The sequence below is a fragment of the Tubulanus polymorphus genome, chromosome 5 (genome assembly GCF_964204645.1).
Source record: "Tubulanus polymorphus chromosome 5, tnTubPoly1.2, whole genome shotgun sequence".
NCBI lineage: Eukaryota > Metazoa > Nemertea > Palaeonemertea > Tubulaniformes > Tubulanidae > Tubulanus > Tubulanus polymorphus.
The window spans coordinates 17,086,059-17,230,237 of NC_134029.1; the positions used below are offsets into that span (position 1 = coordinate 17,086,059).

The 144,179-nt window shown below is 32.5% G+C and overlaps 3 protein-coding genes across 4 annotated transcripts in view; 2 read left to right on the forward strand and 1 right to left on the reverse strand.

The window, feature by feature from the left end:
• Positions 1-13,267: 13,267 nt before the first annotated feature.
• On the reverse strand, positions 13,268-36,120 carry LOC141906385 (calnexin-like). Of its 2 annotated transcripts, none has more exons than XM_074795641.1 (16): positions 36,032-36,120; positions 32,044-32,210; positions 30,154-30,357; positions 29,746-29,822; positions 29,465-29,546; positions 28,808-28,876; positions 28,664-28,711; positions 27,900-27,975; positions 27,733-27,811; positions 22,311-22,535; positions 21,268-21,308; positions 20,862-21,052; positions 20,249-20,392; positions 19,651-19,782; positions 19,361-19,534; positions 13,268-17,694 (listed from the first exon to the last, which is right to left on the reverse strand). In XM_074795641.1, exons 2-16 carry the CDS (start codon positions 32,206-32,208, stop codon positions 17,653-17,655), a joined length of 1,749 nt encoding a protein of 582 aa, XP_074651742.1. In that variant the 5' UTR covers positions 32,209-32,210; positions 36,032-36,120; the 3' UTR covers positions 13,268-17,652. The 2 variants fall into 2 exon arrangements, with proteins under 2 accessions (XP_074651742.1, XP_074651741.1); XM_074795640.1 differs by lacking the exon at positions 19,651-19,782 and adding an exon at positions 19,829-19,960.
• Positions 36,121-36,750: 630 nt separating this feature from the next.
• LOC141904971 (E3 SUMO-protein ligase PIAS2-like) lies at positions 36,751-70,667 on the forward strand. Its single transcript, XM_074793632.1, has 17 exons — positions 36,751-37,155; positions 39,708-39,868; positions 43,411-43,467; positions 43,551-43,642; positions 44,419-44,544; positions 46,701-46,785; positions 46,877-46,927; positions 47,336-47,426; positions 49,023-49,157; positions 49,254-49,359; positions 50,915-50,988; positions 52,229-52,389; positions 53,208-53,362; positions 53,922-54,060; positions 59,381-59,754; positions 60,402-60,496; positions 66,902-70,667. The coding sequence occupies exons 1-17, from the start codon at positions 37,132-37,134 to the stop codon at positions 67,082-67,084; spliced, it is 2,109 nt and encodes a 702-aa protein (XP_074649733.1). The 5' UTR covers positions 36,751-37,131; the 3' UTR covers positions 67,085-70,667.
• Positions 70,668-131,225: 60,558 nt separating this feature from the next.
• The window catches only part of LOC141906273 (uncharacterized), a 15,444-nt gene continuing 2,490 nt past the window's right edge, over positions 131,226-144,179 (forward strand). The window contains exons 1-4 of the mRNA XM_074795517.1: positions 131,226-132,314; positions 132,375-132,495; positions 132,576-132,845; positions 133,686-133,928. Of these exons, the coding sequence (XP_074651618.1) occupies positions 131,226-132,314; positions 132,375-132,495; positions 132,576-132,845; positions 133,686-133,928 (1,723 nt within the window). The remainder of the gene's footprint in view (positions 132,315-132,374; positions 132,496-132,575; positions 132,846-133,685; positions 133,929-144,179) is intronic.

The following is a 144,179-nucleotide window of genomic DNA, read 5'->3' on the forward strand; positions in this document are numbered from 1 at the left end:
ATTGGGGATCTTGTTTCAACTTGGGCGCCTAGAATACATATCAAATAAATTCTAATAGATTGATTTATTCTTTGTATACCTGATTTTGTAAAACCTTCACCATTTTCTAAAATGAAATTAACCCAACCATTATTATTATCAATTTTATAATTATGATAAGCTCCAATTCTATGCATATAATCAATTCTTTTTATTTCATACTGTTCACCAACACCTTGCAATTTACCATGCGCTCTAAAATCGGAATTAATATTTATATTAAATTCATTACATATTTTATAAAACTTGGATATATTAATATTATTATCTAATTCTTTAAAATATTTAGACCCGGGTAAAGGACATTCTAATTCATTTAATATTATTCTGATTTGAAAATATGTGTGAAATCTAAATATTGTGTGAATTAATTTTAAATCAGAATACTTCAAATTTTTATCTAAGTTATTTAAATGATTATTCCAACTAATTCCACATCCTGTTGTTGCACAATAAACAGCAAAATTTAATTGATTCTGCCAATACTTCATATTAGATTTTACTTTATATTTATGATATTCATCTCGAGTAAAAGTAACTTCATATGTATTAAATATATTTTCCATTTTAGAAATAAAAAACTGTGATTCATTAACATAAATTTCTAAATTAGTTAATGAATTTAAAACTACATTTTTATATGTAATATTTTTCTTAAAATCTATTGCCGGAATATTATATTTAATTGATTTATTATATTGGAAAGCTTTTGGAAACCCCATTTATATAATTAAAAAATTAATAATTTATTAATTCTTTTAATAATTTATCTTGTTCTTCAACTGTTATATGACCATTTAAACTTATTATATAATCTAGTGTGTTCTTTAATTTATTAATTTCTTTTATATTAGTTTTAATTTTTTCTTTATTACTTTTTATATTTAATTTTGAACTTATACCAGTTAAAACACTTGAACTTAATCCTAATACACCAATTGATATAGCTAAAGGTGTTAATGGACTGAATATTGCTAGAAATGTTATTACAGAACTAATTGTAACCGAACCACTTATAATCAAATAATATATAATTTTACTTTTTAAATATTTTTTCTTTTTTATCTTTAAGTCATTTTCAAATTCTAATATTTGTTTTTCTAAATATGTTTTTAATTTAGTTTTATTTATATCATGAGGAATAATATCAATACTATCAACTTTATCTTCCATTTATTTAGAATAAAAATTACTAATTAGTAAACTTATAAGCAACAAATATAACAATAACTGTTCCACCTAAAATCCAAATTATTTCATATTTCTGTTGTTCTTTACTTGGGGTATAATAATCTGATAATTTAGGTTTGTATAGATGTAATTTTTCTTTATTTGTTACCGCGTTATATAAACTCATTGCATCATCAACTGATTGAAAATCTCTATGTGAAATCTTCTGATCATATAATTCTTTGTTAATATAATCCATATAGTTTTGTCTCTTTTCTCTATATTCTTCTGCATCTTTATTATATTTCTCTAACGCTAAATTATGTCTTTTTTGTTCTCCTAATGAACCATTTTTATCAATATGTTTAAATAAATAACCACCACCAGTAAATGCTAAAGCGTTAACAATTGCCAATCCTATAATAGTTATAATTGCAGAAGCCATTTATTTAGCAAAAAAAATTATGCATTTATATGGGAGGAATATATTTTTGTTTTTCCAAATAATCAATAGTTAAATTAGATAAAGTAACTGCTAATGTTAATTTTAGAATATCATTGATATCAAATCTATCAACATTAACACTTCCCATTTTGAATACTTTTTTTAATACCATTGAATAACCAACAGTTCCAACTGATAGTAATGCGCCATTATATAATCCAGTTATTATCCACTTATTATCACTCATTTATTTATCAAAAAAATTACTATCTTCAAAATATTTAGTTAACTTATTTATGATTAATTCAACATTTATTTTATTACTAGTTTTATGATTATCATATATTTCAATTATTATTTTTTTAATATCATCGATGATAAAATCTTCATCTAATTCATAAAATCTTAAAGATTCTCTAATTAAATTAGTAATCTTTTCTACATTTAAAGTTTCTTTATCAATTGTTGTTTCATACTCAAATGTTGTTTCATTAGAAAATGTAATATTTTTGATATGTGTTATTACATCATTAATGTTAAATTTCATTTCTTTCTCACGTTTAAAATCAAATCCAAAACATATACTCGGTCCAACAGTTATATTCATTTATATATCAAAAAAATTACTCTTTACATCTTATAACTAATTCATAAATTACAGGAAAGTTATTTAAATCAATTAAGTATCCATTATGATTTCTTATTTCTAATTTAAAATTATTAAATTTAGGAATGCATGGTTTAAAATCACATTCTGTTAAATTATAATTTATTTGAGTTCCAAATTGTTTAACATTTTTTAGCGGTAAAATATTTAGTATACTAGAACTACAAATTGTTTCTTTAGTTGCTTCGAAAGTTTTTGTAGGCTCGATTAAATTGCAATAAATATAAAAGTGTGTAAAAGGTATTATATTTGAGCTGCCTTCTGCGTTTCCAGTAACTGTAAGAGGTTTAATTCCTAACATTTTAGCCAGTGGTTTGTTTACCATAAATTTATGTTGTTCATTAGATATCTTTATTCTTATTTTATTAGTACTATCAATTTTATTAAATTTAATTTCAAATACAGAAGTGCCCCCGATTTTCAACCGAGCTCTTCTATTAATTTCCTGCGCTAATGATTCTAAATTATATAATCCTGGTTTTAAAAATATATGAAACCATTTATCTTTATTTCTCATATAAATCATAAACCCTCTATGTTCAAAAGTTTTATCTGATATATTATAAAAAGAATTACATAAACTTATATTTACTAATTTTAAATCTACACAATTCTTAAATTCTCTATCTAATTGAACTAGTAAATTATGAGATTTATAATTTGTAAGCCTTCTAGAATCTACAAATATTCTGTATTCTTTTAATTCTACCATTTATTTTACATATTTTCTTATTCGAAATCAATATCGTGGTGCCCTTTTTCATTCTTACCTTTGTATATGAAATAGAAATCTCCAGAACATAATTCTTCTAGATCTTCACTTGATAATCTATGAAATCTATCTGGTAAATAAGTTCTGAATTTATATTTATTTCCTTTTAATCCTTCATATTCTAAATGAATTACTAATTTATCTCCATATTTATTAGTAATTGTTTCAATGTTAGTAATTAAATATTTCTTATGAATTGTTAACTCAGTTAGTTTTTTAAATTTATAATCTACAGATTTGACGCTTGAAGTATCTTTAATTCTATCTAAGAATTCATTGTGTACTTGTTTACTCTCCATTTATTATACAATTTTTTATTGAAATTGATTAACACGTTAGAATCCTTTTCATAATCTCATTTTCTTTTGTTTCTTCTCTTTTGAATTTTATATATTCATCTAAATTGCAACCATAGGCGACTGTGTGGATTCCATCATCTAAAATATATCTTTTATCATCAAATGGGTTTAGACTTATCTTCTCTATCTCTTCAATATACATTTCATGATCTTTAGATCTTAAACATTTCATCTTATGTTTTCTAACTTCTTCATTAAATATACAATTGATGTAATCTTTAAAATGAATATTCTTTTCAACAACGCTTTTGGTAATTCCTTTTAACTTTTTAGCTTCATGAGTTTTGGTTTTATATGAATACATTTTAGATCTAATACCAATGAACTCTATCATTTCTTCACCACCTAATTCATCCTTAAACTTCCCAGGAACTTTTTTATTATCATTGTTAAACAATTCATGATCTTTAGGATAGTTACTAAAATCAAAATGATGTTTTAATGTTTTTAAATCATCTGTTATGTTATCAGTTTTTATCTTTAATATGTAACTGTCGGTATCAAAGTATAGTATTTCTATGTGTTTTTCTCCAAAATGGGGTTGTAATATGTTATAATAAAATTGATACATTAATAACTTTGAAATTTCTAGAACTGATGCACCAACATAAATAGGTTTATTGAACTTCATAGAAGTTCTTTTCATTTTAACTGCTGCTAAATTTTCATCAAATATTCTGTTACCTATAAACTTAGGATATGATTGTAAATGCCTAATTCTTTTACCATTACTGACTAACTCGATATCATTTCTATTTCTTATGTTTTCACAAGTCTTACCATAGAATGCATTATTCATTAGTTTGAAGAAATCTTTTTCAAAATCAGTTTTAGATTTAGTTCTCTGTGTAGTATTAAAATCTATATATTTTTCTAACCACTTAGATTGACTGAATGAAATATATCTATGTACTTTTTTTAGAATCATTCCTTGATTCAAATAAAACTTCAACATTCTATAATGTACAACGTAATTATATTTATCTTCTTGAGTTACCATTAACTTTTCAGTATGAATATGATTATCGGGTTTAATTCTTTTTTGATAATTTGATAATTCTTCATGTTTAACAGTTTTATGTTCGGGACAATATGCTAGATTTCTAGATTTGAATTTAATATTTTCGGGGTATTCCAGGTCTACAACAAAGAAGTAACCAGTATCTGAATCATCTGCAATATCTAGGATTCTTTTCTTCCAATCAAATTTATCAATTTGTAAAACTTCAGTTATTTCAAATACTCCATAAGGTTGTGGTTCCATCATTGCCCAACCATAAAGATTATTTGCATCTATGTATAATAATTTATATCCAGGATTATCATTTACATTGAAATATCTATCACCCAATACACCTGAAACTCCTCCTCTTATAGATTTTTCAAATAATAGTAATTGGTCTATATTTGTTAACAAATCCATTTTTATATCTGTAAATTTTAATCCACAATCCCATGTTAATCCTGGTGATGAATAACAATGACAAGGATCAATGTTAAAATATTTTAGGTTTACATCTCTAAACCTTTCGAATATATCGGTTAATAATAATACATCTGATTTTAAATATAAATCTACTAATTGACCATGATTTTCTATTTTGAAATGATTCCAAATATTCAATGTTCTATTATAAACTTCATCTTTAACATATTCATTTTTTAATTCATCATAAAATTGTTCTTTTAATAATTCAGTTATATTAAAATCATTATGATTTTTATAGAAAGAATATGGAATCGCTCCTTTATATCTCATTAATTTAAAATCATCATAATTTGGGTAATATTCTTTTAATATCTTTAATTCATAATCAACTAATGATTTTGATAGATTGTCTAATGAACTACTTAAAAATCTATATGAATCTATAAATCTTAGACAACCAAATTGGAATGATATATAATTCTCAGATGTTTTAGCTAACATTCTAAATTTATAAGTTGGTATTTTATCTTTTGATCTATTTGAATTTAATATTTCTATTTCATTATTGATTTCTTCTATTTTATGACATAACTGTTTGATAAATAAATGTGCATCATATCCTGATAGATTATGAAATATAACTGGTACAAAGTTAATTTTCTTAGCTTGTAAGTTACAATTCTCATGTGCAGCGCCTCTAAACTTTCCATTCAAATGATCATGGTCTCTTACTTTTTTATCTTTATAATTAAATATCTTTTCACAATAATAACATTTATCTGCAAACTCAAATTCTTCTTTATCTTCTTCTGTCATTATAATTTCTATATTTTTATTTAACTTTTCATTAAATCTTATTTCATATTCAATTAATAAGTCACAAAAATGATTGATAACATTTTCATTTCTATAATTATAATATTCACTTTTAATTAGTTCTGGATAATCAGATTTAATATATAACCCGAAAGCTGCAGCTGATTGATGAATCTTTTTAATAGTATTTGTTATTGGTGGTTCATCTGAATAATCACTTTCATTAGAATTTAATTTCTTTCTTTTATAATATATATCTTTTCTATCTTTATCTGTTAATTCTTTATTTAATGATTCAAAATCTCCATATATTACAAATGGTACTTTATTTTTGTAATCATATTTTTTGAATTCTAATATTTTATCTTTTTCATTTGGTAAAACTAATTTACAATAATCATGATTATCACATAGTTGTTTATGATTTAATAATGTACTTTCATTACTAAATTTATGTAAACATTTTCTACATAGATATATTTTATTATGGTGATCACTTTCTGTTCTAAAAAATAAATCTATTTGTTTAATCCACATATAATGATTCTCATAATATAATATATCTATAACATCGTTTGAATCATAATCTTTTGATAGATATAAAGGTTCTAATGTATAATGTTTAATATTATTTCCTTTTGTATTTGGTAATTTGATTAAATCAAATACATTTATTTTAAGATTATTATCTCTTTCTATTTTGGGGATGTTTTTAATTCTAACAGGATACTTATCTATCTTATAATTATTTTCAAATGGTTTATAATGAGTTAATCTAAAACTATGTGTAATATCTTCTGTTGGATGTAAACAACTTATTATAGCCCATAGAAAACATTTATTATCAAAATTTTGTATATTTATTACACCATTAGTTTTAAATGGTAGTTTAATATAACTCAATGCTTCAATATCTGGTTCTTTATAATATGATACATTATTTTCATCAATTGGTTTTGATTTAGTTAACTTATTATATTTTGTGTTATAAACATGTAAAGTTATAAATATTATCTCATCAAATATTAAACCAGATCCTTCAAAATATTTCTCTTCTATTTTAGTTTTTATTTCATTATAACATTTATTTAATTTATCATCTATATGTTGTTTAGATATAATATGTTGTGAATGAGAATTTATATTATATATTGGTTTATCTTCAGATTTTATAAACTTTACTTTAACTGATATACTAATTTTAGGATATTCAACATCTGTAATTATTTTTATTATTTCTTTCATATTTTCTAAATGTTTTTTATTTTCTTCTAATGTTTTACCTTTATGAAATTTAAACTCGATAGCTGCTGGACCAATATCACTTTTAAATGCTTCGGTTATCTCTATATCTTTTTTATTATCTAATGAATTAATATAATTTCTTACATCTTCCATGTATGGTCTTTTATTGTTTAATTTATTTTTTATTCTTTTAATTGTCTTCTGTTTCTTATCGTTATCATTATCAAAATAATCTTCACCTAAAATATCATTATTCTTATTTCTAATATGACTTATAGATTTTAAATGTTCTTTATAATATCTTTTATCACTGAATGATTGATTACATGTATCACATTTATATGTTTCTTTTTCATTCTTTAATTCTTCTAATTTAGTTTCTAATATATCATCTTCATATTCTAATTTCAATTTATTCTCTAAATGTGTTATAGTTTTATTGTGTCTTGCTTTTTGGGATTTATCTATACTTATCTTACATGTTGGGCAGTAGTATTTATTTGCTTCCATTTTAATACTATATTTTTTATTAAAATTGATTTTAGAAGTTCAATGATTTAAATGTTATTCATTTATGTGAATATTTTAAGAGTAATAGGGATAATAGGCTTTCGTATCAAAGGTTGAAGGGGCGAGTGAGTAAAAAAATGAAAATAATAATAATTTACAGTTGAATTAGGAGTGTGCGCGACTAATTCAACTGTAAATTATTATTTTCATTTTTTTTACGAGCTCGACCCTTCGACCTTTGGTATGAAAGCCTTTTATCCCTATTACTACCGGGAGCCGAATCGGGAACCGGGAACCGGGAGCCGGCTACTGGTTCAGCTCCCGATTCAAAATGCTTTTGAACCGGGAGCCGAATCGGGAACTGGGAACCGGGAGCCGGCTTCTGGTTCAGCTCCCGATTCAAAATGCTGTTGAACCGGGAGCCGAATCGGGAACCGGGAACCGGGAGCCGGCTACTGGTTCAGCTCCCGATTCAAAATGCTGTTGAACCGGGAGCCGAATCGGGAACCGGGAACCGGGAGCCGGCTACTGGTTCAGCTCCCGATTCAAATGCTGTTGAACCGGGAGCCGAATCGGGAACCGGGAACCGGGAGCCGGCTACTGGTTCAGCTCCCGATTCAAAATGTGAAGCTGGCTACTTATTCGCCAGGTGGCGCTGGTATACACTATGCCGTAGTCCAGACATTTTACGTAACTATGTCTACTCTGCTGATAAACAAACTCGACCTCGACCTTGACAAGAAATCGCCAGGTGTGGCGCGAGCCAATCCAGACGTGTAAACACGATTGCGTATGCGACCGCGAGACTCGCGGTCAGCTGTATGTAGCTATACGTCAGTAAGCTGCGTCTATTAATAACATAACTTGGTTTAAGAACGTGCGTATTGCTCGGTCGTTTTTCTCGTCACCAATCGACTTCTTCATATGTTATTCGCCTCTTTAATCATTTAATCAATAAACCATCGATTGTTCCCGAGCTATAGGGTATTGATTAGTCAGCACTGAAAGGGTTAAGAAGAGAGAAAGTTTCTAACGAAAGTTATCGAATCCCCAAGAAAACAATATCTGCAAGCCCATGAAATTGTAAGATATAAAATAAACAGACGCTTTCTGCCCGCCGTATAAATCACCCTTCATGCAGGGTAAATCCATTGTCGAAGATGAAAAAACAATCACTTCAATATTCTATTAAACTTAATATTTTCCTATCTATCAAATTCCATAGAAAACATAAAAGAACATTTTTCTCATCCCTAAACCGAAAATAGCTTGAAATGAGAGCGCACACAAAATTCTAATCCAATAGTTACCACGGCTGCATGGTAAAACAGTGAGACCACTAACATTGGCGCAGAGATAAGATGGTTGTTTAGACGTCTCAATTGCAAAATGTGAAGCTGGCTACTTATTCGATTCGACTCTATTGCGGACAGCAGGTAAACATAATTACGTAACTATGTCTGCTGAAATGAGTGCGACCTTGACCTCGGCCACCAGGCTAATCGAGACGTCTGAATTAACACCACGCGTGTGACGATTTCCTCCCGGTTCAAAATGCTTTTGAATCGGGAGCCGAACCAGTAGCCGGCTCCCGGTTCCCGGTTCCCGATTCGGCTCCCGGTTCAAAAGCATTTTGAATCGGGAGCTGAACCAGTAGCCGGCTCCCGGTTCCCGGTTCCTGATTCGGCTCCCGGTTCAAAAGCATTTTGAATCGGGAGCTGAACCAGTAGCCGGCTCCCGGTTCCCGGTTCCCGATTCGGCTCCCGGTTCAAAAGCATTTTGAATTGGGAGCTGAACCAGTAGCCGGCTCCCGGTTCCCGGTTCCCGATTCGGCTCCCGGTTCAAAAGCATTTTGAATCGGGAGCCGAATAATGAACCGGGAACCGGGAGCCAGCTTCACAGGGGTTGTGAATGTTCCTATTCGCGTTTACTGACTGCAGGAATTTATATGCGCCAAGAATATTCTTATTACCACCATCTAACGTTCTGATGGTAGTACGAACGCCATCAAATAAGAGCCTGTGACGCAGATATTTGGAGTGAGAATTACCAATAACCAGAACCTCAGAGTCTTCTGGTATATGGGAGATCTTATCAGACTGGTTAACGGGGATACTTCTATCAGCTTTGGTAGATACGATCATTCACATTGTCCGCAGCATGTTCAGTCACACGTTCGTTAACGTTTACAGTAGATGTATTTCTATTCACCAGAAGAAACGGCCTACGGTCGAGCAGGGCAGAGTTTGTGGTTTTTTGAGGAAGTAATTCGGTGTAAAGTTCATCTATATGTTTTTCAGCACGCTTTAGTTCGTCAAGCATAGATGCAAGGCGTTTCCGATGTGCATCTACATCAGCCTCTGCCACGTCAAGTAATTTGCGAGCAGTGTCCAGCTCACTACGCGCTATCGCTAGTTGCCCCTTAGTATCCTGTAATGACGTCTGGCAAGAGTGGTATTTCTCAATCACGCCATTGAAATTAGCACACTTATTGCAGCTCACTGGTTCCCCGATCGTATTATCTCCAGGTCATACAGTTAGAACCTTTTCGGTAAGAGACACTAAACTGTTCTGTAATTTTTCCATTTGTGTCGACTGAGTTTTATTAACGGAATTAAGATCATTGATCGTTTTCCTAGCCACCCGAAGCTCCTTCTCAGTAGTTTCAAGCCGTAGCGCATCGAACTGGGAAGTTAAATTAAGAATTTTGTCCACATATTTACTCTGCAGATCATGAATTGCATCCATACACGGAGTATGAGATACCCTATCTGTGTTGAAGCTCATCGTCATCGTACCAGCCTCGGTTCCGCTTACTTGATAATACGCACCGAAATCACGAGTGTTTGGTTTTCCGGTTATCGTAGCTTTCGAAAGCAATTTTGGTTTGACGGTATTGGACGCAGTCGATGCCAACGACGCTTTCTGACATGTGGTGGACATTGTGAGAAAATTTGACGGCACCTCCGTACAGAATTCACATTGATACTTTTTTGAGGTGCGGCGTAGGAGAAAAAGTTGATATGCCGGTAGCCTGGTGCAGCCACTTTTTACACGCGTGACAACTTATCATATTTTCAGAATCTGGGTTCTGACAGGACGGACACGAGCGAGATTCCTCATCAGAATCAGAATCAGATGGGCGAGAAGAAAGATCCAAATGCACATCATCAGTTAGATTCTCGGTTAAGCATGATGGCAATGGAATACCCTCCTTCCTGCAGAATTCACCAAGGTCCAGTCGACGCATACCGAGCGGGTTAAAGTAAAGTACGCATAGGTCAGACAGGGGAAGATCCTTACTAACCCAGTAATCACACGCCGCATCTAATTTAGTAATTGTGCGCAGCCCCTTTAAAACCAAGTATCGCCGATTCACACGTGTCCCAGGTTAGATGTATACCAGGTTCTCTTCCGATAGCGCACACGTAGTAAAATTGTTTTGAGTTACCCGCCATTTTCTTGTGTTGTTTCAATACGGCACCGGCGGCAGCGACAGTTAAAATCGTTTATTGAGTAATAAAGAACGCAGTCCGAACATTTCGATCGTAGTACAGTTACTAAAGACTTACGTCAGATTGTAGAATAGTATGTCTATGTCCAACCTAATCAGTCGTGAACTTTGATTTCCATAATTTTAAGAGAGCGATTACAGATGCACGTTTGTACAAGCCGCCATTTATATCGATTTTTTTCTCACCGACTCTTGTTTATTTCGTCAGGACAAGGCCGGTGCAGAATTTTTCGTTGATCCGCAATCCAAGGGGAGGTGCAATATTACTAAATTAAACTAATCGAAAAAGGTCTCGTTCTGTGTATTTTCCATTTATTTGACGATAACATTTCTCTTAATTACGCCCTTTAATTACCTGGTTTGGTATATGCCTTTTGAATTTATTCACCCAGTCCTGTGTAGTGTGGCTGTCCCCACAGTGATTCTAGTAGTCCAGGAGCTAGCCCTCATTTAATCAACAGTTTTAGTCAAGAAGGTTTGAGGTGTGGAATGTCAAGGTTGGTCCCTATCTACTTAGGAAAGTAACGTCTTAAGTTTCAAAGCCGTGCCTGCGGGGGGTAGGTGGGCCCCCAAAAATTGTTTTAATCAAAAGTTTTTGTCCAGCATTAATTTCAACATAAATCAGTACGGCATGGGCCAACTAAAATAAAATCATAACTTAAGACGAAGTTTTCTGTGCCTAGGGTCCCTTAAGACCCCCTTTTTTCGGGGGCCTAGGGCACTTTTAATCAACAGTTTTTGTCCAGGTCTGATTCTACCTCAGAATCATAGTATTTTATGTGCTGATTCAGAAAATGTAACTTGAGACGAGGTTTTCCGTGCCTAGCCCCACTTAAGACACCCTTAAAACTCCCTAATGCCCCCTTTTGTCAAAAAACTGGCTTTAATCAACAGTTTTTGTCCAGCATTAATTTCAACATAAATCAGTAGGGCATGGGCCAAGTGAAATAAAATCATAACTTAAGACGAAATTTTCTGTGGGGGATAAGGGGGTTTTAAGTGGGGCTAGGCACGGAAAATCTCGTCTTAAGTTACATTTTCTGAATCAGCACATAAAATACTATGATTCTGAGGTAGAATCAGACCTGGACAAAAACTGTTGATTAAAAGTGCCCTAGGCCACCGAAAAAGGGGGTCTTAAGGGATCCTAGGCACAGAAAATTTCGTCTTAAGTTATGATTTTATTTCACTTGGCCCATGCCCTACTGATTTATGTTGAAATTAATGCTGGACAAAAACTGTTGATTAAAGCCAGTTTTTTGACAAAAGGGGGCATTAGGGAGTTTTAAGGGTGTCTTAAGTGGGGCTAGGCACGGAAAACCTCGTCACAAGTTACATTTTCTGAATCAGCACATAAAATACTATGATTCTGAGGTAGAATCAGACCTGGACAAAAACTGTGGATTAAAAGTGCCCTAGGCCCCCGAAAAAAGGGGTCTTAAGGGACCCTAGGCACAGAAAACTTCGTCTTAAGTTATGATTTCATTTTAGTTGGCCCATGCCGTACTAATTTATGTTGAAATTAATGCTGGACAAAAACTGTTGATTAAAACAATTTTTTGGGAATTTTTGGGGCCCACCTACCCCCCGCAGGCACGGCTTTGAAACTTAAGACGTTCCTTTCCTAAGTAGATATGGGCCAACCTTGACATTCCACACCTCAAACCTTCTTGACTATAACTGTTCATTAAATGTGGGCTAGCTCCTGGACTATAGGTCGCTCAACGATCTTAGTGTACCCATTATTATTTTTGTGGTACATCAGACACTAAAGGTTCTTGGTGAAGCTTTTTAGTGCACCTCTTCCTGAATCATACCCTGGCCTAGATCCACCCCCGGAATATTTACATTATTGAGTGATGAAAAGAAACACATCTAAGATTCAATGTTTACCTCCAAGAATAAAACATTATTCATATTTTTCTGGAACCATCATTTCTTAGTACATTCCATGTGTAGGCCTATTTTATTGGCTCTCGAATCTTACTACGTATTATCCATCAATTTGATACAAAATCTCGTACCGTAAATCGAGGTGACTGGAGACTTATTTGTGATTTTTTCAAATGCAGCTCGAGGATCTACCTACAATCTACCAAAATGATGATTATTTGAACAATTTGTCCCTCTTCGGTTCTAGGCATGATGAAAAAATGTCTAATGATTTTCTAAATTTTTTTATTCAAAAACAACCGTTTCAAGAGAACAGTGACTTTTCTACCAACGTTTTTCCATCACTGATATCCTAGAATTCAAGGCATGTTCTCCTCATGAAAAAATAAAACATAAAAATAGTAAAAATATTGTAAAAATTTCCTGTTTTATTTGCGACATTTGAACTTTTGACAATAATTAGCAATTTTATGAAATTTCGATTAAGACTTCCATCCATTGTCAAGTATGTTGTCGATAAATTAAATGGCTGGAACAATGATTAGTGTTGACACATTATACAAGAAAGTACTATTGGTTTTATGATTTCCATAGATGTTTGTTCTTCAACCAGGGTTGGCGGTAGCATTTTCGCTTTGTCAGACCATCCTCAAACCGAAACTTAGGTGCAAAACCCTATTTTGGTAAATTAGGTCATGGACTCTAAAAATTTGATTCAACGCTAAACATAATCAGCAAAATTTTCTGCCAGCCCTGTAAATTTGGTGTTCATTTGATTGCAAATAAAATATGTACATTTAAACACAAAATATTCCCAGAAAGAAAAAACACCATCACACAAAATTTGTTCATTCAGTATATATTATAAAATTGTAGCTTCATTAGTCAGCTGATCTAACAATGGTTGTTTAAAAAATGTGAACCAAACAGAAGATAACAATTTTCAAATCCTAAGTGTAACAATTTTCAAAACACAACTCATACAATCATCATTCAATAATCATGTATCATTAATACAATGCTTAAATATCATTACGATATAGGCCTATTATGTATATCATGTCAAATATATCTGCGATGATAAGCTTGTGACAGACTTTTTAGGATTTTGTCGGCATTCGCCTGTGATTGACTTCGGGAGATCGAGGTCGACAAATTTATTCTATTTCGGTGCAAATAAAAAAACACCACCAATCAAATGATCATATGATTCAGCATGGTATCCTTTTGCCAAATCAATATGATGGAGGGGAAACACAAGAGCAAAAATTATTTTTTGTATCAAGAGCAAAAAAAGTAATCGACGACTAAAATTTGGCGATGAAATCAAGGATGGATCTAGGATTCTTTGAAGGGGTGGCCCTAAAAATTGGAATGGGCACTTAATTTGAAGGAATAGGGCAGATTTGGCAGTGCGAGGGCTGCAAAACATCGGTAGGGCTTCCGGTGGCTCTCCAATAAAATATTTAGGACCAAACACAGACTTTAACGGTCCTAATCGGGGCAATTTGGAATTCCTTTTCGTCTTTTAAAATCCTCTTAGCAAAACTTGTTTTCAGACTTTGAAGGAGGGATATTCAAATTTTGAAGTGGGCGTACCATACCAATCCACACCCCTAAATCTGCCCTTGGAAATCAAACATGCTTGATTCGTGCAAATCGATTAGCTATCTCGAAGATTTGTGTTGCGTCCCTCAACGCACTGGGTAAAATTCAATTTGTCGATGAAAGAAGGTGCCACAAGCTTAAGTCAGAGAAAATATTCGAATTTTCAAACTAGATTTCGATGACAACTGTTTGGGATAAAATAATACTTAAACATACAACGTCAAAACTGAAGTGAAAAATGAATAAAAAAGAACCAGAATCAATAAACACAGTATTCATACTTTAAAACTAAACTTATTATGATATAATGAAATCTATTGATAATAGAGGAATTTTAGTACAGCCTATTTTGTCTTTAGTGGACCTTGTTCCACAGTGTCGAGTAAAAACCTGACTTGTTAATAATTCATCTTATCAATCATTTAATCAAAACCAAACCACCAGCCTACATCAACTGTTGAGGAATTGAGCCGGATGCTGAATATCCTCCCTTGGCACACACCAGACTACCTGATATCTCTAATCCTAGTAGTTTTCACCACAACTATTATCTAAAACAGTACTTTAATTGAAAATGAGCAGAGTTTTTTTTATTTTTTGGGGAGTAGTCGAGCTCGTAAAAAGAGCAGAAATCATCCTCAAATAGAATTCATAGTCAGGTCTGTTTGGTAGGGATTTGACGAACTGAGAGTCTGCCACCATCAGCCTGTGTGCTGGGGCTAATTAGCCAGGGTTTTGTGCATGATGATCATCATGCAATGCTATCAGGTTTGAAGGATGGGTCAGGTTCTTTAGACTGCAAGGTGAACTAGTGAATTTAGATTCTGCGACTACAAACCATCATACTACAACTTGAATAGAAATACTTTGTACAGTAGACTCTGCCTAAGTCGGATCTTGTCGAGTCATAAAACCGCTAAACTCTGTGCAATATAAAAAAATTTGCAGTTATTTCCTATATTAAGTAATGCTTTCATATTCACCAAAGCCGTAGCCGGTCAAGTCGGGTAATCGCCTATCTCATAGCAATGTCTCAATTGTTTTCGTTACTTACTGCGCCTAAGTCGTACATTCTGAACGACCATTGGTCTAACCAGTATTATTTAACCCCCAGTGAATTCTGACAATTTATGACAGGACCAATAATGCTCGTAGGGCCGGCGCCGACAATTGAAAACAGTAAATTAATTCTGCGGGAGGGTTCGAATCCCGGATAAATGACGCTGACAGCAGAACAACCAAAAACTGAGGTTACTTATTCAAATAGTACACATTTGATCATTTGTTTACGTTTTTCTCTGCATATAACAGCTTTTAAAGTGAATAAACCTTATATTAGCAACCACAGTCCTTAATAAATGAGTTCCAAAATATCAAAAAGAATTGGTCTTCCAAGGCGGATTCCGGCTGTGTCGGACGAAATTATCGGGCACAAATTGATCCCACTTTGGCAGAGTTTACTGTAATCGCACATTGATCAAACATGGTAGAACTCAAATATGAGCGCTCACACCTTCCTGAACTCCAACTTGAGTATCCACTTCAATCAAAAAATTGTTTTAATTCATAAACATTTAAACTAAAAACCCTTTCTGAAATTCTAATTAATAAAATAAATTACTAAATAATTCTCTTATTATTAATAAATTCATCACCTACACGCGTACATATAATGTATGTATTCCATTTATTATCATAGTTAATATTGATAGTTACGTATCCATCTAATGAACAGATAGAAGAAAGGCGCTCATTGTATAGGAATGATAGATCACCATGAGAAAACCTCTCGACAAAGTTCCACATAACAGAAAAACATTCAACCAGAAAAAAACTCGCAATCATTCAATTGTAAAGTTAATCCGATTAACAGGTGACTACTGCCCCCATATATGGATATTCTGAGCCTCCCATTCGGAGGAATATGCGAGATATTCTACCAAAGTGTTTGTCAATAACCGACCAGATTTATCATTTTCAAAAATTGGCTAGATTTCGCAAATATAAAATATTTCACAAGCGATAACCGGGCGTGGATCCAGGGCCATTCGGTGACTACAGCACAGTGAAAAAAGGGCACCAACTTTGAAAAAGGCCAGTATTAATGCCCAGCGAGCGATGTTGAGTTCGAGTGCCATTTATTGGTATCATGCCACTAAATTTGCCTTCAAATTCAATTTGCTTGTGCTTTTTTTTTTTTTTATAGATTTTTGGCGAAATTTGCCCTTTTTCAAGGGCATTTGAAAACTGCGACTACCACACGTACTGCATGTGCGATGGTATGGATCCGCGCCTCATAACATAAGAGAACGCATTAATAGCATACACTTAGCAAACTCGGATAAACGCATGTGTCGATAAATTTCTGCCATATTCCAGTCTTGCAATATGACAGTACTAATTATATGAATAAGTTGGACTTAATCATACCTGTTAATCAACTATGAAAATGCCAAAATTTTGCGGATACATTTTACAGTTCCAAGTGATCCGAATTATGCTTACCCTTTTGCTATAGCTTTAAGTTGTGGTTACAAAAAATATAAGCAAATTCCACAGCCGAAAGGAGTTCATATAAATGATTTCGACTATTAAATAGGTTCTCCATTTTAGGGAGGGATTCATTCAAATCTTATTTACAAAAGATGGAACATTTATCTAATCAACATCAATGGAAAAATGGATTGTATAAAAGTTTTGTTATCTCCATAAATGACAAGCAAACAAACACTTTAAATCTATAACTATCTTGTTTCAAATTGATCAAGTATTTGACAATTTTTCTCATACTCTTTGTTTGTTTATTTTGCTTGGTTTACTAATAAATCTTATTCAAATTCTAACACACACACATTTTACACGAGAAATTCTCTCGATACTATAATGCTTAAGCAATGACAACAGTTTGCACTGTTACGTTTAAAACTCAAAAATGAAAAAAGAATACGCTGAAAAAACGTTACAACAAAATTTCCAGAGACAGTGATTTTTACAGTTAGTGAATCCATAGGCTGAAATTTGTTAATGAGTTTCATATAGTGATTCCAAAGATTCATTCCGTATGAAAGCAGACAGGAGTCAATCTTGTTTCGTTGTAACAATAAATTCAATGAATCTTTCCCCTATTTTTGAACAAACACAGTGTTAGGTGGTGTAAAAACATTATCATACGCATTATCAAAGTATTATCTATGTCGTTTTTTGGTTGATTTTTCTGTCGATGAATCCTGAAAAAAGACCATAAAAAATTAGTCAATGAATTAACAGTTTTCTTGCATTATTGATAATGTCACTTTTGTCACGTTTCTAGTAAGTATGCCTAGTGCGCACCAAAAAATTCTCTGATTTTGGATAGATTGTCAATGATTTTTCCATACGAATATCCCCCCTGAAAGTACGCTATCTTTTTTCACTGCAGCGGTTTACAAGGATAACGACAAAGCGAGGTACGAATGCACAATAGGAGAGGGTAAATACTATTCAGAAATTTCAGTTTCCAAAAATTGAAGTATCATCTTCAAATACTGTTCTCTTTTGATGGTTTTTGCTCGACTGACTAGCCCAGCACAAAATAGTGGGAGGGGCTGATAAACTAAATTCAAACCTAGATTGCAAGTTAAAAGGAAAAGAGCACTTTTTTAGAGCACAAGGACTACTGGAGTACTGGAAGAAAAACCGGTTGGCCAGAGTGCGTCAATCCAGCCCATGGGCTTCTTGATTCTAAAATCATTCGTAAATAAAATAACCCCAGCAACAACAATGGGAGCTTCAAAACATTTGTACAGGTAAACGTATCACGTACATCCAATGAGTGACCTGGCATTCCTCACAAATAAATAGATTTTAAGCTTGAAAGTGCCTTCCAAAGGCAGCCCTACACACTTACAGTGCCATGCCCAATAAGGCAGCACAAGAGGTGACTATGGACCTTACCCTAGTGAGAATAACCGCTTCAAAGGAAAGATCTGCTTCAATTCTCTGCATTAAGCAAGGTTCTCACTGGGTTGAAAATAAAGCATGGCGGTCCTCAGAAAGTGAGTGCAGAATTTATGAATTCATATATTTGCACAGTGCTCTGTGTTAACCTTTCATGGTACACCTGCAGGCCCTTTATCACAAAGAGATGGAGCAAAAATTATACTAAAGGGAGCGTATGGATCAATTTCCTCAACAGCACACCAATTGGCAAACTATGTTCACTTGAAGTAATAAATGGTACCTGTTAATGCCTGCTTGGACTCCTACTCTGAAATGTCTGAAGGCAACAAATTCGATCTGAAGCCGATTTTATCTATTAACACACGTCCAAGTTCATCAGCATTTTCAAAAATTTTTAATTAGTACCAGTAACAGAAAATCAGAACGGTTGGCAGCCCACAAGAGCTCACTGGTTGGACCAATGGGTTAGACGAGAAGATACACAATATCTGTGTATGATGATAACAAGAGAAATCCCACAATAACGAAGCCAAGATTGAAAAATTCTATATCAGAATGATTATATTTGAGGAGCGACGTTTCGGCTAACAACTGTTAGCCATCATCAGGCGGAGTACTTAAGTTCTTAATGCAAGCAAGCTCCCACTGGTCCCAACCATTCATTTGGGGTTTTTAAGAAAGGAAGGCCCCTTTAATAGAGCCTTACCTTTGCCCCGGTGACCTGGAATTATTATATTCTGACCAATAGGAGCTTGGGTTGCTGTAGCTGCATGCTTGTTCAGAGAGCATGCTTGGACAGAGGAGCCCTCTCAAGTAAGACGGGTCTGAGACTGGGCTGAACCAATCACCGTTGGTAACGTTTTCCCATGAAATATGTGAGGTGGCTCCCTCCACTCGATTTTCTAGAGTAAAAATTCTTCAATTTAAAGACAGGTCAGAAGCCTCAATACTCACATCATCTGCTTCTAAATGTCCTTTACTTTTTTTCTGATTATTTTCTTTACTGTCTCCCCCTGCGGCTTCATCATTTTCTTCTTCTTCCTCCCCATTCTCTGCTACATTTTCCTCCTGTTCATCGTCATCTGGACTTGGTTCATCAGTCTTCTTTCGTTCCGCAAGCGCATCCGGCTACAGATTAAAACAATAACTATTGAAAAATCTACTACGGAATTTCTTTCTTTCTACATGTAGGCCTACAAGGGGAGTGCCTTATACGATGGTCTGGAAGAAGTTTTAAATTTTACCTTAATTGGACCAGATTTGGGACAGCACCATATTGAGAGCAAAACGACAGGAATTAGAAGTACAATAACTAGTACACCCCAAAGCCAAGGCCTTTCATTTGTAGCATGCATAAATCCATCGATAACACTTGCCTAAAACACAAACACCGAAGAGAAGTAAGACTGACCATCTATTTACCTTAGGTTTTGATGATGACATACAACAGTATGCTATCAGCAATACTGTTGGCAGTATTATGACCAATATAAACACAGCCCATAACCATGGTTTTTCGTTAGTTACACTCAGAATTCCCTCCCAAACACTCTTCTGTAAAACAATTCAATATCCGTTTTTTTAGATAAAAGTTCATGACAAATAGCGAATAAAGCTGCTTGGAAAGTTTTTCATGCAGAAATACATAAATGGAGATTTTTGAACAAAATTCAATATTTTGCACCATTTTAATTCTATGATTGATTTAGGTTACAACATATTCAGTGCAGGATCAATATATTTTCCTTAGAAAAAAATCTTTTTTTCCTTAATCTAGAATTTCTATGCACTCAGATCATCTGAATTGAAGAATAAATGACATGAATAAAATACATTCAATACCCCCGAAATGCTGCCTTCCTGAGCTATTTTAACAGCCCACGTTTGCGCGGCCCAGTCATCCGCAACATTCTTGGAATCGGTGATGATGAAATTATCGAAGGTAATACCATCGCTCATTGACCACAGTTCTAATCCAACTGCTTTCTATAAAACAAAAATAAACACAAAATTCATTTCATAAAGTGAATCACTCAAGTCATTCATTTGGAATGGCCTACCAATACACCAGCTAACCATATCACAAATGGAAATATTCATAGTTATATAATCAGCTAGTAAAAATTCATTCATTTTCAATCATATTTATTTCAGATAGTTTCCATTAAATTGCCGTAAGAATATATTGATGCGCAAATAACCAGAATGATTAGTAGCTTAAGTAGATGGATCATCGTGGAATCTTTGATTACCCCACCAGTTTTGCTGGAAACAATGAGTTCTGATTAACATTGGGGCTATTGAGCCGATTTGACCCGATATGCATGAAAATATCGAGGTTTATCATATATATGTACATATATTCATGACATTCAGATGGGAGTCAAGTTTTCACATTTTCCATATAAACAATCAGTTCCACAGATATTGTACTGTTTTCAAAATTTTTACTTACAATTGTTGTCATCCTGAACGGATTCTTGTCATCAAAATAATCCGGATTAGGGATCATCCTTGGGGCCCATTTACCCTTGTAAGATGGATTATCTATCATTGGTGGTTTCCATTTGCCTTTATACTCAGGGTTTTTGATCATTGGTGGTTTCCATTCTCCGCATCCTGCCCCGTCAGTACATTTAGGATTATCTTGAATAAAAGTCAGGAGAAATATCAGTCTGATTGCCCTGCATAAATTCTTTCTACCAATTTAACAAACTCGTAATTGGACATGTGTGAGAATTTACAAGAAATCAAAATCCCAAAATCAAATTATGATGTGTTTCGATCTAAATTCATTCTTGTTTCTCCGGTGAAAAGTATAAGGTCCAATTCTTTAAAGATGAAGCTGACTAAAAACTTACTGATCATAGGAGCTTCCCAATCTCCATCCATATCATCATCCCTACAAAAAAAATATCACCATATATATCATTGTAATAATGTGTAATACTAAACATTCAATAATTTATTTTTTGAACCCTGTATGGCTGATTAGGAGACCAAAACTGCCCGCACATTGGCTAGTAAACCAAACCTAACAAGTTCTTGAAATCTCCAGAAATAGGCATTTGATTTGATTTCATTGATTCTTATTTGATTTTATTTTCTATAACTCAACTTTATATCTGCAAATAATGAGTACTGAAGGGCCGGAGTCCTAAAGGGAGGCATGAAGGCTACCCTCAGAAAAATTTAGAAAATTTTCATTTCTCTGAGATCACTAGTAAGCGGATTAAGAAAATCTTGCATCAAAAGTTGTTTATTCAAACTAGGAAATAGATGATGTGTAGTTGCCTGTAAGGACACAGATTTGTCAGCAAGAGATGATCCAAACAACAGACTGTAGATTTGAATGCCACGATAATTCCTCATAGAAGATCAAGATTTTCTATAAGGATAAAGTGATGTCAATATTTCCATCGCAATGCAGTGGTTTAAAAACTACAGAACAAACTGCTGTCACTCTTTTTTTTATACTAAGTAACAAATGACCGATGGAATAATGAACAGCATTACACTGCTATCAGTAAGGATTCCAATCAGCAGAAACAGTTTTATTATGAGCAGCCAATCCAGCATTTGTTTAGCCAGAGACCCAAATATGACATCAATAACTACCACCTTCCTCCTTCCAATTTTCATAACGGATCTAGACGATCACATACATCACATACATTACATTTTGCTCTAAATAAATGAATTTCCAAAAGAAAGGTACTACCACATGCCTATATGAATGGATTCTGTCGGATGCAGGAACCATGAATAAGAGCCCTTTGTTGCCTACAATATTTCAGTGTCAGAAAAATACTTTTGCACAAATCTTGCTCAATAACTCCATACTCAGATACATCGTCCATTTGGTCACACTAGAAAAATTTCTGAAAGTAATGGTCAGACTCACCAGTCGGTAGGCTTCTGAGCCTCTGGGTCCGCTATCAATTCAGGTTCGTCATCCAACCAACCACTTGGTTTCTCTGCAGAAGAATCGGGAATAGTTTCAGCTGCATTCTCATCCCAATCCTCCGGTTTGACAGCTTCAGGATCGGGTATCTTTTCCCGGTCGTCCCAATCCGTTGGCTTCCTATCATTCGGATCGATGATTTCTTTCGCTGGATTCACAGCAGGACTGAAAAGAAATAAAGCATGCAAAACAATGAGAGGCCAACAGTTTAAGGCCAAAAATAAGTTTCTTAATTTTCGTTAAGGGTGCCCATCAGGTGGCGTTGGATTAGAGTCGTGTGCAACTAGATAGACAACCCACATGCATACACACGCAGTTTGTTATAAACACCTGCTCCACTAAGTGTTCTATACCGACGTGCACTAAAGTTTCATGTGGTGTTTTAATTAAAGAGGCTTAAGATAGAATAAACTTTCCTTGATTATGAACTTGATTATAAATAATCATTAAAACTTTTAAGGTAGAGGAGGACTGCCAGTTTTGTAGTGGAATTCGTTATAATAATTCATTGATTTTTAGGGTTTTCTGTTACTTCACAGAAAACCCTATTGATATCTGCGTGATTATTATTAGGGTTTCTGCTGCTTTGGCAGAAACCCTATTGGATTCCTCCTGATTATTATTTTAACATATTTACCACTAAATTTCGTCACAAAAAAATCATCTTCTATTAGATTTGACTAGTAACAACTTTGAAACGAAATGTTAAACTCTGATAATAATATAACAGTCTCTTGCTGCGCGTAGTTTCTATGGATGTACTGTGCTTCCTATTTTAAACTTGAAGTTACTTAAAGATAACACCGGTGGAAAAAGCAATCATCAATCATGGCGCGCATACTGGCGCGAATTTGAAAGTTTGTGACGTCATTTCATAAATAAAAAAAGAAGGAAGGCTCCGAGAATATCCAAATCACAGGTTACTGTGAATAAATGGGGTTCGACCATTCACAAGTTAAAAATGTACTTCCTTGTTTATGAAGTAAGTTTATTCATACTGTTATTAAAAGCAGTTCCTTTTAAACATTCTGTAATAGTTTAGTTTTGTTCGTGGATATCAATACTTCGAATAGTCAACAGCGGTTTATTTATTTATTGTACCGGTTCGCGTTTTCTTAATTGAATTGAATTGGTCCGGTCCAAAAGGCGGGTCATACTAGTTAGCGTCAGAAAATGTCAGCGTCGGTGATACCTTGTTATCATCGATATCAAACGGTCTAAAGTCAGTTTATAAATCATAAATTGGAGGTCCCTTGTACATGTACATCACATCGTGACGCAGCGGCGATGGTAAAGTCATAGAAGAACAGTCAGTTGAAAATACCTACCCACTGCACCGATAAAGAATGATTGCTAGTCAGAGACCAGTGACAGTCAGTAATGGGGAGTGATGGTACCGTTCGTGATTATGTTTTTATAATGGTTATTGGACGTCATTTTCATATGTGAATTGTAGTCCCCATCTGATCGCTTGACTTGTCAGACTGACTTGTCACTCCTCTACTAATAGTAACACTAAGGCCTTCCCTCCTGCATAGTTTACCCTATAGGCCAGATTTGTGCTTTGGGCCAAATTCGGTTTTCTTATCTAGTCGACTTTTTGTCGGAACTATAACCGAATATGCGCTTAAACTATAACTAGGGAATGGTAAAAACACCGTAGCTTCGTTCTTCTCGATGTTATTTCCCCCAAAACCTGGCGCATTAGTACTTTGCGCGTAGTAGCACATGCGCGCAGTAGCACATGTGGGTCAACATATCCATGTTGTGAGTTGACCCCTAGGTGGCACTCTTTAAAAAAAACGGAATGTAGCGAACTGATTTCGGGTGAAATCTTTGCTCGCATTCCTGAACGACATTCTATCCAGAAAGGCAGAAACCCGTTATGGCTGCTTGCAGCTATATTTATTATTATTTTCTTCCACAATATTTTTACCAAAAGAACATAGGCTTTGTTACCTTACCGCTGTTTCATATACAATCCATATAATATCCTTCATCTCACTGAGATCTACAAATACTCCGCGTGTTTTTTCAAGAATCATTGTTACAAAAGCACTGTCGGGCCGTAAACATCGAAAATTTAGCCCCATTCAATGGGGCGGCATGTTTTTCGAGTCGTCATCCCGAAATCAACCTGCAGGCCGATTGTCATTTCGATTATCAATTCAAGTATAAATGAACTAATTTATTGCCGCAGAATTCACATTCAGCCGCGGTTTTCAAACAGTGATTTTAACGATAGCCCATTTTCCTCATCAAATCATATTACCGATACACTGGAAATTTACTACTTTAGATTTTAAAAGCACTGTCGAGCCGTAAACATCGACGTTCCGGGGATCAGCTGCGAGTTTCTCCTCATCATGAGAATCAAATCGAGTACAAATTAATTTATTACTACCAGTGATTTGGCTGCGGGTTTCAAGGAGTTAGTTTAACAAAACCTATTTTTCTTTACCGAATTAACCGTGTATTTACTAAGATAAATCTTTAGTGTACAGCTATATTTAGGGTTTTCTGACTTTCGTCGAAAACCCTCTCGAAATTCTGTTGATTATTATTATTATTATATATTTTCCGCCGATTTCGTCAAATAAAATTCATCTTCATTCAGATTCGGCAACTGACAGCTTCGAAACGAAATGTATAAATTGATACTGTAATAACGGTCTCTCTGAACCAACAGATTGTCTGAATGTACTTTCCATCCTATTTGAAACTTAAAATTACTTATTAGGTTACTGTAAATAAAGAATTGAATTGAATTGTTAGACGACAAGCACCGGCGAAATAACAGTTTGTGACGTCATTTAGTAAGTAAATAAAGGAGGGCTCCGATAATTTCCAAATCACGGGGGACTATACTGGGGTTAGACCATTCAACCAAAAAGAGGATTGCTCCGATAATATCCAAATCATCTCATTTTATTTTTTCCATCGAATACCCGGTAATTAATTTTTCCTTTCGATCACATGCATCCAGAAAACCCGTTATCGCTGCTTTGCAGCTATATTTTTTGATTGAATTTTTTCTCATGACCTGAAAATGCTGATATAGAAAACTATATGCTGTGTGAATATGTTGAGGTAAATATTTCAATGGTAAAATCTAGGGTTAAAGAACTCAACTTATACGGTGATTTCATTATATTTTATTTATGAAGAACTGCCTTTGAAGTTGTATTTGGATTTTTCAACATTGTAAGAATATTCAAAACCACGAAACAAAATTCTTTATGGACTTTCGTAAATGTACACGAGTGTATGTTTAATCAGCATCAAAATAGAACATTGGTACTCTAGATTAGAGATTATAAGCAGACCAAATGAAAAATAGTGAAACCTTTGGATTGAATTCAAATGATGGGAGACGACTGATTTTCACAATCGAAATTTTAGATCGAAAATGAAGACAGAATATATATCAAGAACTAGGGGTCCAGGGCATGGTGCCCATTTGGGAAGTGGTTTTAAATGCTCAACAATTTCAATATTCAACGCCCCGTGGTGACCATATACAAAAACCAATGACCTTGAAACCCACCACAATCATAGAACATGTCAGCCGCTACGATTTTGCAATTGATTGTTGTAGCCTAGTATATCAATTTAGTACGTTAGTTTCAGTAGAGGAAGGACCACTCAGTATTTTGTTTCAGTTATCCATTGTTTTGTTACACCATCATGCCTCTTATGGTGGTTTAAATCAGACTTTCAGGATGTAGTGATACATTTTAAATTCTCATCAGCAGTTCAAAATACTGAGAAATGGATTTGTCATCGGCAATAACCTTACCATTTTTGGAAAGCAATGTGCCTCCAGATTGCATCTGCCCACGTTTAAAACTTTAAAATATTAAGATTCATCTGACTATAGTAAACTTCAATTATTTTATCAGGTTCAGTTGGTTGGTGTTTTATAATTTTTATTTTCAATTAAGAATAGTTTTCAAAGGTTTAATTCTATATTTTGGATGTTACTATTTTTCCTGAGTAGTTTCAGGAAATGGGGGGTAATTTAGATTGGAATTGCCTGTTGTTGAATTTTAGTCAGGTACCAATCTAATAAGGAAATACTAAGTTATTCTACTATTCAATGCCCCCTGGTGACCATATAGAACAACTAATGTCCTTGAAACTCACCAAAATCATAGAACACGTTATGGGCTACAACTTTCCAATTGGTTGTAGTAACACAATATGCTCAGGTATCAAAATGTGGAAAAACTTTTTTCCACCAACGAATGAGTACTGATGACACCAAGATGGCCGCCAATTGCGTCATAATTAGCAGATCAAAAATACCTGTCTCAGGCATAAAACATCCCTTTCCAAAGAATACCAAATACCATCACAAATTGCAATGGCTGCCAGTCAGCCATCTTGATTCTGCCAGTTTTTGGGCTGAAGGTGTGTCTAATGTAGATACTGTGTAGCCCAAATATCAAGACATCACATTGAAGCATCTTCAAAACTTCCCAAAATAACTGGATTCCCTCTACGGACGGACAAACGACAGACGAAAAGTGAACGCAATAGCCCGCTGGGAGTAAAGTCCCAAGTGGGCTAAAAAACTGTCTTTTTTCAAATTATAAATGGAAAGGCATACCTATCTTCGGCATGAAGTTTTTGGCAGAATTTCAGAGAATCCGTGCTCCAAGTAATCAAAAAAGCTTAAGATGTCCCCCTTGATTGAATCCAGAAGTTTTCATGAAAATCCGTCTATTGATAGGATCTCCATCACACACAACTGCATGATGATTCATCATGAATATACATGGAAGTGGGTTTTCCCCACTGACTCAAATAGACACTCTCCTGTACGAGGTTTGTTAGACAATTTATTTTCGTAAATTGAACAATTTCCAAGATTCACTCCCCACTGCACTTCTTTAAAATTCACTGGTTTTTCCCGGCCGCCAGCGACGAACCATGGCAGTTGAATCATTTGCAGTTTCCAAGAAAACTTTAACTAGGCCACGCACGTGTGTGAAGAATCAATATACGTAAAAGGGCATGTGTTATTCCGAAAACGAAATGTAGTTCCAACAACAAATAAATAACTAAATTGATAAATAAGCAAGGGATTCCGATGAAATTCAATAGCGTTAGACTTTTATTACTGCATTGAATGTTTAAAAATTCTGAAGAGAAACTAAGCCTCGTTAAGAAGTTATTTTGTACCTAAGGAAGAAAGTTACAAATGCGATAGCAAAATTGACTTAGCTAAATCGAAAGTCCATAACAATCCAATTAATTTGCATCCTATCCCATAAAAGACTTGATTTTTATGCCTAATGCTTGTATCAGTTTTGAATGGAAACCTCAAATCAATTTTAGAAAATGGATGGAAACTCACGTAAAATCTTGTAACAAATGTCCAGAGTTGATGAGTCCTTGATCTATGTACATCTCAAAAGTGTTATCAGGGAAAAGAACTGGAAAGAATATCAGTATTATGAGGATAATCATGATATCAAATTTTGTAGAGAATGAAAAAGGTTTTCTAAGCGGATTAAATCTCACCTAATGTGTATAAGTGAGTTTTTTTATCGGTGTAAAATTTATCAATAGAAGCAGACGGCTTTTTAGCATGCTTTTCCTGAAAAATTAAAAGAGTTTACATCAAAAATGAATCACCCAGAAATAAAGTTTTACTGATATTCTAATGAATGGTCCAAGGCCACTTGCAAAAAGGCAATAAAACTCTTCAATGCCCCCTGGTGAATGTATACTAACACAATGGCCTAGAAGCTCACCACAATCATGGAACTTGTCATTGGCTGCTATTTTGCAAAAAGTTAAAAATGTTTCAATATTCAACTCCCTCTAGTGGGGAGAACAATACACCGGCTAATCCCAATTCTGAGTGATGAGATGTGCCCTCCAGACAAGAGCTGAGAAATCTTAAATATACAAGTTGAAACCTGACATGACTTTCAATTGCCACAAAAAGCAATGACCTAAAAACGGGGCCTGTTTCAAGGACTAGGCATGAAATATCCCTAGGGGTAAATCCTCAATCTGGGAGACAACCACCATAGGAACAATGAGAAACCATGGTTATAACTGACAAATTTTGAAATGTTCCCAGGGACTATTTTTCTTCCACATCTATGAAACCCAGCTCAGGTTGATATATATGTCAAAGATTTCATCACTGAAGTATACCTATCTCACTAACTGGCCATCTTGTGAATTAGATTGGGACAATTTTTGTCGCAGTTATGCTAGAGTACTGAACAACCGTAAAAAGTGGGTACATTTCCAATGTTAAATTAAAATAGTACCTCAAATTGTCCTTTTCGTGGATGTTTGTGTCTGAATATAAAATGAAACTGAAACAAAGAAAATAATTCAGTTAATCATTAGCTAACTGGTATTTCTAAATCGGGAAGATTTTATACTCTTTAGATACACAATCAAAAAGATACCTTGTAATCAAGTCCGCATTTATCAGGTCCAAACATAATCGTATATGGTGTTTTATCCCTGAACTGTTTCTGCAACATGAGAATAATTAACCAGAAGTAAGCAATAGTGGCGAGAGATTTCATTGTAAGTAACGTTTCTATGTATCCAGTTGCAAACTTTTGGGTTAAAAGTGAACTCAAACAATTGAGTAAAATCTAAATGGAACTGCAGCTTAAATTCATTGAATATCCACGATTTTCGCGTGTGATCATTGCTTGAAGTCGGATAACAGTTCAAAACCACTGCACTGTCAAACATTCAGAGATGTTTCACAGTGGGTGGATTAATGAAATAGAAGACCACACTTGTAGCCTAGCAAGAGTATTGTCGGGATTTTCAATGAACATAGTTATTTGTATACAACACTCGTGTGCATGACGGGCTGAAACAACATAAATGTTTTCATGCCTAGCTTTGGAGTCTGCAATATGGCGGCTTCTATCCACTGTTAATGCTCCTGATAGCCAAATAAAAATTGTTGTGCATGATTTAATCAGGTAAAATAGAAAGTTATAACTGGCATTAACTAACAATAGAAGAAAATAGATTTTAGTTTAGATGCTGTAGTTCCCCTTTTACTTAGAACTGGTAACATCATCCTCTAGTTGGTTTCTTACCAGGTCTAGGTCAGGATTATCGGACAACAATTTTATATACGCTCCTCCGCATTCAATACCATTTTGGAATCGCACTTCATACCTGATAAAACAAAAACCTCAAAATTTAATAACTATAATTTCGTATATACTTGCAATAACAGTGTAAAATAAATATGAATATATACTTTCCTTAAGTTTACTCATTTTTTGCACCAAGAACGATAGGATCCTTAAAATAGGGATTCTGACTATGAGGTCAATAAGCAAGGAAAATTCCAAGCTTAAATTCTAGTACTTACTGAGCAACAAATGGTTTCTTATCAAACACAAACGGTTTATCTAACATCGATGAGATGGCATGATGTTTCGCTTGACTCTGTGAAATGAAAAGTTATTTTCTATTTTTCATATTCAAAAAAATTACTCATATATACTCAGACTGGCAAAAAAGAGATAAATACAATAGTGTCTGTGTTTCAGTTAGATTCTAATTGATACCTCTGATTTCTTGTGATAAGACAATAATTCGAGACAAAAAGATCTGCTACATATCTATTCATTGAAGGCCTGGGTTACAGACTTCTACGCATTTTTAAGCCCTTAGCACTTTCCAATTTTATACATGTACATACTTTCATGTATCGTAGTCGAAATATCAAATGAAATACATATTCTTATTTCGCAAAAGTAAAAGTACAATCACTTACCTTTAATACTAAAGCTAGGTCACCCTGAATAGCATTATCCATAGGTTCCTCAACAGCCCAGACTCCATCATATTTTGCTATGGTTTCATCGGAATCATCTTTTTTTGCTTCAGATTTTATCCATTTCTTCTCAAACTCTGCCGGGTCGTCGAATGTGTAAGCGAGATAGGTGTTGCCATTGGGTACAGGTTTGCTATACACCGGCTATAAATACAATACAAATCAAGAATATAAATATAATAGTAGATACTAAGGTTTTTCGAGCTCAGAAAATTACCCAAAAAATGTAAGGCATTGCATCGCAATGAAATATTGTACTAGCTGGTTCAACAGTAATATTGAACTGATGATTACACATTATTCTATTTAAACAATCTGGCTCATGTGTCGACAATTCTAATGTGATATCATGTGCGCATAAAGAAGACCCAGCGAAAATTGCAATTTTCAAGCATATGGAATTATAATACATAAGCAATCGTTTACATTAATCAACTCTTCATTCGAGATGTCAACTTCACAGGCAACAACGGCCCCTACTAAGCCAACTTTCCAGAGGGCGATTCATCTCCCTATGTTGTACAATATTTTCAATTGAAAGCACTACAAGGCATCCTTTAATTTCAATGTGTTTTGGTTGATTGGTACTTAAGGATGTTATCTATCATCAGGCAACAAAACAAGCTTGAGAGCATACGTACAAGATTAACAAAGAATATCATCATCCAAAAATGGTGTTGTACAGGACAGAGATGAACCAAGCATTGTCAGACCCAGACGTTTGAATGAAAAATTCTGTTAAGTTTGGATAGACATGAACAGAAGGAAGTTATGCTGCTTGTGCAGATACCTATGGATATTAAGTATCACATCCCAGAGTTTAAGAGCTATTCTGGTATAAGCATTGAAACCAAAATAAATTGAATGATTCAAAAGTTCTATTGTCAAAAAATTCACTTGTTTCAATTTATTTAGGGCCAGAGATGTTATTAATTACCTTTACCTCTTGCAAACATTTCCTAACCTTTTAAGTGAAAACCTCAGTAAATAAGTACCCTTTGTAAGCTCAGTTCATCACGTCCTGTGCTCTGGAGCACATTTCATAAATTTCAAATATAGGATAAACCTTAAGAGATACACTTGTGCAATGAAAAAATATTTTAGAGTTCAATTCAAAGTTTCAAATGATACCAATGGGCCTACTACATTGTACCATACTCATGCTACATACTGAGCATATAGGTATTCATCTGCAAACATCTCCTAAAGTGGTTGGTTCAGTTTCCATGCTTATCTTACCAAAAATCCGAAGAATAACACCAACAGCCGGCAATATAATATCAAAATTTGATGAAATGTTTACATTTGAACTGTTCCACTTTATGAGTCGAGAAAGAAAACGCAATATCCGTGTATGATGAATAAACACAAGAAATCCCACAATAAATACAGCCAATCGAGAAAATTGAATAGAAGAGTATATATCTGCGCAATATATTGGCTAAAGACTATTAGCCATCATCAGGCGTACAAAAGGGATGAGTAAGTCTGATGATGGCTAAGAGTGTTTAGCCGAAACATTGCGCAATATACTTTTCTATTCAAGTTTCTCGTTTTGGCTGTATTTATTGTGGGATTTCCCGCGTTTGTTCTACGTTATGTCACGAGAATATTCATAACAAATACAAGTCAATCAGGTCCAAAATATGCTGCCGTCCAGCAATAATAGGGGGCTCTCGAGTAAATGCAAAAATGGCTTGACAACGACTAACCATGAATCTAGCAATAATGCGATAATGACATCGAAAGAGTTAATACAATGCTCATTCAATAGAAAACTCTTTTAGGCCTATAGCGTGAATTAGTAGTTAAAAATTTTGCAGATGTTACCCTTTCTTTCGGTGAGTCGGGTTTTTCTGGTTCTTGCTCAGTTGATTCTTGATTTGGATCCGGTAAATCTTCTAATGCTATATCGTCTTCTTCTGGATCAGTCTGAGCGATAGTTGAACTAACCAGAACCAGTAAAAATACCGCAAATAATCCCCAAATCTTCATTCCTATGAAATAGACACAATACAAAAATCAAAATTCATCAATGAGGAAAATGCAGTTGACTGTGGCAATCAAGGATTCTGTTAAACAGCGAGAATCCACCAGGTGGCAACTGTGTGCATTCATATGATTCTTGATTTCTTCTCAGATTAAAAGAACAAGAGCCCGAAGGGGCACTATGGCCAGCCTGTCAGCTTTTCATAAAATTGCAAATGATACTGTGGATTATATTTGCCAAAATACACTCCCAGCTCAGAGTCAATACCTATAATTTACACAAGTAATTAATTCAAGGACCTTGAAAACATTTTTAGTTGAGGAGTTTTCCAGCAATCCTGTCAATCTAGTTTTGAATGTGAAGGCAAAATATTTAGATGAAAGGAAAAGGGATTTAATTGATCAAATTGTCCCATTGTCATGCAAGCCATCTAATGGGATAATTTGAGTCCAGCATAGGGACCTTATTTAATGTGAGCACCGTCATGCAGCATGCAACCAAGGACCTTTTGAACCGTACTTGTACAAGTTCAATTCCTATTTATCCCAACCCACGTAGCATATTTTTCCTTTCTGTTTAGGTTATCAAATTTTGTTGGTGCCAAATTATCTGAATTAAGCAGATTATTCTGTATAATGAATCATTTGCTGATGGTGAGGGAACAGCCATCATACATTAGAGCTGTATAATCCCCTATCAATGTGACAAATCAGGACAGATGGCATGGCACTGGCGGTCTAAGTCACTGACAATGACTATGGTGGCACATAGGCCAAGGCAGGCTACTGGAACTAACTTCCTACTTCATTATTTATTGGTCAACATTCTGTGACTGAAGTCAGATGTCAAAATGTACATGTCCAAGCCTGCAGACCACATGGCCTACACAAACTTAAAAGATATTTTTGACACATGTGACATGGGCAAACTATAGACATTTGATACCAGCTGACAAAAGATTCTGTATAATACGGAATATCGACAAATTCAAGTTCTTGAATTATTCGTTTGATGGCGCTAGTCAGAACCGGAAATTGGAACCTAAATCCGCCGTGCTCTAGTTCATTTGCAATGAAAATCTCTCGCTTCAAGTTTTCAATGAGCGATATTTTACTTACTATACATCGTCACGCAAAATCCTTGAAATATGATATCCTACCGCTACGTTGGATATGATAAAACCTCACTTCAAATGTTAGAAATCACTAAAAATGTCCTAAAATTATCAAAAAACATTTTGCAACAGCTGATGATGTAAAGACTGGTTGCCAGGTATCACATAGTGGCAGCACTTGACGCCCGATTTCGATTGTTGGTTCGAGTCCTGGTATACTTTTCATATTTTTATTATGAATCTATTAGTGTAGACCTTCTAAAATCAATTTTATTTTGTAATATTATTTCTTATTTATCAGTGTAGCCTGCAATTAATTCCCCTTAGAGTCTTGAACTCAACAACAGAGGGATGTCACCCGGCACCGGTCTTTACTTCCGTCAGCTGCTTCGAGCATCATCGCTAAATTTGTGATTCTTGGTTATTTTTTTACATTTTTAGTGACATTTAGTGTTCGAAGTGAGGTTTTATCGAACTCAACTCATTGTCGGGATATCATACTTAAAGGATTACGTGTGACGATGTATAGTAAGTAAAATATGGTGACTGGAAGGTTGCCTCTTGACATGATCAGTCTCATTACAAAACTATCAAAAACCTAATCGTGACAATGTAAATAAAACCCGATCAAGACTGTATGTATGTAAGTGTAGAAACATGTATTCAATATTCATGTGTCTGTGCCGCTTTTTTTACTGACGGTCTATCAATGCGCATAGCACTGTCCGATCGATTGCGATACATTCACGGACCTAACCATGCACTGTATATTAGAAACCCAAAACTGCTCCCCGTGCAAAAACTTTTACTTTTAAGCAAATTCAGCACCAGATGTGAAGTACCAACTGCGCACCTCTTGATGGAGAAACCCATCCTCACCGGAGCTGCACCGTCGATGCAATACAACTACACTTCGGATACCTCAGGGCCGTACTCTCATCTGGAAAATTTGCGTTTCGAAATGTGCTTCCTTCCTATCTAGTCAACATGCAGGATCATCAACTAAGAGGACTTCTACATCAACATCTACCCGAGAAAATAACTACAATAAACTATCGGACTATTTACACGTAGAAAACGAACAAAAAAATATAAAAATGATCTTCAACCTTTTAATAATGTTATTTCCAAAATCTCGATTTATTAAATTAGGCAGCCAAGAAAATTCACCCCAATCAGTTGCTTGCCGGTTCAGACTGAATGGAAGATTGTTTGAATGAACCGGATTTCCAATTATGTACTTCGATTTAAAAAAAAAATATATATATATATATAATATATATATATATATATATATATTATGTAACACATGAAATGACCATATAAACTGATACAGTACACTTCAATATTGTTGTTAACAACATAACTGTCCAATAAAATTGTATATCCTCCTTGAAACTCGTTAAATTCTGGGAAAGTCCTATTAAAAATTTTCAAAAGGTCCTTTTCAGAAGACAGTGTATTCTATTATTCTTCATTGTGTGACTTGTACTTCCCTTTAGGGCTAGTAATATCAATTGTTTTACTACTGACTTTAAGTTTCATTTATATTTATACTCACTATTGTTGTTTATAATCACCCCTTAGTTTGCTTCCCTTTAATCTATTTTAGGGTGTAACTGTTTCTATGTTAATTTTCCTTTAGTTTGTATCATCTCTGATTACTTGAATTAGTCTCTTTGTCTCTGGATTGTATATATATCTCATAATTTCTGTAGTATCTCATTATTCCTGAAGATGACTATTAGGATATAGTCGAAACGTTGAAATAAACTACTATCTCGAAGTTTCATTTTCGGACTTTTTATTATCATTGTGGGATTCTCTCCTCATCGCGTCAACACGGATATAGTGTTCTACCAATCGTGATTTATAATGATGTCTAGCCTTAAAGGCTAGACATCATTCAAGGGCTTTGAAGTGAGGTTTGATCATATCCAATGCATTTCATTGTGAGGATGTCATATTAAGGATCACGGGTGACACATCTTGCTTATTAAAGAAAATTCTGAACTTGAATTTGTCGCCATATTCCCATATTCTACCAATGCCAGAGTCAATAAAATTCCAACAGGCCTAAAATAAGGCAGTATGAAAGTTATGAGTTTATCCATGAATGGGGCAACTCAAAACATTAGACAGGTCTTTATCCCTGGATCCACACAATATCACACTGGTGGTTTTTTTATGTCAGACCTAAATCTGTTGTGAGGCAGCAGCACTGAAAGAGTTTAACTATTGATAACTCCCTCTATCCCTCTCTTTAGTCTTTACGATATATTGCTTAAACACTTTATATTCAAAATAATCAATAATGTCAGCTACAGTTGTTCATACTTATCTATATCAAATATGGCTGAATACTGCAAATCATCACATTCCAACATCAAACACTCACTTAAAATTATCCGTGTGTTGGTCAACTAGGCCTACATTGGTTGGTTGAACGCGCTTGCATAGTAATCAACCAATTATTAGTCAGCTACAGCTAAGTGTTTATGGTATGGAACCTTTTTGGAGAATGATTTAGCTGGTTGCATGCGCCCTTTGGCTATCAATAAATTTACTATTTAATTTGAATTTAAATTGATTTTCACAATATACGGCCGTTTTAAGTAGATTGCAGTGCGTATTTAATCAGCGCTGGGCGAAATCGACTCTCGTGCGCGATCATTAATGAATCGGAAGGTGAAAAAACAAAATTGAAGACGTACCAGATGTTTAAATTGTCACAAAATCGAAGAATTTAACGCCTGTGGAAAATGCACCGGCTGCGTGGATGAAGCTCATTCGCCGACAACGTAATGTACTAAACTGTGCGCAGCTTAGAAGCCGACCGGACGCTATGTTTCTCCAACGCCGTAGTCTGCAGCAGCAGCAGTCCGTGTTGTCTTGTGGACTACCTAAACTAGTGCTTGCTATATATAGTATAGCAGCCTTTTCTTGACCCCCCATTAAGAAAGACTTTGTTTTATTTTATTTTTGTTCTGTTTGTAAATATTCTTATAACATACTTTCTTATGAAATAAATTGAAATTGAATTTTAAATTGCTTCCTGCACACGATGCACGCCAATATTAGCATTTTGCACTTTCGATGTGAAGATTATTGTATCCCGACGAATATTCCTGATTTTCCCTATAAACTCTTAAACTCTTCGATTTTAATTTCTCCGTCGTTTCGGGTATTGTAGCTTTAAAGGATCGCTCCGAAAATGTAGTCGAAACGAAGGAAATTTCACTTATTCCAGAAAGCGCTCGAATTATCATATTTAAAAAGGCTCGCTAGTATTGAGGCCGAGGCTGAGCAAATGATAAGAGTTTTTTAGTGCGTGAAGTATTTGAAATCTTATGGAGTCTTGACATTTCAAACGTTGCCTCTTGATATATTCAATATTTTTGGAGCCACCCTAAATTCGTTCCCGCTATTCATCTGTTCGATCATACATGATGGTCTTGGTACATCTGAAATTTTGATAAATGTTTTTTGGCACATGTTTTGCTAAAGTTAGCTACTTTTAATTCAAGAAAAATCGATTGTCAATTGAATTTGTAACGCAGAAAATTTTACAAATTGTGGTATGGTAGGCCTGATTTAGATATCTGTTTGATCTGAGTCAGTCAGTCATCATACGATTCAGATTGAAAATCGTTGTTGGGTTGTCGCTAACGCCAACTGTCCATTCAATTAGATTCGGGTCTGTTCTGTTGTTGGGACGGCGTTCGCTAGGTTCCTGTTATTCCGACCTGTCTCTCTGTGTTGTTGAAAATATCGGTGACGGACGGTAGCCAGGCAGGCTGCGCCGACATGAAAAATGGCTGACACAGTTGAATTAAAGGTAATTTATTGTGTAAGACGTATCTGATTGATTTTCTCCAAATCCAACTCATTCAAATGCAAGATCATAGCTTGTTATGAAATGTGGTATGAGTCTCAAGGCCATTGGCATTGGTTGTTGCATTATATTTTTATTTACGATGTGGCTACGGTTACAGAGTCTGTAAACGGAGTGCGAAGCTCCTGTTACGGAGTATAGTAATAGAAAGTGCATGCGCGATAGAGTAGATTTCTGACTTTCTGGGATTTGAAACCATTACCAAACGAAAAAATAGTATAGTGCTTTACCCACTGAGCCACAGCATACAATGGCAAGCTTAACGAGTTAATTTTTATATAGCCACACCTAACTGTAACCCTATTCCTTTATGCATGCAAGTACAAAGATAAAGTGCAAACTCTCCTGTAACCGGAGTTTGTTTTATTTATTATACCGCAGGGGGGCGTTGAATAGCTTCATAACTTGTTATTTGCATATTGTATTGGTTGCCCAGGCATATTTTACAACCACAAAGAGTTGCAAAATTGTAGCTTGTGACATTTTCTATGATTGTCTTGAGTTTCAAGGTCATTGGTGTTTGTATGGTCACCAGGGAGTGTTGAATAATACAATAACTTAATACCTATGCCCCCGGCTCAACTTTAGTTGAGAGGGGCATATAGATTTACCCCTGTCGGAATACGACTCCGCCGCGAGTAACATATTTGCATATTGCAAATTGAATATTTTGTATGAACTGGCTCTGGTGACGGGAGTCTGAACTAAATCTACCTACGCACATGCGTTAAGAATAGGGTTAGGGTTAGGTGAGGATATATATAAATCAACTTTCGTCCAGCCTGCAGTTGTGTTCTGGGACTCAGTGGGTAAATCTCTGGACCACTGCGAGATATCTTTCATTTGGTTTTGAATCGCAATAGTGCAAGTCAGAATTCTACTATATCGTACATGCGCTTACCTTACTCCTGTAACTACGGGTAGTGCACTCCGTTAACGAACTCCGTAACTCTAGCCACAGCCTATTTTGTAAGGCCACAAGTGATTGATACCTTGTTTCTTATCCTGTGAAAATTTTAAACCTAGGTGGGTATGCGGAAAACACAACACAAGTGAAAAAAAAAACACAAAAATCCTGACTTGACAATATTGTTAAATTTGATGTAGATTCCAAACCTAGATGTGATATTTTCCATTAGTGACTCCGATCTAGTAGGCATCCCCGCAGCTTCTTCGCTGACGGAGTTGCCTTAGTAGTTTCGACGTTAGGAAGCGACACGGGAAGTGCCTTCTTAATGGCTCCGGGAAGCAATAAGTCGGTGGTTATTAATTTATGATACAATTCTTAAAACGTTAATGTGAATTTGTCGATCAAAATCACCTCTACTACTGTCCAAGGAACAAAAATAGATCCATATCTGTCGATAATTTTGACAGCCAGCTGGACCACTTCAACCGACTCGGCCATGATTACCTGACGGATCGCGCACACATGCAAGCAGTTCTATGATTGGCGCAGAGTACGTGATACGTCACATTCATTGATTAAGCAGCCAATAATATTCCATGAAACATTGTGTTATTCACATGTGCTCCACATAAACAAATAATCGCGGAGATGACTGATACTCGGTCATGTCTTTACCAAAACTGATTTACGAGGTAATTAAACATCTAACAACTCGATGTTTGCAAAACAGACAACAAAAAAACAAGAAAAAATAAAAAACAATGTTTTGATCAAAGTTTTTTTATTCATAAAATTTCTATGTTTTTGCTATGCGGCAAATCGGGATCGTCAGGCCTACACGCGGGGAAGATAAGAAACAAGGTATCAATTACTTGTGGCCTAACTACAATCACTCAGTAAAATTGTAGTCTGTGTAATATTCTATGATTATGTTGAGTCAGTCTCATTGCTTTCTTATCATGTTCACCAGGGGGCGTTGAATATGGAAATTTTCTGATTGGGGAGCATTTCACATCACTTCCCAAGTAGCCGTGGTGCCCCTGGACCCCTAGTTTGTGATTCAATGGAAGCTTGTCCTGCATAAATCTATTATCCAAATTGCTTCGTAGTACATGTAACTCAAAACATTAGACTAGAGGTGCTTCTTTAAAAACAGTTGAAGTGAACTATCAAGCATGGCGAATGAGGTTGTGTTCTTGTAGCAATTGACAGATCAGATGCCAATAATTCACTAGTCGATGAAATACATCCCAGCTTTTTGCTCCGCTGGTGGTAATTCATTTGGATTCATAATTATGCGCTGTGGGTGGCCTTCTTATGGCGGGAATAAGGTGCTGTGAATCGTATGGGATATTGGGGAACATCAGCTCAATGGCTCCTCCCATGGAATAATTTAAGCAATTCATATTCATAATTGACTGACCATCAGTGGAGTCTTTTAGACTTGCTTTAAAACATCTTTAATTCAAAGAGTTGTATGATTAGTCGCTGTTTAAAAAATTAATGTTTTGTTAAGAGCTTTGAGATTGTTTTTACATGAAGCACTTTTAGAATAATAAATAATTTTCATTACAATTTTTTTCAGCAAATGGTTATGAGTTTCCGTGTATCGGAACTGCAGGTATTGTTAGGTTTTGCTGGTCGTAATAAAACTGGACGCAAACAAGATCTGTTACAACGCGCTTTGCTGCTCATACAGAAAGGATGTTCAACCCCAGTGCAAATAAAAATCAGAGAATTATATCGGTAAGATTAAGGGAATATGTATCCCGGAGGTCTTGCATTTGATGTTTATGTTTCCCATATCCCTCAATTTTAAAGGGGCTGTTGCATTCATTGTAATATATTAGTCTATCTATCAATGTGGCTTCGCTGCTGAGGGCCAAAGTTCGAAAGATTTTTGTAGGGGGTTTAAGATCTCGCACCCAAAAAGAACTTAATGGAAAAGGTACTTTAATTTTGGAGCAATCAGCTATCTTTCATATCAACTCATTACTAAAAAGCAATCGGTAGTAGTGTAGAGAAAATCCCACAATATTAACGAAAAAGTCCGAAAATGTAACTCGAGATAGTAGTTTATTTCAACGTTTCGACTATATCCTAATAGTCATCTTCAGGAATAATGAGATACTACAAAAATTATGAGATATATATACAATCCAGAGACAAGAGACTAATTCAAGAAATCAGAGATGATACAAACTAAAGGAAAATTAACGTAGAAACAGTTACACGCTAAAATAGATTATAGGGAAGCAAACCAAAGGGTAATTATAAACAACAATAGTGAGTATAAATATAAATTGAAACTTAGAATCAGAAATAAAGAGACAAACTAGGGGGCACTTAAATTAAAACAATGGTGAATACAAGTTGAGAGACTAAAATTGATGAGTGACAAATAACAAAGAATCAACGGGGAAATCAAGTGTTGAGTTGAACCAGTTTACAGAGGAATTTTGATATAAGTTTATTATGGGGTGAAAAACCATTGTTAAGATTTACAACGTTGTTTGAATTTTCAATAATCAATGCAGATTCCAAAATATTTCTTTTAGTTTTATCGCTGCAAGGGTAAATTAATTCAGCATTAGCGAAATCAAAATTGTGTGAGGTCTGAAATACATGACGAGCAACTCCGCTTTCAGGTTTAAAGTTTTTTACATCTAACTTGTGCTCTTTTAAGCGTTGGTTAAGGTGCCGACCTGTTTCTCCTATATATACTTTCACGGTCACAGGCCGTATCTGGCTAGTTGCCCAAGTTCTACTCCCGTCTACGGGAAGGCTGAAAGTTGCTGTCTAAAGCAACCGACTTGAGCTTGGCTGCAACGCGATGGGACTGAGCGCAGGAATTCCACAGTGATGCTAGTTTTCCGTTCATATTTGGATTTCCGGAAATTTTGGATCGCCGATGTCGATTCCGGAAATTGGGGGGAAATCAGAACTGTGACACGGTCACTCAGTTTAGTTCGGTCTTGAATAGAATTTTGAGCAGGGATAAAATGATTGATTGCAATTATAGCAGTGAAATGCTGTTTGCTATTAATCTTATCAACTACATAGGATACTGCATCTGAACCGCGATGGGGCGTATAAAGATGCAGGGGGAAGGTGGTGCGATTAGGTGGTGCGTACTGATGCAGCAGAACATATCACATGGATCATCTCCTGACTGCTGTTGTTCCAGTCCACAACTGTTGTCGGGAAGAAGGCGTTTCGAAACTCCTCGGTCGATGTTCTAAACTGGGAGTTTACAATCGTTCCGCCGTCTAGTTCTTCCGGAACCTTGGTTGATGTAATTTTCCTTGTGGATTGCAGGGACTGTTCCGTTTACTATTCTGGCCATGAGCGCTATGCGATTTTCTTGGCGGCGGAGGCGAGGCGAGGCGAGGCTTGACCAATTCAGCTCTTCCAGCATTGTTGTGACGCTACTGGTACGCTTATGGTTTCCGGTCACGAATCTCACGGCTCTCCGCTGCACTTTCTCAAGATGTTCAATGTTCTGTCGGTGGTACGGGTCCCAGACTGTCGACGCATACTCAAGCTTCGATCTGACCAGTGATATATAGGCTACTTCCTTTAGAGGTTTCGGGGCTTACCGAAGGTTACGCATTACAAAGCCCAGGGTCCTGCAAGCAGAGGCAACGGTTGAGTTAATGTGGGTATCCAACTTCATGTCATTTGACAGCGTGATACCCAGATAAGGTGTTGAGGTGACAGTCTTCAGAATGTGGTACATATACGGTCTACTTGATGATTGACGGGTGATCGGTAGGATGTAACACTTAGCTGCATTAAAACAAATGCCCCAGGTTTCCGCCCATGCCTGCAATGAGTCAAGGTCCTGTTGTAGGGTGTGCTGGTCCTTGATGGAGTTTATTTCCTTATACAACAGGCAGTCATCAGCGAAAATTCTGACGTGTGAGCGGACATGGTCTGGTAGGTCGGTAATAAACAGAAGAAACATCAGTGGGCCTAATACAGTACCCTGAGGCACTCCTGACTCTACTGTAACCGATGCAGCCCCTTCCACGATAACTTCCTGGACTCTCCCGCAAAGAAAGTCAGCAATCCAGTCGCAAGTTGCTCCTCGGATTCCGTAGTTGTCGAGTTTCATTAGTAGACGCTGGTGGGGTACCTTGTCGAAGGCCTTACTAAAATCTAACACAGCCACATCAATCTGTTTCTTCTTATCGAAGGACTCAAACAAGTCGTGCATAGTTACTATCAGCTGTGTCTCACAAGAGTGACCCTTTCTGAAGCCGTGTTGATTTGATGACAAGATACCGTGCTCTTCGCAATGTTGGAGAATGCTTCTACATATTATATGCTCGAGAAGCTTGCTACTAACACATTTTAGAGAGACGGGTCTATAATTTTCTGCTTTGTGACGGTCGCCCTTCTTGTAGACAGGTGTTATGAATGCTTTCTTCCAATCCCAGGGAAGCTTGCCCTGTTGTAGCGACTGTTGGAAAATTGCTGTGAGGTTCTAGCTCCATCAAGTAAGGATTTATCATCAGTTCCTGTGAGGCTTCCGGGTTTTATTTTAAGATCTAAAATTGTATTTATTTATTTGATTTGGTTTTTGGGTGGAATATTTTTATAAGCACTACAGAAAATATCATTGACCATTGTGCAAAGTCCGGGAAAAATTGCTTTTTCTCAAATCGGATAGATGACCTTGATATGCTAACTAGCCATGTGCTCAAACTACAAATTCAATTAAATTTTATTCTGCAAAAAATATCAAATCCAATTCAATTTTGTTTTATTGAGCAAATTTCTGAAAATTCAATTCTATTCCGCATAAAAATCAATAAGACGAAGGGAAAAGATTTATCTGATGTATTTGTTCCTGCCAGATCCAGTCGCTCTCTATGCTACTTTTGTATTCTACGATTGTATTGTGTAAATTATTAGATATTGACTCTCAGCTGGGAGTGTATTTTGACAAATTTAACCCACAGAATGCATCATCATTTGCCATTTTATGAAAAGCTGACAGGCTGGCCATAGTGCCCCTTGGGGCTCTTGTCTGAAACTTTTTCGTGAATTTTTTTTTCTTGACCTCAGTTCACTTATATCCAAATTATTTATGTTTACTTTGTTGGCCCAAAAGTTATCAACAACATGCTATATAAATTTTCTGTGTCGGATACCTTGGTAACTATTCTATGAAGTTTCAAATATACCCCTATAAACCCCTAAATTCCCTCCGGTACAGCAGTGGAGACACTATGTGGTATTGAAAGGGTTAAGTTAAATGGGTTATTTTTTCTGTTTTGTAGGAGAGTGACAGCACCGAGTCAACCGCAGATTTCAATGGCACCACCACCATCAGCGGTGTATGTATTTACCATTTTACACTACAGGATGAACAAAAATTCTAGAATCGATCTGTAACGTTATAATTCATGATTGATTTCAGGAGACAGCAGTATCGTCCCCCGACCGCAACTAAAGAAACAAGTCAGTCACATCACACATTACTCCCTACTACTGTCACAGATAATAAATCATGTGAGTAGAAAAATCCCTTAATCTGGATTAAGTTGCTCCAAGGTTGGTTAAACATAACGAACAGATGAATACCATGGTAACAATGAACTTTTTATTGTCACTATGTCAACTGTCAACTGGTTAACTTAACCCACTTTTCAGCAACTGAACCCAGCATGTTTCATGTTGCCTAGTTGCTACATATGTGAGAATAGGAACCTCTACTTGCTCCCAAAATTATCTATGTTAGATCTAGATCTTCATAAGATCACATAAGTAACTATGGTATCCAAAGGTCAATGAAAAATTGTATATAAAAATTGGATTTTCTGCTTCAAGAATATTCGTATTTTATGTATTGATTAATATACAGTTGAAAACTGTGAATTGGGAGAATGTTTTTAAGAAGCTAGGAAAATTCCTTCGAAATGCTTGGTGACAACGTAGCAACACAAAGATGACTGTGTTATCCTTAGCACTAGACAGAACTGACAAACTAAGTAACCAAACAAAATGAAAATAACAGGATTAATGTTCAGACTGAAAGGTCTGACTTCATAATCCTCCGAAAAATAATGACTGAAGCAGTGGATATGTTTGGAACAAATGTATTAGACAGTTTTTAAGAAAAAACATGATGTTTCAAGTCAAAATTTCAAGTGGCCACTTGTGCATGCTACAGCATGCAATACAAATTGCAGTCTATGGAAATATAATGTAGATATCTCTGCATTATTTGTTCTTCTCATTCTTGGAAAACCACTGTTTTACCGCTGTTTTCTTTTTCTTTTTATCAGTAGATTTCAGTATGAAATTACCGACTCCGCCTGCGCATTCCAACTATCCTGTTCTGCCTGATGTTAAATTCAAACGGCTGCCATTTTACGATGTCCTCGGAGAACTTTTAAAGACGTGTACTTTGGGTAGGTATTCACATAAGATATCTACAGTAACAAATGATATAGCATCCTCGCTTGCCAGGGGTCCAATATCGCCCTGAATTTGCTTCCACCAACCCCCTGGGCTCATAACATGTGATTTCATTACTGGAGCTTTCACCCATTGTCATATAATTAAGATTTGTCAAGTGAAAATACATGTACTTCCTTGTTTGCTTAAGTGTTCACTCATTGTCCATTTAATCAAAAATTCAACAGAAGCCTAATATTGTTTGTTACTATCACTGTGTTGGGCCTGACTGGATTCTGGTTGGTTGGTAAGGACTCCAACAAGTCACGAGGTCAAGGGTTCAGGGAACGGCTTTAGCTTAGTGAGTTCAAATCCCTTGACAGGTAAAGATGATGATATAGGCACACAACAATACCGCTCCTTTGACAGTACCAGTCAGCTCTGAAAATCGCTAATCTGTCAGATAATCATCTAGATTTTGGGTAAAGCCTTCTTTCGATGAAATATCTTGAGGCCTAGCGTATAAATGTAGTATAAATGTATAAGTGGTGGCGGCGGCAACCTGTCCACCCAAGAAATCCTGAGCAATGTAATGGACTTGTGTAGTACAATCTACCACTATTTGTTACAAGAACTCATTACCTTTATGAACCAATTGATATTGCGTTGAGATATCACTGTGTTCAACTCATGTGAGGAGGCAGCACCTTTTTTGACGCCTTATAAAACGTTACCACTATGAAACCTTAACAATGCTAACCATTCAGCGTCATTTTACAAACGACAACCGTAAATCGATGTGCAAAACGTCACAGGTTTATGTGTACACATACAAGCTATTTGGCAAAATATTATTGATAAAGATGTAGAATGGCTCCCTGTGATTACATAATGACCTCTATTTGAACGTCGGAATGTTATATTGCATTGAATATCATGAGAAGACGTATTGTAATAGTAAATGATGTATGATTATATCAGGAGCGGCAGGCATAAATAGAAATGATAAGTAAATCGGATTATTCTGTTAAATGGCGGATGTATACACGATTTGGAAGTCTGATATAAAAGTCAGACCCTGTCATGGGGATGCTAGTGGAATGACGAAGCTATCTACAATCTGAGTAGGGCCGGCGTGAATTTCATCGGCGGCTACAAGCGGTCTATATAAAAACGTGTAAACATATAATTTCAATATTCAAATGTTTTAGAAAATATGTTCGATATTAGGGGTATGCAGGTTTCATGAGATTAGCAATTTATAATAGCATAGCTGTCATATACGGCTCCGCGTCCACTGATGGCATGTGTATAAGGTGACAATTCAATTCAATACTTTATTGATCCTTATTACATTGAAATTCCGGGATAAAATTCCCAAATTCAATAAAGTTACAAATTTTAAACTAAGAAAATACAAAATACAAGACACACGGGTAATTCATACAGAATAACATGAATAAGTTATTTAAACCAGACCCAGACTCAAGTCTAGGATATCGAGTGACAGCCAAACCGGGCCCCGGGACCGGGCCGGCTGGCTACACGATATGCTCGAAGTCATGATGAAGCAGACATCAGAAGAGCTCTTTCTTCAACCATGGAGGCAATGAAGTTGCAGACCAGCTTAGAGGCAAAAGTGAATCGAAGTCGGTCACAAGTTGACAATTTTTTTTAGATTAGACCAGTCGAAGACTGTATCATCTACCCAATCGCAAAATCTCATAATTCCCCAAATTTCTTAAAACTTCGATTTCAAATTTGCAATTCCACATTAGCTTATCCCAGAAATTCTACATTTTTTCGCAGGCGTCAAATAATTTATTAAAGTTAATTTTCTTGTTTAAGTGTTGATGTGGCCACCTAATCCGTTTAAAAACCTATTTCCTTAGCAAAGATCTCTGTTTTCTTAAATGTTATTGTTGTATGTTAGTATTTATTATGCCTGCGTGAATCAATTCACAATACGAACTCTAGATTAATGAGAAAACAAATAGGTTTTGAGTCGCTGTTTAATGATTGCCAAGATGCACGCTTTTCAAACCAGTGCACATGCTGATAATTGCTGGTGACATCACTAAGAAAGCTACATTGCAAAAATGGATGTAGCAATACTATTGAAAAGAATTTATAGTGGCATGACATTTGATTGACTGTTTTTTTTTTTCAGTTCCCAAAAATTCGAATCGTTTTCAAGAGCATTATTCGGTGTTTCACCTCACCCCAGGACAGGCTCAGGATATTGCGCTATCCAGGTACTGCAGACAGTTCGCCTCTCAGAAACGGTGATCAACAATTACTTCACAAATCAAAACTGTTTATGTTTTTTTTTTTTTCATGATCTAGGGATCTTCGACCAGGTTCTAAATTAGAGTACACAGTACAAGTTCAACTCAGGTAAAACGCTATGCGAAGAATTTTTGAAACGGCTTCTTGTGAGGTCAAGAGGGAATTTTCAAAGCTTCCAAATATTGATATTAAAATTTCTGATAACGATCGTCTTTTAACCATGGACCCGATTCTCGGTTAATTTTGACTGTACGTATAGTTACAATCAGTTGATTTCTGATAGTTTCACACAAAAAAGTTCAAATTTAACCGAAAATGCTGGAACCCTGTCCATTATGTCAGTACACATCTGAATGAGGATTTACCATATAATTCAGCTCAAGTGTCACCTGCTCTACAGCTGAATTTCATCATGTTCACACTAATGTGTGTTCTATTTGAATTTATACTGCTAGAAAAACCTTTTCTAGTTTGAATTTATGAAGTAGTTTGGTATCAATGGGTTTTTTTTTTCAGGTTTTGTTTACTGGAAACGAGCTGTCAGCAGGAAGATAATTTTCCACCAAGTATTTGCGTACGAGTGAACAGTAAAATGGCTCAACTCCCTGTAAGTTTTAAAACAAACTTCTACAGGCATTTCAAACAAATTGACCGCTGACTTGACGTTTTGTTCATTTATTGTCCCACTTTTAACCCTTTACTGTTCCTTCATGACGAGTTTCTCAGCCACCCCCCCCCCCCCCCCATAAAAATAAAAATGCTAGACACAGCCTAACTCAAAATGTCGGTCCGAGAAGAATAACTCCACATTTAAGATCTTGAAATATTACTGTGTTACACAATGATATACTGTATTCTATAATCATAGTTAGTTTCAACATTCATGTACAACAGTGAGCTGTGAATAATGGAATTACATGGTATTTGCATTTATATTGGTACATAGGATACATATTTTCTAACGCAATCAATTGCAAAGTAAAGCCTAGCCTACATCGACACTGCGATTGGAGACAACTAATTGCCGGGCAGTTTTCGGCGCATGAGAGCAACTGGCTGGATACAATCAGTTGCTGGAACTTGTCGATGTGAGCGAGCTTACGACTGGTTAGCGTCCATCTATCTTTAGTTCCAGCCAGTTGCCCATGTTCTACTTTTGAGCAACTAGTTGTACTCAGTTACTGTCATATCCGTCGATGTGAGCGCTCTATAGTCAATAACACATGGTTGCAACTGACTAAAACAAAGCAATTTGTTACGTGATTCGAGATGCCCTGAGAATATTTGCTAGATTACACATCTCAGTTGCTGTCGATGTGTGCACTATGGACCTAGCTCACTAGCAACTAGTTGTCTCCAGTCGCTTTGTCGATGTATGCTTAGCTTTATAGCTCATTCCATCTTCTATGATTGTCACTGCGTTCCAAGGTTATTGGTTCATGTATTTGGTCACAAGGGAGCATTGAACATGGAAATTATCACCAAGCGCAGGCCTCGAAATTGGGAAAATCAGACCTGCAGCTAAAGCATTTCAAAATGCTGTGGGTTGCTAAAGCAACCCATAGCATTTTATCAAAGACCATCAGCATTTTAGGATCCCAATTTGCCTCCGTAATTCTAAGAACCCACAGCAAAAATTATGACACAGAATAAATGTACAGAAGAATTTTATTGAAGATATCAGAGTTTAAATAAATACAAAATAGAAGAGAAACACATCTTATGACACGCACGCGGCTCGCTGCTGATGTCGTTTTTCTTACAAATGTATGCTGGTATTGTTTTATCAGTAAATCTGGAGGGAGCTCTCTGACTGAAGTTAGATAAATGGGTCAATTCGCAGCGCTTTTATGGTGCAGCGTCAAGAACTGCTGGTGATTGATGGCTGACCTATATTGTGAACCAGGTGTGCCGCATGTTATTTATATCACCTACGGCAATAATAGAAATAAGTTTACCGACGGCATTTCATTGCCGCCGGTAAGGAGACCAACCAGCAGCAGTAATTGTGTATGCCGCCTCTGCCGCCGTTAATTTTGAGGCCTGAACCGGGCGTTGAGCTGATCTTATGATATGATTATAGGCATTTCATTGCGTTAGCCATCATTTTCTTATTATATGTATATATGCATGAGCAAATGACTATAAATTAGCTGCAATAGTGAATCATTTGGATAATTAATCTGTTACTTTTTCATTTCAGAATCCAATCCCTACAAATAAGCCGGGAGTAGAGCCTAAAAGGCCAAGTCGACCTGTAAATATAACGAATATCTGTAGAATTTCGCCAACCGTTTCTAATCATCTCAACGTTTCATGGGCCCACGATTTAGGACGCGTTAGTATTCACTTCTAACTCATTCCTATACATTAGTGAAGTGTTTATTAGTTTGATTTATCATATTTTATTTCATAAATGTTAATCTCCTTTCAGAATTATTGCGTTGGAGTTTTTCTTGTCCGTAAAGTAACCTCAGAAGAGTTGTTGAACAGATTAAGACATACCGGGATCAAACATCCAGATCATTCGAGAGCTCTGAGTAAGTTTGTTTGACCTTTACCTTGCCTTAGGCGACGACTGGCTGGTAGTCTGGCTTAGTCAACAGCCCGACCTATCCTGCACTTGCTTTTATGTCTCACACACCACACTGGGCATTGAGCCGTAGTTCTAAGAAGAAGCTTGACCACAAAAACGCTTGATAAATTTGATATTTTGGGCTTTTGCTGGAAGATTCAAACATATACACTGTAATCAGTAGCATAATAAAGGTTGAAACAAAGCATAGTAAAGGTTGAAATGATGGATATAGTAATCTACGGTGTCTTTATTTATGAATATCAACAAAATAACACAAAATTGTGAGTGTCTCTTTCTTGGGTGTCTTTTTGCACTGGACCCCAAAATGACCCTGCCCCACCCAGTGGATCCCTCGTTCGGAGGTTAAATTTTTCAGCACCATTCCGTGGCTTATACAATAAGCTACTGCTTTATGAAGTTCCAGCTATGAGGATTTAATGTCTTAACTTCATTAACATGCAAATTACCTGGCACACACAGGACTTAACATTTACGCTGCCGGCAAGTTTAGGGGTTAAAGTTTGAATTCGTAAAGATTGAGAGTATAATCTTGGTTACACCGTTATGATCTGAGGATTTGAGATTAATTGTGGCTAACATAATCCTAAGCACAGGGGGCCAAGGACAGATTCACACAGTAGAAAAAATTTGCAATTGTCCCGAGCTTTTATAAAAAACTAATGGCAACATTCGAGCGGCAAATTTTCTACCAGCAACTAATAAAGCAGCAGTGCCGGAATTCTATGCTTATTATGTATGACACAAGACTATAGGCATACTGGTACATTCTCTTTTGATACACCTATATTACATGGAAACTGCATTAAAATGCACTGAAATTTTTAACTCTTGGTTAATTATTGGCCGCAAATTGTAAATGTTTCTTATTTGGTTTGGTGTCGAAAATTTTTGACGTTCTGGCTTTCTGTTTTTCAGTTTAACATTTGAGTGCTTCTCCAACCTGTATAGGCTGTGAACTGGCCTGCGCAGACTGGGGGAACAAGTATTGGCTTAAAATCACTTGAATTGCTATTAGTCCTACATGAATATTACCTCCAGAGGTACTCTAGGGGTTGGGCCCATGTTTCTTTGAATTGCTACTTTTCCTACATTTTGTCGTATCACTACTAAGTTTTCAATGACTGTTCTATGGATGAAAGACTAAACCAATATGTACACCCCTAGCTGGGGGATTTGACCCTCAGGGGTCGCCCTACTGGATTGGGGGCCTGTATTTCTATAGATTGCTAAATATCAGATCATTGCCAAATTAGTGATGGATATTCTATGGGCCAAGGACAAATACCATGACACTGTCCTATTCAGTCTGTCATTTTGTTCTTTAAAAATTAAGTACTGCTACATCGAATGCTACGCTATCAGTCGCTAGTGATACATTGGAAAAAAGACTGAAATGTCAGAATGTCACTCTCCAATTTCTCTATAGATTGTTATGCAATGTTTTGGGGGTGGAATATTTCCAGTATACAAGTGTTGAATCTTTCAATGTTTTTCAGTTAAGGAGAAACTGCGACATGATCCAGACAGTGAAATAGCTACAACCAGTCTACGTGTATCTTTGATGTGTCCAGTAAGTTAAAAAAAGGTGTACATATCTATATCTTGAGCCAGTCTTACAGTTTATAAGTTTGCTGCCAGTGACTGATTAGTTGTCAAAGCAGTTGTACCCAGATATGAGAATTCCCCGCGGATCCGCGGTTTCCCGCGGATTTCAGTATTGAAAAATATCAATTTTCCAAATAGTCCAAAAATGATGTAAAAGTATGGGGGGGGGGGTGATGATCTCACTCAATTGGTCCGGCGCGATCGGTAATCAGGTGAACCGTAAAAGCATTCAGTGCCTGTTTTACTTATCGTCACGTAAAAGTATTGCATTTCAATGCATATTCATTGCAACACAGCGATTTTGTATGTACATTTGTACTACGATAAGTGTGTATGTATTTTATCGATCGGTTGCAGACACGCACGCACAGCAACAATAGGTCTACTTACTGTTGCTGCGTGTGTGTGGCGAACGCCTTCGGATATTATACACTACTTGGTGATGATTTTTAGTGAGCATTCATCGGCGCATTTTTACTGCAATAATTCAGGGCTCGACCCGTAATGCATGAGATGCTGAATGTCATCAAATGAGGATCTACCACATTGGAACTAGCCATTACCTTCCAAAATATAATAGTCGTTCATGGGTTCAAGATCGCTCTAAGTGCTCGGAAAACGTATTTGATTTCTAAAATTTTCTTGGGGGAGGGCCCCCAAACCCCCCAAAATAGCTTCGCGCCTTCGGCGCTCGCTAGTGCTGACGGCTAAGCCGTCAGCTGGTTCGCGTATGTCACTCAAGAAAAATAACCCGCGGATTTTACAGGTCGGCGTTCTCATCCCTGTGTACCACATTTTTGCCAAAATGAGTTATCTCGTCATGGATGCAACGTTACTTTCTAGCTTCCTGAGAGATCTCACAACAGCTAGAACCCAACTAAAAATACTCTGGCAGTGATAGATCGGACAAAAAACGATTTGTTAATTAGATTAAGCTTATCCAATATTAAGCGGACAGCGAACAATGTGTTAAGATGACTAGTAGATTGGTATTCTCAGATGTTCAAAGTTGATAAGTGAACCAAAATTGATGATGATTAAAATAAGTCTTTCTTACGTTTTGGGGTTTTAATTTTAACTAAACCTCGAAATATGTTTTGTAAATTCTCCGTTGAGAGGGTTAGGTTTAGTTAAAACCTCGCAACTTTAGTGATGTTGAGAATTCGCTGCTTTATTGATAATGGTTTGATATTTTTTCATTAAAGTTAGGTAAAATGAGAATACGAACTCCGTGTCGCGCTCACACTTGCAATCACTTACAATGTTTCGACGCCGCCACATTTTTAATGATGAATGAAAAGAAACCGACTTGGATTTGTCCGGTTTGTGATAAAACTGCATCGTTTTGGAATCTATTTATTGATGGGTATGTATTACTTGAATCCTGAATCGATTTCAAAATCTGGTATTTGGCAGAGAAAGGGAAAATTCATTTTGTGCCTGATGGTCATTTAGCGAAGACAATGCCCTTCTGTCGCCCATGTTCGAAGTCATGCTGAAGTGTCTTTGAAAGTTGCAGGCTTTATTGGCTGTAAAGATATTCAGGTTTTGCAAATATGCCTAATCTGTAGAAGTTGTGCTAGGTAGGGGTCAGTTGTCTTTTGAACAACGAATGTCCTTAGTTGCCTTGTGCAAGGAACCTTTCTGTATGTGCATGCAGCAGAAAAACATACAATTTTAACTCTTGATATGCCAGAGGTCAGCTCGTCTACTAGAGAAGCTGAAGCCATTTTGTTAGTGAGTTGACCAAAGTCGTTTAGGGGCCCCAATTTTGTTTAAATCATTTATGAAAAAATTGCTCAATGTCTGATGTACAAGATTTTTCACAAATGCTGGTGTGGGCTCATTAGGCTACTGATGCGTAGCTTCAAATCCTAGACTCAACAGCCAATGAAAAGCGAGATCGACTAATTTTGTAGGCGCTGGCATTTTAAGATCATGTGATGACACTTATGGCACCATTTTGTTTGCTTTGGTCATAAAAAAATCTTGTATGTGGACTAGACCAAAAGTCAATAATCTGATGATTTGACTAGGATTTTTGATTGTCAGATGTGGTACAAGGGTTTAACACTTATAACTTACTTTTCAACAGTATCATAAAACAATCTAGGAATCACTAGACATGATAAATTTGTTGTTAGTGTTTGTGCGAGCAATTTACTTATACTCTTATATTTATAGATTATACACAGAGATATGTCGAGAATGTCCGTCAGACTGTAATGATATCCAATTTGGACCAGACGGTGAATGGAAACCATTGAAATCTGTTAAAGAAACTGTTTGTGTTAGTAGTCCAGGAGTTGTCAAAGTTAAAGACGATCCTTCAGAAAAAAGTAAGCATTTAAGGAGTGATTATGAGCCTAAGTACTTATTGTAGCCCATTTATTCATTTTTGTCCACCCTCTGTCCATCTGTACTTATAATCAATTTTATTTGGGAAGTTTTTAACACGCTTTGATGTATGGTCTTGATATTTTGTGTATGTATGAATCTACATCTGGACCCCAGACCAAAAATTGGCCTGATAGGATTTAAGATGGCCGATGTGTAGACACTTGGTCAGGAAAGTCGGCACTTTGTGGAATATTTTTAGGATCAACTGTGTTGATCCTTATAGAATTGTCGTGAGAGTAACTTTCTGTTAGCTCTTGGTGGCACAAATTTTAACTACTGGATATTCATGTCATTTTTGGTCTTAATTGTTAGCCCTAGATAGCTTCTTCATGGTCTGAAATATTACATTGGGATTTGATATGGATATTATTTGGCAGGAGATCATTAACATATCAGACGGATTTTTGATCAGTCAATTGTTATGCAGTCAGTGGCCAACTTAAGTTTCATTAGTTATCGTTACAGCTGGAAAATTTTATCTTGATTGTATATTTATAGAAACAGCCGTGAAGAAACCACAACCGCAAGTGATCGATTTAACATTAGATAGTTCAGATGGAGAGGATGAAGATGAATTAGAAACGGAGCCACCTGCTCAACGTCCTAGACTTGGATCTAACAGTTCTTCTAGTCAAGGGTTAGTTTCATGTATACACCAGTTAGAAACCTTAGCTACCTAACTCCTAGAGTCAGGATACGTACATTCTGTCTAGAAGTGCATTAAAAGCTGGGCACAGAAGTCTCTGGGAGTTAGTTTGCCTTTTGTCTTAAGGTCATGAGTTTAGTCAGGTTAACTATATTCTGTTAAGGATCTTTATTGCTTCCACTCATTGTAGTCAGAGGGTGACCATAGATTTTCTGACTATCGTTGGGTGAATTTGCAGTCCGCACCATGAACCATAGGTGAGCGCACTGTCATGCTGGTTCCGTGATGGTGATACTGTTAGAAATGTGTAAAAATTTCTTCGCCTTATTGAATGAACAGCGGCCTTGGCCGTTTGTTGTACATTTGATAGCACATGTGTGACAGTTTAAGTTGCATTGCTAAGGTACATGTGTGCCTGTCTAAGCTACATGGCTTAGTTTCATGTGTGCCAGATTGTAGGTTTTAAAACACCACTACTGGGACTAAGATGAACATGCCGTTATCAAGAAAAACATGTGGTTTTGAAGAATGTATAACAATTATTTTCTTCAGTGTATTTGTTCGCGGAAAAATATCGGCATTGAAGTGAGCATTGGCAGGATGGTATTACAATGGGACTATGACTGCACTTCACACTATGATAAAAATCGAATCATTATTCAATGCCATAACATTGGTTGTAATACGGCCGTGTAATTTGAAGCGGTGGCATAACAGATTTCCTCTATAAGCATCTAGTTTATTTAACATAGAATGAAAGAGCAGAATTCATTTTGATTATGATTTTAGGCTGAAGATTGTTGGAAGAACAACGGATTGAGACATGTGACTGTGATAAAATTAAAACCTTCTTATTCATTTTTCTACCATTTATGTTAGGATCTATCATTTTATATTTTGTGATGGCATCGTTCCCTATTATCAGAAATACATGTATTTATGTTTGTATAAGGTCATGCAAAAATAGCCTATTTTCCGACGTTAAATCTCTGATATTAGTTTTGGTGCAATCATCTTTCGAGATGGATGGATGCCTACCACTGGGAGCATCTCAAAAAAACTTAGGGCCTGTTTATATACTCCATATTTAAATCTTGTTTGAAGAGGAATTTTAGTACCGGGTATGTTCATGTTGTACATGTATTGTGAGAACTGTTTTGTTGCACATATTGCATAAAATTTTCTGAATACATGCACGTCCCTGCCCAGCTTATCGTCACTGCCACAGCATGTATTAGGGTCGTTCTGCAGTAATCATCTGAGGAGATATTGAAACGGTAAAAAAATATATTTTTTGTCTCAAAAAATCTTAGCAATTTTCATGTATGGGAGTATATAAAGGGTTCTTTTTCTGAAGCACGCTGTAGTAGATGTTAAGACTCCAGAGTATGACGCTGTGATTGAGTCACAACTCTCAACTGTGCAACTAGGTCCAGGAAATTATTTTTAGCCCACTTGAGGCGAAGCCATAAAAGGTTATTGCATTCACGTTTCATCCATCTGACTGGAAACAGAATCAGGGTTTTTGGGAAGTTTTGAACACGCTTTGTTAAATCTAACCAACTTTTGAGCAACTGGCCCCAGGGTCGTATTTAGCGGGGGCAGATTTTTGCAATTTTGGAAAATGACCCTTTTGCAAATATTGTTTCAGGATCCATCCACTGCCCCAAAATTCAAATGCTAGGTATAGCCCTGGTAATCATTTAATTCAGCATTTTTTCACATAATTTCTTTTCCAATATTGCTCTCATTGGCCTTTGGTGAAGGTATTTTCGCCGGTTAAAATAATTTCATGATTAATGTACTTAGAATTTTCACTTCACAACACCATAAATCGATCAAATCTTTTGGTGCTTACCTCAAATTCCAATTTGATTTTATTTCATTTAGCCAAATTCGTTTTCAATTCAGTTTCATTTAGTGAGAAACAGCAAGCCAATTATGCTTGATTACTTGAGCTACTGGTACATTGTCCCTAGCCTGGGCATCTTGTGTATTTTCCCAAACAGTCTGGAATTTCAGATTTTCTTGAAAACGTCTCAAGGTCTGCAATGGACTTCACATTGATGTATTCAAGGGAAATTTTGACAATACTTTGATCAATTGTCTTGAGGCTTAGTATGTGTAAATATGCCGCAAGGGTTCATCACCTTCAAATGGAATGGTTTGCTTGGACAGAGGATGGCCACCTTTTTAAATGGAACTAAAACAATTGAAAACAAAACTATGATGACAACCTGACCACCTGAAGGCCCACACATTTTGAAGGTGGCTGGTCTTGATTAGAACTTTGTCGAAATACTTGGAAGTGAATACTTTGTCGGAAATATTTTCTCGTGGCCAGTAGAAAACTAATATCCTCGGCGAATAAGTCGAGATCAATATTTCAACAGTAAAATCTAGGGTTAACAAATTCAACTTGTTACAGCTGTTTTTACTGTATACATGTACACGTCTTGTAGCTTATCAATTGCCAAGTAGGAGCTCATGCCATGTTCTATGATTGTGTTGGAGGTTCAACGTCATTGGTTTATGTATTTGTTCACTGTGGGTATTGGATATTGAAATTACCAGATTGTCAAGCGTATCACCAATTGGGCATGGTGTCTCTGGACCCCTCAAAATGTGCTCTCCCTCACCACATTATCCTGAACCCTATTGACAAAAACCATTTTTGGGCGTATGCATTATCTTTTGCCCTAATTATATTAAAATGTCTATTTTGTATTTTTTCATTGTATAAAAAAGTTAGTGAATAAGTTAGAAACACCTCATGGACAGACTATGGTAGAACCAGATCTTGGTCATTGTGAACAGACTATGGTATAACCAGACTTTGGTCGTTATGAATATATTGCATACTCATTTTGCGCTGCAAAATCTGTACACATAAGTTCAGAATAAAGGCCCCCTGCACATGAGCCAAGGAATGTGCTCGATGTGGCAAGCATGGATGTATTATATGACCATATTTACTATATATCTGTCAGCATTTACAAGCAACTTTTCACCACCTTTGTCACGTTGATTTGGATATGAAGGAATTCTTCTGTTCCTAGTTGAAAATTATCGAACATGTTAGATTTTTGGTGAATGGTAAAATACGCTGGAAAAAATGCAGATGAGCCGCAGCACACTGCGTACAAAATTTTCAGCCTACAGGGTAGATCCGGGAATATTCACAGCTTTTGGAAACATCAATTGGCTAAAGTCTCTGTTTCAAATATGTAATATCAATTTCACAATACTGTAATGTATGTATACTATAGTCTGTTCCAGTATTTAATATATATGATATATATGGTACTCAAAATAATCAGGGATCTTTATATTTCATAGGAAAAATTCAGCATTTGATTTGTTGCGGTTCTATTCTTGGTAATTCACAATAAAAGATAATAGTTAATTGAATTTGTTTCATGTTGTGCATGTTGTCAGTGAGTTAACTAAAATCTAGTTATTGTTCAAGGACCTGAGAGATTTTCATTTTGACTTTCAAATTGAGACGTTTAGAATTTTGGAATTTTGTGAGAAAATCTGCCTGAACGTTAGGGGCAATACCGGTAACTGACATAAAATTTTTCCACTTTTTGAATTGGATAGTTAATATTATTTTTTAATGATGGTTATATATACATGTGCTATACACATTCTTCACACAGCTTCTCTATATTTTCATGCAGACCATTGCAGATGCATTGTGTGTTTGCTAATTCTAGCTCGGTCACCCTACAATTCATTGGCGGTCAGATAATAGTGTAACTACTCTTTATATCGCTGATCTGGTATTGCATTTGCAGATTTTCATAGAAGCATTCAGGCCTGCAACTGCGCATTGTGTGCTCTGCAAAAATCATTTAATCATATTTAAAGAAAGCCTGACTTGGGCCAAACTGGTGACCCAAATTGGAGATCCACACGTTATTTTTAGGGCTTCGACACCGCAAATAAACAGCCCTTAATTCACTTAGAATAAACACGAAAGACTGATTTGTCGTCAAAGCCTTTTTTTTCGTATTGCCTAACAGATTATTAAGTAAGGTATGAGTCTTATCATTTTACCAATTCTTCGTCATTTAATGAATGATCTTGACCCAAAATCGGCCAGCATTGATTCCCACTACATGCCAATGCATTTTGCTCTCTTCAATATCTGCATCATTGCATCTTAAATGGCCTATGAAATCGATGATGATGATGATGATTAAATAGGTACGCTGTTAGTTGATTACTTAGTTGAATAATACAAACCACCACTGTAAACTGTCGGCACTTTCTTTCGGAACCAGAATTTTTTCAATGTATTTGTTTATAGAAACATACGAGGCCCAATAAAACTGAAGAGTGAATGATTTATTGGGAACTAATGAATATTATTAAATCTCTACAATGTGAACGATTTTCATCAGTGACTGCATCTTATTGCTCATTAACTGTCTAATTGATATCTGATAAGATTGTTGAGAACTCAATCTAACAACATCTTGAAGCTTCAGATGCCCACTAGTTAGAAGTTTATATGGATCATTTATTTGTCATGTATGCATTATATCTTGATTTTTCCCAATCCCCTTGTACGCAAACATACTTATTTCAGTATCCCCTTGCATGCGCACTGTCTACGTTTTAGATTTCAATTTAAGGTAGGGGTACCATAACAAATTTTGATTGTTGTTTGACATTTCATCAAGTAACCAGTTCCAATTAGTTACCATATACCATGTTTTGCGGAAACCCATCGTCAGAAGCTGAACATCATCGCTGATACAAATAAGATCATTGTATGAAATTTTGCGTACCCGTATGCATATCTGTACACACTCTTCAACCCTTCTTCATAGAAATTAAAACTTAACCCTTAATGCGTACATAATTTAAAATGAATATCCCAATTGTTTTGTATATTATGTTTGAAGTAATGTTCAGTATACTGTGATACTTTTGATACATCTCATGGTCTGTGGATTCAAAATTGTTCACATTAGCGAGTTATGCTTATATTCCCTAAAACCGTATGAGTGAATATTTGAATTGATGTGCATAAGAATTCATGCTGTGAGGTGCATATCACAAAATAACACTAACTGAAAACATGCTTTTAGAAAATGAACTTTTACCTGGCAAATAATTCAATGAGATTTTCTACAGTAATCATAATACCTAATTCACGCGGTGACGTCATTTTTGAAAGATTTTTGTCAGTTATCCTTAGATGGATGAATTTTTCTCAGTATCGCGAAAGTCTGGTTTTCAGAAAATCTTTGAGCTGTCGAAAAGATTCTATAGCCTATATTATTTTGTTATTTTACAGGTCAGTGAATGTGGTGCCACCTACTGTTAATGTGCCGAGTGACAGTAGTAGCGACAGCGGTGGAGATAGTCCACGTCGACGACGTGTGCCGACTACAGTAACTAAAACTGAAACCTCCGGTCAAAGTGTTTCTTCAACAGCAACTGAACAACAAAATCCAACGGAGAAATTCACGATTCTCGAGCAATCGATTCGCACGTCTTTGAACGCGATCTCTTCATCAGCGTCGTCTTTATCGTCGGGTTTCGCTCCGAAACCTCCATCTGCTCCAACATCATCCAGTCTCTCAGCTCCGACTCTACCTCCGATGAGACTATCTCGAGATTCTCTTACTGGTTCGGTTTCACCACCATCTTTCAACATCTATGAACCAAGTAAGAAGTATACAGGGAAAATTATTTATGATTGATACAATGGATTTCAAATGAGCTTGTTTATTCTGAAAAATCAGTGGAAACAAAGAGCCCTGCTTATTGACGCTGGTAGGATTTCAGTCGGAGTGGCTTAACTGGTTAAGCTAGAGTGTCTTAACTGTTAAATTGGAGTCCATAGAAAAAAGTATGAAAGCCTTAACACCATCGCTTCCGACTAGAGTATTACTTGCCTCTATGAGTATATTCACAGCTGATCCTTCTAATTCACTGTTAGATATTTAGATTCGGGCTCATGTGAATTGAACAGTTCCTAGACGTATCGGCCCCACTCCGCGTGTCTTTCTTCTTGGATGGTTGGCAATGTGAACAAACTTGGCTTCATTCTCAAATCAACTTGAGACCAGTCTTAAGATTTAAGACCACTTTTTGACTTAAGTCACGACTGTGCAACTGGCCCCAGATGATTTATTTGCTTCAGTGCCAACAACGAGTTAACTCGTTCAAAGTAGCAACTGTGGGCAGCTCAGTATTAGGGCGAAGGAATAGTACAATGGTGCATCTGGGGAGAGGATTGTGTCAACATGCTTTGAATGGGTGATTTGGGTAAGAGTTTACTTTTTGTAATGATTTTGATTTGTATTTTTCAGACTTTGATTTTTTCTCAATGTTTCAACAAGACTTTGAGAATTCATCAGGCCCCCGGTTACCCCCGATGCCTTCAATGAATCACTTAGGCCCTAATGTAAGTATCCTTTCTACTTGTTGGCATTTGTTTATATTATTTCACTATTATAATACGTACATACTAAATACATGTATTATGTGCAATATTTGCCTTGTACATGCCAACGTGCTCCATGGCGCTTATAATGGAAAACGACCATTTAAAAAGATAATAAACATATATGATAGGAAGTTTAACCCTTAATCTGCCGGCAGCTTCAATGTTAACTTCTGTGTGTGCCAGATGATTTGCACGTTAATGAAATTAACTCATTAAATCCTCATAACTTCCTATTAACTATTGTACATAGGGCATTGAAACTTCACAAAGCAGTAGTTAATAGTCATAGCCATGGGATAGTGCTGAAGGATTAAACTTCTGATTTTTGAAAGAGGGGGTCCTGTGGGTGGGGTCATTTTAGATGGGCCATATTATATATTTCATATAGGTCAGGGGCGAATCCATGGGGCATATGCAGCAAGGGCCCCCCTATTTTCTACCTAGCAAAGAATTTTTTTAAGCCATTTCATACACTAGGTCAATACCCGTTCAATGGACAGGTTTCTCTTTGCGCGCATGGGTGCATTTGTCCCCTCCCCTCCACAAAATCACGAGTTCTGCTATTTTTGTATACATTCACTTTAATTGGCGTGGAAGTGCATGCTTCATTTGTTCAGAATTCTTGGACCATGCCGAGATGTGTATGTGAATGAATGTCTTATCCAAAAAACCCGCAATTCACAACTGAAGTACAAATCAGTGTGACAGAACTGTGTCATGTACTGTTTTGTTGTGTTTTCTAAGTCGGTCAGTAAAATACTATATAGAAGGGTACTTTACTGTTAGATGGCGAACACATCTTTTTAGCTCCGCTGTGACCGAAGGTCAGCAGAGCTAATGGGTTACGGGGTCGTCCGTCCCTTTGTTTGATTGTTCGTTTGTTTTTTCGTTCGTGCGCCTGTCAACTTTTTTAGCTCTGCTGTGACCGATGGGTTAGGGGGATTATCCGTCGTCGTCTGGCCATCTGTCCATCCGTCAACTTTAGCTTCAATTCGCTACTAGTCCTACAGTTTTATTCAGATCAATTCCAAATTTGGTATAAATGTTCTATGGACCAGGGCCTATAAAGTTAAAGAGCCATTTTTAGGCCAGCCGTAGGCTGAGCCTATTACTATACAAATGGAGCGAATTTAAATGACATGGTTTCCACACAAAAGGCTCTTTTGCTTGCCAAGTGAGGGCATATTCGAACAAATCACGTATTTAAGCGTAATCCATTCTCGGAATCGTAGCGAGCAGAATTTTGAAATAGGCTTTCATAAAAATGTTTTCTGCATTTTTCACGAAAATAAAATCGGGAAAATTTCAATTTTTATCAGCCAATCAGGAAGTTGTGTCTTCCCTGTGATTGGTTTATCTAAAAATATCAGCAGCTGTTCACGTGAATTATCGTGATTTCATTACTGGCGCTTTTGCGCATGACGTCATGTATCAACACGCGACAATACTTCCGCGTTCGCTACGTGTTCGCTGATTGGCCCATTTACTGGGAAATTCCACAGAAGCCTAATGTGGTTTGTTACAAGCGCTGTGATTGGCCCTACCCGATTCTGGCACGGCTTTAGCTTAGTGGGTTCGAATCCCTTGACGGGAGAAGATGATGGATCCTATCGATGCTATCAACAAATAAGTTTCCCGGTTGGGCAGCTGCGGATATCTACCGAAAGTGTTGCGGTTCGATATTTCGAGGTTTCTTTGAATTTTGGAGTGATATTGAAATCCGGTAAACACCGGCGGTAGATTGTGGTGAAAACCCATTGCTTGATATTTGTACTACTTAATCAACGAAAAGCGTCGGGGCCGCGCCAGGAGTTTTCGCGATTCAAGTAGCTCAATAGCCTACTTCTTCGTGTTCGTCCACCTCCGCAATTTTCACTCCGCCGATCTCTGACACGGCTCTGTCGCCGTCGGCGCTGTGATTGCACTATTCGTACCACCAAAATTTTTTATTTCTATATCAGGGAGGTCTGGAGAATAAAAAAGTCAAAATTTGGATATCACATAGGCCTGATTTCATCGAATAAGTCGACCATGGTCGTTACGTTTCCGTACTAATTACCACCTATAACCGTCTGAACAATTTTGTCACAACCAACATTTCGTTTACAGAAATCAGGTGTTCACGTGAACCCGCGGTATCGTCTATTGTTTTACTTCCGGGTTTTATTTTAAGATTTAAAATCGTATTTCAAGATCGATTTCTATGAAATCTTTAGTTGATTTGGTGTTTGGGAGGAATTTTTATATTGCTCTACAGAAAATTCATCCTTGACAATTGCGCAAGGTTCGCAAAAAATTGCTTTTCCCAAATCGAGTGTATGAACTTGATATGCTAATTAGCCATGTGCTCGAATTGCAAATTCAATCAAATTTTATTCTGCCAAAAAAAATGTTAAATCCAATTCGCTTTCCGAGAGTTAATGGTATACTGCATGGAACAAAGTTGTTTTGAGATGGGTCTTGAAGCTATTGAGTCGAGAGATAACCATCTAGATAGTTCGTGAGAGTTCCAAAGTTTTGAAGACGCTTCAAGGCAATGTCTTGATATTTGGTTTATACGTGTATCTACCCTAGACACATCTTCAGGCCAAAAACTGGCCCTGTCAGATTCAAGATGGCCGACTGGCAGCCATTGTTGTTCGCCAAAATCAGCACTTTTTACACATTTTAGAAGTTTTCGAGGGAAATTTTGAAGACACTTTTATCAATAACCTTGATCATTCGTATATATTTGTATCCCCCAAGGGCCCATCGGCATGAGAAAAATTGGGTCGATCGGACTCAAGATGGCCGTCCTGTGACCTTTTTTGTTCCCAAAAATGTTAATTTTGGCCTGAATTCTGAGTCCTGTAGCTTTCTAATGGTGTGCCATTTTTCATTGCAATTTGTAATGGGTATTCTTTGGAAAAGGATCTTTTATATCCGAGAGGGTATTTTTGACCAGGCAATTATGACGCAATTGGCGGCCATCTTGGGGTCATCAGTACTCATTCGTAGGTGGAAAAAAAGTTTAGCCACATCATTTTGATACTTAAGCATATTTTGCTACCATAATTAATTGGAAAGTTGTAGCTCATGACATGTTCTATGATTGAGGTGAGTTTCAAGCTCATTGGTTTTTGTTTATGGCCACCAGGGGGCGTTGAACAATACAATAACTTAGTATTTCTATATTACATTCGTACCTATGCATATTTTGCTACCACAATCAATTGGAAAGTTGTAGCTCATGACATGGTCTATTATCTTGGTGAGTTTCAAGCTCATTGGTTTTTGTATATGGCCACCAGGGGCGTTGAACAATACAATAACTTAGTATTTCTATATTACATTCGCTCCTGCTGTCTGTGTTAACACACGATTGTACTATGTAAATGACATTGAGCAGGGAGTGTATATTGATAAATATAACCCACAGATTACATCATTTATAAAAAGAAAATCTGACAGGCTGGCCATTGTGCCCCTTGGGGATCTTGTTTTTATACGTACCCCAGGGGCCCCTGGGGGTAGAGTTTCTATTTCTTCAAATCGCTACTAGTCCTACAGTTTTAGTCGGGATCAATTCCAAATTTAGTATGAATATTATATGGACCAAGGCCTATAAAGTTATAGAGCCATTTTTTTTAATTCATCCCCCAGGGGCCGCCCCTGGGGGTAGAGTTTCTATTTCTTCAAATCGCTACTTGTCCTACAATTTTAATCAGATCAATTCCAAATTTAGTATGAATGTACTATGGACATAGACCTATGAAGTAACAGCCATTTTTGGTTTACCTTTGTCAGCGATATGAGGTTGGCATTTAGCCAATTCGTGTAAAATCGCGGTATGTTTTTTTATGTGAGTATTTGTTTCATTGGTTCTCGGCTTGCGATTGAAGACATGGCGAACTTCCGTCGATGTACATTGTCAACTGAGTTAAAATTCTACGAAAAACTGTTTTTGGCGGGAAAATTCTTAGCTCTCGTGTATAAACTTGCAATGACCTCGATTGGGGGGCGTCGTCTCTACAAGCGAATGGGATTGGCTGTTTTTGGGATATAAGGGGAATTCCGGCGCTACTAAAATAATTATGGGAAAGCCATAGAATGGCGTACGTTTCATTGGACTAGGTGCCGTATGGCGTATACGTGCGAATTTTAAATGCTCATTGCTGGTGAGGATGTAATTATTTCTCACATCCGCCATAGGTATTGTTTCATTTTAATACCCGGTGATTGTTTTGATTGACATTGAAGTGTAAGCGAACATTCACTTACACGAGGCCTCCACCTGTGCGCGCAGAGTGCTACACGACACACCCAGACACACACACACAAGCTCATACAGTACACTACTTAAGGTGATGCTGTATTGCGTGCGCGTTTGACATGAAAATAGGCTGAATAATCATGGCAGAAGATGAGCGCTGTGTTTTCTGTTTGATAGAATTTGTAATAAATTGTAATTTCTTGTGAACTGAAAATATTAAGCAGCAAACTAAAAGTATAGGTCGAGGTCTGAATATTGTAGTCGTAAATTCCAGGATTTAAAACGATCTTATAACCGATTTCTTCTGTACCGGTATTTTAACTTCCGCGGCCAACATTGGAAGAGGTTTCCATGACCCAATATTCAGCCACCCTCTGATATGTGACATCATATGAATTTTAGGCCATCCTATATTAATGGCCTGTTTGCCGTAACCTGACCGACCCGACTTCAAAGGTACCGAGGGAAAACTTTTTTTTCTGGGATTCATTGAAATAAATTTTATTTTTGATAAAAAGGGCCGGCCGACCCACTGCCTATGAGCGTATGAGCTACGTATTATATATGTTTGAATTCAAGTGTGCATCGTGTGAAAACATGCCTTGTAAATGTGGCCGAATTTAAGTTTTCCAGGAAACTGGCAGTGTTCCAATAAGCTGCCATTCATTCTCATAGTGACTTTATCAAAGCTGGTAACGTAAAACCGCGCACATATTCTATGTACTGTTTCATTTTTAACACAGAGATGACGCTCTGGACGAAGTTATAATTTTAGAATAATTCTCGAAATCTACGCTATAAGACAAATTTCCCGTGCACAACGTAGATATTCCGATATTGTTTCCATGTAAAAAGGTGATAAATTTGTCTTTTTTTGCCCAAAAATTTAGCAACAAAATTTTTTCTTACCTACAGACTAATCCTGAAAAGTTGAGTCGGTGTTACGGCAAACAGACAATTATTTTGGGATGGCCTTATTTGAATATTTTTTTCATATTGTGAATCATATTTTTTTTGAAAATATAAAATAATTTCCCTGCCACGCCTACCTGTACCCTACAAACTTTTGGAGTGGACCGTAACGAAATGTATATCTTTGGTCTAATAATTCTTTAAGAAAGATAAAATACAAAATAAACTTGTGGAACTTTGAAGTCACGAATTAAAAAGATTTTTCAAGCAATGCCCTTACTCCAAACAACCTCTAGCTTTCAAGGTAAACCACACTTTGCCCATGGGCAATTTATTTAGCCCACTTGGGACTTTAGTCCCAGTGGGCTATTGCGTTCACTTTTCGTCCATCGTCCGTCCATCCAGGGGGCGTTGAATAGTAGAATAACTTAGTATTTCCTTATTATATTGGTACCTAGGCATATTTTGTTACCATGATCAATTACAAAGTTATAGTTCGTGACATGTTCTATGATTGTGCTGAGTTTCAAGGTCATTGGGTTTTGAATATGGTCACCAGGGGGCGTTGAATAGTAGAATAACTAAGTATTTCTATATTAAATTGGTAACGAGGCATATTTTGTTATCACAATCCATTACAAAATCGTAGCTGCTGACAAGTTCTATGATTGTGGTGAGTTTCAAGGTCATTTGTATATGGTCACCAGGGGGCATTGAATATTGAAATTGTTGAGCATTTGGAACCACTTCCCAAGTGGGCATGGTGTCCCTGGACCCCTAGTTTTATTCATCCGCCAGGGAGCGCCTCCAGGGGTGGAGTTTCTATTTCTTCAAATTGCTACTTGTCCTACAGTTTTAATCAGATCAATTTCAAATTTGGTATGAATGTTCTATGGACCAAGGCCTATAAAGTTACAGAGCCATTTTTAGCCCACTTGGGACTTTAGTCCCAGCGGGCTATTGCGTTCACTTTTCGTCCGTCATCCGTCCGTTCGTCCACCCGTAGACGGAATCCAGTTATTTTGGGAAGTTTTGAAGACGCTTCTAGGTAATGTCTTGATATTTGGTTTATACATGTATCTACCCTAGACACATCTTCAGCCCAAAAACTGGACCTGTCAGAATCAAGATGGCTGACTGGCTAAGAATAACTTAGAATTACTGATGATCCTATTCTTTTTTTGTGTTTATATTTATAGTTTGATTCATTGATGAGTGGTATTTCAACACCACCTCCGTCATCAATCGCAGCTGCTGGAACGAGTTTGGCTCCTCCTGCTCCCGTGGCTCCCGCTATGCGACCTGCAGCTCCTATAACACCTCCTCATCCGTCTGTTATGATGTCTACAGCCTCTTCACCAGATGTCATTTCTCTGGATTGATTCTTGGAGAATATTTTGTAACTGTAAATAATATAATAATGAATAAATGCAGCAGACAACTAAAACTCCACATAAACATGCTGCAGACTGATCCCCTGTTTACTGCAGACTGGTATGAAACACTACCGACCAGTATGAATTAGACTTATCCCCCTACAGTTCTTGTGTACTGGTATATATTACAGCGATTGTATACTGGTATAGTTAAGTGTAGACACTACTCGCGAACGCAGGTTTTCATTTAAACCGTGTATATCGAATGAGCTAGTGTAGACGTGGTTATACTGGTATCCAGTATGGTATAAACAAGTCTAGCAGCATTTCAAACGGGTCATTCTGATAACACCAAAAAGGCAAAGTGGTAGCAAACAAAGGTTTATAATATCCTAAAAAGTAATAAAACGAACAAACTAATTATAGGATAACTATTTAGGATAACTATCAATTCTATTTCTTTGCCCTATACACTGAGGACCTATAGGCTTTTGTAGTTATACATAGTACTTGTATGGGAGGATAATGATATATACTACTTGTATACTAAAACATACTTAGAACATACCATTCTTGTAGAGTGGTATATACTCTAAACCTCGCCTTACTCGGACAATTTTGGACCGGCATGATTTATCCGCGTTAAAAAAAAGTCTGAATTCACGATCAGAACTACAAAAATTATTTTGTTTTTATCCGACTTGGCCAAGTCTCAGTTATGTGAGGTTCATTATGGTACTTATCAATTCTCTAAAAAACTGATCAACCTAGAAACTTTTCTGTACTATTTGGTCCCAAGAAGCATCTAGTCAGTAGTTGGCTTGATCAAGTAGGACAAATGTATTCCTCAAGATGAAGATAAGTAAATAGACTAACACTCCTTTATTCAATTCTGTGATGTTTCAACCTATTATATTTTTAGCCTACTTGAGACTTACGGCCCAGCACGCTATTGCTTTCACGTTTCATCTGTCCATTCGTCGATCCATCGACGGAATCCAGTTATTTTGGGAAGTTAAGAAAACGCTTCGAAGGAGTGTCTTAATATTATATGGTTTATACATTTATTTACCCTAGACACAACAGTGTTCAATTAGAATAAAGATGGCCGACTGGCAGTCATTAACCCTTTGGTGCCTGTTTTTTTTACTCAAAAATATCCATTGATGGCTGAGCGATTTCATTGTTTCATTACGAAGCTGAAGATTTTTCAAAATGGCATAACGCAGTCAAAACTTCAATTTGGATGTCTTCCACATCAAATGAGAGATGTTTGCATATAGATACAAAATATGATAGCAAGTCTCTAGCTCATTGATAGCCATATTATACACCAGGGGGTGTCAATATTATAATTATCAGATTGCCGAGCATGTCACTAAGTGGGCATGGCATCGATGGACCCCAGTATTATTATCGATAGGTTGATTAAAGAAATAATGTCCCTTGTGTAGAGGAGACTTCTCATTGTAGTCAGTGTGCCTGATTTTATTTTTTCTATGAGAAAGAAAATGTCATAGAACTCAACCGGCTGGCTAGATTTTATTTTTCATCATCTTTTGCTAGTATTTTCCCACTGATTTTTTATGGCCCGGACGGCAAAATGGAAGAAAGACTGCAAGGCCCTTATTGACTAAATAACTGCCCCAGGTGGGATTTTTAACAAAAAATTGAATTTTCTATATCAAACTTTTATGATAATAAATCTTTTATGAACAAAACTATTCGTTTTCAACACCTATTACGAGTTCAGTTAATAAAATTAACTAACTTACTTTATAATTAAAGTAATGTTTTTACTCATTGGTCTCTTCCAAAACGAAGCAGTAGAAGTATGAAGCCTAACCTTGTGGTAAGTTGATTTTTGTCAAAATCTGACCTTTTCAATTGAGTGAAATTCATATGATGACAATTAAGGACGATCGCAACAATTGTGATATATTGGCAGACACTGTTTTGTGCAGAACATCGTATGATGCCACCGGCCCTGACTGACGATCAATGCAAGAAGGGTTAATTTTGGTGAGTTTCCTCTGTCAAATACGGCCACCAGGTTGACTGGAATTTCTGGTTAGCACCATACTGTTTCCAAATCTCAATTGGTTATCCTTTGACTTGTTGTATGTTATGGGACTCGGACTGGTAAACCCCTATGTAAAATGCTGATTATTGTCTGTTCATTGGTGCAATTTGGTTTCTATTGAAAATGGCAATTATCCGTCAATTATGGTTATTATGGTGGCCATCTTGAATTGCTCATTCATGCATTGGAGCCTGAATTCCAGAGACTTATCTAGTTTGTTGTTTGGATGGATATGAGGTTTTTTTCTGTAAACCTGGTGTATGAGTTGGGACTGGTGCAATTCTGTTTCTATTGAAATTGGCAATTATCTGTCATTTATGGTTATGGTGACCATCTTGAATTGCTCATTAATGAATTGGAGCCTGAAATCTAAAGAGACTTCCTCAAAACCTACCATAGTTTGTCTTTTTGATGATTATGAGGTCTTACCTTGTCATAAGTTGATCATTGTCCAATACAGCAGCCATCTTGAATTTCAGGTTGGCAGATTGTGCCAAGATATTTAAGATAGATACTGTCTGCATAACCCGGGGAGACAAAGTGGTATTTGCTGCACAATCAAGTCTCATTTTATATACCTATCCATTCATGTTTATGTACATTTCATATTACTTATCATGAAGTGTGTTATTATTGCACTCGAGACCAAAAGATGCATGTCAATCGTTTTTTTTTTCATACTCTTTTTTGTCAAATCTTCTATTTATTTTTGTGTTATGCTTATAGGTATGTATCTTTTGTCATTTCTGAATATGTCTATTTTCACCGAATGTTTACTCTTCTTAAGATTAATCGTTATATTGTAAATACAAAATGAAGTACAGTTTTCTTTGGGATGGATCAGGGCTTGATAACTATGATGAAATCAACTTGAATTGTAGGAAGTTATGACATTTTTTTTCACTTATATCCAATATTGATCGATGAAGTCTCTAGGTAAATTATCATTCTTATTTTTGTAAGTGTCAATCTGCAGCCCTGAACCAACGCCTTTTAGACAGCGTCCATTGTTCGTTGGGGGGTCTTGTCGATCACTACTTCTGTCTGTCAGGTGCTAGTGTAGTCTATTTGTTTGTTCCTTTTCAATTGCATGTATTAGATTTGAGATGAAGTCCTGATCAAACAGGGAGCGGGATATTTTGAGGGGGTGGGTCTGGGAACTGATATGAACGTGGATTAGATTCTGGTCAAAAGCAACGAGATACGTTGTTTTTAATAGGGATTAACCTGCCTGGTTTAAAATAGAAACTTATATTTTATGTTGACTGTATATATGTATATAAGAACAGTGTAACAGTAATCCAGATCTTGATGAAATCGATTCCCCAGATTTGTACCAGAAATCTGGGTTAGAAATCATATTTTACCGGTACATGTACAAATGAACTGTTACGACTGTAAATGACAAAATACGGATGAGATGGATTTACTTCTGTTGCCCCGATAGATTGGAGACTGATGAATGGCAGATAGATGGTGCTCATCTCCGTAATTAGATTTTTAGAAGCTATACATTGAATGAATTCTATTTCATTCGATATATATATATATATATATATATATATATATATATATATATATATATATGTATATATATATGTATATTTAAGAATAAGATTTGTTATGTGAACTTGACTGGTGAAGTTACCGTATAATATGTATACATTCAATACTGTAAAATAGGTAATGTCTGTTTTGAGATGAATTAAATAAAGATGAAGGAAAGCTGACCGCACAGTGTTCAAGTTCTTACTCATTTAATTCATGCTGCTAGCTATAAAAAAGAGTGTGAGCAAACTGTCTCTTACCAATAAATGTCATGAAGCATAGACAAATATCAGGGGCAGATCCAGATGCCAATTTGAAGGACTTACCTAATAAGCAATATTAGGCGCAATCTCACCCTGAAATGCACCAATTACATGTATCTTGGAGGACAAAATGAGAAAGGGTAACCAAAAAAAATTTGAAGGACTACAGGGGCGGATCCAGGGGGATCGGATGGGTAGACAGTATTGGAAGGAAATTTAAGGGCACCTTTCTGATCTTAGGGCACACCCAGTATCCAGGTCAATGCGAGCGCCGAAGGCGGGAAGTGCTTAGAGGGGGGGTCTGGGGGCCCACCCCCAGAAAATTTTGAAAATATGGTACCATTTAAAGGCTTTGAGAGGGCTTCTAGAGGCTAGCAGAGCAATCCAGAATAAACGAATTCGAGACAAGATTTCAACAGATGCGGATAAAAAATGAAGCTGGCGAACCCATGAAAGAATGGTTGTCGCCAACTTCGCCTAGTGCCCCTATAATCTTTAAAAGTGCCCCTTAACAATTATACAGAATACGGCTAAGTGCCCCTTCATTGTTAACAATCGGCAGAAATTGCCTCGTCTTCACATTTATCCTTATGTCATGTGCCATCTTCCAAACCAAAAGTGCCCCTAAAATTTTAAAAATAGGCAAAAAAGTGCCCTTTTCTTCAACATTTTCCGCGTATAGTGCCCTCTTCTAAAGTACGAGTGCCCCTTTAGCCCTCCCTGAAAAGACAAGGTGCCCTCATCCAAAGCATGAGTGCCCCTTGCAAAAGGAAAGTGCCCTTTTTAATTTATCATGATTAAAGGCTTTACAAATATGATTATCTCTCCTCACTTTCTCGGCAGCAGTATATACCGATTAATTTTATAATTATGCCCGGATTACGGACACGGAATTAGCGGTTGCTGAAATAATGCCGTCAAAAATATTGCCGGTGAAATTTCGAAGGGCACTTAAAAATTCTAGACCGTATTGGGCAATACGGCTAATACGGCCTGGATCCGCCCCTGGACTATGTATTTCTTGTTTCCAAATACACGTGTGCATGCACAAAGAGCATCGGCCAAACTCGGAAAAACGATCATACTAAGTGGATATCAAATGGATAGTCAGTAATCAAGGAAATTATATTTATCTTGACGGTGGTTTAGCGAATCAACTGATGCTCGGCCATGTGTGACGGAAGCGTGACCGTGGTTAGTGAGTGGACACCATGTATCTATTACAATGTACATGTACAGTCAACCCTGATATACCGCCCACCTCAGTGCTGAACGATTTTGTCGGTATAGAGAGTATGGTGGTATATCGGAGGTGTTTTACTAAAACTATGTATTTGTATGGGGATGTCCATTGAGGAAACCTGACGGTAGGCAGGGGTGGCGGTATATCAGGAATTGACTGTACATGTAGATCCTAAATGAGATTAAAGGAAGTTACAAACAAAAAGTTGTATCACAGTTTCTGAAACACTCAGTAGTGCATTATTGACAATAGGAGCCTGAACGGCGCCCTAAGGACGAGACCAATAGGTTATTTGTTTCGTGATATCTGGACTGCTGATATATTCAATACTCATTTGTCTCATATGAATATTCAGTTTATTATGTACTAGCAAAATACCCGTCCACAGGATGGGTTAGATACGCTCTATAGCTAACTGAGTACTTCACAGGAGATTTGCCAAAATATCAGCGGCGGATTCAGGATTTCAGATACAATATTAATAATTGTGCAATTGGCGGCCATCTTAGTGTCATCAGTACTCATTTGTAGGTGGGAAAAAGGGTTTCGACACTATATTGATACCTAAGCATATTTTGTTACGACAATGAATTAGAAAGTTGTAGCTTATAAAGTGTTCTATGATTGTGATGAGTTCAAGTTCATTGGTTTTTGTATATGGCCACTAGGGGCGTTGAATAATACAATATCTTAGTATTTCTATATTATATTTATACCAATACATATTTTGTTACCCGAATCAATTGCAAAGTTGTAGCTCATGACATCGTCTATGATTGTGGTGAGTTTTAAGGAAATTAGTTAAAAGAAAACTGTTAAAAGAAAAAAATGGTTTTGATGGCCAGATAAATTTAATGAATTAATATTATCAAGTAAAATTTAAAATATATAAATCAATAAGGAATCATTTATATTTGAAACTCATAATATGTTTATTTCTGGTAAAACAAATTGTGGAAAAACTTATTTCATATTAAATTTATTAGAACCTATTTTGATAATATAGAATTATTTTGTACAACATATGAATTTAATCAAACTTATTACAGAACTAGAAATAATAAATTTATTGTATTAGATCCTAAAACAGTGAAAGAAAATTTAGACAATTGTATTAAAATAGCAATTGATATTTATAAAGGAACAAATACTTAATTTATTGTAGATGATTGTGCAAATTCACATGATTCGAAAATTAGAGAAAGTGAATTATGTTATTTAGCTTTTTCTGGTAGACATTTAGGGATAACAACATGGCTTTTAACTGAAAAAATATAATTCAATTGTTGAAGATTTTAGAGAAAACATTACATTTTTAGTATTACGCTATAATAAAGATAGAAACTCAATGAAAAATGCACTTGAGGAGAATGATATTATTCCACATGATTCACATAATGAATATATGGATAATTTAAAAATAAAAAAGATCAAAATTATTATTTCGATTACAACACCCATTTAAACATGAATTTATCTAAACTCAACTAGTTTGTTAATCCATTATATTTTTAATCACATTCTATTTGAAATTTAGTTGTTGGCAGATGAAATAAAAATCAAATAAATTTCAACAAAAAATAAATGAAAAACAATAATTATTCAACTAGCTTTTAGTTACATTTTAGTTAAATTTTAGTTGTAACAACTAATTTTTTTGTTAGATAAATGGGAGGTGAAAAGAATATAAAATCTAAAAATAGTGATGTTCCAATTGAAAAAACTTTGGATGATTTCGTAATAATAGAAACAAAATTAACTCCAGATAATGGAGCTTTAAAACAAATTACAACAAATATTACATTATAGATATTACAACAATTAATAATTCTGAATATTATCTTTATTGAAAACATTAATTCGTAATATTAATTGCATCTGGAAAATGCAATATCAGAAAATTTAGTAAAAGGTCATAGTAAGTTACGTAATTACATGCCCCAAATTGAAGATGAAAATATTCCGATTTAAAAAATGATTATTTAGTTATGACTGAATTAAATAAATGGATTGGATATTCATCATTTCAATTAGGTGGATTTATGACATTATTATCAACTGGAGTTATAACATTTCAAACATTGATGATAAAAATAAATAATAATAATAAATGTGCGAAACGGAAGAAGAGAAAGAATTAACTGTGAAGAAAAAACCGAGAACACAGAAACAAATTGAATGGTCTCGGCAATTTAGGATTAAATCAAAGAATTTAAAAAAGCGAAAATAGAAAAGATAAATAATGAAAATGTTAATAATAAAGATGAGAATAATGTTATTTCTACTCCTTCTAAATTATCCAATAAATATTTTCATTATTCAACTGGATTTGTTATTTCACTCAATTTAATTGGTTGCAATTGGTATAAGAAAAATAAAATTTATGTTGTTAATAATTCTGAAACAACTACTGTTAAAAACGAAAAAACCACTGAAATTCCAAAATTCACTATAAGGAGAATGGATTGATATTTTTAAAAAAAGCAAAAAAAATAATTCTTTTTAAATGAACAATATTTTTATTCTTGATTGATTAAATATCTCACTACTTTAATTTATCTATGCGGTGCAATTAAATTTTCCAGATAAGTCATTTCGGATTCTTGATATCTAAATTAAAAGTAAAAAGAAATTTCTATAATTTTATTATTTCTATCATTTAAATTTTTATGATTTTATTATTTCTTATTTATTTTTCATTATTGATTTAAAAATATTCATTCGACAATTTCTAAATCATGATGGCCATCTTCATTTTTTCCATGATAAATTATTTTATAACCTTCTAAATCTTTTAATTCATCTTAACCTAATGAAACCCAGTTATCAGGTAAAAATACTTTCATAAATTAAAAATTAATTCTCGTGTTGTACTAAAATTACAATTACTCAAATTTTTTCACCATATTTAGTTTTTATTTTTTCTAATTTTAATATTTTATGTTCGATTTCTTGTGAGACATCGACTAATTTTTCTGTTTCATATCGTTTTTTGATTGTTTTATTCTATTATTTATTGACGCTAAGAATGCTTTTCTGTCACCCATTCATATAAAACAATTACTTGGTGGCGAGTCGTTCACTCGTACTCTGATTTCAAAACGTCATTTTGTAATTACTTACAGTTGACTTTTGAGAAGGAGATCAGCACGCAATCGATTTAAACAGACTTTTACGGCTTAAATTACATAGATTAACAGTACTGACTATATGTTTACCTGTATTATTCAAAATACAATTTAGTTTTGAAAAGAGACAACTCCAGTGAATTTCTAAAGTCATTTCTAGTTGAATTCCATACGTTTGCTAATTTCACAGCAGGAGAGGAACAATATTTGGCGGAGGATAATGGAACAACATACGGGCGGGCATCACGAAAATTACGGGTTCTATTAGTTTGAAACTTAGAGAATATTGAGCGTACATACGATGGGGAGAAATCGTGGTAAACTTTAAACATATAATCTTTAGCACGTTCAGTGCGTCTGTTTTCAAGAGTTGCCAGTTAAGAACTTTTAGAACTTTCAAGCTGGTCAAGTTTTGTAGCTTGTGTCGAAGCAGAATTGAATATAATATTTAACGTTGATGTCGGCTGCGACCCCTTTATATCGGCTGCTGCTAACGCATAACCTTTGGTTCTTTGATGGTGAATTTGAAGTTCAGCGCCGTTATATGTTTCAATCAACATTGACAATGGCTTAGTCCTCAGTTGATGAGCTTGCAAATGCAGCAGAGTACTCTCTTGAATTTTCGCAGGGACTACAGACTATATAGACAAAATTCTATAATTTACGCATATGTCACTATTTTGCAATTTTTCCCTCCATGTCTGAATGTTTCTATCATTTAGAGATTGTTTTATGACATTTATCGACCGTAGATCGATTACCTGATCTTGCCACACATAGTTCAGCCCACAGTTTTGTATAATTTCCTTAATTTGGCAAATCCAACCTGATACATATTTAAATGTTTTTTGTATAAATCATTCAAAATATCATTAATTACTAGATTCAGCTTTGACGTGTTAGCATTCAAAGTTTTGTTCCAATATTTAATCATTCTAAAATTAATAGTTATCGATAAAGGTAATCTGCCAGTCTCGCCATATATCATAGCATTATGGCAAATTTTGTTACTTTTAGAACCAATTTACAAAACCTTGTGTGGACATTTTCTACGATATCGATATTTTCATGGCCCCATATTTTGACTGTTAGGTGCTGCCGCTACATATTTCATTGACGGCGAATATGTGAACTAACTTGACAGCCCAATATTCTTGCTGTGGAATGTGGGTAGTAAGTTAGTTCACACATTCGCCGTCAACGATATGTATAGGGGCTGAACTTGACGGTTAAACCGGGTGTCTGATTTTGTACGCGGGTGTTCGTAGTTCCGGACCTGGCTTCCTGATGCAGTTTTAGAGGGTGTGCTGCGTTTGAACCCAAATTACTGGCACTGATTCCGAGGTCCTCATACTGAATAGGGGATGGAATACTATAACTGCAGATATTCATTCAGAGGCAGTTAGAGCCTGGATCGGATGCAGACTTCGGGGATCATGAACGAGTGTCGGCGTGGTTTGAACCTAGGCTGAATTAAACTAGAAATTGAACATAAGATATTAAAACTAGAAAAGATAAAAACATGGAGAAAAAATATCAGCAAATTTGAGTTACTGTTATGTTAGTACAACACGAGAATTTAAAGTATTTTACCTGATAGATGGGCTTCATTAAGTAAAGAGGAATTAAAAGAAATGATGAGTATCAACCTATTCAATCGCCATTTTGTTTGTGAAATAACGCGCACCAGCTGATCCACCTCGTCCAACGTTATGACGTCATGATGGAAGTCAAAACCGGGTCAACGCAAATTTTATAGAACCAAGATTTTGAGGGGTTTCGTATTTGAAAGCCCATAACTAACGAACCAAGCTTCGGATCTTGGCGATATAAATAAATATCAAAATTATTATTTCGATTACAACACCCATTTAAATATGAATTTATTTAAACTCAACTAGCTTGTTAATCTATTATATTTTTAGTTACATTCTATTTAAATTTTATTTGTTGGTAGTTGCAACAAGAAATAGAAAGAAAATTATAATAATTCAACTAGCTTGTTAACCTAGCATATTTTTAGTTACATTCTAGTTAAATTTAAGTTGTTGGTCGTTGCAACAAGAAATAAAGATTATAATAATTCAACTAGCTTGTTAACCTAACATATTTCTAGTTACATTCTACTTAAATTTTACATGTAACAACACAACTAATTTTTTTGGTATATAAATGGGTGGTGAAAAGAATATAAATCTAAAAATAGTGATGTTCCAATTGAAAAAAACTTTAAATGATTTAGGCATAACAGAAACAAAGTTAACTTCAGATTACGGTGCTTTATATGATGTTACAACAAATAGTAATTATGAATATCATCTTTATTGTAAACATCGATTAGAAATATTTATTGCGTCTGGAAAATGTAAAACTTTCATTGGTAAAAATTTAACTTATAATGAATCAGATACAATGAAATCAGATCAAATTATTAAATTATTTAAGATTTATGAAGCTGCAAGAATAGCTAGAATTAATGATGCTATATCAGAAAATGTAATAAAAGGTTATTCTAAGTTATGTAATTATATGCTACCAATTGAAGATGAATATAAATTATATTCTCATTTAACGAATGATTATTTAGTTATGACTGAATTAAATAACTGGATTGAATATCTATCATTTCAATTAGGTGGATTTATGACATTATTATCAACTGGAGTTATAATAAAACATTTCCGTTTTCAAACATTGATATTAAAAACTTTTTCTATAATAAATGAGCGAGGTGGAAATGGTGAAAGATTTAACTGTGAAGAAAAAACCGAGAACACAAACAAATTGAATGGTCGCGGCCGTTAGGAATTAAATCAAAAGAATTTTAAAAAGTTAAAAAAGAAAAAAATAATGAAAATGTTAATGAAGATGAAAATAATGTTATTTCTACTCCTTCTTAATCATGCAATAAATATTTACGTCTGACATTCCAAAGTTCACTATAAAAAATTGATTTATATTCAGAAAAAAACCAAACAATATTTTTATTTATTTAACAATATTGATATTTTAAATTAATTGATTTTTTTATTATTTTCATTTTTTTAATCATTCTATTTTTCATTATTTAATTTTTTATCATTTAATAATTTTCTATTTTTATAATCTTTTTTAATTATATTATTTTTTTATTATTATTATTTTTTTTCTTTTATTTTTTTTTTCTTTATATTTTATTTATTCAACAATTTCTTACTAATGATGGCCGTCTTCATTTTTTCCATGATAGATTATTTTAAAGCATTCTAAGTCTTTTAATTCCTCTTTACTTAATGAAGCCCACTATCAGGTAAAAATACTTTAAATTCTCGTCTTTTACTAACATTACAGTAACTCAAATTTGCTGATATTTTTTCTCCATATTTAGTTTTTATCGTTTCAAGTTCTAATATCTTATGTTCAATTTCTTTTGTAACATAAACTAACTTTTTTTATTTCAAATTGATTTTTGCTGGTTTTATTTTATCATTCATTGACGCTAGGAATACTTTTCTCTCTCCTATTCTTAAGGAGCAAAAAATATTTGTGGTGATGAGTGATGTGTCGACCTCTGATCTGAACCCCTGATTTTCCAATTACTTTGAATTTAACTTCTGTAGATATCGACCTGCCCTGAGAGTCGAATTCTAGCTTCTGCAGATATCGACCTGCACTGACTCAGTGAGAGTAGAATTTAACTTGTTCGGGTATTGACCTGCGAAGCGAATTGCGATACTGCAGATATTGATCTGTCTTTTCAGTCGAGTTTACCTTTTGCACATATCGACCTGCTCCGAGAAGCGAATTCACACATATTTACCTCTCAGAGGTTCTGGAAATTCTGTCGGTAAGTTTAGCAACGTTTTCCCCAGTCGCGTTCGTAGGACAGCATTATTAGGTCGGTGGATACTTGAATTGAAAAGGGAACTAACGATAATATTTACGATGACGATGGTTTACTGCATGTTTATATCTTTCACGAGGAGATAGATTTCATATTGAACACAATACATTTTAGAGAGAAGATTTTTTTGCCCCGGCTTAAATTCAGTTGAGATCGGCATCACCCGCATTTAGAACCATATCCAAAAAGGGTCGATGCAATCTAGAATATAGCCACCAGGGGCTAACATGAAAAACGACGAAGTTCTGAGCTACACCACTACAGAATATCCTGACCCTATTAGTCAATGGTCAATTAAAATCACTTTGTACCCCAACAGGCGATACAGATACCTGACTCAATAACATAACAAAGGCAGTTTCACTAGAATGCCATCTGGCTCATCTCCGACTACCTGCATATAGCTGTGGATCCGTTCAAATACATCTGCATCCTCATCGGTGTTTCCCTAAAATCTTAAGTTCAACGGTACGGTTTGCCTACCAGTCTTTATGCAGATGTTGTTCTGGAGTTGACATTCCTATTTGGTGATGGCCGAAACGAAACCCGCGTGGACGTAGCTCTCTCTTACGATTCTCTGAGGTTCAGATGTATCAATTAAGATTCTACCGTGTGCGTTTTAAGTAAACGGTCACAGTCACCGACCAGTTGTTAGGTTGTATCGATCTTCGTTTGGTGATAGCTTTTCCTTCCCGGACAGGCAGACCGGGATTCTCCACCATGTAAAATATTAAACTAAATTATAAAGAAAAATATTAACACTAAAAATCATCCCTCTATATAGTAAAATGGGGGGGGGGGGGCTGATGCAACACCTGTCTACTATAGATAGCTGTATTTTTGATACGATTAATGGCTTTTACGAAGTTTCACTTTTGATAAAATACTTTGCACTCAGTGACTTAGTTACTTAAGAAAATAATACTATCGTTTAACATTTCATCATGTAAAACATCGAATACAGAAAAAAAAATAAATACATATTCTCACACAACCTTTGTTTGGACCTCTAAAATTCAAATATTTACAATGCCCCTAGCGGAAAGACGAAGGTGTCAATCAAAATTAGTAATCAGGCTTGTAGATGTTAAGGGTGTAGAATGATATACTGCCAATTCGGCACGGATTGGTCGAGAAATAACGCAAGGTTAGGACTCCTAGAGCTTCAGCTGTTAAGAAAATATGACTGTACTCAGTTACTTTCGTTGTAGTAATGACATCAGACCATTGAACTCCCAGTTTATCAGACCAACTAAATCATTAGAATGTACTATTAGCAGGCTACTGCAATATGCATAGCTAAGAAGAACAATTATCAGTAATATCTATCGAAACGGATTAAAATCCGACCAACATTAATTTCCAATTAGCCATAGTGCTTTAATGTGCATCACTCAACCACCCAACTGCATGCCCGGAGGGAGAGCCCCCTTCATTAAATATATAAAAGTGCAATCTTTCACGTGAATGTGCATTTAGTGTGGTTGGATTCAATATGCGTTGTTGACACAGTAGGGATTGAACTTGACGTTTTCAGTAATATGCGTGAGATTCGGACAATTTTTCCAGCATACATTTTATGTTTAAAATCTTTCTCGTCGTGTCGAGAATTTTGACGCCCCGATGGCTTCCTTGCCATTTCTAAGGATAACTTTCTGGACCTTGCTATGGACGGGATTCATTTCAAATATCACCGCTTTACAGCGAGGGTCGAATTATCGAAAAGTTCCCGCTGGTGCGTACCCGTGGGTCGAACTGAGCACGAACGTGGCCGTCTCGGAATTGCGTTGTGCCACATTGTGCACGGCGATTACCGAAACATGCATCGGATTCACATACAAAAAAGGCAAAGAATGCAAACTTTGGATGTATTCGGGTGGTAGCACTTATGCATCTTTAACTGCCGACAATTATCTGAATACAGGTAAGCTACTAAAATGGAAATCAACGAATTTACTGTCGATCTTAATGAGATATTGTATGTAATAGAGAGAGGTTCTTTATCTGTACTCCCAAATGTGATGATAGTGGTAATCATGAAGAATGTTGATAATAATGTATTTTCTTATTGAAATTAGACCTTATCACGTCCCTTTACACATAATATAAAGGTATGAGTTAATCATAGAAGATTAGATTTTTCACACTTCGAATATTCTTCTAAATAATTTTCCACAGGCAAAGTGGTTCACTTTTCTTACATATGTAATTATTTTAAAAGCTTTCACTTGCGTGCTGTTAGTTTTGGTTTAGATATGTCCAGAAAACTATATGGGCTCTGGGAAGCATGACACAAAATTTGATATTGGCTGTGTTTTTGCAATTCTTTGTATTTAGCATGAAAATCCCGGAAGTCAATTAAACAGTTCCAAAATTCTCATTTTAGGCCGACCGCTCATTTTCTTCCTGATCAATGTGGCAAATTTTTCCTATTTGTTTAAATTTTGTTCAATGCTCTATCCAATCATTCCAGCAGTTTCAAACGGCATCTTGAATGCAGATAGGCCTAGATGATGAGACGGCACAAATACTCATCAGAAAGTGACAAACCATAATTTATTGACTTTTTGAAATAATCATATAATATATTTTTAGAACAAATAAACGTTGAATATTTGATCATACGGGGTCCCCTACAATTCTGAGGTCTCTGAAACTTTTCAAGCTCAAACATTCCGAACTGAATATTTTCTGAAAATAGATCAAAATTCAGGTTAAGAAACAGATCAAAACTTTATTGGCTAATAACTGTTTGTGAAACGGTAAATTTCCCATTCTCGAAGATCTAAAACCTTTTGAGTATGTGGTGCTAGGTGGACACCTTTTCACTCATTTGCTTACCCAGATACCGCAAGTACGTAAATATAAATTATTCATTGTTATGGATTTACGTCAAGAAACAGCCGTAGAATTCGATTTTACCACCCCTTGACTAAGTTATATATATTTATTATCGTGTATGCGCTGTTAGGCGAAGAGTGCCAACCGCAAAAACATCGTCAAACACACTAATGACGGAAATAGCAAATGAAAAAGTGCACACAACTGTGTGGAACCAATTAACTCTCATTTCAACAAAAACGATGCCAAACGTTTGTCGACTGCCTCTCTCAAAAACGGCGTTGTCACCACCGGCTCGGGCTAATGCCATCGTCTATTACTTTTTCAAAGAAAGAGTGTATTTTCACAGGCACTTGAATATGGGCTTTGACCTTACTTGTTGGTGTGTTAAAAATAATAAAATTTATCGTAATCTACCATAAAAACGCCACCGGGGTCACCATCTTAATTATCCATGATGCAACTGTTTTACCCATGATCCAATCCCCTCGTTGACTATACTTTCCAGTAAGGCTGGAAACGCTCCTATCTCCGTAATGCTTAAATATACCCGCAAATATGGGGACAGCTGACGTCACAGCAATCCCAAAGAGGCATCGCGAATTTTCAAAAATCAATTTTGTTGCCAGTTAAAATCTTTAACGGAGCTAAAACAGCGTCAATGTTTCCAAAAATCATCTACAATAGAAATTATGGACGCTCCTTATATTTCAGTATTAAAATTGACACCTTGGGACGTACTTCGGCAATCATCGGCAGTGTTCGGCTGTCCCGATATTTGCCGGTAGATTGAGAAATTAAACGAGACTTACCTGTAAGTTGAAGTTTGATTGTAATTCTTCGGAAATATACCAGATGCGAGTGATTACATGAGATTGACGCTACTTCCGTTACGTCACTATTCAAAGTCTTAAAGAAGCAAGATAGATGTAAAAGAAAAGCATGAAATTCGTTTCGGGATAAAAACGAATAAAAAGAAGCGTGAATTCTTAAATTAATCTGTAATGAAACACAAAAGAAAAATAATATTTTAAAACAAACCCAGATGCGAGATGGGTGGGCATTAGAAAAAAAGGGCGGGCATGTAATCACTCGCATCTGGTATAATTCCGAAGAATTACAATCAAACTTCAACTTACAGGTAAGTCTCGTTTAATTTCTCAATTCTTCTCCATTATACCAGAATGCTCGTAATTCCGTGAGATTTCAAAGCCATCTATTTTGCCGAAACTTATTATACACAAGGAAACAAACATAAATACCTTAAATCAAATTGAAGCAAGGACCGCATTAGTCAATTGCTTCGAAGGATGATCAACTACAGTTTTATTGTAATATTTTGCGAAAGTCTGTTCACAGCTCCAACCAACAACCTGGAGAATAGTGTCTATTGGAATCGTTTTAACAGCCGTAGACGCAGAAGCTGAACGAGTAGAATGACTGGAGTATCGGTTGATATCAACTCCAGAGGCGAACAAGACATCTTTAATCCAGCGCGATAATGTCTCACTTGACGCTCGTCCGTGAGGTTTGTTAGTAGAAATGAAAAGATGATTGTCTTTCCTAAGACCAGCCGTTACACGAATGTACTCTTTGATACAAGATAAAACGCAAATCGATTTATCATAAGGATAATCAAAGAACGAAATCGGACGAGTCGGTTTCCCCGGTCTATCTTGTTTCTGTTTGACGAATAGAAAGGTTATATGATCATCAAAAATGTTCATGTCATCGATACGTAATTGATGAAGCACATTACGTCGAAGTCCTGAAACAAGTGCCATTAAACATAAAGTTTTCTTAGTCAAATTAGATAGAGACAAATCATGTAAAGGTTCCACTGATTTTAAAAAACGAAGGACAATACCAATATCCCACGTATCATTATATTTAGGTATAGGAGGACGATTCTCGAAAATACCTTTGAAAAGTCGTTTCACTAGAGGGTCGGAACCAATATTAGCGGATGGTGACGCAAAACTGAAAGTTGAAATAGCAGATCTTGCCGTATTTATCGCACTATATGACAAGCCTTTCTCATATAATGAAGAAAGAAAATCAACTAAAAGTTCTGCAGATGGGTTTCTATAATCAAACCCTCGGCGAGTCACATAATCGATCCATTGTCTATAATAGTAATTAGAATATGTGGCTTTCATACCAGAGGACGAGAGGACGAGACACCACTCATCACCACAAGTAATTTTTTTCCTACTCATCACCAAAAGTAATTTTTTTTCCTAATAAATGGGAGATAGAAAAGCATTCTTAGCAACAATAAATAACAGAATAAAACCAGCAAAAAAACAATTTGAAATAAAAAAGTTAGTTGATGTTACAAAAGAAATTGAACATAAAATATTGAAATTAGAAAAGATAAAAACTAAATATGGAGAGAAAGTATCAGCTAATTTAAGCTACTGTAATGTTAGTACATCGCGAGAATTTAAAGTGTTTTTACCCGATAAATGGGTTTCATTGAGTACGGAGGAATTGAAAGATTTAGTAGGATTTAAAATAATATATCATGGGAAAAATGAAGACGGTCATCATGATTTAGAAATTGTTGATTAAATTTAAAAAAAAATAAATTAATAGAAATAATGAATATCTAGAATCCGAAATGACTTATCTGGACAATTTAATTGCTCCACATAGATGGTGCCATAAACAGCACCACACAGTGATAGACAAAAGTAGTGAGATATTCAATTATTTTTTTTGCTTTTTTTCTAAAATATTAATCCATTTTTTTTTATTATCAATTTTGGAATTTCAGAAGTACTTTCATTTTTGATAGCAGTTGGTTCAGAATTACTAATATCATGAATTTTATTTGATTTCTTATACCAATTACACCCAATCAAAATGAATACAATTACAAATCCAACTGTAAAATATAAATATTTATCAAATATTCTACTATCAGAAGGAGTAGAAATAACAATATTTTCACCATTTTTATTAACATTTTTATTACTTATTTTTTCTTTTACAGCTTTTTTATATTCTTGTGATTTAATTCCTAATTGTCGAGACCATTCAATTTGTTTCTGAGTTCTCGGTTTTTTCTTCACAGTTAATTCCTTCACTTCTTTCACTTCGCTCATTTATTATAGAAATATTTTTACTTTCAATATTTGAAAATGTTATAACCCCGGTTGATAATAATGTCATAAATCCTCCTAATTGAAATGATAAATATCCAATCCATTTATTTAATTCAGTCATAACTAAATAATCATTTTTTAAATCGGAATATAATCTATTTTCATCTTCAATTGGTAGTATATAATTACATAATTTACTATAACCTTTTACTACATTTTCTGATATCGCGTCATTAATTTTAGCTGTTCTCGCGGCTTCATAAATCTTAAATAATCTAATAATTTCATCTGATTTCATTGTATCTAATTCATTATAAGTTAAATTTTTACCGACAAAATTTTTACATTTTCCAGATGCTATTAATATTTCTAATTGATGTTTGCAATAAAGATAATATTCATAATTATTATTTGTTGTAACAATATTTAAAGCACCATCATCTGGAGTTAATTTTGTTTCTGTTATTCCTAAATCATCTAAAGTTTTTTCAATTGGAACATCACCATTTTTAGATTTTATTTTCTTTTCACCTCCCATTTTTATAATAAAAAAATTAGTTGTGTGATGTTGCAACTAGAATTTAACTAGAATGTAACTAGAATTCAACTAGATTAACAAGCTAGTTGAAATATTGTTGTTTTTGTTTATTTCTTGTTAAATCTAGTTGATTTTTGTTCCAACTACTAACAACTAGAATTCAACTAGAATGTAACTAGAATTAAACTAGATTAACAAGCTAGTTAAAATATTGTTAAATCTATTTGATTTTTGTTACAACTACTAATAACTAGAATTCAACTAGAATTCAACTAGATTAACAAACTAATTGAATTTAAATAAATTCATATTTAAATGGGTGTTGTAATCTAAATAGTAATTTTGATCTTTTAATATTTTTCAACTTATCCATATATTCATTATGTAAATCATGTGGAATAATATCATTTTCCTCAAGTGCATTTTTCATTGATTTTCTATCTTTATTGTAGAATAAAACTAGAAATCTAATGTTTTCTCTAAAGTCTTTAACAATTGAATTATATTTTTGATTTAAAACCCAAGTTGTTATCCCAAAATGTCTCCCAGAGAAAGCTAAATAGCATAACTCACTTTCTCTAACTTTTGAATCATGTAAATTTGCACAATCATCTATGATAAATAATGTATTTGATCCTTTATAAATATCAATTGCTATTTTTATACAATTATCTAAATTTTCTTTTACTGTTTTAGGATCTAATATAATAAATTTATTATTCCTAGTAATATTTCTATCATAAGTTTGATTAAATTCATATGTTGGACAAAATAATACTATATTATGAAAATAGTTTTCATAAACAGTTTCTAATAAATTTAATATAAAATAAGTTTTTCAACAATTTGTTACACCAGAAATTAACATATTATGAGGCTCAAATATGAATAATTCCTTATTCATTTATATATTTTTAATTTTACTTGATAATATCCATTCATTGAATTTATCTGGCCATCCAACCCATTTTACTAAAGAATATTTTTTTCTTTTAATAGTTTTTGTTTTTAATACTTTTTCAATTTTATATTCTTGTTCTAGATTTTCAGTAGTTAAACTTAATTCTTCTTCATAAAAGTAGCCATCAACTTCTTCACCATCTAAATCTTCTAATTTATAGACATATGGTTTTGTTGTTATTACCTTTTTTATTTTATATATTTCCCTAGTAAAATTTCGATCGTATCCTTTGTCAAATATCTTTTTATACTTAGATATTCTAACATTTTGGCTAACTTTAAATTTAGGTTCACCAAAATCATCTACAAGAAATGCTCCATATAAATTATTCCAAACAATTTCAGCATTTTCAGGTTTTCTAGCATCAATAGGTTTCATTCCAATAGAAGAATGATAAGAATTATTATATCCTTCTATCAATTTTGGTAAAACATCAATCCATTTAAAAGTATTATTTGCTGTAAAATATTTCCACATTCTTGTTCTTAATGTTCTTTTAAATCTTTCAACAACTGCTGCTTTTTTATCTGATTTTGTTGAAAAATATTTAATATTATGATTATCTAAGAGTCCATGAACAAGTGAATTATCAAATTCTTTTCCATCATCAAATTGTATTTTTTCTGGTTTTAGTTTATCATCCGAAAGAAATTTTCTTAAAACATTTGATGTTTGTACAGCATCTTTTCTATAAAGTGGGAAACTCCATACATAACGACTAAAAATATCAATTATATTCAATAACCACCAATAATCATCATTATCTTTCTTAACATTTTTCATATCAATTAAATCTCCTTGCCACTGTTGATCTACATAACTTACCATAGTTTTACGAGTTTTATATTTTCTAACAATTTTTTTATGTGTTGTATATGTTGGTTGTTCTAACATAAATTCATTTATATCTTTATATTTAACTAAATTTTGTGGGATTATCTTATCTAATTTATCTTGTTTTACTTTACGCCATATATTTTTAGTAGAAGAATAAGCAACCGAACTCTCAGGGTTGTAATATAAATTTCTTAAATATTGTTCTTTAGTATTAGGAGTTTTTTTACCACCCATTTATATATTCTTAATTTTAACTTTATATTTCTAATATTGAATACTATCTAATTGAGAATTTACAATATTTAATTGTGCGTCAGATATAATATAAATGTGCATTTTAAAATTTTTGATTCCTTTATTCTTTTTCATGAATAATTGTATTCCATCTTTTGTATTTTGTAGTTTTTTCCCAGAACCATGTAATGAATTATCCTCTGTTGTTCTAAAATCTAACCATAATGCATATTTATTACCGGTATAATAATCAATTTGATTAATATTACAATTTTCAAATGATTTTACTTTTTCATTCATAAAATGTTTTCTAATTTCTGGCCATTGGTCTATCATTCTCATTCCTTGGCAAAATATTTTATTTGCTATTCCTTCGATAGTTATTTCTACTTTTGTTATTTCAGGATTATAATAATTATCAACATTTATTGCGCCATTAGAATATGTTGCAATAGTAAAAAATATTAATATACCTTTAATAGATCTTCTAGGAAAGTTAATATTCTCATTAATTATTTCATCATTTGCATTAATAGTTACAGTTTTAAATTTATCAATATAATCATATAATAATGAAAATCCTTGATTGTATTGAGTTTGAATTGTACTAGCAATATTTTCATTAGTTACTGTGTTATATTCTAAACATATATTCGATAATTTATAACCCATATCTTTAACAACGCTAGATAATACAATTTCATTTACAGGAGCAAATGTTATTTCAAATATAATATCTTCTTGAATTGCGTATTTATATAAAGGTGCATTATTATTTATCAATTCAAAGTCTAATGGAATTTTATATTTGCTTCCATAAATCTTTTTAATCAAATTATCTGTGGCACGAGTTACTACTGCATTATTGGCTTCAGATCTTAATTTATTATGGTTTTCCGATTGGATGCCTTGAAATATCATATTGTTTCTATTTTCTTTAGTTAACCATAAATCTTTATAATGCATAAATAAATTATAATCATCTAATGAGAAAACTGTTTCCGGACCAATCTTTATAGTTAATTTTTTAATCAAATATCTTCCAACATTATCAACAACATAATTGTTATCATGGCCAGTTACTTTTATATCGGCTGATAAATAAATACTATTTGGAACATAAAAAGTATTTTGTGTTAATCGAGGGATTCTAACGTATAAAGTTTCATCGGGATTAATATTTGAAGGGTTATGAGTAATTATATGATGTGATCTTTCTGCTTTAATAGCATTAGATATTCTAGAAATCTTTGAAGGACTTATATAACTCCCACTCATTTATTAAACAAAAAAATTAATTATTTATTTTTTATTATTTTTTTTCTTGATATCTTTTTGATATCATATTTACTAACCCAAAAATAATAGCACTTACAACTGTGATTAAAAATAAGATTATATGTTCAGCAGCAAAGTTAAGAATATTACCTGCAGATTTCAATATAAAACCAACAATTGATGCAATAACTCCTGGCAATGCTGCAGCAGATTTTTTAGATAGTTCCCATAAATATTTTGCTAATTTCTTTAAACCATCTTTAACTTTATCTTGTATAGAATTATTACTTGGAGGTTTATCTGGTTTATTGGGAGTAGGAGTAGATTTCAAAGCATTTGATATTGCTAAACCAATTGTTGTAAATAACATAGTTACAGCTGTTAGAATTGAAAGAATTGTTATTCCTTCTAATTTAAATAATAACTTTATTCTATCTTTCAATGATATTTCAGAATTTGGTTTAATCAACAAATCTTTAAAAATAACTTTTAATCTATTTATATTATAATCATATGATTTTAATAATAATTTAATTTCTTCTTTTTGTAATTCTATGTTATATTCTAAATCATCTTTTTCTTTTTCTAAACGTAACTCTTTTTGCCTATATTCTATTTCATCAATTACTTGATGATCTAAATCAGATTTTATTTTTTCTATTTCTTTATTTTTATCAGTTAATTCTTTTTCTAAAGTTCTAATTTTAAAATCTCTTATACTTTTATCATGTGCAATTTTATTAGATGCAAGTCTTATACTAATAATTTCTCTAATTGCTTTATCAGAAAATATATCTAAATCTTCTAATTCTTGATCTGTTGCGTCAATTAATCCATTCGGTAAAAGTTTTTCAATTGGAACTTTATTTGATTTAAGTTTACTAGTTTTGGAAGTTATATTCTGTTCAGAAGTTGTTTCTGTTTCTAAATTTTCATTAATTATCTTAAAAAATTTAGCATTTCTTTGTTTAAATTCTTTTAAATTATCAGATCTTTCTTTTTCTGTAACATCAGTTATAACATCATTATTGATTTTCTTAATTCTAGATTGTTCTAATAAATTAAAAGTTGATTGTGTTATTATTTTATCACTACTTTTTAGATTTGAAATCTTAAAATAATAGTCACCTTTCAATTTCCAATAATATTCACCATTTAAATATTTCAAATCTTCTACTAAATGATCCATACCTTTATTTGATATATTGAAACCAGATTTTTTTAACATTGGTTTAAAATCATGAATAATTTCATTATAATTGTATTCTTTTTCTGTTATTTCTGGTACTTCATTTTCAATACTTATCTTTGAACGTGCTTTGTCAATAAATTGGGGTGTAGTTAAATTAGAATTATATGCTGTTTCATTACCATCATTAAAACTTGTTTCATCAAAATCAGGTGGTTGTTCATCAGTAATACCAGGTTCATCAAAAGGATCCATTCCAATATCTTCTACACCTTCTACTTCCATTTATATAATAAAAAAATTAAAATTTAAAATATAATATTCCTCCGATTACAATTCCTATACAAGTTATAGCTAATTTAGTATTTTTATGGGATTTATTATCATTATTTAGTTTAATTATATCATGTTGAATTTTATCAGTTCTATTATTTTCTGATGTATTGTAATCTTTTATTTTAGAATCATTAACCAATTTAATATTCTTAGTTTTAGTTTCAGTTGATTGAATATGTTTTTTATTTTTTTCACCTTCCATTAATTTTGGAGCAGTAATAATCTTTTTATTTATATCATTTAATCCAAATGAATTATTTATTGTTGCAGTTTTAATTAGATTATTATAACCAATTATGTTTCCCATCTTTAATACTAAATCATTAGAAATAATTAATAGATTAGGGCCTATACAATAATTAAGTCTTACATGTGATTTATCTAAATAATTTTGATATCTTATAATGTTTTCTGGAATCGATCTATTTTTATCATTATGTATGGAATCTTCAAATAATACTTTAAATTGTTTTTGTGTATCGAATGATGTATTCAAATTTCCAATTATTGGTGATCTTGTTTCAACTTGCGCACCTAAAATACATATCAAATAAGTTCTAATAGATTGATTTATTCTTTCTATACCTGATTTAGTAAAACCTTCACTATTTTCTAAAATAAAATATACCCAACCATTATTGTTTTCTTGTTTTAAATTATCATAAAATTTTGGTAATTTATTGAAATTTAATGTTTCTAAATCCTTTGTTTCTATTTTACCATAACCTAATTTATTATTATAGATATTATAAAAACTATTAGATGGTATGGGAAGTGCACAATATTCTGCAATCTTTCTAGGGCAAGGAAGTGATCTTATTGTTCCAATTTTTGTTCTAAAATCAGAATTATTTATATCTATATTAAATTCATTGCAAATTTTATAAAACTTTGATAAATTAATATTATTATCCATTTCTTTGAAATACCTAGATCCTGGTAAAGCGCACTCTAATTCATTTAATATTATTCTGATTTGAAAGTATGTATGAAATCTAAATAAACTTTGAATTAATTTATATTTAGAATTATTCAAATGATCATTCCAACTAATTCCACATCCTGTTGTTGCACAATAAACAGAAAAATTTAATTGATTCTGCCAATACTTCATATTAGATTTTAATAACCATTGTTTTTCATCTTTCAATTTTTTAAAATTAATTAAATATATATGAAATATATTTTCCATCTTTGCATTAAAATTATTAGTTTCAGTAACATAAATTTCTAAATTAGTTAATGAATTTAAAACTTCATTTCTATATGTAATATCTTTATTGAAATCTATTGCTGGAATATTATATTTAATTGATTTATCATATTGGAAAGCTTTTGGAAAACTATCTACCATTTATATAATTAAAAAATTAATAATTTATTAATTCTTTTAATAATTTATCTTGTTCTTCAACTGTTATATGACCATTTAAACTTATAATATAATCTAGTGTGTTCTTTAATTTATTAATTTCTTTTATATTAGATTTTATTTTTTCTTTATTACTTTTTATATTTAATTTTGAACTTATACCAGTTAAAACACTTGAACTTAATCCTAACACACCAATTGATATAGCTAAAGGTGTTAATGGGCTGAATATTGCTAAAAATGTTATTACAGAACTAATTGTAACCGAACCACTTATAATCAAATAATATATAATTTTACTTTTTAAATATTTTTTCTTTTTTATCTTTAAGTCACTTTCAAATTCTAATATTTGTTTTTCTAAATATGTTTTTAATTTAGTTTTATTTATATCATGAGGAATAATATCAATACTATCAACTTTATCTTCCATTTATTTAGAAAAAAAATTACTAATTAGTAAACTTATAAGCAACAAATATAACAATAACAGTTCCACCTAAAATCCATATTATTTCATATTTCTGTTGTTCTTTACTTGGGGTATAATAATCTGATAATTTAGGTTTGTATAGATGTAATTTTTCTTTATTTGTTACTGCGTTATATAAACTCATTGCATCATCAACTGATTGAAAATCTCTATGTGAAATCTTCTGATCATATAATTCTTTATTGATGTAATCCATATAGTTTTGTCTCTTTTCTCTATATTCTTCTGCAGCTTTATTATATTTCTCTAACGCTAAGTTATGTCTTCTTTGTTCTCCTAATGAACTATTTTTATCAATATGTTTAAATAAATAACCACCACCAGTAAATGCTAAAGCGTTAACAATTGCCGATCCTATAATAGTTATAATTGCAGAAGCCATTTATTTAGCAAAAAAATTATACATTTATATGGGAGGAATATATTTTTGTTTTTCCAAATAATCAATAGTTAAATTAGATAAAGTAACTGCTAATGTTAACTTTAAAATATCATTTATATCAAATCTATCAACATTAACACTTCCCATTTTGAATACTTTTTTTAATACCATTGAATAACCAACAGTTCCAACTGATAGTAAGGCGCCATTATATAATCCAGTTATTATCCACTTATTATCACTCATTTATTAATCAAAAAAATTACTATCTTCAAAATATTTAGTTAACTTATTTATGATTAATTCAACATTTATTTTATTACCAGTTTCATTTGTATATATTTCAATTATTATTTTCTTAATATCATCGATGATAAAATCTTCATCTAATTCATAAAATCTTAAAGATTCTCTAATTAAATTAGTAATCTTTTCAACATTTAAAGTTTCTTTATCTATTGTTGTTTCATACTCAAATGTTGTTTCATTAGAAAATGCAATATTTTTGATATGTGTTATTACATCATTAATGTTAAATTTCATTTCTTTCTCACGTTTAAAATCAAACCCAAAACATATACTCGGTCCAACAGTTATATTCATTTATGTAGGTGAAAAATTACTCTTTACATCTTATAACTAATTCATAAATTACAGGAAAGTTATTCAAATCAATTAAATAACCATTATGATTTCTTATTTCTAATTTAAAATTATTGAAATGTGGAATACAAGGTTTGAAATCACATTCAGTTAAATTATAATTTATTTGAGTTCCAAATTGTTTGACATTTTTTAATGGTAAAATATTTAATAAACCAGAATTACAAATTGTATCTTTAGTTGCTTCAAATGTTTTTGTAGGCTCGATTAAATTGCAATAAATATAAAAGTGTGTAAAAGGTATTATATTTGAGCTGCCTTCTGCGTATGCTGTAACGGTATCTGGTGCAATTCCTAACAGTTTAGCTAAAGGTTTTCTTATTGTAAATTTAAATTGTTCGTCATTAGCTAACCTAATCTTTATTTTATTAGAACTAGCACTTTTTAAAATTCTAATACTAAATCCGGAATCACTTCCTAATTTAGCTCGAGCTTTTCTATTAATTTCTTGTGTTAATGTATCTAAATTATATAATCCTGGTTTTAAATATATAAAAAACCATTTATTCCTTTTTTTGTAAAAGATTGAAAAAATTAAATGTTCTAGACTTTTATCCGATATATTATAAAAAGAATTACATAAACTTATATTAACTAATTTTAAATCTACACAATTCTTAAATTCTCTATCTAATTGTACTAATAAATTATGAGATTTATAATTTGTAAGTTTTCTAGAATCAACAAATATTCTGTATTCTTTTAATTCTACCATTATTTATAACATAAAAAAATTACCGCTCATCACTAAAAATTAATTTTAATAAAATTTTTCCTTAATAAATGGATGAGAAGATAGCATGCGAAATTTGTGGTGAACTTCTAAGAAAAAGTAATATGGCTCGACATATGAAAAAACATGATGAAAATTATAAACCCCCTAAAATAAACTGTCCAAAATGTAATAAATTATTCTCAAGAAATTATGTTAAAAAACATTCAGAGAAGTGTAGAATTAATGGCGCAACGGCTAATGTTGATAGTAATTCTGTTGAAGTTGAACCTGAAGTTATTTGGAAAAGACCTTTCTTATTCTATGATAAGGATAATATAAAAGATCATTTCTGTGAGCCTTGTCAAGTAAAATATAGCCCTGAAAATATAGAAGATTGGGAGAATCATCAATTTCGTAAAGCACATATAGATAAAATTTCTAATAAATTTGAAACTGAATTCAATGAAAGAAAAAATAATTTATTAGAAAAAATAAAATATGAGAAAACGTTACCAGATAATAAAGAAACAGTTGAAAAGTTAGAAAAACAATATAATGAATTAACAAGAAAAACATATTATTGTAAATATTGTAAATTGATTATTACAACAAGTAATTCAAATCTACATAATAGAACAATAAAACATAAAGAAAACGTAAGAAAATACCAAGAGCTTAATGAAGATCTATTACCAAGAAATTATAAACAAAAATGCCCACAATGTAGTTATGCGACCTTAAGGCAAGAAGGTACTGTGTTATTTTGTGTTGAATGTGGATGGCAAAAGAATTTATGGGGTGAAGAAAAAACTAGAGATTTTCTCATAGAACCAAAATTAAATTATCTAGATGAAATTTTTAAAATATTTTCTATAGAAGATCATACACCAGAATATATGCAATGGCTTGAAAAAATGAAAATAATAGAAAATGAAAATGGTGAAATAACTAAAAAAGATATTATAAAAACAATTATTCCACCAACATTTAACACAAAACAAAAGAAAATGTATTTATATTTATTATTTAATGATTATTATGAAAAACCTAAATTAACAGAAGAAGATATGGAAAATATAAAAAAAATATTTAAACAAATATTAATGTATCATTTGGAAAATAGAATAACAGATTCAATAAATTATGAATTCTTTTTAAATAAGATTGTAAATTATTTAAACTTAGATATTATAATTCCATTTGATGAATTAACAAACAAAAAGAAACAAAGAGAGCGAGATGAAATGTGGAACAAGATAGAACTTTATTTAAATGAGAAAAATGGAATGGAAGAAGAACCTGAACAATTAAATGAAAATGAAGAAGCCAATAGTGATTTCGAGTATGATGATATTGATTTTATGTTTTAATGGCCATAAGGTAATGTTTTTATACCATCATCTGAAATATGCCTTTTATCATCAAATTGTTTTAAACTAGTTTTTTCAACTTCATTAATGTACATCTCATGATTTTCTGATCTTAAACAATTCATTTTGTGTTTCATTACAATTGATTTATATAAACACTTTATATAATCTTGAAATTCTATATGTTTATCAACCACATGTTTAGTTATTCCTTTTAACTTTTTAGCTTCATGATCTTTTGTTCTGTAACTATACATTTTACTTCTTATCCCAACAAATTCAATCATTTCATCACCTCCTAATTCATCTTTAAACTTACCAGGAATCTTTTTATTATCATTGCTAAATAGTTCATGATCTTTGGGATAATTACTAAAATCAAAATGATGTTTTAATGTTTTTAAGTCTTTTGTTATGTCATTTGTCTTGATTTTTAGTATGTACGCATCCGTATTTTTTGGATTAATGGGAACCCAGAATTGAATGTTCCATCATCTGTTGATAAATCATAAACAAAATCTGTTGGGTTATATATTTCAAATAAATCTTTAACTTCTTCAGTTAAATCTTTTTCTGTGTGGCTTAGATTAAAACAATTTGGTTTAGATTTAATCAATCCAATATTCATATTGAAGCCTAATGAATTACATAATATATTTAACCCTGATATAGCAACTTTTCCTTTCTGTGCAAAGGTTATCTTTTTATCCTTTGTAAATTTTTTAGTACCATCAGCTGCGTAGAATCCAATAAAGAACCATTTTCTTAAATTATTTTTTGCATTTAATACATAATCTGGAACTATCTTTTCTTTTGTTGAAGTATTACTTTTCACTATTGCATGAATATAGAATTCATCATTATATTCTATAGCAAAATCTTTAGGATTATTTACAAGTATTCTATAAACTGCTGATGATTTCATAACATCCATGATTCTAAATGTTTTATTTGGATAAACTTCTTCACAGAATTTCTTAATTCTTTCTAATAATCTTAAGTCTTGATTGCATAAATACCAACAATATTTATTACCCCAAACATATTTATACACACCTGCTGAACCATCACCCATGAAAAATCCTTTGATAAAATATTCTTTTTCTTCTAATGTTTCAGGTTCTATATTATAAATATTATCAATTATTTCATCAAATGACATATGATTCATTCTTTGGAAAAATCTTTTATGTAATAATTCATCTCCAATTTTTATATCAGTTGGTTTTTTTTTATCACCATTTCGTTTAATTAAACTATGATCTTCTGTAACATCTACAAATCCTAATTTAGTTCTAACTCTATAGATTTTCTTATTTGTTTTATGCCTAATAATATTCTTTAATTTTTTCCATCCATTTCTTGTCCAAACATCCATTAAACCATTTATTTGTATTAGTTCTTTTTCACCATATGAAATATAACATTCATTTTGTTTTGGAATTATTTCTGAAATTCTTCTTACCAATATTTTATTATTACATTTTAATAATATTGGGGTGTCGGCCGTTACAGAATCGAAGTACAGAATTTCTATATGTTTTTCCCCAAACAATGGTTGTAAAACATTATAATAAAAATTATACATTAATAATTTTAATATTTCTAAAACTGTTGAACCAATGAAAATAGGTTTATTAAATTTCATTGACGTTCTTTTTAATTTTACCGCGGTCAAATAATCCTCAAACCTTTTATTTCCTAAATATCTAGGACTTGATTGTAGGTGTCTCAATCGTTCAGAATTATTTACTAATTCAATATCATTTCTATTTCTAATATTTTCACATGTTTTACCATAAAAACTATTGTTCATTAATTTGAAGAAATCTTTTTCAAAATCTGTTTTTGATATGGTTCTCTGTTGAGTATTGAAATCTATATATTTTTCTAACCACTTTGATTGATTAAATTCAATATATCTATGTACTTTCTTTAATTTCATTCCTTGTTTTAGATAAAATTTTAACATTCTATAATGAACAATATAATTGTATTTATTATTTTGAGTAAGTATTAATTTTTCTGTAAAAACATGATCTTTCGGTTTTATTTTCTTCTGGTATTCACTTAAATAACTATCATCTACAGTTAAATGTTCTGGGCAATAAGGTAAGTTTCTTGTTTTAAACTTTATGTTATCAGGATATTCTAAATCAACTACAAAGAAATAACCAATTGGTGCTTCATCTTCTAAACTCATAATTGCGCTTTCCCAATTAGTTTTATCATCATTTTCAACTTCTGTTAATATAAAATTTTTATATGGTTGAGGTTGCATCATTGCCCAACCATATAAATTATTGGCGTCAATATATAATAATTTATATTCATCATTTGCTTTAAAATACCTATCTCCCATAACACCACTAATTCCACCTCTAATTGATTTTTCAAATAATAAAACCATATCTGGTTCTTTTAATAAATCTAATTCTACATTTGTATATTTTAAACCACATTGCCAGGTTAAACCAGGACTTGAATAACAATAACAAGGGTCAACATTAAAATGGTTTAGATTAACTTCTCTAAACTTTTTAAATATATCTGCCAATATCATAACATCTGATTTTAAATATAAATCAACTAATTCCCCATGATTTTTCATCTTAAAATGGTTCCAAATATTTAATGTTCTATTAAACACTTCGTCTTTCACATACTCCTCTTTTAATTGATCATAAAATTGATCTTTTAATAATTCTGTTACATTAAAATCATTGTGTGTTTTATAAAATGAATAAGGAATTGCACCTTTATATCTCAATAATTTAAAATCTTGTTCATTTGGATAATAATATCGAGTTATAACAAAATCATTATCAACTAAACTTTTTGATAAATTATCTAATGAACTTGCTAGAAATCTATAAGAATCTAAAAATCTAATGCAACCAAATTGAAATGAAATATAATTTTCAGATGTTTTAGCTAATAGTTTAAAATCATATTTTCTTACATTTGCTTCATTCATAGCATTATATTCTTCTATTTCTTGATTAATTGCACCCAATTTTCCCGATAATTGTTTTATAAATAGATGGGTATCATATCCTGATAAATTATGAAATAATATTGGTACGAAATTTACTTTTTTAGCTTGTAAATTGCAATCTTCATGAGCAGCTCCACGATATTTTGAATTCAAATGATTATGATCTCTAACTCTTTTATCAAATGAATAAAAACGTTTTTCACAATAACAACAATGAGTTGCATAATTAAAATCAATTTCATCTTCTTTTGTCATAACTATTCTTTTATTTTTGTTTAATAATTTTGTAAAATCACTTTCTAATTCAATCATTTTATCACAAAAATCATTAACTACATTTTCACCTCTAAAAGAAATATATTGACTTTCATATAATTCGGGATAATTTGATTTGATGTAAATTCCATAAGCAGCAGCTCTTTGATGAACTTTTTTAATTGTATTTATAATTGGCGGGTCTTGTGTTGCGTCTTCATTTAATTCATTTCCTTTATCCATTGATTTTAATAATTGCTTTTTGTTATATATTTCTTTTCTATCTTGATCAGTTAATTCTTTATTCAACGATTCAAAATCCCCATAAATTACAAATGGAACAATATTCTTAAATTTATGATTAGTAAATTTCAATTTATAATCTTTTTCTGTTGGCATTATTAATTTACAAAAATCTTTATTATCACATAATTCTTTATGTTTTAATAATGTATTCTCAGTCATAAATTTAGATAAACATTTTCTACATAGATAAATTTTACGATGATGATCACTTTCCGTTCTAAAGAATAAATCAATTTGTTTTAACCACATATAATGTTCATTTTCATCTTTTTTATAATATAACAAATCTATAGCATTTTCATCATCATAATATTCTGTTAAATATAAAGCTTCCAATGTATAATCTTTGATATTTTCACCTTTTGTCTTTGGTAATTGTATTAATTCGAATACATTTATTTTTAAATTATTAATTTTTTCTATTTTAGGAATCATTTTTATAGTTACTGGATATTGATCAATTTTATATAATGTTTCATATTTCTGGTAATTTGTTATTCTAAAACTATGTGTCATATCTTCTGTTTGGTGTAAACAACTAATAATTGACCATAGAAAACATTTATTATCTTCATTTTGAATATTTATTACTGCTTTTGTTGTAAACGGTAATTTGATATAACTTGATGCTTTCATATCCTTTTCTGTTGTAAAGTTTGAATCATTTTTAAACATTTTATTACTTTTTGATGTTTTATTCCTTTTTGTATTATAAACATTTAAATCTAAATATATAATTTCATTCAATGTTAAGCCAGAACCCTCAAAATATCTTTCTTCAATATGACGTTTAAATTCATTTAATATTTTTTCTAACTTCTCTTTTATTTGCGTTTTTGAAATTATTTCTTCAGAGAGTGTTTGAATATTATAATTCATTTTTTCTTTTGACTTTATAAAACTTACTTTCCCAGAGATACTAATTTTTGGATATTCAACATCTGTTATCAAATCTAGTATTTTTTCTATTATTTCATTAAATTTACTATAATCTTCTATTGTTGTACCTTTAAAAAATCTAAATATAATAGCTGCAGGACCAATTTTACTATGTAATGTTTCTAAGATTTCAATTGTATCTTTTATTTCTAGTGAATCAATATAATTTCTAACATTTTCCATGTAAGGTTTATTTGAAATGGATTTAGTTTTTGAAGTTGATTCTTTTACTTGTTGAGGTTTATCATCAAAATAATCTATTCCTAAAACATTATTTCTCAAATTTTGATGGTGTTTTTCTGTTTCGAGATGTCTATTATAATTCCTTTTTGTTATAAATTCATCACAAACTTCACATTTTATTTCATTCACATTCATATTTTCTAATCGTTCTTTTCTTTCATTGGAATTTTCTGGAGTTTCAAAATCTATTACATTTTTTATATGATTTGCAGTTTTTTCATGTCGTGTTTTATTAGATGTATCGATGTATTTTTTACAATATTGACAATAATATTGATTTTTATTGACATTATTGTTTTCTAGTTGGTGTTCATTCTCCCCCATTTATTAGGAAAAAAAATTACTTGTGGTGATGAGTGGTGTCTCGTCCTTTCGTCCTCTGGTATGAAAGCCACATATTCTAATTACTTATAATACACATCATATTGCCGAAGAGTTGAATCTCGAAGAGATGATAAAAGCAAATTAATCGACAAATTCGACAGACCCAGAGAAAGCAAGTGTTGTGTTAAAAGCGACAAACCAGCAAACTTAGCTGTTTGTAAATCGGATGAATTTTCTCTGGATCTTGTGGAAGGCGTAGTAAATTCTTTCTGCAAGATTAAGTGAAAGTTTGATTAGTCAAGTTAATCAACTTTGGATACCATGATTGTGACGGCCAATTAGGCACCACAAGAATACCGTGACTTTTTTCTTGTTGAATTTTAGACAGACATTTAGCAATTAAACTAAATGGAGGGAAGGCATACCAACACCAATTTGACCAATTCACAGTGAATGCATCTATACAAAAAGCTTGAGGATCAGGATACCAAGAAATGAACTTAACCCGTTGGGTTGATTCTAGATGCAAATAGATCAATTTCAGGTTGTCAAAAAGCTCTGATAATATCTGAGAACGCAGTCTTATCTAATTGCCATTCTTTATTGACCGATTGAACGCGTGATGAAATATCTGCATCAAAGTTCGATATTCCTGAAATGTGAGTTACAGAAAGCCATGAATTAAATTTGAAGACTAATTGCCAAATCTGTTTAGCTAAACTATTCAACTGAGGAGATTTTGTTCCTCCCTGATTCTTAATGTAGGCTACTACAACGGTATTATCTACTAATTGAACAAGAATATGTTTGTTCTGAATAAGTACACTGAACGATAAAAGGGCAAACAAAACTGCCTTAAGCTCTAGAATATTGATGTGATTCAATTTCTCTTGCGCATTCCAAAAACCATAGGTTTTAGTTTGATTGATAATTGCACCCCAACCTGTAAGAGATGCGTCAGTAGTAATAGGTATATTAGGCGCATGACGTGTAATTGGAGCAGAAGCAGAATGAGAAATATTCTCAATCCACCAAATTAAATCAGTCTTAACTTCATCAAAAAGAGAAACTTTAGTATTGAAATCTCCTAACGATTGAGAAAGAGAAATAGACTTAAGTTTTTCTAAATTTCAATAATATAATCGACCTGCCGTCACAGCAGGAAAGGAAGAAACTAGAACACCCACGACATGGGCAACATGCCAAATAGACGGATTTGGTTTGTGCAACAATGTGGAGCACTCATTGATTATTTTCTCAATCTTATCCTGACCTAAGAAAACCTTCCAAGTCATTGAATTCAACCAAAAGCCAAGAAACTTCCTCCGAACATCAGGTTTCTTCTCTGACTTGACCTCATTAATTAAGTAACCACAATTTTGTAATTGTGTTTCAGAAATCGATACATTCGAACTGCATTCGATACAATCCAGCCCTTGCAAATAAATATCATCGATATAATCGGCAGAGATGTAACCTAACTGACGTAATGGTGTTAAAACCGGTTTTAATAATTTCGTAAAAAGTCTAGGCGCCGAAGAAATCCCATTAGAGAGACATATATATTGAAAAAGATTACCTTTCCAAATAAATCTAAGTAATTTCCTATCTTCAGGGCAAATTGAAATAGAATAATAGGCATCTTTTAAATCTAATGAAGCCATATAACAACCTGGAGTCATTAATTCAGAACAGTATTCAATGAAGTCATTTAAATATGACAATATTTTACAAATTTGTTCAGATGAGTTAGATTCAAAATGAGTCTAAACCCAGAGTCTTTCTTGGGAACAACAAAAATGTTTGAAATAAATTGACCATGAGATGGAGAAGCAAACTCAATAATTCCTCTCTGAAGGAATTCAGATAATAAAACGTCTATTGCAGACTACTCTTTACTCGAAAAGAAAATAGTTCGAGGCAACTCCAATTGACATGGAGGGAGGTTTTCCCATTCAATGTGGTAACCTTTAACACAATCTAATATATAACTGTCTGAAGTTAATGACTCCCAAAAGGTCAAAAAATGTTGAATACGCCCAGCTACAGGTAAGGAATGACTTACCATTTTTTCTGGTCCTGAAACTGGCCCTTCCTCCAAAAATCCTTCTTGTTTGGAGTATTATTTGAAGGGCTATAATTAGGATATGGTTGAAATCTGCCATACCGAGCACGACCACGACCTCTCAAAGCGCTAGAACGGCCACGACCCCGAAAATTAGTAGGAAGAAGTTTCCCAACCATTCTAGTTGTCCTTTCGATTTCTTTTAATTTTTCGTCAAGGTTATCCCCAAATAATTGATCCCCAATGGGATTCGAGGGTAGCCAAAGCGGCTTAAAAGAATCTTTAAAATCTTTCCTAAGAAGCTCTCTCCTTCTTAAATTCAACTCAAAGTTTCCTTGAGCGAAAAAAGAAAGTGCATCATACAAAATGGCCCCTAACGATTTCCTATCTAAATGTTTAGAGGAATCAGTTAAACTTTCAACAACACGGGAGATAGCTGTAACACCCCGAAGATTCCAATTTTGGATTTTCTGCAGTTTAACTTCAAACGCTGCAGATTCTTTAGGAAGCCTCATCCATATAGGCTGATTAACTTTTGTAACAGCCAATTTCGATGTATTATCAGGACAAGCATAGTCCTTAGCCTTGCGTTCTAGCTTGTCTAGAAACTCTTTCTTTTCTGGATCATCTGATCCGAAACCGGATAAAAGTTGAGTCAATAAAGACGAAATATCTTCATTTAACGGAGGTCCAGTCACCTTAAAAGACTGAACCTCAGATCTAAAAAAATCTAATAAATCATTCGAATCCTTGTTAACAGGGAAATTATTGTTGTCATCTGATTTATTAAAGAGACTTAAAAATCTCTGACCGATTGAATCAGAATTAGAAACATCAGCAACATTATGATCATCATTATGAAAGGCGATATCCAAAGGATATTCGGCAAAATCTGAAGACATCTGATTTTCAAGGTCTTCAAGTCTCTTCTTCATAAGAAGAAATTCTGACATTAGTTACCAGATTAGTCGAAACACTATCCACAAACTGTTGAGATTCAACAGGACAAGACGATGGTTTAGAAACCGTGGACGGTTTATTCGTTTTAACTATTCTCTGAGGAATAATGTTTTTATCTGAGGACGCAGTATGCGTCAAAAGTTTATAAGAAAGGCTCTGACGGCCTTCATTGATGGCCGAAGCCATGTAATCCTCATCGTCAACGACGTGGGATTCAATTTCAACTTCTTTATTTAAGCATTACGGATTTAGGAGCGTTTCCAGCCTTTCCGTATAGTATAGTTAAACGACGGGCGCGCGTTGCATCATGGGTAAATTCATTATGAAACATGTCGGATTATCGAAGTAGGAACAACGTGAGAGATTGCATTTTAACATTATAATCATCCAGATCTAAAATCACAATCTTGTCACCTTTATCAGCCTTAGATATTTTAATAGTCACTACTTTTGTAGTTCTTGGAGGGCGAGCCGAAATCGACGAGGTATTCAAAGAGGTTACTGTTGAGTTGATCGCAAATAGCATGTAGATTCATGAATATAAAGTTATAGTCCAAACTGTTCTGAGATGATTTACGTTATTGCAATTGGGTGACAAAGTCTAAAACATGTTTATCTTGATGAGGAAGAGAAAAATTCAAACCGTAGCCGAGAAGTTGACATTGAGTAGAAGATAACGTGGTTGAAGACAAATCGACTATGTTGTCGGTGTTGCTAAATCTAGTCCAAGGGCTGGAATCAATGAGTTTTTATTCAGTTGGTTGTTAAGATCCACGGACTTTCTGTGCTGATGATATTTTCCAGAGCCTTGAACAATAGTGGAGAGCGATTTCCAGAGGAATAGGTCCGGTACGTGAAATAATTTTGAGATTGACGGAATTTGTAGAACTGATAGTTACAGTCTTCCTTAGCACGATCTATAGCGAATTTGAGTTGCTTGTTAGCTTCGGGTGGAAACGCAGAGCTGGAGTCGTATTTCCAAATCCAAGAAAGTGATCGCGGAACCATTTTTTCGGCATAATACTCCTGAAGAAACTTGACTTTACTTTTGGCAGTCCTGGATTTGATATAGCATTTCTCATAATTTCGGAAGCTAGCGACGAGGTACGGGGACGTGAAGAAGAATAATTTTAATACGATACTTCGATCCGTGGGTAGCATGATCACGATTGATAGAACACTATATCCGTGTTGACGCGATGTAGAGAGAATCCCACAATGATAAGCAAGTCCGAAAATGTAACTTCGAGATAGTAGTTTATTCAACGTTTCGACTAAGAATTGCATTATCTACAGCACTATTTGAACTGATAATGGTTAACACAAATAATTTTTGAAATACAGTTGAAGAGACTTACATTTGAGTCAACGTCTAACTTTTCACTACCAAACAATAGGAAGTTACATTTATGGTTAATTGTAAGATTATTAAAATATTCGAGTAAATTACAAGAATCTAGGTATGTGTGAAGCTTATTTAACTCAGCCACATGGCTGGGTCTACGACAATTTACAAGGAAATGCTTGGTATCAAGCCTCTTTAGGCAAAAAGTGCACAGAGGATCAACATCCCTAGAATTGTGTTAAAACAACTGATATTTTAAAAGAAAATCGACACTGAGGCGGTTAAGACAGATTTCGTCACGACGATCCAAGTCAGTTGTTAATACGGTACTAAAGGTAGGGGCACATGAGCGTATTTTTCGCCCGAACGCGGCGAATTTACAAATCGCCCGAATAATTCGCTCACGGCGATGACGATTTCGTTGGCCGACTCGATCGCCCGGCGAATCACCCGTATCAAACATGTTTGATATTTTCGGCCGATTATTTACGCCGGTTATCGGATCGCCCGCAAATTCGCTCGTCTGCCCGCACTCGGCGAATTTCGCCGAGCGATCCATTTTTGTCAACCAATAGGATGCGTTTTGTTGATATCACGTGATTCGTTAACTCCCTCCCACTAAGTGCCAGTCGCTGACCGAATTTCGGTTTGATCGCTACGTGTGCGAAAAAATACGCTCGCGTGTCCCTACCTTAGGGATAGGACAGTGGTACTTGGTAGTAAATGATTTAAATGGGATAGGGTAGGCAATTTGCTGGTGTTGGCGTCGAGGTTATTCCAATAACACATGAGATTAAAGAGGGCGAATATTAGTAATTGTATCTATGTTGTTCTAGATCAAAGGTCGAACGGTCGAGCTCATAAAAGATGAAAAATAAATTCTCGCACGCTCGAATTTATTTTTGTTTTTTACTCTATCTCCCCTTCAACCTTTGATCTAGAACAACATATATACAATTACTCTAATAATTCCATATATTAAAAGTGTGAGTAAAGTGTTAGCATAATAATCTAGATAAATAAGATCAAATATAGGTTTCGAATAATAAAAAATCGATTTCTAAACATAAAAAGTGTGAGTAAAGTGTGAGTAGAGTGCAAACATAAAAACTGTGAGAAAAAGTAACGAGTAATTAACGAGTTGTCAGAATTAAAATCAATTTCAAACATAAAAAGTGTGAGAAAAGTGTGAGTAAAATAATTTAGATTTTTCAAACATAAAAGTGTGAGCAAAGTGTGAGTAAAATAATTTAGATATTTTAATATTTAAAGTGCGAGTAAAGTGTGAGTAAAATAATTTAGATTTTTTAATATCTAAAGTGCGAGTAAAGTGTGAGTAAAATAATTTAGATTTTTTAATATTAAAAGTGTGAGTAAAGTGTGAGTAAAATAATTTAGATTTTTTAATATTAAAAGTGTGAGTAAAGTGTGAGTAAATTAATTTAGATTTTAAGATATAAATAATCTAGAAAATTCATTTTAATAAAAGTTTTGTTATAAAAATGAAGACGGAAGAAGAAGAACACAAATTTAAAATCGAAATCAATGAAGCCAATAAATTATTTTCACAGTTAAATATTAAAAATTATATCACAGCAACAAATTAGTGTACGCAAGACAATATAAAATTGATAATATTACTGTAATTAATCAAATAATATCAAATGAAACATATTTAATTACTAAACTAGTAGATACTTTTGATAATGGTGCTAAAAATCCTAAAATATTTAATACAGTTTTGAATTATAAAGGTTATTTATCTTAATAAAATATTTCTCGATAAAAAAAATTTCCATCACGGTCGCGTTAAAAATGTATCAGACCGAAAAATGATTTCGATACGTAAAAATAGTCACCTCCGAAATATTTGCTCGATTTAAAATGATCCCGCTATGAAAAATAAATCACTTTCAAAATATTCGTTAGAATATATTTCCGCTTAGAAAAATAAATCGCCTTCCTTTTCTATATTTTAAATATTTTCCGATGACTAATGTAGTCTTGCAGTGTAAAAAATGATTCGGGTTTTGCCACTATTGCGCGCGCTGTTGATTGGGCAGTGCCAGTGCTGCAGTACTGGTAGGCCTACTAAAACAGCCCTAAGAATAGTACGTTTCGCATTCTACGTATCGTACTACGCGGGGCTAATGCAATATCAAAACTCTACCGCACGACCCTCCTCATATACGAGTGAATCAAGGTGAATCAGGGCGAGAGCTTCGGTTTTGGATCCCAAAATGTCGCGAGGAGCCCCTGTGAACTTGAGTTAGGGATGGCGGTGCTGTCTTCGGCAACGTCATGTTAAATAGGGGCCCAATGTATCAAAATTTTGTACATTCAAAGGTTAGGCCTCTTGAGTTTGATTCCTCGTCAGATATCCATCGGCTTTCTAGAAATAGATATTTTATGGTACGACCTAATTTAATAGGTACTAATATATTTTGAATGCGATTTTTTTCAGAGCGGAATCATTCATACTTTACATACAATTTTTGCGATGGAATTAGTCTTTTATGACGAAATCATTTTCACTTACGCATGTATTTTGATGGAAATTTACTTTTTCAAAGACGAAATTATTTTTGTCAAGGAATGTTTTATGGCCCTTATCAGCCTATACTAACGCATACTTCTTGTTTCATAAGTTAACGCTCTTTTAATTTATTTCCTTCTTCGTGTAACATTTCAGTTAGAGAATGTAAGACGACCATGTTGGGTACAGAATACAGAGGAACTTTGAGTCAATCGCTATCCGGTAAAACGTGTCAGAACTGGAATTCTCAATCACCTCACACACATTCCCACTACGACTTCGAAAAGGGCATTTCGAATTATTGTAGGAATCCTGACGATGGACCAGAAGGACCCTGGTGTTATACCACTGATCCTGCGACACGCTGCGACGTAAAACTGTGTTCGGGTAAATATAAGTATTCTATCTGCCAGAGGGGGGCCAGTTGATCAGAACATGCTTTACGTTAACCATCAAATAATAGCACGGTATCACAATGCAGTTTTATATATCACTATGTCAATTATTCACTGGTTAACTTCAACCAAATTTTGAACAACGACACTGCATGACCTCTGTTTTGTTTTATTTTCATACGCATTTTATTACGTACACAGTTAATTATTTATAAAACATGACAACACTGTTCAACCAACGACTACACACAAAACCAGTTGAGCCTGCTACTTTGTGTTATTATTCACTTTGTACATATTGCTGGTGACAAATAAACTACTATACTTTATACTACATGTACGTATAGCTACACCTACGCATTAGGTTACAATCAACATTTCATCAGTTCCACGCGATAAGTGATTCGTATGATCATGGACGTATAATCTACGAGTCGAATTCAACGTCTGTCTGTAGATATCGACTTGCCTTGAGAGTCGAATTTAACTTTTTCCAGGTATTGACCTGCCCTGAGCTGAGAGTCGAATTCATTCTTCTGCAGTTATCGACCTGCCCTGAGAGTAGAATTTTTATCTTCTGCAGTTACTCGGTTATACCGACTCGAATCTGTCCATAGACAACATCTCAGCATTCAAATCAAAATTAAAATCTTATCGGTTTCACTCGTACAGTTCACTCGTAATTTCCAGCCGTCGTAATAATTTCTAGGGAGCGCCTTTGAACTATTGGGGTGATATATAAGGTGTTCAAATAACGGGAAAGGAAGCCGGAGTTCAAGGCAAGGCAAGGCGGTTAGCAGGCAACCTACGGGAATGCAAGTACGTCACACAAAATACAATGAATAGAAGATATGTCACAGGCTATGATGCCGGGCTGTGTAAAAGTATACGTCTCGAGGAAGATAAAGCAGTATAAAAAGGGTGGGTTTCAGTACAGTAGGTTGGTGGAGCTAGAGATAAGAGGCTGTGGGCTATGAAATGAATTATTGAAGGAAGATTGGATGAAGGCTATATCGGAAATAAATAATGGGACGATAGAATAAACGATTGTAGTCATTGTCCCTTAAATAGAAGTCGGAATAACACAGATTCGTTCGTTCGTTCGTTCGTTCGTTCGTTCGTTCGTTCGTTCGTTCGTTCGTTCGTTCGTTCGTTCGTTCGTTCGTTCGTTCGTTCGTTCGTTCGTTCGTTCGTTCGTTCGTTCGTTCGTTCGTTCGTTCGTTCGTTCGTTCGTTCGTTCGTTCGTTCGTTCGTTCGTTCGTTCGTTCGTTCGCGACCCAGTGTGCAGATGATGTCATTATTAGCCAATCAGAAATCTTGTTTTCTTTTAGCCCGGGTGTTCCCATTTCTAGTTCTTCCGTGAAATTTGCCTCAGCGATTATTACAACGAGCAATCCGATTGGTGCCGCAAGTTTTACGTGCGGCAAAGCTGCACCCGGTCTAGTGTGGCGGGCAATGCCGTGATCGAATATATCATATTTCATAATTATCAGAGAAGACCATTCATAAACCACATACAACAAATAGAAATAGGCAACTACAAACTTAGGTAAAACAAATTTACATTGCCTTATAGAAAAAAATGCTTCCCATCCAAAAGAAGAGTGTTCGAATAATCATCAACTCTATTTACACTGCACACAAAAATCCACTCTTTAAAAAATCTTGAAATCCCCAAAATTAATGATGTTCTCATCCTTAAAACTGCACTTGTTATACAAAACACCATCGTATCGTCACCCCATTACTTTTATTACTTCACCGCGGAATATGTGTCTCGTTTATTTAGTCAACTGCTGGTAACCCGCCCTGAATCAAGTCCCATACAAGTCTTTATCAAGTATCTATCGAGTGTTTATCGAGATTCTATCGAATGTCTACTCTCCCAAGACTGCGGGTCCCTTTTATAAAAAGATCGGCATTTCGTAGAATGCCGACTCTCCCACTCTTGGCAAGGAGCAGCAATCTAACTGTCATGACTGTTTTGGTCATGTAGAATCTAGCCTTAATGATTCTCTAATTATTTGGGAAACTGATTTGCCAAACTAACTTTTCTTTTGCCAACCCTCCTGTCGACGCGGAATGATTTACTTACTCCTTGCCTTTCATTGTTGAGAGAACAGCCATTTTCTGCGAGTTACCAACAGACATATACAACAACAGAAACTTTAAAGAGCTTATAGTATTAAAATTTAACACAAATTGATTTTCATAAAACTTTAGCGATTATAGAGACTTTGTGCTTTATCCAAGATACTCAAATTAAATATATTTTCAAAACTTTAGTGTTCGTCTCAAATTACGGTAATGCTCATTGTTTCTTTTTTGAATTATTAAAAATACTTATGCTTCGGAACTTTATTATGATCAATTATCATTCTTAAAATCAATCTATAACTGCTATACTAATTTCATTACAATACGGGATCAAGCTAAACAACAATGTCTCCCCATACCTCCGTTTTTCTTTTTATAGAAAGTACTCGGGAGTATCATGAAGTAAACAGCGTGATCCTTTCACCAGCCACATTATTAATGCACCCCATTGTTCCGACCCAACCAAACACGGTTTACGTCAATTCTTAAGTTTTATAAAAAGATTCTGAATGTTTGCCAGATATCGCAGCAGAAGAACCGAGAAAGAATTATTTTTACACCAGGCTGATTTATGGTCAGCGCTGATAGATTAAAACCTGCTTACTTCATCGTTTGTTGTCTGACACCCATTTATAACCACCAACGCATACAGGAAATCAACATTACAAACATTTTCTAGCTACTACGAAATCTTGCTGCGGATCAATATCCATCAATGTAATAATCCTAATTGTCATAATTGCTCATTCTCCTGAACTTTTTTAGCTTACTCATATAAACTCTCCTGAAATTTACGAAATTTATCAACCTTCATTTCCTTTCCCTTTCGTTTTTTTTCTGGGTGCTTGCAACAGCGGCCTAAAGGTTTTGCTTGGCTCACACTGTTAGTTACTGTTAGAAAGCTACTGTTCTCTCTCTCTTTTTATAATTGTGCTTTTTTAAAAATTGTCAATCTAATGTAAATAGCCTGTCATGCTTTCCGTTAAATAAATTTTAACTTGAACTTGAACTTGGCTGAGAATAGCCGATGCCATCAGGTTCAAATCCCTGCCGAGGGAGGATGTTCGCCGCCGGCGAATCGACCAAATACGTATTCACGACGAGAAAGGAGCGCTTCTCTACAGGTGACATACGAGATTTTCGAATCTCGACTTATTATCTAGAAATTCGACATGAACAGAAAACTCGAAATGTGACATGATATGTCGAATTTCGAGTTTTCTTTTCATGTCGGATTTCGAGTTAATTATGTCAAATTTCGTGTTATTCTCATGTCGACTTATTATCCCGAAATTCGACTTAAACGACTCCAATTTCCACAAATGAGTCTAATGTCGACATGATTAATTCGTACATTTTACATGCATGTTTAAAACGTTTGTTGAAATCTATGTATATAAAGTTAAATTTGTGCTTCCTTTACCGGTATTGTTGAAATTGTGTACCAGTACTGTTGGATATTTGTATACAGTATTATCGTATTATCCTTAAATCCTTCGCGTTTCGCTTCACGTAAGTAATAGGGGTTTAGTTGTTTCATACCAAAGGTCGAAAGGCCGAGCTCGTAAAAATGAAAAATATGAAAATAATAACAATTTCTACTTGAATTAGTCGCGTACACTCCTAATTCAAGTAGAAATTATTATTATTTTAACATTTTTCATTTTTACGAGCTCGACCTCTCAACCTTTGATATGAAACAACTAAACCCCTATTACTTAGGAGGATGTGGGATAAGAAATTATGGATATACTCATGAAACTGTAGCAGTTTAGCCGTTTTGTATAGGCTTTCAATGCATTACGTTTACCGGAATTTCAATTGCGTCGTTCAGCTATTGTTAATGTCACACACAGTGACATGTTCTATTATACTTTATTGATTCCTGCATTCAGCGGCTTGGGATGCGGAAATCGATACTGACTGTAGAATAAAAATATATGTGTGTTTATGGAACAATGATCCTAAAAATGAACAATACGTTGAGGAATTTATTATCGAGAATCCGAAATGACTTATCTGGACAGTTATAATTACTGCTCCTAATAGATAAACAATAGTAGTGAGATAATCTAAATCCTAATTTCAATAAAAAGTATTTAAAAAACAATAACTTCAACTAGTAATACTTTCTTTTCAAAAAGAGAATACTTTATATTTTGAATAGATTCAAATAGAAAATCTTTAAATTCAAATAGCTAATGTCTATTTATTAATGGATGAGACCTGTTTTTCTGGGATATTTTGCTTACTTTTTGGCGTATATACCTCATTTATGTCTTAACAGAATGCCAAAAATCGCGGACAACAACTGAATATCCGATATATTTCCAGTTCTGTACCAATTAGATGGATTGGCAAAAAGACTCCTTAAGTCCAGTTGAATGAGAGAGAAAATCCTCCATTTTGTCAAATTTCTTGAATTTTTACATTGTCACCATGCCTACGAAATGAAGTTATTTTTCTTGTGGGGTCTCAACAACTAAATCAGGGTGGCGTAGGCATGGTAACAATGTTCAAATCCAAGAAATTTGACAAAATGGAGGATTTTCTCTCTCATTCAACTGGACTTAAGGAGTCTTTTTGCCAATCCATCTAATTGGTAACAGTTGTTTCTAATTCTATTCAAGTTAATAACAATATAGATTATGAATACTATTTATATTGTAAGCATCATCTAGAACTATTGATCGCCGGTGGAAAAACTAATGAGTTTTTAAATAGAATCATTACTTTTCAAGAACTAGACTCTATGAAACCAGATAAAGTAATAAAATATTTTAAAATTTATGAAGAGTCAAGATTAGCTAGAATAAACGACTCTATAAGTGATGGTATTGTCAAATGTTATTCAAAATTATGTAACCAGTTAATACCAATTGATGATGAAAATAAATTATATAGTGATTTGAAAAATGACTACTTAGTTATGACTGAATTACAAAAATGGGTTGGTTATGCTTCATTTCAATTAGGATCGGTTATGACATTAATTTCTACTGGCGTCATAACATTTTCGAACATCAAGCCTATGGAATATAAATCAGGTAAGAACGAAACAGATGACGCTGTACTACAACCAAACGTCGAAACAGAAAATGAATCAGAACAAAAATTAACTAAAATAAATGAGTGATAGCGTTAAGAAAAAGGCTAGATCCGAGAAACAAATTAAATGGGCAAGAGAATTAGGTAAAAGATCTTCAGAATTAAAAAAAGCTAGGAAAAAGAAATTAACTGATATAGAGAAACAAATTAAATGGGCAAGAGAATTAGGTAAAAGATCTTCAGAATTAAAAAAAGCTAAGAAAAAGAAATTAACTGATATAAATGAATCACAGACTTTATCTGATATTGATTCAAATAATAATCCATCTGATTCTTCTAATGCTGGAAGTAATTATAAATTATATATTACAATTGGATTAGTAACAGTTATTATATTATCTGGTGTAATATATAAATCAAAATTCAAATCTGATGATAAAGATGATTCCAATGACAATCGGAAACTTAGTTATCCGTGTACAGACAGTAAACCTATCATACCAGAAAATAAGTCAAATCATAAAACCATTGAAACTAAATCTAAATTATTATTAATGGATTAAAATGATATGAAAAAAGAAAAATATTTAAGAGAGTTATATTATAACCCAGAAAGTGAAGTATCATATTCTAGCGTTTCAGAATTATGGAATAAAATTAAATCTGATAAAGAAAATGGTAATGGTGCCGTATGGCACCCACATGGTGGTATAAAATATAGTGAATTAAAATCATGGTTACAAAACCAACCCACATATCAAATACATAAGAAAATGGATAAAAATTATTTAACAAGAAAAGTTATGGTTTCATATATCGATCAACAATGGCAAGCAGATTTAATTGACATGAAGAACTTAGAGGAACACAACAAAGGATATTTCTGGATATTAAATGTTATAGACATATTCAGTAGATACGCATGGTCAATTCCAATCAAAAATAAAACTGGAATAGAAGTGACAAATGCTTTTAAATCTATATTTAAAGAAGCTATTCCAGATAAGATACAATTTGATGAAGGTAAGGAATTTTATAATAAACATTTTAAAAAACTATTATCTGATAACGATGTAGATTATTTTTCAACACACTCAGATAAAAAAGCATCTATTATAGAAAGATTTAATAAAACATTGAAAACTAGAATGTGGAAATATTTTACTGCTAATGAAACATATAAATATATCGATGTGTTAGATGATTTAGTGAAAGGTTATAATAATTCTAAACATAGTTCTATAAATATGAAACCTATACAAGCTAGAAAAGAAGATAATTCGGAAATAGTTTGGAATAATTTATATGGAGCGTTTGTAACACATGATTTCGGTGAACCAAGATTCAAAATAGGACAACACGTAAGAATATCTAAATATAGAAAAACCTTTTATAAAGGTTATACCCCTAATTTTACAGAAGAAATATTCAAGATTAAAAAGATAATATTAACTAAACCATTTGTTTATAAACTAGAAGATTTAAAAGATGAAGAAATATTAGGTTATTTCTATGAACAAGAATTATCACTTGTACCAAATCCAGATGAAATAGAATACAACATAGAAAAAGTATTGAAATCAAAAACTCTTAAAGGAAAAAAGTATTCTTTGGTGAAATATAAAGGATACGATGATAAATTTAATGAATGGATTTTATCTAGTAAAATTAAAAGAATAAATGAATAAAGATTTATTTATATTCGAACCGCATAATATGTTAGTTACTGGTGTAACCAATTGTGGTAAAACACATTTCATATTAGACTTGTTAGAAACTATTTATAAGAATCATTTTGATAATATAATATTATTCTGTCCTACTTATGAAATGAATAAAACATATAATAGAGATATAGTTAAGATAAAAAAGTTTATTATATTAGATCCTAAAACAGTAAAAGAAAATTTAGTTAATTGTATAAAAATAGCAATTGATACTTATAAAGGATCAAATACATTATTCATTGTAGATGATTGCGCAAATTTACATGATTCAAAAGTTAGAGAAAGTGAGTTATGTTATTTAGCTTTCTCTGGAAGACATTTTGGGATAACAACATGGGTTTTAAATCAAAAATATAATTCAATTGTTAAAGACTTTAGGGAGAATATAAGATTTCTAGTTTTATTCTACAATAAAGATAGAAAATCTATGCAACAATCATTGGAAGAAAATTAAATTATACCTACTGAATTATATGATGAATATATGAATAAATTAAAGAATAATAAAGGTTCAAAATTATTACTGAGACTACAATTTCCATATGAATATAAATTTATAAAATAACTATTTATATACCTATGTATTAGATACCCTATTAGATACCCCAATACCTGATACCCTAATACCTGATACCCTAATACCTGATACCCTATTAGATACCTTAAATACTTAAAACCCCCTATTTTAAAATAAATATTATTTATACAATTTTCAACCAATTTATTTTTATTATTTCAACTAATATATGAATAAGTTTGAAAATAATAAAGGTTATTTATTATTACTGAGGTTTCAACATAAATTTGAAAAAGAAATATAATTTAAGGTATTTTCAAATAATATGTATTAGATATGTATTAGATATGTATTAGATACCTTAAATACCTTAAATACTTAAAACCCCCTTTTTATTTTCTATTATTTTATACAATTTTCAACTAATATTATTATTTGAATTAAATACAAGAGCCCCAAGGGGCACAATGGCCAGCCTGTCAGGTTTGCTTTTTATAAATAATATAATCTGTGGGTTATATTTATCAATATACACTCCCTGCTCAATATCATTTACATAGTAAAATCGTGTGTTAACACAGACAGCAGGAACGAATGTAATATAGAAATACTAAGTTATTGTATTGTGCAACGCCCCCTGGTGGCCATAAAAAAACCAATGAGCTTGAAACTCACCTCGATCATAGAACATGTCATGAGCTACAACTTTCCAATTGATTATAGTAGCAAAATATGCTTAAGTATCAATTATGATGTGGAAAAACTTTTTTTCCACCTACGAATGAGTACTGACGACCCTAAGATGGCCGCCAAGTGCGTCATAATTGCCTGGTCAAAAATACCCTCTCGGATATAAAAGATCCCTTTCCAAAGAATACCCATTACAAATTGCAATGAAACATGGCGCACCATTAGAAAGCTACAGTACTCAGAATTCAGGCCAAAATTGACATTTTTGGGAACAAAAAAGGTCACAGTACGGCCATCTTGAGTTCGATCGACTCAATTTTTCACATGCCGATGGGCCCTCGGGGGATACAAATATATACGAATGATCAAGGTTATTGATAAAAGTTTCTTCAAAATTTCCCTCGAAAACTTCAAAAATGTGTAAAAAGTGCTGATTTTGGCGAACAACAATGGCTGCCAGTCGGCCATCTTGAATCTGACAGGGCCAGTTTTTGGCCTGAAGATGTGTCTAGGGTAGATACACGTGTAAAACAAATATCAAGACATTACCTTGAAGCGTCTTCAAAACTTTGGAACTCTCACGAACTATCTAGATGGTTATCTCTCGACCTCAATAGCTTCAAGACTCATCTCAAAACAACTTTGTTCCATGCAGCATACCATTAACTCTCGGAAAGCGAATTGTATTTAACATTTTTTGGCGGAATAAAATTTGATTGAATTTGTAATTCGGGCACATGGCTAATTAGCATATCAAGGTCATACACCCGATTGGTAAAACCTTTTTTTCGCGAACCTTGCGCAATTGTCAAGGACGAATTTTCTGTAGAGCAAATAAAAATTCCTCCCAAACACCAAATGAACTAAAGATTTCATAGAAATCGATCTTGAAATACAATTTTAAATCTTAAAATAAAACCCGGAAGTAAAACAGTAGACGATACCGCAGATTCACGTGAACACCTGATTTCTGTAAACGAAATGTTGGTTGTGACAAAATTGTTCAGACGGTTTTAGGTGGTAATAAGTACGGAAACGTAACGACCATGGTCGACTTATTCGATGAAATCAGGCCTATGTGATATCCAAATTTTGACTTTTTTATTCTCCAGACCTCCCTGATATAGAAATAAAAAATTTTGGTGGTACGAAAGTGCAATCACAGCGCCGACGGGGACAGAGCCGTGTCAGAGATCGGCGGAGTGAAAATTGAGGTGGACGAACACGAAGAAGTAGGCTATTGCGCTACTTGAATCACGAAAACTCCTGGCGCGGCCCCGACGCTTTTCGTTGATTAAGTAATACAAATATCATGCAATGGGTTTTCACAATCTACCGCTGGTATTTACCGGATTTCAATATCACTCCAAAATTCAAAGAAACCTCGAAATATCGAACCGGAACACTTCCGGTACTGTAGATATCCGCGGCTGCCCAACCGGGAAACTTATTTGTTTCAATAGATCCATCATCTTAACCCGTCAAGGGATTCGAACCCACTAAGCTAAAGCCATGCCAGAATCGGGTCGGGCCAATCACAGCGCTTGTAACAAACCACATTAGGCTTCTGTGGAATTTCCCAGTAAATGGGCCAATCAGCGAACACGTAGCGAACGCGGAAGTATTGTCGCGTGTTGATACATGACGTCATGCGCAAAAGCGCCAGTAATGAAATTGCGATAATTCACGTGAACAGCTGCTGATATTTTCAGATAAACCAATCACAGGGAAGACACAACTTCCTGATTGGCTGATAAAAATTGAAATTTTCCCGATTTAACTTTCGTGAAAAATGCAGAAAACATTTTTATGAGACCCTATTTCAAAATTCTGCTCGCTACGATTCCGAGAATGGATTACGCTTAAATACGTGATTTGTTCGAATATGCCCTCACTTGGCAAGCACAAGAGCCTTTTGTGTGGAAACCATGTCATTTAAATTCGCTCCATTTGTATAGTAATAGGCTCAGCCTACGGCTGGCCTAATAATTAATATCTTAATCACTTTCACTATCAGACCCTAACAATTTATTCAAACTCTCTACCGTATCATCATCAATAGTTGTTTTATTGTTATACTTATTCATCCTTTCTACCGCATCATCAAAAGTTTCTTCTTTATCTTTCACCAAAAGTGTGTCCACATAATCTTTAATATCAATATCTGTAACTATATCACCATGTGGGTGCCATACGGCACCATTTTCATTATCATCTTTTTTAGTGTTTGCTCCTAATATTTCATTTACAATATTTGATCCTAATATTTTATTAGCATCAGTTAAATCTAATTCATCTTTATTAGGTGTTGCTAATAATAAATCTTCATATAATTCTTTACCATTTACTTTTTTATTTGAAACAAATTTTGTAACATATCTAAATGGGTGTTCTATAAATTCTTTTAAACCAACACGTTCTATAACATTAGTAATATGTGAATTTGTATTCATATGTTTATTCCAATTTGATGGGGCGTTTGAATATTCATCTTTACAATAATCACAATAATTTCTATTTTCGCTAACATTTAATATTATTGCATTATTAGATGTAGAAGGTATTACATTATTAGATGTAGTAGGTATTACTGTAGTAGGTATTACTGTAGTAGGTATTACATTATTATCAATTACATTTCTTAAATTATCAACAACTTCACTTTTATTATTATCGATTTCTATTAGTTTAGTTTTATAAATTTTGAAAATAGGATCAAATATCAAAGCTATATTACAAGGTATTACATAATATAAACCATCATTATTTTCAAGTGTATCGATGTATGGAATATGTTTATATACTTTACCTCCTTCCATTTATTATATATATTTTTATTAAAGTTAAAATTTTAATACATAACACTATCTAATTGTGAATTTACAATATTTAATTGCGCGTCAGATATAATATAAATATGCATTTTGAAATTTAGACTTCCTTTTTTCTTTGTCATGAATAATTGTATTCCATCTTTAGTGTTCTGTAGTTTTTTACCAGAACCATGTAATGAATTATCCTCTGTTGTTCTAAAATCTAACCATAATGCATATTTATTACCGGTATAATAATCAATTTGATTAATATTACAATTTTCAAATTATTTTACTTTTTCATTCATGAAATGTTTTCTAATTTCTGGCCATTGATCTATCATTCTCATTCCTTGACAAAATGTTTTATTTGCTATTCCTTCGATAGTTATTTCTACTTTTGTTATTTCAGGATTATAATAATTATCAACATTTATTGCGCCATTAGTATATGTTGCAATGTAAAAAATATTAATACACCTTTAATAGATCTTCTTGGGAAGTTAATATTCTCATTAATAATTTCATCATTTGCATTAATAGTTACAGTTTTAAATTTATCAATATAATCATATAATAATGAAAATCCTTGATTGAATTGAGTTTGAATTATACTTGAAATATTTTCATCAGTTACTGTGTCATATTCTAAACATATATTCGATAATTTCTAACTCATATCTTTATTAACGCTAGATAATACAATTTCATTTACAGGAGCAAATGTTATCTCAAATATAATATCTTCTTGAATTACATATTTATATAAAGGTGCATTGTTATTTATCAATTCAAAGTCTAATGGAATTTTATATTTGCTTCCATATATACTTTTTATCAATTTATCTACAGCATTAGTTAATATTGCGCTATTAGCTTCTGATCTTAATTTATTTTGGTTTTCTGATTGGATGCCTTGAAATATCATATTATTTCTATTTTCTTTAGTTAACCATAAATCTTTATAATGCATAAATAAATTATAATCATCTAATGAGAAAACTGTTTCTGGACCAATCTTTATAGTTAACTTTTTAATCAAATATCTTCCAACATTATCAACAACATAATTATTATTATTACCGATTACTTTTATATCGGCTGATAAATAAATACTATTTGGAACATAAAAAGTATTTTGTGTTAATCTAGGAATTCTAACATATAAAGTTTCATCGATATTGATATTAGAAGGGCTATGAGTAATTATATGATGTGATCTTTCTGCTTTAATAGCATTAGATATTCTAGACATCTTAGAAGGATTGATATAACTCCCACTCATTTATTCAACAAAAAACTAATTATTTATTTTTGATCATGTTTACTTGATATTTTTTGATATCATGTTTACTAGCCCAAAAATAATTAAATTAACTGTAATTAAAAATAAAATAATATGTTCAGCAGCAAAGTTAATAATGTTTCCCTGCAGATTTCAATATAAAACCAACAATTGATGCAATTATTCCTGGTAAAGCTGCAGCAGATTTTTTAGATGGTTCCCATAAATATTTTGCTAATTTCTTTAAACCATCTTTAACTTTATCTTGTATAGAATTATTATCATTCGGGGGTTTATCCGGTTTATTGGGAGTAGGTGTAGATTTTAAAGCATTTGATATAGCTAAACCAATTGTTGTAAATAACATAGTTACAGCTGTTAGAATTGAAAGAATTGTTATTCCTTCTAATTTAAATAACAATTTTATTCTATCTTTCAATGATATGTCAGAATTTGGTTTAATCAACAAATCTTTAAAAATAACTTTTAATCTATTAATATTATAATCATATGATTTTAATAATAATTTAATTTCTTCTTTTTGTAATTCTATGTTATATTCTAAATCATCTTTTTCTTTTTCTAAACGTAATTCTTTTTGCCTATATTCTATTTCATAAATTACTTGATGATCTAAATCAGACTTTAATTGTTCTATTTCTTTATTTTTATCAGTTAATTCTTTTTCTAAAGTTCTAATTCTAAAATCTCTTATACTTTTATCATGCGCAATTTTACCAGATGCATGTCTTATACTAAAAATTTCTCTTATTGCTTTATCAGAAAATATATCTAAATCTTCTAATTCTTGATCTGTTGCATCAAGTAATCCCTTCGGTAAAAGTTTTTCAGTTTGAACTTCTCTTGAATTAGGTCTACTAGTTTTGGAAGTTATATTCTGTTCAGAAGTTGTTTCTGTTTCTAAATTATTATCGATTGTTTCAAATAAGTCATCAATTCTTTGACTAAATTCTTTTATATTATCATTTCTTTCTTCTTGTGTAACATCAGTTATTTCATTACTATTACTTATTCTCTTAATTCTATCTGGTTCTAACTTAAGCAAAGTTGATTCCGCTAATATTTTATTTAGTCTTGTCTTTTGATTAGTGATATCAATATAATAATCACCTTCCAAACGATAATAATATTTACCTTTAAAAAGTTTTAAGTTTTGTACTAAAAGTCTGGCGCCTCTATTATTTATATTATATCCAGAATCTTTAAATACACGTTGAAAATCATACATAAATTCATAATTTTCAAAATTTTCTCTTTCTAAATCTTGATTTTCATTTTCAGGAGGTATTCTCGATCTAGTTCTTCTATCAAATTCATCTGTTGATGGGGCTTTAGAACCACTATCTGCTTAATTAGAATTATATGCTGATTCATTACCATCATCAATATTAGTTTCTGCATCATTATAATCATCATCAATATATCCCTCATTATTATTTCCCATTTCTCCCATTTCATAATCTTCTCCACCTTCTGCCATTTATATAATAAAAAAATTAAAATTTGAAATATAATATTCCTCCTATAACAATTCCTATACAAGTTAAAGCTAATTTAGTATTTTCATGGGATTTATTATCATTATCAGTTTTAATTATATCATGTTGAAAAATATCAGTTCTTATATTTTCTGATGTATTGTAATCTTTTATTTTGGAGTCATTATCCAATTTAATATTTTTAGTTTTAGTTTCTGTTGATTGAATGTGTTTTTTATTTTTTTCACCTTCCATTAATTTTGGAGCAGTGATAATCTTTTTATTTATATCATTTAATCCAAATGAATTATTTATTGTTGCAGTTTTAATTAGATTATTGTAACCAATTATATTTCCCATCTTTAATACTAAATCATTAGAAATAATTAATAGATTAGGGCCTATACAATAATTTTATCTAATATGTGATTTATCTAAATAATTTTGATATCTTACAATGTTTTCTGGAATCGATCTATTTTTATCATTATGTATGGAATCTTCAAATAAAACTTTAAATTGTTTTTGTGTATCGAATGATGTATTCAAATTTCCAATTATTGGGGATCTTGTTTCAACTTGCGCACCTAAAATACATATCAAATAAGTTCTAATTGATTGATTTATTCTTTGTATTCCGGCTTTAGCAAAACCTTCATTATTTTCTAAAATGAAATAAACCCAACCATTATTGTTTTCTTGTTTTAAATTATCATAAAATGTCGGTAATTTATTGAAATTTAATGTTTCTAAATCCTTAGTTTCTATTTTACCATAACCTAATGTATTACTATAGATATTATAAAAGCTATTAGATGGTATGGGAAGTGCACAATATTCTGCAATCTTTTTAGGGCAAGGAAGTGATCTTATTGTTCCAATTTTTGTTCTAAAATCAGAATTATTTATATCTATATTAAATTCATTACAAATTTTATAAAACTTTGATAAATTAATATTATTATCTAATTCTTTAAAATACCTAGATCCTGGTAAAGCGCACTCTAATTCATTTAATATTATTCTTATTTGAAAGTATGTATGAACTCTAAATAAACTTTGAATTATTTTATATTTAGAATTATTCAAATGATCATTCCAACTCATTCCACATCCTGTTGTTGCACAATAAACAGCAAAATTTAATTGGTTCTGCCAATACTTCATATTAGATTTTAATAACCATTGTTTTTCATCTTTCAATTTTTTTAAATTAATTAAATATACATGAAATATATTTTCCATCTTTGCATTAAAATTATTAGTTTCAGAAACATTAATTTCTAAATTAGTTAATGAATCTAAAACTTCATTTCTATATGTAATATGTTTATTAAAATCTATTGCTGGAATATTATATTTAATTGATTTATTATATTGGAAAGCTTTTGGAAAACTATCTGCCATTTATATAATTAAAAAATTAATAATTTAATAATTCTTTTAATAATTTATCTTGTTCTTCAACTGTTATATGACCATTTAAACTTATTATATAATCTAGTGTATTCTTTAATTTATTAATTTCTTTTATATTAGTTTTAATTTTTTCTTTATTACTTTTTATATTTAATTTTGAACTTATACCGGTTAAAACACTTGAACTTAATCCTAACACACCAATTGATATAGCTAAAGGTGTTAATGGACTGAATATTGCTAGAAATGTTATTACAGAACTAATTGTAACCGAACCACTTATAATCAAATAATATAAAATTTTACTTTTTAGATATTTTTTCTTTCTAACTTTTAAGTCACTTTCAAATTCTAATATTTGTTTTTCTAAATATATTTTTAATTTATTTTTATTTATATCATGAGGAATAATATCAATATTATCAACTTTATTTTCAATGTATTTAGAAAAAAAATTACTAATTAGTAAATTTATAAGCAACAAATATAACAATAACTGTTCCACCTAAAATCCATATTATTTCATATTTCTGTTGTTCTTTACTTGGGGTATAATAATCTGATAATTTAGGTTTGTATAGATGTAATTTTTCTTTATTTGTTACTGCGTTATATAAACTCATTGCATCATCAACTGATTGAAAATCTCTATGTGAAATCTTCTGATCATATAATTCCTTGTTAATATAATCCATATAGTTTTGTCTTTTTTCTCTATATTCTTCCGCTGCTTTATTATATTTCTCTAACGCTAAGTTATGTCTTCTTTGTTCTCCTAATGAACTATTTTTATCGATATGTTTAAATAAATAACCACCACCAGTAAATGCTAAAGCGTTAACAATTGCTGATCCTATAATAGTTATAATTGCAGAAGCCATTTATTTAGTAAAATAATTACGCATTTATATGGGAGGAATATATTTTTGTTTTTCCAAATAATCAATAGTTAAATTAGATAAAGTAACTGCTAATGTTAATTTTAAGATATCATTTATATCAAATCTATCAACATTAACACTTCCCATTTTAAATACTTTTTTTTAATACCATTGAATAACCAACAGTTCCAACTGATAGTAATGCGCCATTATATAATCCAGTTATTATCCACTTATTATCACTCATTTATTTATCAAAGAAATTACTATCATCAAAATATTTAGTTAACTTATTTATGATTAATTCAACATTTATTTCATTACTACTTTGAAGATTATCATATATTTTGGATAATATGTTTTTGATATCTTCAATAATTCCATCTTCATTTAATTCATAATATTCTAAAGGCGTTTTAATTAAATCAATTACTTTTTCTATATTATAATTTTCTTTATCAATCATTGATGCATTGTTAAATGATTTACTTTTTATATCAGTAATTACATCATTTAGTTTAATTCTCATTTCTTTACCATGTTTAAAATCAAACCCAAAACATATACTCGGTCCAACAGTTATATTCATTTATATAGTGAAAAATATTACTCTCTACATATTATAACTAATTCATAAATTACAGGGAAATTATTTAAATCAATTAAGTATCCATTATGATTTCTAATTTCTAATCTAAAATTATTAAAACGAGGAATGCATGGTTTGAAATCACATTCTGTTAAATTATAATTTATTTGCGTTCCAAATTCTTTAACATTCTTCAATGGCAAAATGTTTAGTAAACCAGAATTACAAGTTATATCTTTAGTTGCTTCGAATGTTTTTGTAGGATCGATAAAATTGCAATAAATATAAAAATGTGTGTAAGGTATTAAGTTTGGTGTAGTAGCGTCAATATTTGTAAAAGATCTATCTGGAAGAATTCCTAACAGTTTAGCTATAGGTTTTTTTACCATAAATTTATGTTTTTCACTATTAGACAACCTTATCTTTATTCTATCAGAACTCTCACTTTTTAAAAATCTAATACTAAACCCAGAACTACTACCTAATTTGTGCCAGGCTTTTCTATTAATTTCTTGTGCTAATGTATCAAAATTATATAACCCCGGTTTTAAATATATATAGACCCATTCATTTTCATTTTTATTAAAAATTAAAAAAGCTCTATGTTCAATAGTTTTATTCGATATATTGTAAAAAGAATTACATAAACTTATATTTACTAATTTCAAATCAACACAATTTTTATATTCCCTATCTAATTGAACTAGTAAATTATGAGATCTATAATTTGTAAGCCTTCTAGAATCAACAAATATTCTGTATTCTTTTAATTCCGCCATTTATTTTACATATTTTCTTATTCGAAATCTATTTCATGGTGCCCTTTTTCATTCTTACATTTGTATACGAAATAGAAATCTCCAGAACATAATTCTCCTAGATCTTCACTTGATAATCTATGAAATCTATCTGGTAAATATGTTCTGAATTTATGTGTATTTCCTTTTAATCCTTCATATTCTAAGTGTATAACTAATTTATCTCCATAGTTATTATTAACTGCATCAATATTTGTAATTAGATATTTCTTATGGATTGTTAATTCTGTTAACTTTTTGAATTTATAATCTACAGATTTTACATTTGTGATATCTTTTATTCTATCTAGAAATAATTTGTTGTTCTCACTGTGTGTTTTTTTACTCTCCATTTTAATAACATATTTTTATTAAAATTTGATTAACACGTTAGAATTCTTTTCATTATCTCGTTCTCTTTTGTTTCTTCTCTTTTAAAAATTTTAAGTATTCATCTAAATTGCAACCATAAGCAACTGTATGAATTCCATCATCTAAAATATATCTTTTATCATCAAATGGGTTCAAACTTATGTTCTCTATTTCTTCAATAAACATTTCGTGGTACTCAGATCTTAAACATCTCATCTTATGTTTTCTAACTTCTTCATTGAATATACAATTGATGTAATCTTTGAAATGAATATTCTTTTCTACTACACTTTTGGTTATTCCTTTTAACTTTTTAGCTTCATGTTCTTTAGTTTTATATGAATACATTTTAGATCTAATACCTATGAATTCAATCATTTCTTCACCGCCTAATTCATCTTTGAATTTACCGGGAACTTTTTTATTATCATTGCTAAACAATTCATGATCTTTAGGATAATTACTGAAATCAAAATGATGTTTTAATGTTTTTAAATCATCAGTTATGTTATTAGTTTTTATCTTTAATATGTAACTGTCAGTATCAAAATATAATATTTCTATGTGTTTTCCTCCAAAAAGTGGTTGTAATATATTATAATAGAATTCATACATTAGTAATTTTGATAATTCTAAAACTGAAGCGCCAACATAGATTGGTTTATTAAATTTCATTGATGTTCTCATCTTAACTGCGGCTAAATTTTCATCAAATATTCTGTTACCAATGAACTTAGGATATGTTTGTAAATGTCTAATTCTTTTACCATTACTGACTAACTCAATATCATTTCTATTTCTAATATTTTCACAAGTCTTACCATAGAATGCATTGTTCATTAACTTGAAGAAATCTTTCTCGAAATCAGTTTTAGCTTCAGTTCTCTGTTTGGTGTTAAAATCTATATATTTTTCTAACCACTTAGATTGACTAAATGAAATATATCTATGTACTTTTTTTAGGATCATTCCTTGTTTTAGATAAAACTTTAACATTCTATAATGTACTACATAATTATATTTATCTTCTTGAGTTACCATTAACTTTTCTGTATGAATATGATTTTCGGGTTTAATTCTTTTTTGATAATTTGATAATTCTTCATGAGTTACAGTTTTATGTTCGGGGCAGTATGCTAGATTTCTAGATTTAAATTTAATATGTTCAGGATATTCTAAATCTACAACAAAAAAGTAACCAGTATCTGAATCATCTGCAATATCTAGGATTCTTTTCTTCTAATCAAATTTATCATTATTTTCATTCTGTAAAACTTCAGTTAATTCAAATACTCCATAAGGTTGTGGTTCCATCATTGCCCAACCATACAAATTATTTGCATCTATATATAATAACTTATATCCAAGGTTATTATTTACATTGAAATATCTATCACCTAATACACCTGAAACTCCTCCTCTTATAGATTTTTCAAATAATAATAATTGATCTATATTTGTTAACAAATCCATTTTTATATTTGTAAATTTTAATCCACAATCCCATGTTAATCCTGGTGATGAATAACAATGACAAGGATCAATGTTAAAATATGTTAGGTTAACATCTCTAAACCTTTTCAATATATCGGTTAATAATAATACATCTGATTTTAAATATAAATCTACTAATTGTCCATGCTTTTCTATTTTGAAATGATTCCAAATATTCAATGTTCTATTATAGACTTCATCTTTAACATATTCATTTTTTAATTCATCATAGAATTGTTCTTTCACTAATTCAGTTATATTGAAATCATTATGTGATTTATAAAATGAATATGGAATTGCTCCTTTATATCTCATTAATTGGAAATCATCATTATTTGGGTAGTGTTGCTTTAATATTTTTAATTCATCATCAACTAATGATTTTGATAAGTTATCTAATGAACTATTTAAAAATCTATATGAATCTATAAATCTTAGGCAACCAAATTGGAATGATATATAATTCTCAGATGTTTTAGCTAACATTCTAAATTTATAAGTTGGTATTTTATCTTTTGATCTATTTGAATTTAATCTTTCTATTTCATTATTAATTTCTTCTATTTTATGACATAACTGTTTGATTTATAAGTTGGTATTTTAACTTTTGATCTATTTGAATTTAATCTTTCTATTTCATTATTAATTTCTTCTATTTTATGACATAACTGTTTGATGAATAAATGTGCATCATATCCTGATAGATTATGAAATATAACTGGTACAAAGTTAATTTTCTTAGCTTGTAAGTTACAATTCTCATGTGCGGCGCCTCTAAACTTTCCATTCAAATGATCATGGTCTCTTACTTTTTTATCTTTATAATTAAATATCTTTTCACAATAATAACATTTATCTGCAAACTCAAATTCTTCTTTATCTTCTTCTGTCATTATAATTTCTATATTTGTATTCAATAATTTACTAAATCTTATTTCATATTCAATTAATGAGTCACAAAAATGATTGATAACATTTTCATTTCTGTAATTATAATATTCACTTTCAATTAGTTCTGGATAATCAGATTTTATATATAACCCGAAAGCTGCAGCTGATTGATGAATCTTTTTAATAGTATTTGATTTTGGTGGTTCATCTGAAAAATCATTTTCATTAGAATTTAATTTCTTTCTTTTATAATATATTTCTTTTCTATCTTGATCAGTTAGTTCTTTATTTAATGATTCAAAATCTCCATATATTACAAATGGTACTTTATTTTTGTAATCATATTTTTTGAATTCTAATATTTTATCTTTTTCATTTGGTAAAACTAATTTACAATAATCATGATTTTCACATAATTGTTTATGATTTAATAATGCCCTTTCAGTTCTGAATTTAGTTATACATTTTCTACATACATATATTTTATTATCAAAATCATTTTCTGATTTGAAAAATAAATCAATTCTTTCAATCCACATATAATGTTTCTCATAATATAATATATCTATCACATCATTTGAATCATAATATTTTGATAAGTATAGAGGTTCTAATGTATAATGTTTTATATTGTTACCTTTTATATTTGGTAATTTGATTAAATCAAATACATTTATCTTTATATTATTATCTCTTTCTATTTTTGGGATGTTTTTAATTATAACAGGATACTTATCTATCTTATAACTATTTTCAAATTGTTTATAATGAGTTAATCTAAAACTATGTGTAATATCTTCTGTTGGATGTAAACAACTTATTATAGCCCATAGAAAACATTTATCATCTTCATTTTGTACATTTATTACAGCATTAGTTTTAAATGGTAGTTTGATATAACTCGATGATTCAATATCTGGTTCTTTCTAATATGATATATTATTTTCATCTATTGGTTTTGATTTAGTTAACTTATTATATTTTGTGTTATAAACATGTAAAGTCATAAATATTATTTCATCAAATATTAAACCAGATCCTTCAAAATATTTCTCTTCTATTTTAGTTTTTACTTCATTATAACATTTATCTAATTTATCATCTACATGTTGTTTTGAAATAATATGTTGTGAATGAGAATTTATATTATATATTGGTTTATCTTCAGATTTTATAAACTTTACTTTTGATGAAATACTTATTTTAGGATATTCAACATCAGTAATTATTTTTATAATATTTTTCATATTTTCTAAATGTTTTTTATTTTCTTCTAATGTTTTTCCTTTATGAAATTTAAACTCGATAGCTGCTGGGCCAATATCACTTTTAAATGCTTCGGTTATCTCTATATCTTTTTTATTATCTAATGAATTAATATAATTTCTTACATCTTCCATGTATGGTCTTTTATTGTTTAATTTATTTTTTATGCTTTTAATTGTCTTCTGTTTCTTATCATTATCATTATCAAAATAATCTTCACCTAAAATATCATTATTCATATTTCTAATATGACTTTTAGATTTTAAATGTTCTTTATAATATCTTTTATCACTGAATGATTGATTACATGTATCACATTTATATGTTTCTTTTTCATTCTTTAATTCTCTAATTTAGTTTCTAATATATCATCTTTATATTCTAGTTTCAATTTATTATCTAAATGTGTTTTAGTTTTATTGTGTCTTGCTTTTTGGGATTTATCTATATTGATATTACATGTTGGACAGTAGTACTTATTTGCTTCCATTTTAATACTAAATTTTTTATTAAAATTGAACATAACACTTACCTCTCAACGCGTCCCGCCACGTGTGAGTCCAACCACGTGTGAGTCCCGCCTATTTATACTACTCAACAGTGGGGAAAACCCAGCTGCGTGTTGAGACTTGTAAATTATGAGGTTTGTGATTGGCTAGTGTAATAGGGAATACTCAACTGTGATTGGATAGAGTAATACTCAACTGTGATTGGATAGATTAATAGTAAAATACTCAACTGTGATTGGCTGGAAATACTCAACTGTGATTGGATAGAGTAATAGGGAATATTCAACTGTGATTGGCTGGAAATACTCAACTGTGATTGGCTAGAGTAATACTCAACTGTGTTTGGCTAATGTAATTTCCTAGATGGATGGTTCTAGAATCAACATGTAATACGCAATACTCAACGTGTTGAGGCTTGTAAATTATGAGACTTGTGATTAGATAGAGTAATAGGGGTTTAGTTTTTTCATATCAAAGGTTGAGAGGTCGAGCTCGTAAAAATGAAAAATGTTAAAATAATAATAATTTCTACTTGAATTTGGAGTGTACGCGACTAATTCAAGTAGAAATTGTTATTATTTTCATATTTTTCATTTTTACGAGCTCGACCTTTCGACCTTTGGTATGAAACAACTAAACCCCTATTACTCACGTAGAATTGAATAGATTTAGTAAACCATGAATTTCTAACCGTATAAATTTTCGGGGCATTTTTGTAAATGCACAGTCTTATCCTGTCATTCGTATTAGAAGTATGCCAGCACTACGCTCTGGCTGGATATAGCAATTGTAAGTTATCAAATTATCACAATTTTCCGCTAATTTTATTGTATTGTTACTCATTTAGTTGTTTTTGTATTGTAGCAAACAGGTACTCGGTACTCGTTATTTTGCAGTCGTAAATAAAATCCGAGTTGAAGCTATTCCGTCGTTTTCGTTGATTGTAGTTGCTGACATAAAAGTTTGAATTGCTAACCGTAGCAATTATTGTACGTATATTTCAAGTTCACGATGTCAGTCGTCGACGAAAAATCTCAGTCGAAGAAAACGAAAGATACGAGATCCAGTTTAGCCGGTTGGTTGACACGTGCGATAGATAAGGCCGCTACAATTACCTGTTTATCGGCCGTCGAATCCGCTGAATTGCGTGTTACTGGCAGTTTGAGTTCTGCCCACAATCGTTATGTTTCTTATTTGGAAGATGATCATGAAATCGAAAAGGCCGAAGATTGGTTCGAGGGTTATTACGACCGAGCAATGGATGCCCTCAAGCAATTAGAAACCGTTGAATCGTCGAGAGTTCCAACTGCGGCTGGCTCACGTTTAAATCCTACTGCTGTCTGTATCTTTTGCGAGTGGCTCGCAATCGCAAGATGTGAGACAGACGTCTAGTACGGAGCAAGAACAAGAGCCTAACCTGATGAATCGTTCAACAATTGATGCTTGGATCGACGATCTCGTAGAAGGAATGGAAACGGTAATTGGACCGGAAACTGTTATTTCATCCCTCGAGGAAGCTGTCGTCAAGATGCAGATTGACCAAGACTTGCCGAAGGTGGAACTGACGACATTTGATGGCTCCGCACTTCAATGGCCGCGTTTCATTGAACAGTTTCATGCTCAAATTCATTGCCGCCCCGGTATCAAAGATACCACGAGAATGGATGCTTTACAGACACACGTCAAAGGTGAGGCAAAGAAGCTTATTCAGGGTCTTGGATTTAGTGGAAAGAATTATGCGCGATCCCTTAAGGAATTGAAATTTGTTTTTGGTCATCGTGTACATGTAGCAAGAGCTCATATTGATTCCATAACTAATGGTCCGGTAGTTAATCCTAATGACTCTATTTCATTACGTAATTTTTATATTCCTGTCAGAGATTGTTTAATTACATTGAATCGGATGAACTATACCTCAGAAATAAGTAGTAGTGATTTGTTGCAAAAAACTGTCAAACGTTTGCCAATTGACAAGCGTTCAAAGTGGAATGATTTCGCTCGTCGCATATATCGGCAGCGGGATCTCACTTTAGTAGATCTTGAAAATTGGCTCAAGGACTGTGTCGATGCTGATTTCGGTCCGTTTTCATTGCAAAGTAAACCCAGGCGCGCTAGTAATTTCAATAATGAAAGCTTGAATAAGTCTAAATCTTTTGTTTTGAATTCAAGAAGTCAAACTACAAAATGTATCCTGTGTTCGGAAAATCACAATTTAAGTAAGTGTAGATTGTTTTTAGAGAAACCCGTTGAACAAAGATTCACGTTTGTCAAGTCTAATCGTTTGTGTATTAACTGTTTAGCTCAGGGACATTATCTGAAGTCTTGTTTGTCAACAATTACGTGTAAAGAAACAGAATGTGGTAAAAAGCATCATATACTATTGCATAATCAACGTCAAATTCAGTTAACTACAAATAATTCTGATAATGTGTGGTCAAACTCTGGTCAGATGGTGGCTTCTGGAAAGTCTGATGATTTTCAATGTAATATTGAGTATAATACTGAAAAGGCAATTGGCCAAAATACGGTTTTGAGCGCTTATAGTAATTGCACAAATGTATATTTTCAGGTACTACCGATCATAGTTCAAGGCAAGAACGGTCGTCGAATCTCCACATATGGTTTGCTAGACTCGGGCAGTGATATCACTATGATACAAGATAGTTTGGCCGCCGATTTAGGGCTGCCTGGTAAGACGCAATGCTAACAATAAATACCCTACGTTCTAGTGTTGTTCGACCATCACGTTGCGTTTCTTTCACTGTTCAAGCTAATCAACCCAATGCTGAGGTAATATCCATTTCTCGGGCGTGGACTACTTCTGGTCAGATTCATTGCCCGCTTCAGAAAGTTAATGAAACAGGTGTGAAAAAACTAGCTCATTTGAATGGAATTGATTTTTCTGAAGTTCTCTCTGATAAGGTTCAGGTTCTCCTTGGTGCTAACGTGCCACAGGTTCATTTACAATTAGAGGTCAGAGAAGGTACTCCTAGTCAACCCGTTGCTAAAAGAACTAAATTAGGATGGTGTCTTTTAGGCGGTATGACTGACGTAGATTCTAATAACGTAAATAGGGTTCATGTTCAATCAATCGCTAGTGATTCTTTGTTAGATGAATCTATAATTTCGCAGCAGATAGGAAGGTTTTGGTCAACTGAGTCCTTTGGCGTTATTTACCCTTATCGAACTGGACGTATCGGCCCCACTCCGCGCGGTGGCGCCACCCCGCGGGATTTACGCGAAGCAGCAGAACACAAACACGGCCATTCTCTCAATTTTCAATGATAGAAATCGTGTGTGTATTTCAATTATTTCGGCTGTTAGGGTTTTGAGGCACAATATAAGTTGATGATGTGATATGGCGATGTTAATTAATGATAATTCCGCAGTGAAGCTAGTCACGAACGGTGCCGATTGAGTGTACAGCTGCCAAAAACACTGAAATGTGCGTAGTTGAGTAACTATTTGCAGTGAATTGCAGACGAAACATGAAGCCTTAACGGCCGTTTAAAAAAAAATTATACCAATCGCAATTGTAAAATAAAAATGAGATAGAACCTAAGTTAAAATTCTGGCCAATTCTAAAATGTTATTTATTATTAATCCTAATTTTTAGTCAGTGCGGAACGTTTAGTTTTCCAACAATAATGAGAGGTGGTAGGTAGTCATGCAATTCACGTCATCATTTATTACCCGTTACTTCCGTGTTGTTGAAAATCTCGCGAGTCCTGGACTAAACCCCAATGAACAATGTGATCTGTGTGCTGGCCACTAAAAATGCACACAGATCACACTACACTACCCATTACACACTCCAGTACCCACAGCTTTCATATATCCATCCAAATATTTAGTGGCTTTCTTCCTGGGTCTATTGAAGATGAAAAGAGTTTAGCTATTTTAACAAATTCCACTCATCTTGTTAATGGGCACTATGAAGTTGGGATGTTGTGGCGGGATGAAGATAGCGTTTTACCTAACAATTTTCATTTAGCTCATCGGAGATTTGGGTTGTTAATGGATAGATTAGAGAAAGATGAGATTATGAAAGAAGGTTACAGTAATACCTTGAATGGTTACATTTCAGACGGGTATGCACAAAAGTTATCTCCTGAAGAGGCTCGTAAGTCAGGTTCTAGAACATGGTACATCCCACATCACTGTGTTAAAAACCCAAACAAACCAAATAAATTTAGGGTTGTATTTGACGCCGCCTCGAAATTTCAGGGAAGTTCATTGAATAGCTTGTTGATGACGGGTCCGGATCTTTTGAATAGTTTGTTTGGGGTTATTCAAAGATTTCGCCTATACGAAACTGCTCTGGTGGCAGACGTCCAGGCTATGTTTCATCAGGTGAGGACTTCCGAGAAAGACTCGGATTCTTTGAGGTTTCTTTGGCGACCGGATGCGTCATCTGGTTATCCTGATGTTTACAAGATGCAAGTACAGATTTTTCGGTGCAAAAGATTCGCCTTGTTGTGAGTAATAGGGATGATGGGCTTTCAGATCAAAGGTCGAAAGGTCGAGCTCATAAAAAATGAAAAATATGAAAATAATAACAATTTCTATTTGAATTAGTAGCGAAACTCATAAAAGATGAAAAATAATTCTCGCACACTCGAATTTATGTTTCATTTTATATGAGTTTCACTCCTAATTCAAATAGAAATTATTATTATTTTCATATTTTTCATTTTTTACTCACTCGCCCTTTCAACCTTTAATCTGAAAGCCCATTATCCCTATTACTCTTAAAATATTTATATACATAAAATATATATGAATAACATATAAATTGATAGATTATTCAATATAAAAGTGTTAGTAAAGTGTGAGCTCTTATAGAATAGATATATAGATATATTTTAAACATATTTCAATATTTATATTTGTATGAGTTAGATTTCTAAACATTAAAAGTGTTAGTAAAGTGTGATTGAAATAATTCATATATATATATACATGAATAACATATAAATGAATAAAATATAAATGAATAAAATATAAATGAATAAAATGTGTCAAATCAATTTTAAAAAAAAATTTAGTATTAAAATGGAAGCAAATAAGTACTACTGTTCAACATGTAAAATCAATATAGATAAATCCCAAAAAGCAAGACACAATAAAACTAAAACACATTTAGAGAATTAATTGAAATTAGAATATGAAGATGATATATTAGAAACTAAATTAGATGAATTAAAGAATGAAAAAGAAACATACAAATGTGATACGTGTAATCAATCATTCAGTGATAAAAGATATTATAATGAACATTTAAAATCTAAAAGGCATATTAGAAATAAGAATAATGATATTTTAGGTGAGGATTATTTTGATGAAGATAATGATATGAAACAGAAGACAATTAAAAGAATAAGAAATAAATTAAACAATAAAAGACCATACATGGAAGATGTAAGAAATTATATTAATTCATTAGATAATAAAAAAGATATAGAAATAACCGAAGCATTTAAAAGTGATATTGGTCCAGCAGCTATCGAGTTTAAATTTCATAAAGGTAAAACGTTAGAAGAAAATAAAAAACATTTAGAAAATATGAAAAATATTATAAAAATAATCACAGATGTTGAATACCCTAAAATTAGTATATCTTCTAAAGTAAAGTTTATAAAATCTGAAGATAAACCAATATATAATATAAATTCTCATTCACAACATATTATATCTAAACAACATATAGATGATAAATAAGATAAATGTTATAATGAAATAAAAACTAAAATAGAAGAGAAATATTTTGAAGGGTCTGGTTTAATATTTGATGAAATAATATTTATGACTTTACATGTCTATAACACAAAATATAATAAGTTAACTAAATCGAAACCAATAGATGAAAATAATGTATCATATTATAAAGAACCAGATATTGAAGCATCGAGTTATATTAAACTACCATTTAAAACTAATACTGTTATAAATGTACAAAATTTTGATGATAAAAGTTTTTTATGGGCAATAATTAGTTGCTTACATCCTGCAACTGATAATATTTGTAGATTAACACATTATAAACCATTTGAAAATAATTATAAGATAGATAATTATCCTGTTAGAATTAAAAATATCCCAAAAATAGAAAGAGATAATAATCTAAAAATAAATGTATTTGATTTAACCAAATTACCAAAAACAAAAGGTAATAATATAAAACATTATACATTAGAACCTTTATACCTATCAAAAGATTATGATTCAAATGGTGTTATAGATATACTATAATTTGAAAATCATTATATGTGGATTTAACAAATAGATTTATTTTCTAAATCAGAAAATGATCACCATAAAATATATCTTTGTAGAAAATGTTTACATAAATTCAGTAATGAAAGTACATTATTAAATCATAAACAATTATGTGAAAATCATGATTATTGTAAATTAGTTTTACCAAATGAAAAGGATAAAATATTAGAATTCAAAAAATATGATTACAAAAATAAAGTACCATTTGTAATATATGGAGATTTTGAATCATTAAATAAAGAATTAACTGATCAAGATAGAAAAGAAATATATTATAAAAGAAAGAAATTAAATTCTAATGAAAATGATTTTTCAGATGAACCACCAAAAACAAATACAATTAAAAAGATTCATCAATCAGCTGCTGCTTTCGGGTTATATATTAAATCTGATTATCCAGAACTTATTGAAAGTGAATATTATGATTATAGAAATGAAAATGTTATCAATCATTTTTGTGACTTATTAATTGAATATGAAATAAGATTTAGTAAATTATTGAATACAAATATAGAAATTTAAATGACAGAAGAGGATAAAGAAGAATTTGTGTTTACAGGTAAATGTTATTATTGTGAAAAGATATTTAATTATAAAGATAAAAAGTAAGAGACCATGATCATTTGAATGGAAAGTTTAGAGGCGCTGCGCATGAGAATTGCAATTTACAAGCCAAAAAGTAAATTTTGTTCCAGTTATATTTCATAATCTATCAGGATATGATGCACATTTATTTATCAAACAGTTATGCCATAAAATAGAAGAAATTAATAATGAAATAGAAAGATTAAATTCAAATAGATCAAAAGATAAAATACCAACTTATAAATTTAAAATGTTAGCTAGAACATCTGAGAATTATATATCATTCCAATTTGGGTGTTTAAGATTTATAGATTCATATAGATTTTTAAATAGTTCATTAGATAACTTGTCAAAATCATTAGTTGATGATGAATTAAAGATATTAAAGCAACATTATTCAAATAATGATGATTTCCAATTAATGAGATATAAAGGAGCGATTCCATATTCATTTTATAAATCACATAATGATTTTAACATAACTGAACTTAAAAATGAACAATTTTATGATGAATTAAAAAATGAACATGTTAAAGATGAAGTCTATAATAGAACATTGAATATTTGGAATCATTTTGGAATGAAAAATCATGGACAATTAGTAGATTTATATTTAAAATCAGATGTATTATTATTAACCGATATATTTGAAAGGTTTAGAGATGTAAACCTAAAATATTCTAACATTGATCCTTGTCATTGTTATTCAAGTCCAGGATTAACATGGGATTGTGGATTAAAATTTACAGATATAAAAATGGATTTGTTAACAAATATAGATCAATTATTACTATTTGAAAAATCTATAAGAGGAGGAGTTTCAGGTGTATTAGGAGATAGATATTTCAATGTAAATAATAACCCTGGATATAAGTTATTATATATAGATGCAAATAATCTATATGGTTGGGCAATGATGGAACCACAACCTTATGGAGTATTTGAAATAAGTGAAGTTTCACAACATGAAAATAATGACAAATTTGATTGGAAGAAAAGAATTCTAGATATTGCAGATGATTCAGATACTGGTTACTTCTTTGTTGTAGATTTAGAATATCCTGAACATATTAAATTTAAATCTAGAAATCTAGCATACTGCCCAGAACATAATACTGTAACTCATGAAGAATTATCAAATTACCAAAAAAGAATTAAACCCGAAAATCATATTCATACAGAAAAGTTAATGGTAACTCAGGAAGATAAATATAATTATGTAGTACATTATAGAATGTTAAAGTTTTATTTGAATCAAGGAATGATTCTAAAAAAGTACATAGATATATTTCATTTAGTCAATCTAAGTGGTTAGAAAAATATATAGATTTTAACACCAAACAGAGAACTAAAGCTAAAACTTATTTTGAGAAAGATTTCTTCAAGTTAATGAACAATGCATTCTATGGTAAGACTTGTGAAAATATTAGAAATAGAAATGATATTGAGTTAGTTAGTAATGGTAAAAGGATAAGGCATTTACAATCATATCCTAAGTTTTTAGGTAACAGAATATTTGATGAAAATTTAGCTGCAGTTAAAATGAAAAGAACTTCTATGAAATTTAATAAACCAATCTATGTTGGTGCTTCAGTTTTATAAATATCAAAGCTATTGATGTATGAATTCTATCATAATGTATTACAACCTCATTTTGGAGAAAAACATATAGAAATCTTATATTTTGATACTGACAGTTACATTTTAAAGATTAAAACTAATAATCTAACAAATGATTTAAAAACATTAAAACATCATTTCGACTTTAGTAATTATCCACAAGATAATGAATTGTTTAGCAATGTTAATAAGAAGCAGCCCGGGAAGTTTAAGGATGAATTAGGTGGTGAAGAAATGATTGAAATCATATGAAACTAAAGAACATGAAGCTAAAAAGTTAAAAGGAATTACTAAAAGTGTAGTAGAAAAAAATATTCATTTCAAAGATTATATCAATTGTTTATTCAATGAAGAAGTTAGAAAACATAAGATGAGATGTTTAAGATCAGAAGATCACGAAATGTTTATTGAAGAAATAGAAAAGATAAGTCTAAACCCATTTGATGATAAAAGATATATTTTAGATGATGGAATTCATACAGTTGCATATGGTTGCAATTTAGATGAATACTTTAAATTTAAAAGAGAAGAAACAAAAGAGAATGAGATTATGAAAAGAATTCTAACGTGTTAATCAAATTTTAATAAAAATATGTATTATAAATGGAGAGTAAACAAGCAAACAGTGAGAACAACAAATTATTTCTAGATAGAATAAAAGATACTTCAAATGTCAAATCCGTAGATTATAAATTTAAGAAGTTAAAAGAATTAACAATCCATAAGAAATATTTAATAACAAATATTGATACAGTTACTAACAAATATGGAGATAAATTAGTTATACACTTAGAATATGAAGGATTAAAAGGAAATACATATAAATTCAGAACATATTTACCTGATAGATTTCATAGATTATCAAGTGAAGATTTATAAGAATTATGTTCTGGGGATTTCTATTTTGTATACAAAGGTAAGAATGGGAAAGGGCACCATGAAATAGATTTCGAATAAAATATGTAAAATAATATGTAAAATAAATGGTAGAATTAAAAGAATATAGAATACATGTTGATTCTAGAAAACTTACAAATTATAAATCTCATAATTTACTAGTTCAATTAGATAGGGAATATAAAAATTGTGTAGATTTAAAATTAGTAAATGTAAGTTTACGTAATTCTTTTTACAATATATCGGATGAAAGTATTGAACATAATACTTTTTTAATTCATATTAGAAATATAAATAAATGGTTTCATCTAATTTTGAAACCAGGATTATATAATTTAGAGACTTTAGCGCAAGAAATTAATAGAAGAGCACAGTAGAAAATTAGAGGTGAAGATAAATTTTTAATTAGATTTATAAAAAGTGATAGCACAAATAAAATTAAAATAAAGGTAAATGATGAAAGTCAACATGCATTTATGGTAAAAAAACCATTAGCTAAATTGCTAGGAATTGCACCAGATACTGTTACAGGAAACGTAGAAGGCATTTCAAATATAATGCCTTTTTCACACTTTTATATTTATTGCAATTTAATTGATGCTACAGAAAATTTCGAAGAAACTAAAGATATAACTTGTAATTCTAGTATATTGAATAATATACCATTACAAAATGTTAAAGAATTTGGAACACAAATTAATTATAATTTAGCTGAATGTGATTTTAAACCTTGTATTTCACGATTTAACAATTTTAAATTAGAAATAAGAAATCATAATGGTTATTTAATTGATTTGAATAACTTTCCTATAATTTATGAATTAATTATAACATGTAAAGAGTAATTTTTTTCACTATATAAATGAATATAACTGTTGGATCGAGTATGTGTTTTGGATTTGATTTTAAACGTGAGAAAGAAATGAAATTTGATATTACTGATGTAATTACACATATTAAAAATATTGCATTTTGTAACGAAACAACATTTGAGTATGAAAAAACAATAGATAAAGAAACTTTTAATGTAGAAAAGATTACCGATACTATAAATACTATAAATGTTGAAATAATCATAAATAAGATAACTAAATATTTTGAAGATAGTAATATTTTTGATAAATAAATGAGTGATAATAAGTGGATAATAACTGGATTATATAATGGTGCATTATTATCAGTTGGAACTGTTGGTTATTCAATGGTATTAAAAAAAGTATTTAAAATGGGAAGTGTTAATGTTGATAGATTTGATATAAATGATATTTTGAAATTAACGTTAGCAGTTACTTTATCTAGTTTAACTATTGATTATTTGGAAAAACAAAAATATATTCCTCCCATATAAATGCATAATTTTTTTTGCTAAATAAATGGCTTCTGCAATTATAACTATTTTAGGATCAGCAATTGTTAACGCTTTAGCATTTACTGGTGGTGGTTATTTATTTAAGCATATTGATAAAAACGGATCATTATCAGAACAAAAAAGACATAACTTAGCATTAGAGAAATACAATAAAGCTGCAGAAGAATATAGAGAAAAGAGGCAAAACTATATGGATTATATTAACAAGGAATTATATGATCAGAAGATTTCACAGAGATTTTCAATCAGTCGATGATGCAATGAGTTTATATAACGCAGTAACCAATAAAGAAAAATTACATCTATACAAACCTAAATTATCAGATTATTATACCCCAAGTAAAGAACAACAGAAATATGAAATAATTTGGATTTTTTGGAATTTAGGCCATTAACACCTTTAGCTATATCAATTGGTGTGTTAGGATTATCATCAAGTGTATTAACCGGCATAAGTTCAAAATTAAATATAAAAAGTAATAAAGAAAAAATTAAAACTAATATAAAAGAAATTAATAAATTAAAGAATACACTAGATTATATAATAAGTTTCAATGGTAATATTACAGTTGAAGAACAAGATAAATTATTAAAAGAATTAATAAATTATCAATTTTTTTATTATATAAATGGTAGATAGTTTTCCAAAAGCTTTCCAATATAATAAATCAATTAAATATAATATTCCAGCGATAGATTTTAATAAAGATATTTCATATAGAAATGAAGTTTTAAATTCATTAATTAATTTATATATTTATGTTACTGAAACTAATTATTTTAATGTTAAGGTGGAAAATATATTTCATGTGTATACAATTAATTTTAAAAATTTAAATGAGGCAAAACAATCGTTATTAAAATCTAATATGAAATATTGGCAGAACCAATTAAATTTTGCTGTTTATTGTGCAACAACAGGATGTGGAATAAGTTGGAATGATCATTTAGACAAACCAAGTTTACCATTAATATTATCACTCTTTAGATTTCATACATACTTTCAAACAAAATTAATATTAGATGAATTAGAGTGGCCTTTACCAGGTTCAAAATACTTTAATGAACTAAATAATAATATTAATTTTTCCAAGTTTTATAAAATATGTAATGAATTTAATATTAATTCAAATAATGATTTTAGATAAAAAATTGGTACAATGGGTGGATTAGGAATATTATATACTAAAGAATTTGGAAAAATAATGACAGATACAGATATAAGAACACTAAATTGGAATGAATTACCAAAATATTATAATAATATACAACAACAAAACAATAATGGTTGGATTAATTTCATTTTGGAAAATAGTGAAGGTTTTACTAAAGCTGGAATACAAAGAATAAATCAATCAATTATAACTTATTTGATATGTATTCTAGGTGCGCAAGTTGAAACAAGATCCCCAATAATTGGAAATTTTAATACATCATTTGATACACAGAAACAATTCAAAGTATTATTTGAAGATTCCATTCATAATGATAAAAATAGATCGATTCCAGAAAACATTGTAAGATATCAAAATTATTTAGATAAATCTCATGTAAGACTAAATTATTGTATAGGCCCTAATCTATTAATTATTTCTAATGATTTAGTATTAAAGATGGGAAACATAATTGGTTATAATAATCTAACTAAAACTGCAACAATAAATAATTCATTTGGATTAAATGATATGAATAAAAAGATTATTAATGCTCCAAAATTAATGGAAGGTGAAAAAAATAAAAAACATATTCAATCAACAGAAACTAAAACTAAGAATATTAAATTGGATAATGATTCTAAAATAAAAGATTACAATACATCAGAAAATATTAGAACTGATAATATTCAACATGAAATAATTAAACTAAATGATGATATTAAATCCCATGAAAATGCTAAATTAGCTATAACTTGTATAGGAATTGTAATAGGAGGAATATTATATTTTAAATTTTAATTTTTTATTATATAAATGGAAGAAGATATTCCAATGGATACTTTTGGTGACGCCCCCGGTATAAGTGATGAACCACAACCTGATTTTAATGAAACTAATATTGATAATGATGATGAATCAGCATATAATTCTAATTTAGGTGAAGATGATTCTAGTGGGCCTATATTATATGATTATGATGAATTTTAATATGATACTGTAACAAGTGAAAAATTAATAGATTATTTAGAATCCCTCGATAAGATAATAATTAAAACTAGACCAGAAAGAAAAGAGTTAATTAATAGATTAGAAAGAACAGAAAACCCTGAATTGAAAAAAAACAATTATTATACATAAAACATGGTGTAACAAATACAGTTATTGAAGGATTATTACCAAAAAATGTAACATATAACATTGAACCAGAAGATATTCCAGAACTAATTAGAAAAGATGTTCCACGTTTCATGGATAAATTATAATTTAAAAATGATTCATGGTTTTATAATGTTGAATTAAATGGTGAAAAAGTATCAATTCAATTATCTAAAATGGGAAAAGAAGATTTGTACCATCCTGAAATGCGTGCAGGATCTACAATTGAACATTCAAAAGGTGGTACAGAATTTCTCAGAATTATATGGAATGCACTCGATAGAATAAATGAAGAAGAACCAATTCCGAATATTGATATTAACAATTATTCACCATTTAAAAATCCAAATCCTACTTATGATCCAGAAATGGAAGAGTATGGAGATCAATTAGAAAGATTAAGATCTTCAACACCCGAAACATCGAGAAGAGATATTCAACAAATTGATAATGATTCAAGTCAATTACAATTAGTATTAGAAAAACAAATTGATAGATTAAGAGATTCAGAAGAAGAGATGAATAGTACTTTAGATACATCTCGTACTGGAACAAATCAAATGAAACTTTTATCAGAAAAAGGATTTCTTGGTTTAACTGATGTAGATTTAGAAACATTTCCTGAACAAGCGCGTAGAGAAATTAAAGGTGTACAAATATCAGCTGATAAAATTGCGCATGATAAAAGTATAAGAGATCAAAAAATTATGTATTTGGAAAAAGAATTAACTGATACAGATGAAGAAATAGAACAATTAAAGTCTGATCTTGATCATCAAGCAATTGATGAAATAAAATATAAGCAAAAAGAATTACGTTGAGAAAAAGAAATTGATAATTTAAAATATAATTTAGAAGTACAAAAAGGTGAAAGAGATATATTATTAAAAGAATTTGGTAATAATTTTAAAAGATTAAAAGATGTTTTTAAAGATTTAATAATTAAACCAAATTCTGAAATATCATTGAAAGATAGAATAAAATTGTTATTTAAATTAGAAGGAATAACAATTCTTTCAATTCTAACAGCTGTAACTATGGTATTTACAACAATTGGTTTAGCTATATCAAATTCATTAAAATCTACTCCTACTCCCAATAGTCCCGGATAAACCCCCAGATAATAATTCAATACAAGATAAAGTTAAAGATGGTTTAAAGAAATTAGCAAATATTTATGGGAACTATCTAAAAAATCTGCTGCAGCATTACCCGGAGTTATTGCATCAATTGTTGGTTTTATATTGAAATCTGCTGGGAATATTCTTAACTTTGCTGCTGAACATATTATTTTATTTTTAATTACAGTTGT

What these genes read in the sequence shown, in the direction of transcription:
- LOC141906385 (XM_074795641.1), bottom strand. Translation starts at nt 32,208, where the DNA reads ATGAAGATTTGGGGATTATTTGCGGTATTTTTACTGGTTCTGGTTAGT. An exon ending in CCGACTCACCGAAAGAAAGG is followed by an intron (nt 30,358 to 32,043) that starts GTAACATCTGCA and finishes TTGTATTTATAG; the next exon opens with CCGGTGTATAGCAAACCTGT. An exon ending in ACCTAGCTTTAGTATTAAAG is followed by an intron (nt 29,823 to 30,153) that starts GTAAGTGATTGT and finishes TTCATTTCACAG; the next exon opens with AGTCAAGCGAAACATCATGC.
- LOC141904971 (XM_074793632.1), top strand. Translation starts at nt 37,132, where the DNA reads ATGGCTGACACAGTTGAATTAAAG. An exon ending in AGATCATTCGAGAGCTCTGA is followed by an intron (nt 49,360 to 50,914) that starts GTAAGTTTGTTT and finishes AATGTTTTTCAG; the next exon opens with TTAAGGAGAAACTGCGACAT. An exon ending in AGACGATCCTTCAGAAAAAA is followed by an intron (nt 53,363 to 53,921) that starts GTAAGCATTTAA and finishes GTATATTTATAG; the next exon opens with AAACAGCCGTGAAGAAACCA.